The sequence below is a fragment of the Nelumbo nucifera genome, chromosome 1 (assembly GCF_055504915.1).
Source record: "Nelumbo nucifera cultivar China Antique chromosome 1, China Antique-T2T, whole genome shotgun sequence".
Classification (NCBI taxonomy): Eukaryota; Viridiplantae; Streptophyta; class Magnoliopsida; order Proteales; family Nelumbonaceae; genus Nelumbo; species Nelumbo nucifera.
This window is the reverse complement of record NC_142649.1, coordinates 158452684-158596862: the sequence shown is the minus strand read 5'-3', so window position 1 is coordinate 158596862 and position 144179 is coordinate 158452684. Positions and strand designations below refer to the sequence as shown.

The 144179-nt window shown below is 38.2% G+C and overlaps 6 protein-coding genes and 2 pseudogenes across 9 annotated transcripts; 3 read left to right on the top strand and 5 right to left on the bottom strand.

The window, feature by feature from the left end:
• Positions 1–7555: 7555 nt before the first annotated feature.
• On the bottom strand, positions 7556–11895 carry LOC104602845 (rho GDP-dissociation inhibitor 1-like). The gene is made up of 5 exons (XM_088894945.1): positions 11498–11895; positions 10921–10984; positions 10598–10819; positions 8976–9100; positions 7556–7783 (listed from the first exon to the last, which is right to left on the bottom strand). The coding sequence occupies exons 1-5, from the start codon at positions 11741–11743 to the stop codon at positions 7715–7717; spliced, it is 726 nt and encodes a 241-aa protein (XP_088751071.1). The 5' UTR covers positions 11744–11895; the 3' UTR covers positions 7556–7714.
• Positions 11896–12173: 278 nt separating this feature from the next.
• Positions 12174–23513, bottom strand: LOC104602846 (protein NPGR2-like). Of its 3 annotated transcripts, XM_088894944.1 has the most exons (7): positions 23170–23513; positions 22131–22392; positions 21168–21429; positions 19390–20606; positions 19041–19194; positions 15166–15509; positions 12174–13255 (listed from the first exon to the last, which is right to left on the bottom strand). In XM_088894944.1, the coding sequence occupies exons 1-6, from the start codon at positions 23208–23210 to the stop codon at positions 15193–15195; spliced, it is 2253 nt and encodes a 750-aa protein (XP_088751070.1). In that variant the 5' UTR covers positions 23211–23513; the 3' UTR covers positions 12174–13255; positions 15166–15192. The 3 variants fall into 3 exon arrangements, with proteins under 3 accessions (XP_088751070.1, XP_010265000.1, XP_010265002.1); XM_010266698.3 differs by lacking the exon at positions 12174–13255 and having other exon boundaries at positions 15052–15509; XM_010266700.3 differs by lacking the exons at positions 12174–13255; positions 23170–23513 and adding an exon at positions 22807–23035 and having other exon boundaries at positions 15052–15509.
• A 30754-nt stretch (positions 23514–54267) lies between these two features.
• Positions 54268–56289, bottom strand: LOC104602844 (uncharacterized). Its single transcript, XM_088894943.1, has one exon. It carries the CDS (start codon positions 55813–55815, stop codon positions 54448–54450), a length of 1368 nt encoding a protein of 455 aa, XP_088751069.1. The 5' UTR covers positions 55816–56289; the 3' UTR covers positions 54268–54447.
• Positions 56290–85652: 29363 nt separating this feature from the next.
• Positions 85653–87015, top strand: LOC104602843 (uncharacterized). Its single transcript, XM_010266694.2, has one exon. The coding sequence runs from the start codon at positions 86132–86134 to the stop codon at positions 86642–86644; it is 513 nt and encodes a 170-aa protein (XP_010264996.1). The 5' UTR covers positions 85653–86131; the 3' UTR covers positions 86645–87015.
• A 7279-nt stretch (positions 87016–94294) lies between these two features.
• Positions 94295–99289, bottom strand: LOC104602842 (peroxisomal membrane protein PMP22-like). The gene is made up of 7 exons (XM_010266693.3): positions 98903–99289; positions 98632–98730; positions 98185–98286; positions 97979–98054; positions 96826–96896; positions 96649–96734; positions 94295–94720 (listed from the first exon to the last, which is right to left on the bottom strand). Exons 1-7 carry the CDS (start codon positions 98972–98974, stop codon positions 94669–94671), a joined length of 558 nt encoding a protein of 185 aa, XP_010264995.1. The 5' UTR covers positions 98975–99289; the 3' UTR covers positions 94295–94668.
• A 7386-nt stretch (positions 99290–106675) lies between these two features.
• On the top strand, positions 106676–108404 carry LOC104602893 (alpha-1,6-mannosyl-glycoprotein 2-beta-N-acetylglucosaminyltransferase pseudogene; annotated as a pseudogene).
• Positions 108405–124586: 16182 nt separating this feature from the next.
• On the bottom strand, positions 124587–136727 carry LOC104602840 (RING/U-box superfamily protein). Of its 2 annotated transcripts, XM_088894942.1 has the most exons (4): positions 136229–136366; positions 128731–128812; positions 128595–128653; positions 124587–126048 (listed from the first exon to the last, which is right to left on the bottom strand). In XM_088894942.1, exons 2-4 carry the CDS (start codon positions 128755–128757, stop codon positions 124812–124814), a joined length of 1323 nt encoding a protein of 440 aa, XP_088751068.1. In that variant the 5' UTR covers positions 128758–128812; positions 136229–136366; the 3' UTR covers positions 124587–124811. The 2 variants fall into 2 exon arrangements, with proteins under 2 accessions (XP_088751068.1, XP_010264994.1); XM_010266692.3 differs by lacking the exon at positions 128731–128812 and having other exon boundaries at positions 136229–136727.
• Positions 136728–139570: 2843 nt separating this feature from the next.
• Positions 139571–141165, top strand: LOC148804045 (transcription factor ICE1-like; annotated as a pseudogene).
• The last annotated feature ends 3014 nt before the right edge of the window (positions 141166–144179 follow it).

Below are 144179 nucleotides of genomic sequence, written 5' to 3'. Positions count from 1 at the left end.
AAATTATAGAAACTACAGAAATTGAAAAACAAAATTAGAAAATAAAAATTGTAGAAAAACACCAAAAATTATAGAAAAGCACAGAAATTGTACATAAATAACAAAAATACAGAAAAAGTTATAGATTGTAGAAAATAGAAAAATGTAAAAAACAGAAATTATAAAAAACATTGAAAGTTATAGCAAAACAATAAAAATGCAAAAAAAAAGAAAATTGAAAACTAAAAAAGACCATTTTTCCTCTAATTCATCATTCAAGGGTAATTTGGTCATGAAAATTATTATTTATGCTGACATGGACACCTCTGTTAAGAAACATTACCGGTGCACTAACGGAAGGTGAGTTTTGGAAAATAAAAACTTACTGACATGGTGAGTTTTAGACATTTTGAAAAGTTGTGAGTTTAAGGGAAATGTTGTAAACTCATGGTGAGTTTTAGACAATAAAAGTGTTGCCATGGAATAACATTTTTTTGTTCGGCAACGGTAGGGTTTTGTAAATTCTAAACCCTATTTATTTCTTTAATTCTCCCAATTCCAAATCCTTCCCGTATATAAAAACGCAAAATTCTCCTAGGCTTTACTCTCCTTTTATTCAAGGGTAAGGCAAGTTGAGTTTAAAATCCACATCTAATTTTTTATTATATATAACCAATAAATAAGTAAAATAACTTGAACAAATAGCAAAATTTTCAATTATTTGATTAGGACATGTAAAAAAACACATAAACTATTAATTATCCTTCACATAAAATTCAAAATATTATTAAATTTAACACCTAATTCATAAAGCTCATATGCTTTCCAATAATATGCAGGGTGGGGCGGGCTGGGTTTAGCCTATCATCATACCCTATCCATACCTGTACAAGTTGTAGAATCCTAAAACCCTTCCTTCGTCCCATTAAGGCAAAGTAGACCTGTTCATGGGCCGGTTCAGGCGGGGCTTGTATATGTATCAACAGAATACACTCAGGCCAGACCATCGGCCCTAGGTCTTGTGCCCGAGCTTAGCCAGAAATTTGAAAATCGATTTTTTTTTCTTTTTTTATTCAATAAAAAGTGTTTTATTTATATTAAAAACTTTCAAAACTCAAAAATAATAAACATCTCACTATTACTTGGAAAAAAGAGAAGAATAACAAAGAAGAAATATTGTATATATTTATTTATTTATTATTTACTATATAGTATCAAGTCGGGCTCAAGTTCGGGCCAGGTTTTATTGAGAAAGCTCGTACCCCACTCGAAAAAAAGTCAAGCTCGAGCCTGAGCCCGCGGGCCTAAAATTATGACCAAGCCTGACTTATAATGGGTCGGGTCGGGCCAACCTGTTAGGCTACCCGGCCCATGAACAAGTCTAAGGCAGAGTAGGAGCGGGTACCACCAGGTAGGGTAGAAATTGCCATACCTAATTGCAGGGATGTAAACAGATTGGATCATATTCGGGTCAAGTATATCCAAATTCAATTCGATTGGATAAAAATTTTATTTGAGGTTGAATATGTTAAGGATGTATGATATTTGAATATGATCGAATTTGATTTAATTTCTCTAAAATTCAACAACTTATTAGAAGGAAATAACATAATAATCTACATAAAGAAAAACAAAAAGTGCAAGTATTTTTTCAATTATTTTAATCATATTTATACATGCCTTTTTATAAAAAAGTAAATAATATAAAAAATTACAAAAATATAATATAAATATATTTATAAATAAATAAATAACTAATATATATAAGGTCGGATATGGGTGATCCTAATTGGATTTAGATTCAATAAAATAGGACCAAATTTGAATTGTCACTTTTGCTTATTTTAAATAAAATTAACACTTTTTTTCTAAAAGAAAGGGATTAGATCATGACCCGATTCATTTTGCATCCCTACCGTATAGAGCTTAGACAAACAAAAGGACATCTGAAAAGATTTGAATTTCATTCCACCTTTCTTCCGTATCAAAGCATAAGGCTTTCCAGATTGAAACGAGATCTGCACCTATGGCTATGGCTGATTCCTTTATACCAAAATGACTACTTATTGCAAATATGAAATCAGTTTTGTTAGATAGCACCACTTCAGTTGAGAATTAGCCACCAGAGATTGCTCCATCACAAAAGAAAAAAAAAAAAAAAAGTTAAAATTCTTTTTTTCTTTGAACATTCCACTAAAGTTAACAAAATGGCCCCTTGACCTTTTGGTCCCAAAATGTTCCTCAATCCATGGATCTTCCTAATGAGAAGCTTAAAAGGCTTTGGGTGGGGGTAAGGATCTAGTACCAACAATAGAATCAACAGGCTTGAATCCAAATTAGACACCTTGTTGACCTAAGGTGAAATAATGTGAGCACAAAGGGCCAGAATTAATTGGATAAAGCTACGAGATGGGAACACAAAAAGGAGAGCCAACAAAAGAATCCTAAAATTCGGACTTGGGTTGAAGGTGAAGAGGAGATTACATATGTCATTTCAAGCCATTTTGAGGAAGTTTATAGATCTAGTAATCCTTCAGGTATTGAGGTCCTTCTAGAAGTTTGTGAAAGGAAAATCACCCCTGAGGAAAACCTAGTTCAAGAATTGGATGTTTCTGATATAGATGGAACCCTCTAAGGCTTCAAGACTGGATGACTTCCCAAACTCATTTTTCTTAGAAATGTTGGGATGTGGTAGGTTAGGATGTCTGCCAGGCTGTTAAAGAGTTTTTTCAAAAACTGATTGGGACCTAAATGCCACTCTAATCCCAAAAATAAAAAAGCTTCAAATTCCAACTCATTTCAGGCCAATCAGTAGTCTGTGTAACACTTTGTATAAGATAATTGCAAAAGTCTTGGTTAATAGAATAGACTAAAGCCCTTGCTAAACAAGCTCATTAGCACCAACCAAAGTGCCTTCATTTTAGGAAGAGTTATCAATGATAACATTTTTATTGCACATGAACTCATCCATCCTACGATATAGAATGGAGCGGATCTTCTTAGAAAAAGTATTAACTAAAGTGGGTTTCGGGATGGAATGTATGACGATAGTTTCCTATAAGTTATTAGTCAATGGAATCCCATGCACTGCTTTTTGTCTTGAGCGAGTGTTGCGACAGGGGGACCCTCTATCCCCTTATCTCTTTCTCTTGTGCTTTGAAGTGCTATCTGCTAAGCTAAATGACCTTGTAACTTGGAGATTACTCTCTAGAATTAAACCGAATCATCAATGTCCTATAATCTCTCACCTCTTTTTTGCAGATGATAACTATATTTTCTTCAAGGCATTTCTTAAGGAAACTCTCTATGAATATGAAATGGTGAACTTCTCAAAATACGAAGTTTTCTTTAATAAAAATCTTCATCCAAGACTGAGAAGGGTAATTGCTTTTAACTTGCAAATAAAACAAGTGAAAAAGCCTTCCAAGTATCTAGGCCTCCCAATTGGCTTTGGCAATTCAAAAAAAAAAAAAAAAAAAAAATTAATGGACTCATGGAAAGAGTGGCTCAAAAATCAAATGCTTGGTATGCCTTACTCCTTTCCCATATAGGCAAAGAAGTGCTTCTTAAATTTGTCATCACAGTCATTTCTACATGCATTATATATCATGTTTCCTAATCCCCAAATCAATTTGTGATGAACTTCCAGCTCTCTAAAGAGATTTCTGATGGGGGAAAATGCAAGTGGAAATAGGAAAATCCCCCGACTTAGATGGGACCTAGTTTGTAGAAACAAATCTGATGGAGGCCTTGGGATTCGTGACCCCTATTCTTTCAATTTAGCTCTTCTGGCTAAATTAGCTTGGAGATCGGCTGCAAAAGGAAGAAAGTCTTTGGGCCAAGGTTATAAGTGCTAAATATATTAAAGAAAAAGGACTTTCTAAGGGATAATTTTGCTAGAAGGGGCTCTTGGGATTGAAAGAGTATTTTAGAGGGGAGAAAATTAATCAAAAGGGATTCTACTAGGCTGTCAATCAGGGTGAGGGGATCTCCATTTGGGATGATCCTTGGCTTCAAACCACCCCCAGTCATAGACTAGTTGGGCCTAAACCAGGCTTGGGATCCCCCACCTTTGTAAAGGATCTTATAACTCCCTCCTTTAGATCTTGGAATATGGAGATAATCAGAGCAGATCTATTCCCTTGGCTCTCGGAACTTGGCAAGATAAAACTTTTGGAGTCCATCAGCAAATGACAAGATTTCAGTAAGGTTAGCCTACTTTACAACTAGATCCCTTAATGATCCTTTACACTATAGCATTTATCCTTCCAACAGAAGTCAGTGGTTTATTCCGATTGAACCAAAAGTGAAAACTTTTATTTGGAGAGCCATTCATAACGGTCTAGCAGTGTGCACTAATTTAGCCAAAACAAGCATCCTCCCCCATGGACATCTGTTGTTTGTGCCATAATAAACTTGAAACCATAACCCACACCCTGGTGTCATGTGACCATGCCAGAAGATTTTGGTTAGGAAGCATCTTCAGTGCTAGAGTGCGAGAGGTGCAATCAAACAAGGTGTTTTGTTAGCTGAGTGTTGCAACTTCAGGAAAGTGATTCTCGAGTCAGATTGCCAAAACTTGATCAAATGTGTGAATCAGAAGATTTCGGATTTTGTCTAGGCGTCTTCTTCATTCTTAAAGATATTTTTGATACTTCAGTTGGGTTAGACATCTCCTTTTTGTATGTTAACAACAGAAAAACTAATACTATTGCTCACGCCTTAGGTAGGAGAGGATTGCAGGATTAGGGTCTTTTTGTTTACAATTGTCCTGACTGGTTATTATCTTTAGTTAATGATGATCCTTCTTCCTCTCTTGCTTGATTCTCTTTGTACTATTGCTATTATGAATGAAACTTTTTTGATTTGGGAGTTAAAAAAACAAAAAAAGAAGAGAAGAGCATTTGGAATAGCTTGTTTTTCTGAAAAAAAAAAATAGGACACTACAGCCTCACATTGGGAACGTCCCCCTTTTCATTCACGGGGGGAGATGTTCTGGATGTACTGTTGCAATAGCGAGTTGGGATGTTGTTGGCACTGTATATTGGTAGCTAATACAAACTCCTTGGGTGGGTGTACTTTGGTTATGAAATATTTTCTGGTTCTTAGAATTCCATAAGTAGTTTAAAAAAGCATTCTATAAGTAGTATAAGGTAGTTGCCATCTAACCAAAAATGCAAAAAAATTGTCTCCTTATCTTTTGTGTGCATGGACACGTCTATTTAAATTTTAGTCCACCTGTTTTCTTTTGCATAATCAAACTTGAAACCCCAAGGAGATCTAAGTCTTGCTCAAGGTTCAAAGTATCAGAAACGCCAAGTGTACTGAAAAGGCAATTTTAAGAAACGGATCAGGATGCACCTTGAATATGCATGTGTATCAGAAAAAAATTAAGATAACATGGAAACACTATAAATGCTTCAATAAATCATAAAATTACATTAATAACACTAAATATAAGGCCATAATGAGGTATACATACATTAAATTAATATATTTTAATGGTTTTATGAAGAAATACATCTTAATCAATTATAATTTCATTAAAAAACCTTGTGCTTAACTATAATTTATAAATTATAATTCTTAAGTTTTAAGGGATGGAAAAAGCCCAATTATCCTATCCATCCATAAAACATGCATTGGCACAACTTGTAAGTGAAAATAAAATTAATAATGATTTCTTATTTAAATAATTGTTTATTTTTTATGTTAAAAAATAAAAAATAAATAAACATTGCACAATATATTCAAACAAATAATTGTTGAAGAAGAAATTTCAATTGCTCTTTAGATATGATAGATCATCCATATATGTATATATAATATTCAATCCTTGTGATTAGATCATAAAATATAACTAATTATTATTTATTTTTTTGACTCTAAAATTATAAAAAGAAATATTACATAAAAAATTTCAATTACTCTTTGAATATGATAGATAATATGGGGCATATTATGTTGACATTTGAAACCTTGGTCTTGCTACAAGGCACTGGAAGAAAAGATAAGCCAAAGTCTCTTCATGTTCACCAGACATTAAGAACATAAAATCCAAAGAGGAATTGAACAATGACAGTTTAGATTTAACAGGGACATATTTGCAGAAAACATGCCACATAAACAAAATACATCTTGGGGGAGCCTTTGATTTCTAAGGGAGTTTAAGAATTTTACTATCACCGGGATTAAAATTGGAAGTATTCTTCTTGCGGGTGTCCTGATAATAGCTTTTTGGAGTGAATTTATCATTTGAATCGGGAATACAGATTCATTTACCTTTGTCCTCCATTCTCCGAATTGGAGTTTCAAGGATTGATCTCTCACCAATAGCCAATGGGGCAATGGTTTGGTTTTTTTTTTTCCCCTAATCCAGGGATATAAGGTCCTTGGTTTTTATTTTACATCGAATTTTATTAGGGGGAGCCACGAGAGACATATATTGATTATTATTATTTTGAATCCATAGCACATTCCAGATTGGTCAAATCTTGATTATACATCTCAATTTAAATCTGGCCTATACAAAACAAAAATTTCTACCCTTTACAATGAATTAAATGCAACCTAAAGAAAAATAAAAAGAAAACCAAGTATTTACAAACCATTTATGCCTCGTTCGCTTTTCGGTAAGTCACTTGTCCAGGTAAATACACTTATCTGAGTAAATGTTTCCTAGGGAAGACTTATTCGGGTAAGTGCATTTACCTATGTTTTTTTATTTCTCATGTAAATAAGGCAATGACCATCTTAACCATACAAATTCCAATATTAAAAGAGGCATTTTTGTCCCATCAAAGTATTGGCAAGTTTCCCCAAGATAGAAAAGTTAATTTACCCACTTAGAGGATGGGTATCACTTACCAGATAAATGATACCTAGGAAAATAAACTTTCATTGATTCCTACATAAATCTGAAAAATGAACATAGGTTTTCTTGGTCAATGGAAATTTGACCAACTTTCTCCCTCTCAAAATCCAAAAGAACGCCCTTAAGATAAATTTGTTTCAATAAATTAGATTCAATCAAATCCCAATAATAACTTCCCATTGGGAATCACTGAATGAGTTTTTCAAGAAAAAACATTTGATGGAAATAATGATGATGAGACATTTTTTTTTCTGAAGTACATTCAACTATCACAGCAACATTGGTTTGCACATCATTGGCATGGACATGTCATTTCCGGTCAGAATTCAGAAATGCATTGCCCGAAATCATGAGAAGGAATCTACCGATTTTCGAGAAATTGGAAGGCAGATGCTAGTGTGTGAAAACATTGATCATTTCATATCAACAAGTAGGACCCAAATTGGAATTGACAACTCAATTACCCTCACCACACATCCCCTGAGGGTTGAGGCTATGATGTACCCAAACTTCTTTAAGGCAAGAATTAAAAAAGTGTTTGACAATGGAAAGAATAAAGAAAGCTAAGTTGGAGGACATGGCCCATGATAAAACTCAACTCTTATACTCCCTCAAATGATGGGACATACAATCAGCAGACTGGAATCAATGTGTGTGTGTGAGAGAGAGAGAGAGAGAGATAGAGAGAGAGAGAGAGGGGTCTGCTGCTAAAGCCACAAAGTGGGAACTGAATTCAATCTTACAATGTATATATCAGTGCTTAAAAGACATTGATACAATGATTTTTGTAAACAAATGTGTAACCACAGTTCGAAAGAAGAAGATAATGTGGAAGACAAGGAACTCAGAAGAAGATCTTGGTTAACTGCGCTTCTTGATCTCAAATGAATAATTGAGTTCCAAATGACATCTCTTGTCATCATCTTCAAACTGCATGAAACAATATAATCATAAAACAAAATTGGGGAAATAAACATTCAATTCTACAACTAAATTAAAACATAAAAAGAAAGAATATATTTAAGTTTTTTAGAAGATTTATAATCTGAAGTGGAACAGTAAAATAACCAGGCCAAGTGCATGGCTGAATCTGTGGTTTCAACCAACCTCTCTATCACCAATCACAACTCTAGCTTGTTGCATTTGATTGCTCTTTTTGAAATTAAAAGGCTGTTTAGTGAATCCTTGTTTTGCCTCATAAAAATACCAATTGCACAGCAAAAGCTTATGATTGCTGCTAATGGCTTATATTCCTCTTTTAACCACAGGAAAAAAAGAAAGAAGGCTTGTTTATTTATCATGTTAACAAAATGAAAAGAAAAATGAATGCAAAGCTTTTACAGGGTAGTTTACCTATATCCAGTAAGAGCCTAGGGGAATTGATATAATGTACTTGAGATTTGCAACACATGGCAACCTACCATTTAATCTTAATGAAACCACTCTGCAAAGGTTAGAATTTGAGACAATTGAGTGCATAATTCTATTACTACATTTTAATATGAGCTTGCAGATTTGCCAAAGTTGAATGCAATATCATGGCAAACTAACTGAATCTAATTGACTGAGATAAAACTCAAGGTTCAAAGCAATATGTTTGGCAAATTGACTTAGATAAAACTCGAGATGTGTATCTCAATTCATGTATCAACAGAAATTATAGTTTCAAATACACATATTAAAATACAACTAAGAAATATGTTGGAGAAATCCCAGAAACTCTGTTTGTCCAAAAGAATAAACTTTGGGGGGTTGATTACACTAGGGGCACAAATCTGCCATAACAGTACTACAAATTGCTATAGCTTTTACCTCTTCAACCATCGACTTGTAAAGAGAAATTGAGATATAAGAATAGTAGCTTCCAAGTTCTTTAATTGTATGCTTAAGTATCTGTCTTTGTATTTGTAGCCCACAACAGTCCTGGCAAACCCCCCCCCCCACAAAAAAAAATAATAATAATAAAATAAAATAAAAATAAAAATAACTAGCAAATGGAAAATATAAGAATTGTAAAGATAGAAAGCAAACATTTAGCAGTTTATTATATAGTGTTACTTTTACATTTTATATAACTTTAGATATAAATTTTGCATATATAAGCATAAGAAATTGCAATCACCTTCAGTTTTGCCAAGTAAGTTCCACGTGCAAGCACACCAGTAGGAGTGGTCTCTTCTTCCAAGCAGTGTATGTAGGGTTCCCGCTGTGGAGCGAAAGTACCTAACATCCCCCTTGTCTGATCAACTGAGTTCAAGATCATAAAAGAGATGAAAACAACCATGGGTTACTCCTCTGAATACAAAATCTTGGGGAATTAACAAATCACGTGGAATCACATATTAAGTAAACTCCATAATGATAATCCCTATACACGTTTAACCTACCTGATCCACTAGTGTAAGCATGAAAGAGCTAGGTTCTTTATATGAAAATTACAGAGAGGCTACAATCAGGGGGCTCTCATTGTAAGTGCAAAGAGGTGCCCTCCCTTCAATCACCATGCGTCCTATGTATACTGTATAGAGGATCTGGACCCACCATTATGTATACTGTATAGAGGATCTGGACCCACCATTAAATAGGTACCACCTAATCACCTAAAAGACCACCTGTCTAAAAAACCCGAAAGATCAGAGAAGTTTCAACCATCTGATTTGTGAATTTTTCTTTTGGAATTTTCTTAGCTTATTCAATTAGAAATCTAACTTTCTCAGCAAATATTTTTGATAGTAAATTTTATATGCAAATATATATAAATAAAATCATTTGTTTGTGCTGATTTTTCACATAGTTATTGTTTAGAGTGGGACCTATCCGATGGAAGATCCCAATCTTCTTAATTCAGATACATGGCAGCCTTGGTTCAAATAATCAATATGTACCATATGATACTTATTGGTTTTCAGGGCCATTAAAATGCTAAATACAAAGATTTAGAGGGTGACTATGGGTTCAAACACCCTCCTATTATATCTATCCTTGAATTATTAGAACTGAAACAATAGAAAAAGGAGCATCAATGGTTTTAGATGCTTGATGCTGAAAAATTTAGAATTTGAGTGTATCGATACTTTGAACCATGATGGCAGATTAAGAGGACACCTTATTGCAGTTGTCATGGAAGCATATGCGCATTACAACATACCTCTATGGACAAATATAATTGAAACTGAAAACACCATTCAAAAACAGATCTATTGATTAAGCAGAATGAAAAAACAAAATGTGACAAGTAATTCTAACACTTCCTCACTTCGTTTTCCAGTAGAATAGAGAAAACCAGGAAATTTAACAGTCTTTTTATACAGATGTATTGAAAAACCAGAACAAAAAACAAAATAGAGGATTACTGTTAAACACATGTAATTTCAAATTTCCTCTCTCCATTTTCCAGTAGAATAGAGAACATCAGAAAATTAAATATATTAACATTCATGCTTTTTGGGTCCACATATACAAAAGAGTGAACAGTAACCAAATAGGTCATATAACACTAATGCTTTTCTCCAGAAATGAGAATGTTTTGAATGAGTTTCTTATAGTGTTATGACTGAAGCAAATCCAATGAAACTTTGAGTTTCTACCTATCTTCTTCACCTTGAATTCTCATAATCTTAGATTTCTTAAAATTAATTCAACTCTCAAGCTAATAATCTAATTAGTGCACTTTCTAAGAGACACCATTTTATCTTTTGCACTTAAAAAGTTAAGTATAAAGTAAAGAAGAAGGGGGATACTAACCTTGGATGCCCCCCTTCCACACCGTGTTGGAGTAGGCCAAGCCAGAAACAATATTGTGCTTAACTATGAATGTCAGCTTAAGTCGATATTGTGATCCCTCTCTCAGTGTAAACAGGACTCGGCTGCTCTGTTTCTCATCCACGGGCAAGGGGGTACTTATTTCTCCACAATCCTCAGAGATGATTCCTATTGAATGGAATGTAACTTCGGGCTCCATTTGGCCTAACAAAAGCAGAAACCAAAATTTGCAAGAATCAAATACTAATAAATAAGGCCTGGAACATTATTGTAACAGGAAATATAGGAAGCCCAGAAGGGAAAACCATTTAAATCTTCTTGGACACAACCAAGCAGCTTTTCTTTCCACCTCCTTAAGCTCTCATCGTCCTGCAAAAAAATAGCATTAACATTAGAAAAATAGAACCAGGAAAATTCACTCCATAAGACTATTAACATAACGGCTGAGTCACCATCGACTTGTATGAACGAAAGATCTAGGCATTCTACCAAATCTTCAGGCTTACAGACCATGGAAAAAAAAAAGAAATAAATCAAACCTCCAAAGCAGAACTCAACAAGCAACAATGCTCCAATCTCGACAACAACCATGTTAATGCAGAAGACTCGAAAACATTCAAAAGCCTAATTCAGGGCAGATACAATCATACAACACAGAAATGCTAAATATGCAACAATGGAACAACCCCATCTGAAAGTAATACCCAAGAGTGAAATCGAAAATGGTTTAGCGGTAAATCTCTAGGGAATCAGAAACCCACTAAACCACTTAGCAAAACAATGCCATTTCGCACTCAAAATTTATTTCCACCTAAGACCAAGTGGACCTTTGTTTTGGTGAGATGTGGTTGGATCACAGTAAAGCGAAAGAAGAAAGAAGACCTTGTCTTTCTCAAGCTGTTCCTTGAGAGGAACCAAAGGACCGGGAACAAAACCAACATCAACCCCATCGTCTTCTTCGTCTTCCTCTTCAGCAACCTCATCATCACGAACCTTCTCACTGGTCTTCTCAGTTATCATCTCTCCTCCCTGTTGCTGCTGCTGTTTCTGTTCCTGCTTTTCACCAACCATGGAAGAAGAACCACCCGAAGAGGGGCTTGCTGCTTCCACTCTCCCACCACTCTCCATCACTGACACTACCAACTTCCACTCTAAAAACTCCCACTTTCTAATTATCAAACTAAAAAAAAGCAAAATAGAAAAAGAAAAGGAGAAAACTCACTCAACATTTCGAACTTTAAAGCAGATCACCCCAGAAGTGAAAAGTAAAAAACCGTATACTCTACAGTCTACAGCTGTGGTGTATTTATACTAAAAAATACGGTTACTATTGGTCTTTGTTCTCTGTGTCTCTACTCTCGTTCTCCTCCGTAGTTGATTAATTGTAAGAACTTAAACATCAAGACGGAGAAGATAAGAGACAAAGGACCAGAGATATCGTCCGTTTACCGAGTACATATGTTAACTGGGTTCTCATGCATTATACGTGAGAATGTGGGACCCAGTAATGGCTTTGTGGTCATCACCAATCACCACCGGCGTGATGGGTGGAGTGAGTGTTATTTTTATGGGTCCCACCGTCACCTACTTCGTGTACGGTTGAAATTCATGCATTTCGTTGAAATTGCTCACAAATCCACATATCAAAAAAGCTATTAAGGAAAAGAAATTTTAAGAAAGAAGAAAGAAATAAAGAATGAAAGATTTAAAGAATCTGGGTGTTTTGGCGCCAAAATCAGTAGTAGTGATTTGTATTCGAATATGATAATAGATGAGAGAGGTCAGGCCACAGAGACCATGGATCATAAAGTCATAAACCCCCTTTTGTTATTTCGAGAAAAAAAGAAGAGATGTGGAAAAAGGTATGGTTAATGGATGGAGGTTTTCTTCGTTTGCTTGTTGGGTCTGGGGCTCTGGGCAACCAGCAATGATATATAGAATAGTGACACCAATTTTTCAGAATTCAGACAGTACATGGCAATGATATTGTTGTGTGGGAGACACGACACACGAGGGGACCGTGCCCGACTGAAGAGAAGTCATTCTGGGCTCTGGGCTGCCACCATCATCATTATGCCACAAGACTCCGGCAAGAGAAGAAACATTCTACCGTTAAATTACAGAGAGCCACACTGTACTTGGGAGTGATAACACTTGCCCCCTTAGGCCTTAGTAGAGGGTGGCTGCCTATCATTTACCCTATTTTTTTTACATTGGATATGGGTCAAGGGTAAAATGGGATATGCAAAGAATGCAAACCTACAACATTTCTCATCCAAAACCCATCAAGCTGCAACTTTTTTCAACTCAACCCTAGAAGTTTTTCCCCACTACTCCACTATCTGTACATGCAAGTTCCCATTGAGGCTTCTGGTGGGCACCACCACGACTCAACTCTGTTGTGCCATCAAGGCTTTGTGAAGGGCTGATATGACAGATTCAGACCATCTGTGTGCTAACACTTTTCTTTTGTAGAATAAATAATGTCAAAATGCCCGCATCACATGTTTGCCTACTAATTATCCTGTGAAATGGAGCTCCACTTTCAACTCTTTAACTTCCTTGTCCATATAAACTCCATATCCACCATTAAGAAGTGTAGATGTTCACCACTCCGGGTTAAGGTCCTCTAGTGTTTTTCTGAATCAAAAACCCAGTAGTCAGCTTTGAATAGAAAGGTTTCCACATGCTCATGTCCTGATGTGAGATGCTACAAAGAAGGATGATCAACTTCTTTAACATATGCATCCTTAATTAGTGACAATGCCAATAAGAACAAATTACAGATGCATCTCTCTCGTAAATGGCACAGTAGGCAGTGAGACTGAGGTGTAATTAGCCATAGAACATCTTGCTTTTGTGATTCAGCTACAAAGCATTTTTTTTTTTTTTTGATAGGTAGCTACAAAGCACATGCCGCAAATAAGATAATGATATAACACTAGGATTCAAATAAAATACCAGAGACATAATGAGGTCCAACTTATTGAAGCCATATGTTGGGCCCTCTTCTTTTGCAGAATTTCTCCCCAACCATTACAAGGATGGATATTCTGTCCTATTCTATTATCTCAAATATCGAAGAAAGATATAGAGCCTTTGCTGGCTCTGATTAAAAGATCCCCTAAACCAATTCCTATTCCACAACTCATAAAGTGAAACTGATAGGCAATCAGTTGGAAAGCAAATCCCCTGTTAACATCAGGATCAATAGCATATTGCCATTAATATCTTCTTTTAAAGGTTTCTGATGAGAATCCACCATGCTTTATCTGTTTAGCAACAGAAATCCATAATAAAGTCTTAAAGTATAAATTTGATTTCAGTTATCTATCAGAATGCAGAAAGATACTTACAGAACAAGAAATTCTGAATAGCATTTCTTGGTCCATTACCTGACTCAAAGTACAAGAGTTCAGTAGCAAAGAAGCTATAGTTTCTCTAACCTAGATATTACTATGATACATTAACAGAAAACAAAATAAGAAATCACGAGGAAATAAGGCATCTATCCAAATATAGTGTTCAAGCCATTAAATTTGCAGTTGCATGTCAAGAACAAGTGCCATGAATGAGCACATATCCTATTCTGTGCCAATTAATGCCAGAGACCACTATGTTTTTCATTGCATGGATTCTTCAGGAACTTCCAAAGCAGTAGGAAAATCCCCCTACATTTATTCTTTTTTCCCAACTATTAAATCCAACCTAGAAAATAGCACCTTAATTTCTAATCATGATTCATGCACCAGAAACTGTCCCTTGTTATTTTGAAGATAAACAATGTGAGCATTACAATATCAATGAACCAGTTTTCATGATTCACCATTCACCTCAATATGATTTAGGATCTGTATAGATGTAAGGAGAATCATAAAAATAGTAAATATGTCACAACTTCCTAAGATTTGTACCTTAAACCACATTTGTAGAGAAATTTAGAGAAAAATGTCATTAGCTTTGTATAAGACCAGACCCTTTTTTTCTGAGAGTTGTACTTCATTGTTTGTAACTTCACATGAAAGTCAATAATGCCTGACAACAATTACTGTGAAAATAATCCATAAAAAAACCAAAATTTCTTGCACCCATCCAGAATTAAAAACCTGAAATGCATGGGGACCTTTACATAGCCCAAACCAACTCGCATAAGAGCAGCTCTACTTAATGAGTGAGCAAACAAAATTTTTGAGCATTGAGTAAGACAACAATGCTAAGGCACTTTATGCTACCTTCAGGAAACCACTGAATATAGCTTCTTTATCATTATCATGTACCAATTTCCTTACCAATCCAAATAGGTTGTATCCCTTGCTCTAACATATATGTGCTCTGAATGTTAATGGTTTCAACCAGTTATCTCTTATATTAATAAAACCTACAATTGTGCCAGAGCTTGAAGAGTGAAGAGTCAAAAGGTTTGGAACAGAACAAAATAAAGGGAAAAAACTCTATTTTATTGCTTCTTTTTCAGATTACAATGCATGAATTGTATGGAAATACATTGATATAAATAAGAGGATTACATGGAGATGTACATGGATGCTTACAGAGATCATGTGTCCATTCTAGACTAATCATCTGAAGGGTTCAACTGGTGCAGATTCTTCAAGAAGAACTGCAGCCTCAAAACATTCAACAGCTTCAGATGTTGATGCACCACCTTCAGCTTTGTAAATAAGTCCAAGGTTGTACCAAGCAAAATGGTTTGTCTTGTCTAGCCGCAGTGCATCTGTTAGAAAGCCTCTGACAACTGGCAATGATGGCTCACCAAGTTTTCCGAGTACAACAGCTGTAGAGACCAAACTTGGGACATGGTTAGGTTCAATGTCTAATGCGCTTGCAAATGCTTTCAGAGCTTCTCTGTAAAGACTCTTCGCTTCATATAGTGCACCTACAAGTTCAGAACAAAGAATCCCTTTATCTCAATGTCTTGGCCAAAAGTTCAGTTTGTTATCATTTATTTCTAGCCATTGTAATGTCTAGGTGAAAAAACATGAACTGCACTAAATCAAATCAAAGATCACATTTTCCTGAAACAGAGGACAAGAACATTGAGATTAAGCAATTTTATGCAGTTTGGTTGAAAAAGAGTTGTTACAGCAAAGAAAGAAGAGAGTGAAGAAGATGTGAGACCCAGGTTCTTTTATCAGTAAACGTGGGACCCATGTTAAAGCAATTTTTTTCTTGGGTAAATTTTTGACAACTTACCTAGGAAAGTCTTACCCTTCTTGTAGGTGGGTAAGTTGCTTTCCTACTTGGAGGAAAGATGCTAAAATTTAATGACACAAATGCCTATTGAACAGGCACTAAAAACAAAAAGGTACAAGGATAAAAATGGAAACAGGAAAAACTTACCTAGGCAGAAAAGAGCACAGGTAAATGCACTTATCTGGGTAAGCATTACCTGGGAAACAGTTAACCAGGTAAGTGATTTACCTGAAAATGAATAGGGCCTAAAGAATAACCCACAATCAACTAAAGAATAAAGAAAATAAAACACTAGCTACGACTAGTCCCATCCCATAGGCCCACTAAATTCTTTTCAACAAAATAGAAAGTGATTGATTAGTTAGCAAGAAGCAAGCCATAAGCTGGTGGGAAACATCCCTACTCAATCCATCATCCTTGGAGGCTTAGACATAAGCTCTTAATTTGGAAAAATTACAACATGATACTGGTAAATTTAAACTTTATACCTTGAGTCAAAGCAGGTTTCACAGACAGAATCATGAAATCATGAATAGTGACATGGAAGACTCCTTGGAAATTTAAGTGTCTTTACTCAGTGACTTGGCAGGCAGTCCTGCTCCCTTGGTATTATTACTTCCTAGCCCAACATGACCTGATCTCTTTGGGCCTTTTCTCTGTCCCATGATTTTGTCAATTATAAAAATCAAGTTATTGAATTTTATTACCTTCCTACATTACCCTACTCCATAGATTTTTATTCTTTACCTTTTTTCATATTTTGAGGGGTTTTCCCCACATTAAGACCAATTGTAGGGTAATATTGGAAAATAAATGTAACTAAAAGAGACAAACAAAACATCAGTAATTATCACCTTAAATTATTATTTTTTTCAGAAATGCTGTCTTAGATAGAGAAGTACAACTTTTGTGGAATGGGCAAACCTTGCAATAGTACTGGTTTCAGTTAAACCGAGAATGAAAACCCACAAGTTGAAAAAGGTTTGAAGAGGATGGTGGATATTGTTAACCATAAAGCAATACAACAAACCTAATAAGGTCAGCATACTGTTTGATCCAGTGCTTGGGAATTCCTAATCATGAACCTTCATTATGGTTTTCAAGAAGGATATCCAAGATAGAATAGCCAGTTTATGTGCTAATCCAAATACCTCACATGTTTGGTTTGTTAATGTAGTGTATTTTAGTGGTTTTTCCTGCCTTTCATTTTCTATTTTTTCACTTCACTTCTTTTTAGGTAAGAGAGGTGTGGCGGATGACATTCTTATATGGTAGTATTATTACCTCACCTGATCATTACATCTAATTACTTCAGTTCTTTACTCTTTTAGTACTCAAAATACTGAGAGAAAAACATTTTTTCTCTTTGACCCTTTGCCATTTTTAGTTTCTCAGTGTTATCAAAGTGTCAACTAATCAGTTGAGTCAGTTAAGGGCCATACCAAGTAGTTTGTTGATACCCACCATGTTGTTGCGTGGGATGAGTAGCATTAAACTAGGTTGACTAACAATTAGCTGTCTAATTAGCCTAGTTGACCTAGTGAACTACAAAGTTGTTTTAAAGATTTATTTCTTTGTTTTTATATCTAATTATCTAAAAATAATGTCATATGCCACTGTTTACCTGACTGGTTAGACCAGTGACCTGGTGACTCAGTCATTCTGGTTCTATTCAACTTCTAATCCATCATTTTTTTTTTGATAAATGGTAAAAATGATTGTATTAAGTATAAACTATAGAGGAGGGCAAGAAATCATCAAACATATACAGAATGTCTGCCTGTATATATGCACAGTACATATCCAAATTACATTCAGCTCCCATACAAGAATCAAAGTAGAAGAAATGTCCAATGGTCAGTAATGACTAGCTGGAGTTCCTGCAAAAATCCTTGAATCGCCATCCCATCTTTTCAGAGTCCATTCCACATTGTTAATAACCACCTCCATCAGAGCATATTTAGCCTAAAAAATTCTATAATGACCACATCTACCTTGCCAGTCCATCATATTACAAAAACACTGTTAATTTAGTCAATGGCCTGTCAACCAAGATGTTGAACCATTGACCCATCTGAGCAGTTTAATGGGTTACAGGTTTTTTGTATTATTTCTTGATTTTTTTTTTGTTGTTAATGAAATCCTGGGTTGACCAATTGACCTGGACTGTTGAATTGTTAATCTGTTGACCCAGAGGGAATGGTCGTTCAGCTTCCAAGGCATACACAAAAGAACAATGGTGGAGTTCTTTTAGGTCTTCTTCCAAACAGTGGTGTGTTGATATGGAGTTATCACAATAAGAGGACCAACTCAAATAGTCAAAGTTGCACTTAATCTTTGAAAACAAAGACTGCAGCTCCTTAGCATATCCAGCCTTTTGCTTACAACAAGAAGATTGTAAACTAAATTTTCTACTTCATTATTTTACTGCATATTTGCAATACATATTAACTTATTTATGACATTACATCAATATCTTAAATTTAGAACATATCTTTTTTGAGACCAACTAATTACCACATCGCCTAGAGGAACCATAACAATTAGTCATCACCTCACCATATTAGCAATGCTGACTTCCCATAAGTTGGAACTAGTTATTCAATTCCAATTTTAAAGTTCACAGGTGTCAGAGTTTATAAAATATGGTTAAAAAAGAAGCATTTCATTTAATTGTTACTATTTTTGCTCATGTTGCTCTTTGTATCTTATTGAGTGTTTGTTCATTTTATAGAATATCTAGATGAGAAGAAAATATTTACACATTGACTATTCAGCCAAAGTTGTGATTGTGGTCACTCAGATATCAAAATTCATTTGTGCTTAATGCTTTGTTTGCAACCATAAAATATGACTCTGATTTCCCCCTCACACAATTTTTAGGAACAAATTAAGTACATTCAGTGTAGCTACCATAACAAATGGAATGGACATATATCACTATCTTGCTTCCACATGTTTGTAAAGAATACTGATTTTTGACTTAGCATATAACATCATGTCTTCCAAAGCTTACTCTGTGAAGGAAACAAACACTAAAAGAAAATTCAAAAAATTGCAACAGATTTTCTTCCATTTTTGCAGTGCTTCAAGTTTTTATATCTGAACTTGTAGAAATACATGTAAAAGATAACTCAAATTAACATAAGAGCCTCAAAGGAGAAAGCCCAAGGCAAGAATAAATAACTAAATAAATACATAAAGTAAACAATACCTGTGGCGTGCCATCTAGAGGCAGAATGAGGATTGATTTGTTTGGATTTGGTAAGGCAAACTTCAGCATCCTGCCACTGTGACAAGCTTGTGTAGATATAAGCCAGATCATGCCATGTTTCCATTTCCAAAGCTCTATTGTGATCTACACTTCCCTGTAACAAAGAAGTTGACAAAATACCATTTTAAATCAACTAAGCTTTGGTAGAAAAATACATATAAAGTTATCCTTCATATTTCCACAAAAGAAAAAGAAATATATTGTATTGAGTTTCCAAGCTGTTTACCAAAAGAAAGAAAATTTGTAGTCATAATCCATTTTAAACATTCAGTATATATATATGACACACCTTCAAAATCTTCTTGGACACACTGAAGTTTCTCCTCTGAACTTCAAGAACAGCAAGAAGATGTGTATATGTTTTAATTGCATTTTTTAACTGACCCTGGACAATTTGGAGTTTTGCCTTTGTTCGTAATAACTCTCCCTGATCCCACCTTCCAGTCTGATCCAAAGCAGCATTAATGATAGTCTCAGCATCCACAAACCGTTTTTGAGCAGACAATATTCGAGCCAAGAGGATCCACCCTTTAATGTTAGATCCGGCTTCTAGTTTCAGCAATTGCTTTGCATAATAAAGTGCAACGTCCAACTTTCTCTGCTCAGCATTTTCTAGGCTGAGATAGAATATAACTTTAGGTTCTCTTTCTCTCATTTTTTTCTCAGCAGTTTCTAGGGCTCTGAGTGCATCAATTTGTCTCATGCTCCTTTCAGAATCAGATCTAACTAATCTGGCCTGAGCTGACAGCGAGATACCTAACAAGTAATTGGTGACACTTATCATTCGATTGCATCCTCCATGCAAGAGAGCAATTGCTTTACGAGCAAAAGCTTCCCCTTCTTCAGGCAGGTTTAGATCTTCTCCACTAATCTTTGAAGCCAGTAATAAAGCTCCAATGCAATTGGGATTCTCTCTGCCACTCAACAATTTCCTTAGTAGATTCAGAGCAACCACATTTTCACCTTCTGCATAGTAACACAACGCTAGGGTGTAATATCTTTCTTTCTTATCCAAAATCTCAGGAAGCAATTCTTCAACCTGATTGGCCAAGGTTCTTAGTTCCCCTGACACAGAGAGAGCAAATGATAGGTGGTCTATAATTGATGGGTCCCACTCAATCCTTCTGAGAGCAAATTTTTTTAGCAGAATGAGTAACAAAAGAATAGCCTCTTCTATATTGTTCTTTGGTACAAAGGAGCCTTCCATTTGGGAACGGAGGTTTGGGGGGCTTGCATCACAACCACCATAGAGAAGAAAAATGGCAAATTCTTTCTCTATTTTTGCTATGGTGTCTGGATCAAGGTTCCAATGATGAAGGAGGGCACGCCTATATGATAAGATTGCTTCATGGGGGAAGCCAGCAAGTTTCCATAACTCTGGAAGCAACTCGACAGTCTTGTTTAGAGTCTCCTGCAATTTAAAATCAGTACCAAAGTTTTCAGGCAAGCCTTCTGGTAAGGCAGATTCAACAGTGTCCAGAATAACTTTGCATGATTGAGCAGCTTCTGCAAAAACCGATTAGAAAAAAATTAGCAATGAAATGATTATTTAAACAACGCTTTTTTGTATAACTTGGAAGGCTTTCTTGTTTGAGAGAGTTATAAGTTAAAATAAGTCTCCCTAGCTTTCTTCTAATCAACATAAACGAATACATGCAAATCTTCTAAATAGCTTAAACATCCACTGTCTATAAATAAAAGTTCAATGGCCTTACAGTACAATTGAAGGTTTGTTAATTCATGAAAGAGAGCAATGCACTAAAAAGATAGCCAGCTGGTTTCAAAGATATGGGTGCTTATATACTCAAGACTTAAGATGCTCAGGTTGATGACTGCCCTACAAAATAATATAATTAAAAAGAAAACAAAAGGCAAAATAGATAGAAAGGTGCATTAGATCCCTCTATGGAATAAACAGAAATCACAAAATTTTTCCTTATTCAGACCAAGGGACCCATAACTGGAAAAAACATACAAATAAAATGAAAGTGCATAAGAAACAGAAAATAAAGACAAACAACCAATTGGCTTATTGAAGGCAGGTTTCAGCTTTATCAACAAGATTACCTTGAAACCTTCCAAGATCCTGCAGTGATCTTGCTTTGAGATAGATTGCTTCAAAGAGCAAACTGGCAGCATGCATAGACATCGGTGGGGCAACATCGCTGTGGGAACGACGCTTTCGGTGCTCTCCTCTTTGAGTAATGGAAAGTATGGAGAGTTTTATCTTTGGTGTCACAGAAGCAATATCTATTCCTTCAAATACATGAAGTGCAGCTTCAACATTTCCTCTTTGATATTCTAGTCTTCCTAGCAATGCTCTTGCTTCCTGCAATGTTGTAAAAGCCTATGAGATTTACAACCAGATTTATGAAGATAACTAGGAGGTTTAAGCAAACCAGTTGTTGATTTAATGATGCAAGAAAAGCAATCACATAACATTTAATAAAAATAAAATGAATATAAACTTTTAGAACTTTCTATTATGGCAAATAATGTCAAGGGAAATGATGGATGTTCCAAACATATAGCTTACTTTTTAAAGATGATCAATTCATCAGTATCTATAGTATCATCTTCCAGAAATAATGTGACAAACCATAGCTGGTAAAAGGTGAATTGGTGCACAAATTGGATTTTTCTATGTTTGAACAATGTTGCTGCAGGAAAGCAACCAACCATATAAAATCATCCATGTCCAGGGATTATTGGAAAAGTGAATTCACTCAAGAAACCTGCCTCTTGACATAGCAGAATGGGGAGACAAGATTTGTGTAACCGATCCCAAATCATTGTGGTTAAGGCTGAGATAAGTCAAGTAGAACAATTTGAGGCAATACCAAGCAACGGGCAATGTCCCATGTGAAAAAGGAGACAACATCTAAAGTTTTGCATGATACAACAACTTTCCTGTGTAAATACTCCAAGATGAAATTTTCTGCATAATTTACTAGTTAACTGATAAGTAGGCTCCTGTGTAAAGCTATAGAGTAGCAATAGCCCTAAAAAAAAGAAATTAGATAAACCAACCTCATAGTTCAGAAAACCACTTTCACGGAGAGATGATTCAGCTTCTTCTATGTTTCCAATATCTGGCTTCTTCTTTCCTCCACCTACTTTAGAAGAAGACTCGCCTGCTACCACAAAAAAGTCTTTTGTTCCCGGGGACTCAGATGAGAGAACCATTTCATCTGCTCCTAACTGCTCTCCGGAGCAAAGGCACTTCATTATCTTCCCCAACTTTGGTTTAGTACAAGTTCCTTGCCGTTGGATCCCCGTCTTCCGTTTCATACTGTTTCATTCACACGTTAAGGTCATCAGAACACCGTTGCGCACTAAAGAAATATGTCTGAAACCAGGTTACAACAGTCCGAGCATATAAGCTCACTAGGTGGTCGGTACTAGAAGATTGGCAAAATCTAGCATCCCCTACCAGAGAATTCATTGAACAAAAAAGGAAACATATAACCAGTTAAAGAAGTTTCCGTCCAAAATAAAGAAAATTAGTCATGGTTCATCAAAAACCAATTCGAATTCGAATGAAAATACAAGCAATAGAAAGAGGGAAAAAAAAAAGAAGAAAGAAAGAAACAGAAGAACAAACTTTACCGAGAAATAAAATCCACGACTCTATTTGTTAAAATTTTCTTTCTAATAAAAGCTCGAAGGTAAAACCCTAAATTTAAAATTAAAGACTTCAAATTACCTTTCGAAACGGGAAAAAGAGAAGCCCAACAACGTTTCTGCAATTACAGTTCAGAAAGAAAGCAAAATATCGAAACTAATCTTTCAAACCACTATAGACCACACCCATCACAACCAGAGAACCCAATGTAGCTTTCAAAAGGAAGGAAAAAAAAGAAAAAAAAAAAGAAAGAAGATAACGAAGAAGCAACCCAGAAACACCAAGTTCCCCCCAAACCGAAAATTCGGCACCCACGTCATAATTTCCTTGAAAATAGCTCAAAATAATGCGACTTTTAAAGCCTAAATTCAAGAAATATCCATTTCCATCATATAATCGTTTCAGAGCAACCGAAAGGAATCAAATTATTCTTAAAGGAAGTACCTTTTGTTCGAAAAAGAGTGAAGACTGAGCCCACACAACATCAAAGCAACCACCCATCCTTCCTCCAATTCCTGCAAAGGAAAAGTTTCTTTTGATTTCTTTGATTGAATAGCCAAGAATACAACGCCTTAAGAACTCTTCCACTTTTATGAATATTCTTTCTTTTTTTTTTTTAATTTTCTTTCTCCCCTTAACAGTCAACTGTTCAAAAATTTCAAGTCTCTGTATTTAATACGGGGGGACACGCAAAAAAGTCAGAATTTTCCTTTCAGAGGAGTGAAGGGGCGAGAGAGAGGCTTTGGGTAATGAATGATTTTTGAGGAAGAGAGTTTTTTTGAAGAAACGCACAGTGGGATTTGGGAAATGGGAAGGGAAACAATTTTCGTGGAACCCAGGTTTGAAATTTACTACGTGGCTGTGGTTAGTTTTCTGCCACGTGGCAAAGCTGACGAACTGATTTGGCTGTTTTTAAAACGGTAGTTTGTTACAAAAATGTACTTCAGCCGAGGGTCCGTAGTACTTAGACCTGGAAAAAAAAAAAGTCGACCCAATTCACAACCCGACCCGATCCAATGCGGATGGTTGAACCCATCGGTCAACCCTAATTCTATTTAGGGTTAAGACCTAGCTTTTGCCGATCCGGCCAAAAAATCTGATCCGATCTAAAATGATCTGAAATTGCATTGACCCGACCGATCCGAGCCCAACCGGCGTGGTCTAGTGGTCTACTTGACTACTTCTGCAACCATAAATATGAGAGGAAAATTCTAAGCGTACAAACCTTTTCTTCTCGTGCGCTATACGGTTGCACCTTTCCACAAGCCTAGAATATGGACTGTGCAAGGAAACAAAATATCCCAAACGTATGGTAGAAGCTGTGTTCGTAAGGCCCAGTAAGCCAGCCCAGGCCCTTCGGAATTATAACAAGCGTCTGACTTACAAACTTGTCTGTGTTCTTTGCAGAAGCGATGATGATGATGATGCTGGTTGATGCGAGAATGTTGGCCGAGTATTTAAAGGCATAATAACATGTAAGAGGATGAGATATTCTTCATGTGTGGATGCGATTTATGCGGATAGAGTTGTGGTGGGTAAAAAATCTCAACTCTGCTTAAACAGCCACAACCCCTTCATTCATTAAAATATGAGTCCAATTATAATGCGTTAATGGATTTGAGATATGATAAATCAATTATGTTAAAGATGTCATATGGCCTATTTATTGTTTTTTTTTTCATTCACATTTTATATGGTGCATTTACCATTAAAAATTAAATAAAATGTTATTACTAATTACCAATTTTCCTTTACTAATTATAATGTATGCATCATATATGTTAAGTTTGGATAGGGGTGTTTATTTGGTCAGTTAATTTGGAAATAGAAGTTAGGGGTGTTGATTTTTTCTTTTTAATTTTTTGATAATTATATCATTTTGTTATTCAATATTTATCTGGTAATTATATCTGATTTGAACTCCTAATTTCATTTAAATATTCAAATCAAGATTAATTTGTAACTTAAAAAACTATACTTTCATTTAAATTAAGAAAATCACAAAGATTAATATGGATTCTTTATCTTTTGGAGTGGATACTTTTCTTATAGATAACCATGTGTCTAAAGTTAGTACTCTTTCTAAGCTATTTTCACTATTTTGGGGGTGAATAGATACAAGCCTAACAATCCAAGCAACAAAGTTTTTATTTGAGTGGAAAATGACCACTTCTTAGATACTATTTCTTAAAAAAATATATATATATATATATATTGCCATGTGTCCAACAATTATTTTTTTATCATTGTAATATGGGTTTGATTGTCTTTTCACTGGTAGTGTGTTTGGTTTGGCCTCCTCATGCCTATCCATTTATTTTTCTTTAGGCTTAGTTTGGAAGGAATACAAATACAAGTATATTGTACAGCATAAATACATACAAAATAATATAAAATATAAAATTTTGCGCTCTACATATTTGTATTTGTAGTCCTTCCAAATGGAGCCTTATTCTCTTGTACATGCAAATGCATGTGTAACTCAACTAGCTTTTGTATAAGTGAATTACATGCCAACCTCTAAATGGAGCTAAATTTACAGGTGACACATTCCTAGAAGAGATTCAATTTGGCCACATCAAAAACTAGGTGACTCATCCATAATTGGGGAATTTTTAGTATTAGATTCAACATCTAAAACCCCATATAAGGGCATTCTTGATATTGCTCCTATTTTGTCAAAGATAAAAGCAGAATCATTCAATATGGGGGTGTTCAAGGATTAGAATAAAACTGAAGGAGATTTTAGTATTTGTAAAAACCCCAGAGGAGGTTTAAGGATTTTCCCTTAATTTTAATAACAGAAAACCTCTTGCTTGATCAGAGAAAAAGGCCATTACCCAATTTGGGTCCCACTATTCCAAAATCATGGAAGGGTGAGCAGGATATCTACTGTTGTTTCTTCTACTTCAAAGATGTTGGACTTGAGCAGTAAGTTTTGTTTATTGATTAATATACATAATAAAAAGGAATATAAATAGAAGGTAAACATGCTAATTTATGTTTATTAAAAAGATGGGACGCAGAAAGAAAAGCAGCATCGAAATCTCTGACACTGAGTTTGGTCATGAATAAGATAAAAGAAAGGAAAAGAAGATTCAAAAGAAAGTGGCTTTTCTTAGTTCGGTGGACAAGGTAGACAAAAGGAGAAAAAAATGTTGAGACCAAATAGGGAGGTAAAATTTTCTTTGACCTCTCATCTTGTTTCCCAAAAGGAAGATAAAGCTGAGGAAAAGTGGAGAGTGAGAGACAAACTGGTCCCATTTCTCTCTTTAATTTTATTTTCTTCTCTCATTTATTTCCTTTCACAAACAAACACAAATGCAACTTGAAAAGCAAAACCCAATTTGTTTCATATAACCTCAACGATTGCTTTTTAGAGTAATGCTAGTGTTATGGACATGGAGGTTTAAAAGTCATAAATAAAGAAATTACATAATTTCTTTTCTATTTAATTATGTTTTTGGTTCTGTTTGTTTGCAATGCAATTTTATTTACACTAGTACAAAATTTAAGGGACGGATGTACATTTTGGTTCACTATTGCTTTGAGCTTGATTGTACTTTGCTTCAGAATTTATTTTACTTGATTTGCACTGCAAACAAACAAAACAAAGAGAAATTTGAAACTGAAAACTCAATCAGAATTTGCAATAAATAATGGGTTGACATTGCTATGATCAGATTAAAAGGAAAAAGTAATTTGAGTTCAGAAATTAGAAAATTTTTATTAGTCAAAATCTCCTATTTTTACTGAGTGGAAGAATCTTATGGCCTGTCTAGACCATCCATCGTATGGTGGACCCTTTAGATCAGCCACCTACTACTCATTCCTGTAGTCCATATATCATTTCTTTAGGTGTGCATATGGATCATTGATATTGAGTTAGAGCATACATCAGCTTTAATCTTTGACCCAAAAAGAACATGTAATTCAGTCTTTGTCTACATTCATGAAGGAGACAAATTCGATCTTCATTGTGAAAAAAAAATGGAGAACAAACATAGTAAACTTTTTAAGAAACTTGACCCTGAATCAGTGAATCCTTGTACATCTACTTCCAATTATCTCACCCCAAAACCAATTTATACATGTCAAATCCTAAAATGCATGGTTATTGGCATATAATACACTATTTCCTTCCAAAATCTAGATATGATTTTAGCTTTCACATTTTCATAACATTATGGCTCAGTTTGCTAGAAATATAAATGCAAATTTGTAGAGTACGAATCTTTGTATTTTGTATATATTTACATACTACATATTTGTATTTGTATTCTTCTTAAATTGAACTGTATGGGTGCCCTATATGCACATCTCAGTATGCATTGAGAACATCTTCCAAAATTGTCAATGGGAGATATTTCCAATACATGATTGAAATGCATTTGTGGGGTGTACTCTGTGGGGTGTAAATGTGAATTCATGGTAAGAGATTGGAGCTGCTATGCAGGCCTTTCCTTAATATACCAATTAGTCTGCCCTATATATGGGTTAAAGCCAACAAACCATAATTAACTAATTGTTGATGGAACGGGGTACTCAACTCAAATGCCTAGAAAACCATAAGGGGGCGGGGGGAGCTGGTAAATTCTAGCCCCATGCAACTCCTTTTTTCCTTAACTCTTTTGTTGAAAAGGGTTATGCAGAAAATTAACTTTGTTTGGTTCGGCCCAGACCAAGTTTTATTTGACGAACTGGTGTAGTTATGAGATTCTTCCCACCACGGTTTTTGAACCATTATTGACCCGGATGGTTGGACCATTCAACCTAAAAACCGTTCAGGTAATGGTTCTGTTTCACCCTTAATCTGTTCCTTGGCCAAAAACTATTGACTTGATCTGTAACCTATTGAGCTGTGCAATCGAATCGTCAATCCATTCAACCTGAACAACAGTTTTGGGCTATTTTTATTTTCATTATTTTTTTATTTTTTAAATTGAAATGAGCCATCCATTTGAACCAAAAGATATTGAACTGTTGACCCAAAAACCAATGGCTAAAACAGTTTCGGTTCCAAATCGGTTTTTTAAATATTGCTCCCCACTATTAAGCCGATGACTCGGTAATTTTTTGGTCACTCGGCATCTCCCCATTTGAGGAGAAACAGGCTCAAAAACATTCTTCTGGGGAACATTTCCCCTGCATGATAACATACAAATAGAGAGAATGTTCCCCTCAAGTGTGATTACAATGTTATGTGGGTAAGAGATCCAAACTGGCTCAAAAACCCGCAAATTCTTTAGGCCGCATGTATACCCTACAACCACCACCACCACTACTAACCCACTAACATATTTGGGTTGATGCTTATATGAGCCAAGAAAACTATTTTTGATAATTTTTTCAAAGTAGCTTATATCAATACTTCTCATTTCTCAATGGATGCTGAAACCCTCCCAAACAGGGTCCAGTGTAGAATCCCACCCCTGTTGGCGCCAAAGATGTCATGTGAAGTGCTTGGCCCATCTGTATTTGATTTTTCAATTGGATCCGTAACTCAAGGGCAGACTACACCTCACACTGACCTCACAGCCCTATCCCACTGTGTATTGAGAACATTTCTTTATGAATAACAACACAAAAAAAGGGAGATGTTCTTGATGTATGTGCGGCTGGAAGGCATTGTGAGGTTGGTGTGATGACTGAGGAGTGTATGTGGGTTTCACAAACCTTATTGAGTCCGGATCTCCTACCCATGACGATTCTACCTACACCTATCCATAAGAGATTGCAGTCACACGTGAGAAACATCTCATGCTCTTACATACAATTATGCATAGGGAGATATTTCCAATGCACAGAAGTAGTGTTTTGTGGATAGGAGATCCGTAGTCAACCTTACCACAAAGAGCATACAGTGAAGTGGACTTGATTGATCCCATGCCTCCAAATTCTAGAGGGACGCTCAGTGGCCATGTGATAGTTTTTAGGGTAAAAGACTTAAACCTCCCCTAATGTTTCACTTAAATACTAAAACATCCCGTACTTTTTAAATTGGACTAAGACCTCCCCTACGAGTGATGTCAGCGGACAAAAACCTCTCATCCGTTGGTTCTCCATTTATCATATAGTTTAAGTTTTTTGAAAAAATCCAATTTTGCCATTGGAGAAACTTTTTCCATTTTCACTGTGCCGCCCCGCCTTTGTCTAATGTGGACAAAACCTCCCCTTTCCTGCACTTTCTTCCATAGAAAATGTAAGAAAAAAAAAACGAGTCAGTGACCAAAGATGTCGATTGACATCATCCATGATCAGGCTGATTAACACTCTATGGAGGCAAAATTTATAAAAACAATCAAAATGTAATCAAACCCAGAACATGTTCTTATTTCCCCATAGATAAAGAACTGATTTTTTTTTTTTTTGTGGAAAACTAAAGAAATCACACAAGATTCTGATTTCCCCATATAATTTCCTTATAAAAGAATGATAATGAACACATCTATCTTTTCGTTAGAAAAAGAACTGATTTTTTTGGTAGAAAACTAAAATAGAAATCAGAGAAGCTCTGAAAGAACTGATAATTTATCCATCTAACTTTGGTAAGAGAAACCCAGCAGTAATATAAACATCAGTTAAGTTTTCACTATTCCAATATTGAAGGCCATGGGGTTTTTTCTCTAAATTAATTAGACTCATTAAATCCTAAATTTAATGTAGGGTTGCATTAGTCTTTTTAATTCTTCTAATATTGGAAATGGTTTATGATTTTGACGGGGAGAGGTTTAAGTCCAATAGGAAAAATCAGGGGATGTTTCAGTGTTAAGAGAAATCTCAGCGGAGGTTCTAGTCTTTTACCCTATTTTCAGGCCCGAGCTTGAAACCTGACCAGGGAGTCTGAGCGTCGGTGGTTTGCCTATAAGAATGAGAATGGTCTCTGAATTCGCCGGTTCCTTGTTCGTCACCTCTTCCACTTTGTGAAACCAACTTTACATCCATTACAGATTTATAATTAGGGGTGATCATTTCAGCCCGGCCCGGTCCGGAAATTTTAGGCTTGGGCCTGGGTTTTGTGTTCAGACCCGCAAATTTTAGGGTCGGGCTTGGACTTAATACTTCAAGCCCGACTCGACCTGCATATATTTAAACTTGCACATTTTGTTTATAATGTATTTATACATGTTATTTTACATTATATTATATATTTTATATATAAATATTATAACATAACATGTATAATTTATATTATATGTAATATTTTATATTATATAGTATAAAATAAGTTTATGTGCATGTTATGTTGTTTAATATATAAATATATAATATTTTATATATGAGTGACATTAGTCCGGAATCAGGCCCGGCTTGACCCGGGCCCATATAGATTTGGGCTAGGACTTATGTTTAAGACCCAAAACCCCGAACCTAAGCTATAGTCCTTATCATAAATGCAAAGCCTAGCCTGAATCGAGCCCATGATCACCCCTATTTATAGTACATAGTCCAAAAATGGGTATAGAATGCAACGGACATGAACTAATATCAGGGCGGTTGCACTTAGAGCGATCCGGAGGATCCCGCACTGCATTTCTTTGACAAGAACGTAAGTGGATATGGAAAGTTCGAAGAGAAGGGAGGGCTTGCAGTTCAGACGATCTTTGTTGAATGCAGAAACACACGTGGCTCTGAGGTGGCCGTAGATGGTACTAGTCACCACCGATTTTGATGGACGCGGTGGGACTTGATCGTTGCTGTCGATTTCTTCTGTGGTTGTTGTCGACTCTTCTTGATTATCTTGATGGTTTTGGTGGTGGTCATCCCTTAACGAGGTGCTTAAGTGCTTCTTGGTGGTGGCTGTCGCCGCTGTGGTTGTAGTACTGGTGGGGAAGTAAGGGAGGAGATATCGATGGAGGGAGTCGAATATCGTCATGGCTTCTTGATGATCTTGGGAGAGAGAGAGAGATAGAGGGAGAGAGAACGCTACTGAAAAGAGGGAAATGGGAAAGAGTTAGGCGGTTTAGGAATTTAGGGTTTAAACTATAAAAAAGTCGGGTTGGGCCGGGCTGGGCTTTTTTGACAAATTTCGAGCCCAACTCGAAAAATTGAGCCGAGCTTTTTAGGCCCGAGGTCAAGTCTGCGGGCTAAAACTCATGTTCAAGCCCATCCAGGGGCCATGCCAGGCTGGCCGTCAAGCTACTCGGCCCATGAACAGGTCTAAGTGCAAGTATAGGGGTGCAAGTGGATCAGATCTCAGATCATGATCTGATCCTATTTGGTTGAATTTGGATCATCTCTATTTGGATTTTTGGATCGGATAATAGGATTCAATAAGAACTTGGATTAGGTTCGGATTACTCTCTTATCTAATCTGAGAAGATCAGATCCGATATATGTTATATATTTATTTGGTTGAATTTGGATCATCTCTATTTGGATTTTTGGATCGGATAATAGGATTCGATAAAAACTTGGATTAGGTTCGGATTACTCTCTTATCTAATATGAGAAGATCAGATCCGATATATGTTATATATTTATTTATATAAATATATATGCTATTTATTTATTTATAAATATATTATTCATATTGTATTTTTATAAATTGATATATTTTAATTTCTTTTAATAATTTATTAATTTTTAAAGAAAACAAATCGAATCGGATAAGATCCTAAGATCTGACTTCCCATCGGATTTGAATTCATATCCTTGCCTATAAGATCTGATTGGATCTTTGGATCGGATCAGGTCTGCCATGAATAGTGTCGGATTGGATTCGAATATACCTTGGTTCGAATCCGATCCAATTTGTTTGTGTCCCTATGCAAGTAAACTCTCTTGGTTAGAATTCTCTAACAAAAAGCAATAAAATGCCCATGCAATTACATACATACTTACTACAAAAAAAAAGAATAAAAATACAAATTTCATGAACAACGAGAGAGAGAGAGAATTTAAAGTTGCAACTTTACCTTTGAGGGATTGATCTGAATGGAAAATTTAAAAATTAAATCAATTTCAAAAAAGAGATTGAAAGGGTTTAGGGTAACAATTTATATAAACATTGTGGTTAAAAGTAAACTGTATAGGTATTTTGGGCATTTTTCATGCGGATTTTAGTGAAGAAGGTGTACTTGCAACTATGCCAAAAAAATTAGGGGAGGTAATTGTAATTATAAAACTTCAATATAAGTTTCAACAATTTATGCTAAATTTTTTGATAAATGACTTGGGGATTGAATCCTAAGGTTACATGGATTAACCATACGTGCAAATATTGGAGTTAAAAAAGAAAACAACGGAAAGAGGAAAATAGATGGACTTAAAAAACAAGCATCTATTGTAAAGCCAATTGGGCATATTAAACTATTTTTGGGAGTGCACGCTCATTTATTAATCCAACAATACACTTCCAAAGATAAAAATATCCCTATATATCAATCTTTATCATCATTAAATGTACGTGATCACACATATTTTGTACATGATAAGGCTGTTAATATGATGAGAATGATATAATAAGGATAAATTTCTTAAACTGTCCTTACCATTTAGCTAATTGACTAAATTGTTTACCCGCACAATTAACAATGGAAAGAAACAAAATCTCAAATTTATCTTCTATTATCTCTCAAATTTTTAAAATAAAACTTAACTAATGAAAATTTTGTCCTCCTCTTCACTGTCAAAGAATGGCGCAACTCTGTCGATGAAGACAGAGGAGGCGCCGATCTGTAGTGGCATTGTTGCCGGAAATTGAAGTTTTTGGGAATGGAGAACAAGCAAAAGTCAACGGGTTTATGGGTTTTGCCTGTACATCCTTTCTTTGTTCTGTAGTTTTGCCTGTAGATAGTTCGTTTGCCCCTTCATCTCCCTCATTCCTTTCTTTGCTCTATACATACATTCTCCTATTTGTTTCTTTGCGTCATTTATGGGTTTTCTCTGACCTAGCTTGACTCTTAAATACTGTGTGCCATCAGCATAATCCATGGAAAAAAAAAGAGTAGACTGGTGTGGTGTATAGAAGGGGGACAAATTAATAGACTCGATTTAAGTCGGAACTGCAAACCTACATGGAATAGAAGCCCAGTTTTCTAACGGACGGGCTTGTGATGACATCTTCTGCAAAATACAAGGAAAAAGTAGGGTTTGTAATATAGATCCCATCGTAAATAACATAACAGATGCCGAAAAAACAAAGCAAGAACAAAACTTAAAAAGAATTTGCAAATATATAAAAAAAAAAAAAAACACCAGTGAAACTTTTCTCTGTATTCTGTATTGTTCAGCAATTTCTATTTTCATTTCCATGACGCCATCATTACCGATATGTTCAAACCAGTGAGATTGAAGCTTTCTATGTCGCAAACTTCTCACAGCACATTTCTGTTTTTATTATTTATTTATTTTTTTTGTGGCTGGATCCTTTTGGCTTTTATCCTGGTTTTGTTCTATAATTTCAGTTTGATCCCAGCAGCAAAGGCATGCCTATTCCATATAAATGTGTAATCAATGCCAAATGTCAAGCCTAGGAGGACCTTGGGTGATCAGGTTAAGAATCAGGCCCTGTCTCTAGATATGAGAAAAGAAATTGATGAATAATATAGAGCTGTGACGTACAAGTGAGAGAACCATGGCTTCAGCCTTGGGGACCATGGCTTCTATAAATCCCTTCGAATTACTCTTCCTCAACCACCACCTCAAACGTCTGTTCCAGCGAGTTGCGAATGACATCTTCCACAGCATTCGCTTGGCTCCTTCGGCCTCGTCTCATGTTTTTGAGGGATAGTTGTCAAAAAGACTTCACCGGAATTTTCAACTTCTTTCCGGATGAGGACTTTTCGTTTTAGGCTTAGAAGTAATGTTTGGGCTAAACGTTTGAGGCCGGTCTATTTTCTAAAAGGATATTTTGAGAATTTAAAAAAACTATCAGTCACCTGATGTCACATGTTGGTGGAGGGTGATTTGGCCCGACCTCGCAGCGTGGGTACACGTGGGCGTGACCTTGCTCAAATAGTGACTCAGCATGACTGCGCAACGAGCGTGAGCACAACTCGGAGGGAAAGTCCCACCAAGTTCAGCTCGGCAACTCGGTAGGTAAACTACTCGCCGGAAGCCGCCTTACCCACACCTCCTCCCGAGGTTAAGGCACTTCGGGGGGTCCCGAGTTCGGGGCGCCCTAACCTCTTTTAAGGCCCGAGCTCCTCCCAATGGACCTCGGGCCACTCCCAGGCAAGAACGCACCGATCCTTCTCTGGACACCCCGAGGCATAGACACCTCGGGTCAGCTAGCTCGGCATAACCAGCTACCGGCTCAGGGTAATTCGCGGGAGGGTAGTTTGGTATACCACAGGAGGGCTTCCTGCCCGACCGCCGTACCCGACAAATCTGTGGACAGCAGACATGTCCCTCGTCAGATAGCGCCGTGCCTGCCACCTTTAGAAAGGTGACCTGCACCTGACAGACACGTACCCTGCAATGACGGCCCCGCGCGTGCCACCTCAGCCTTTCCTGTAACGGCTGTGGCAGACTGACAGTGGCGGTTATACCTGCCCTGTCAGAAGTCAGAGAGCCTGAAGCAACGGAATTCAGTTATAAGAGGCTTATTCTCAAGGAACAAGGTACCTTCGAGTCACCTACGCCATCTGCACTCTTAGCCTTCGTTTACCCTTTGCTTCTTGCACACAATACTAAATTAAGCATCGGAGCATTCCCGCCGAGAAACCCCCCGGGAGTTCTTCCTCTTTCCTCTCGTCTCAAGTACCTCTCAGGAGCCACGCGAGCGCCAGCTAGGAGTGATCGGACTGCGCTACATCATTTGGCGCCGTCTATGGGAGTTCTTCCTCTTTCTTCTTGTCTCAGTTCTTCCTCTTTCCCACAGACGGCGCCAAATGATGTAGCACGATCCGGTCACTCCTAGCTGGCGCTCGTGTGGCTCCTGAGAGGTACCTGAGACGAGAGGAAAGAGGAAGAACTCCCGGGGGGTTTCCCGGCGGGAATACTCCGACTGTAGCAGGGAGCGGGGCGATGACAGGTGCCACTGTGAGAGGCACATTCAAGCTGGGGATTCCGTCCACTGGGAGGGGGACAGTGAACTGTCCGATACAAACAGTAGGGAGCTGGGGTTGTTCCCTGGAGTTATCCATTTCCGTGCTTTGTCCAGCATTGCTAGAGGAAGCCATGAGCGTTGGATTGTTTCAAGGAAGAAAAGAACTACGAAAGTTTAGAGCAAAAGGCCTTTTGAAGCGTTTCCCATAGACGACGCCAAATGATGTAGCGCGATCCGGTCACTCCTAGTTGGCGCTCGCGTGGCTCCTGAGAGGTACCTGAGACGAGAGGAAAGAGGAAGAACTCCCGGGGGGTTTCCCGGCGGGAATGCTCCGATGCTTAAGTTAGTATTGTGTGCAAGAAGCAAAGGGTAAATGAAGGATAAGAGTGTAGATGGTGCAGGTGACTCGAAGGTACCTTGTTCCTTGAGAATAAGCCTCTTATAACTGAATTCCGTTGCTTCAGGCCCTCTGACTTCTGATAGGGCAGGTATAACCGCCACTGTCAGTCTGCCATAGTCGTTACAAGCAAGGCTGAGGTGGCACGCGTGGGGCCGTCATTGTAGGGTACGTGTCTGTCAGGTGCGGGTCACCTTTCTAAAGGTGGCAGGCGTGGCGCTATCTGACGAGGGACATGTCTGCTATCCACAGATTTGTCAAGGTACGTCGGTCGGGCAGGAAGCCCTCCTGTGGTATACCGAACTACCCTCCTGCGAATTACCCTGAGCCGGGCTGTCCTTTGAGTGACGGGCTGCCGGTAGCTGGTTATGCCGAGCTAGCTGACCCGAGGTGTCTATGCCTCGGGGTGTCCAGAGAAAGATCGGTGCGTTCTTGCCTAGGAGTGGCCCGAGGTCCATTGGGAGGAGCTCGGGCCTTAAAAGCGGTCAGAGCACCCCGAACTCGGGACCCCCCGAAGTGCCTTAACCCCGGGGAGGAGGTGCGGGTAAGGCGGCTTCTAGCGAATAGTTTACCTGCCGAGCTGAACTCGGTGGGACTTTCCCTTCGAGTTGTGCTCACGCTCGTTGCGCTGTCATGCTGAGTCACTGTTTGAGCAAGGTCACGCCCACGTGTACCCGTGCTGCGAGGTCGGGCCAAATCACCCTCCATCACATGTGAATGGAGTGTAACAGAAATTTAATGATAAGGGAGGTTTTAGATAATTGTCAGACGCATTTTAAGACAATATGTAAACAATAAGAGTAGAGTTAGTCAATTAACTAAACCATAAGGGTAGTTTAAGAAATTTGTCCTAATAATAATATGTGTACAAACTTTTTTACATACCAAAATTTTCCATGTGTGTTGATATAGGCATATTTGGCCGATTCACTTAGATGTTGACACGTACCACCACCCAAGGGTATTTCCGCCACTTTGTCCTCATCTGAGGGCAATAGCATAACTCCCACAAGCCATTACTTTGGGGCATTTAATACAGACTCCACATTGTTGATGTAATTACTCCCAACACACTTATGAAGGGATAGTGATCGGTTCATGACTCTCTAGCTACCCTCTTCATGACCGCAATTCATGGGACGATTACTTGCCGTTCATCGCTCCATTTCCGAGCGACTTCAACTATAAAAGGGACACCATAGCCTAAAGGTAGAATTACATACACTTGAGTTAATCTTTACTCTCTTGGTGTGACCTTAACTTTCCTTTAGCCCTTCTAACTTGACCATTAGAGTCATCGCACTCCCAAGGCCTCTGACATCTTTCCACTCTTAGTAGGTGGGACTCTCAACCTTCGAACCTCAGAAGTTACCAAGCTACCCTCAGCTCCAGATTTGGCAGCAACAAGTATAAATTAATTCTTATCTATCACACTTATTTTTGTTTAATATGATAAATATATAATATTAAATATCTGTCTAAATGTTTTTCTATAATATATGTGTATTATCTTTTTTTTATTTTTATTTAATTTTGACATCAAGGATTAACGCATTTGACTTGAAAGGTTGAACTGCTAACTTGCCACCAATAGAAAAACAATTTCATTTTTGTCAATTTTAAATTTTGTATTTCAATTTCATTATTAATAAAAAACAATTCTTGTTTATATACTTATTTTTCTTTAATGCAACTATTATAACATATTAGAGAGGTTTCATTTTTTTTACTTTTTAATATGTATTTCTATTTAAAAAAATTTATTATTTAACTATAACATAATTAATTGATCCATTTGACCTGGATAATATGGGGCAACCACATCTTGGGATGCACTACTACTTTATGTAGTACATTTGGATTTAGTTTAAACATAAGCATGGTAAAACTAAAGGTACTTGCGTGAAACTAATAAGAAATTATTTAAGCATCCATAATTTAATTATAGATATGGCACTTAATAACATGGAATGGTGAAACAAGATAGACCCATATAGTTGGGATAAGCCTTAGATGACAGGCGACGATCCGGGTCACATCCCGACCAGGTCCCTTTGGGTGAGATTCCTTCTAGTTTTTTATTTTTACAGTTAGCGCTATTGGGCAGCATGTCTCTCCATCACAACCTCTTTTCCAATAAGTTCAACTTTTAACTTTTTGCCTGGAAGAAAATGAAAGGATGGATTTGTTTGGATTTGTGTTGGATCTAACGAGTATCAAAATTAATCATCAAAATTTCTCACCTGTTTCTCTGTTCTGGTCACAAATTACCAATTATAATCTTGTTGACATTCAATAATGAGCATCCTTCAGTTCCATTTTTCTGAACAGTATTATCAAAATTTTAGTGGAAAAGATGACACCCATAAATATGAATTCTGAAGTTGTTTCTTGTGCAAACATTATATTCTCACTATTAATTGCAGCTCGAGGTTATTCACACAGGGTTTGAAGAAGATGAGAAAGATGAAAAATAAGGTGAAAAATGTCCACTCGATTCATTTTTACTTTCATTTGTTTGTAAATGCAATTTGCATTTCTAGCTGATGTAAAATTTGTAATTTTCATCTCTTTTGCACTTACTGGCGGTGCAAATTTTACATACCAAAAACTGATGCAAAATTTGCACTACCTTTCTCCTACCTCAATTCTTTCTCATATGATCACATCATCTTGCATCCTATCTCATTCCTACACAGATATTCCTCCTCTTGCCTCCATTCTCTTTCATTTTAAAGAGGAGTTCACTTCATCTTATTTCCTATTTTATTTATCACAAATAAATAAAAAAATCAAATCTGAAGCAAAAATAAATCATATGTGAAATCTGTACAACCTTGTAGTTTTATTTTTGAAAATAAAATTATAAAAAAGTAAAATAGATTTAAAGGGCGCTAATTAATTAATTAATGGAGGTTCTGTAAGATTGCAATCTTTATCGTACGCTTCTTAGAAAGTCGATCACATGTGGGAGATGTGACATGCCTTGCTCCTATTGGTAATTCAACCCGTGACATAGCCCGCCTAGTTCAGAGTTCACTTCTCCACCCCACAGCACATCCTGTTGTGCATTGTGAACATCTCCCATGATAGTACTAGCAATAAAAATAATTAAATAAACTATCATTTTCTTTGAGTGGCAAGTAAATAATTCAACCATAGGTGTCAAATGGGTTAATCAATGTTTTCATAGTTAAATAATAAAAATTAAAAAATAAATATAAATATAAATATTACAAAAATTATAAAAAAATTGTGAAAAAATTTAGGCACATCTCTAATATTAGCTATTTCTCATATTAAATAACAAGAAGCATGCTAAATAAAGGTATATTAATTCGATAAGAATTATTTTTATTAATGATAGAAATAGAATTAAAAAGCAAACTAAAGTCATGCCTAGCTCTAGGTTGCTAAAATCAAGCCTTATTATGTACATACAATCATTAATATATATAACACATATGTGCATCCATGCAAGTATATGCAATTATACACATATTTTATAACAAATTTTGTCATGGGGCTAATTGATAGAGCCAAATCTAAGACTAATTCAAGTGCATCAAATTTCAATGAAAGTTGGGCACAAGATATATTAGGCTTGACTTTGGTTTGAAGACTTAGGTCTAATGCACAGGGTTGGGACTAGGTTAAGCTTAAATTCAGCCCAACCTACTTGACTTGCACCATAATGGTCAAATTATTTGGGTAATTGGGTTAACCAATGATGTCATAATTAAATAATAAAAATTTAAAAAATAAATAGAAACATAAAAAATTAAAAAATACATAAAATTTATAGAAAATTTTGACATATCTAAGATATTATAAATGTATCATATATATCAAACAAAAATAAGTGTGGTAAACACAAATTATTTTTAGATTTTAATTATGTAAATGAAATAAAAAATTTAAAGGTGCCCAAAAATGAGATTAAGGGTGGATTTGGGCCGAGCCAAGTTGAATATCTTGCAATTCAAGCTCGGATTGACAACACATTATGAGGCTCGAGTTTGATTCGAGCTAGAGACTTGAGCTCGAATTTGGCTCAAGTCAAAAGCTCGTAAGTTCAAGCTCAGCTTAGCTCGAGCTCGAATATGAACCAAATGTTTTATAAAAATAAAAAATTAAGAATTATAAAAGCTAGTTATTATTGTATATATAAAAAATATTATACATATAACATATATATGTATGTTGTTTTTTTATATGTTAATATGTACGTATGTACGAATGTACGCACTTATGTATGTATGTATGTATGTATGTATGTATGTATGTATGTATGTATGTACGTATATGTATGTATGTATGTATGTATGTATGTATGTATGTATGTATGTATGTATGTATGTATGTATGTATGTATGTATGTATGTATGTATGTATGTATGTATGTATGTATGTATGTATGTATGTATGTATGTATGTATGTATGTAGGTATGTAGGTATGTATGTATGTATGTACGTATGTATGTATGTATGTATGTACGTATGTATGTATGTATGTATGTATGTATGTATGTATGTATGTATGTATGTATGTATGTATGTATGTATGTATGTATGTATGTAGGTATGTATGTATGTATGTACGTATGTATGTATGTATGTATGTACGTATGTATGTATGTATGTATGTATGTATGTATGTATGTATGTATGTATGTATGTATGTATGTATGTATGTAGGTATGTATGTATGTAGGTATGTATGTATGTATGTAGGTATGTATGTACGTATGTACGTATGTACGTATGTATGTATGTATGTATGTATGTATGTATGTATGTATGTATGTATGTATGTATGTATGTATGTATGTATGTATGTATGTATGTATGTATGTATGTATGTATGTATGTATGTATGTATACGTATGTATGTACGTGTATGTATGTATGTATGTATGTACGTACGTACGTACGTACGTACGTATGTATGTATGTATGTATGTATGTATGTATGTATGTATGTATGTATGTATGTATGTATGTATGTATGTATGTATGTATGTATGTATGTATGTACGTATGTACGTATGTACGTATGTACGTATGTAGGTATGTATGTATGTATGTATGTATGTATGTATGTATGTACGTATGTACGTACGTACGTACGTACGTATGTATGTATGTATGTATGTACGTACGTACGTACGTATGTATGTACGTATGTATGTATGTATGTATGTATGTATGTATGTATGTATGTATGTATGTATGTATGTATGTATGTATGTATGTATGTATGTATGTATGTATGTATGTATGTATGTATGTACGTATGTACGTAGGTACGTAGGTATGTATGTATGTATGTATGTATGTATGTATGTATGTATGTATGTATGTATGTATGTATGTATGTATGTATGTATGTATGTATGTATGTAAATGTATGTATGTATGTATGTATGTATGTATGTATAAAAGCTTGATTACATTCGTGAGTCTCACGAGTCGAGCTTTATTGGCCTTGAGTTTGGCTCAAAACTTGGTTTAGACTAAGCCGAATTGAGCTTTTCACAAGTCGAGCTTGAATAGCTCATGAAAAGATCAGATCATGGCCACCCCTAAATGAGATTGCTTTTCTTAAGTCAAACGGGCCAACACATGATGTCATAATTATATACTAAAAGCTTAAAAAATAGATAAAAATAAAAAAAATATAGAAACACCAAAATTTGTCTATAAAATTTGTGTAAATCTCTAATATTATATATCTATCATATTAAACAAAGTAAATGCAATAAATAAGAAACATTTTTATTAACAATGAAAATGAAATATTAAATCTAAATCCACCAACACACCATGTGAGAGCCTCATGACTTAAGCTTTATCAGACTCGAACTTGACTTGATTAGCAAATAAGCCTATATATTGAGCTTGAGTTTGGCTCAAAGCTCGGTTTAGGCCAAGCCAAATCAAGCTTTTCACGAGCAAAACTCAAATAGCTCTTGAAAAGCTTGATTTGTATCCATCCCAACTTGTGGGCCAACGCAACTTGGTCATTGTAGCAAGCAGCATGCCAAGCTTGATCCAAATCCTCGTGCCATGTTAGGCTTGGGTTTTGAGGCCTACATGGCCATTCAACACTACCCACATATATTGTATTTTTTTTAGTTTTATTTTATTATTTCATATATAAACAATTATATACATCAAAATTCATTATTTTGTTTTCATTTTTTCTAAAAAAATCATGTTACCCACGACCCACCCACAAAAGCGATTACACCTCTATGAGGAAGGTAGCCATGAGAAGAGTGAAGTAAGAGGTTCCCACTTTGTATAAGAGACAATTAAGGTAGAAAACAGGTGGTGAGAATTTTGCATTAGTTTTTTGGATGCAAAATTTACACTATCAATAAAGGCAAATCTATACTACTTTAAAAAAGTACGAATGGCCTCAAGAATATTTCTGAAATTTTTTGAGGACAAAATTTACCCCCTCTATATTTAAATTTAATGATAAAAGTGAGGGCAAATAGGGTAATTGATTATTGATATTAAATAAGTTAAAAAGAGGTAATTTTAAGATATTCAATACATTCAATTCCCTCCCATTAAATCCAACATCTAAGTTATTAACTTGCATTCATGTTCATTGAATCATATATTGAAGTTATTTTTGTTTCTTCTCAAGTTCTCATCATTAATTTCTATTAATTAAATGCATACTTGATAAATTAATAATTCCAATAACATAAAAGCTTATACTTTTAAAATCTACCTAGAAAAAATAGTATTTTCATCTAGGCGGTGATAAGAAATTAAACCATTTTCATCCATGTTGCCACGATCAAATAATAAAATTAGAAATTTAAAAAATTGGGAACATTTTTACCATACATATTAAACAATAATAAGTATGATAAATAAGAAATATTTTTATTAATGATGGAGTGCAATCCGGTGGGTCCTAGCTGTCAAAGATCTTGTCTCGGGCTGGAGCAGAAGCTGCCTGAAACGAAGGGGAAAGAGAGTAATCTCCGGGGAAGAACCCGGTGAGTATGCTCCGAAGCTCAAGTTAGTATTTCCTCAAAGGCAAGATGAAACCAGATGGCGCAAAGTTCACATACCTTGTTCTTGGGGGGTAGAGAGCCTTTTATAACCACTTCACACACTCACTCCTAAGCTTCTGTCAGGTCGGGTATGATTACCTCTGCGCTTCTGCCAGTTCGGGTGTCATCACCTTTGCTGGGGCAGAACCGCCACTGCTCTCTTTGTCGGAGCCATCTCTGTAACTGGAGATGGCAGTAGCAGGTGGCGGTGGCAAGTGGCCGTTAAAGTGCGGCTGTCAAGCATCAGATCCCAACTCAGTCAGGTGCGCCGCCCCTGGATACGGACTCCTTCGGTGTCAGGTACGGTGCGGTTGTTCAGTTCGGCGTCCTAGAGGCAAAGTGTTGGAGTGGTGTGCGAGGTGAAGTCTTGAATTCGGATAGAGGTGTGGCCCGAACTGCCATGGGGCAGGCCAATTCGGGTTGTTGCCCTTTGTGTTCGTAAGGCTCGGGGTCTAAGGGAGAGCTCGGGCTCCTTACGGGGAGTTCGGGCTCCTTGTAGGGAGTTCGGACCGCTGGTTCCTTCTTTCGGAGCTCGCGCCTTGGGCGTGCTATTGTGTCGAGCTGTTGCTTTTGCCACGTGTTGAGTGGTTACGAGGTCGGGCCAAATCTTCCTTCATCAATTGCCCCCCACTCCTCGCGCAAAGGGACTTGCCTTGGCGCGGGGAGTTTGCGAGGTGGCGGGTGGATTTGTCCCGTACTTCGAACTGGTTGACTGATAGCATGAAGTGCATGTTCGTCAGGATTCTTCCGGGTTTCTCGAACGCCAAAAAGTCGGGAAAATGCGCCAATCCGCCTATAAATGCTAACAGACGTGACAGTGCGCGCTTATTTCAAAATTTAAAAAGCGCGCCGCTGAGAGACGTGACAGCGGGCATCTTTTCAAATTTGAAAAAACGTGCCGCTGCCGCCTTAATATGAGGTGACGTGTGCTGGCGCTCTTTCAGTTTCAAAAGACGTGCGGCCAGTCAAATCTCGGTCTCAGGAGACGTGCGGTCAGTCACGTCTCGGTCTCAGGAAACGTGTGGTCAGCGTGACTGCGGGCCGTTGGATTTGCTTTGATCAGAACCGTTGATTTTTGGTTACTGTGGGTATAAATAGTGAGGGACCCCAGTCGCTTTGTCATTCTCCTGCGTTTTGCTTCTTGAGCTCGCGTTCAAGTTCCCGTAGTCCATTTGCTTTTTCCGGGTGAGTAATTTCCTAGAATCCATCTTCTCCTCCCGATGTCTAGCTCGGATAACTCAGACAGTTCTTCAAGAGGGTCAGATGCAGGTTCTACGAATCGAATTGCATCCCCCGACAGTCCTAGCGAACCTGAGGTAGAGCTCGAGGAAGAGTTCGAACCCATAGGCCGAGTTGCCACGGGTAGTTTGGCGTCCTCCTCTCATCGAGGTCAGACGTTAGACAAGTTTGGGCCCTCGACCATGACGCCTGAGGGGCTTCACTCCCTTATTACCCAGTTCAACTTGCTTAGGGAGTACACCTACTTCATACCCTCGGGCAGTTTCCCTTGGGAACACGGTCCTGATGAGATCGTGATATTCCGGGAGCAGCTCGCTACTGGGTTGCGCCTGCCTTTCCACCCCCTTATTGTTGAGATCATGAACCACTTCAGCATTACTGTCGGCCAGTTTCACCCGAATTCTATTCGTAACTTGGTGGGGACAATCTCCCTATTTTGCGAACAGATCTTGCCCTTAGACTTGAAGATTTTTTCTTCCATTCTGATGCTTAAGAAGCAAGCGGGTTCCCTTCCCGGGCGTAGGCGGGCGTATTACCTGTCTCCTCGCTCGGGGTTTAAGCTTTTACACGATCTTACCAACAAGGTCCCGGTGTGGAAACGGGACTACTTTGGGGTGCGAAGTGCACTGGGGTGGCCGTTTCAAACCGGGTGGGGGATGGCTGCCCCTGATGCCGGTGTTACGCTTGATAAGGAGACGACGAAGGGTCTCTGGGAATGGGCACGACTTGGGCTAAAGTGCCACCATTATCTGACGGAGGCCAAGCTCATCGAGGCCAGTCTGAGTTCGGGTAGGTTCCTTACTCAGAGGCTTACCTTTTGCTTTACTTTGTTCTTTCGTTTTCCTGATGCCGAGCTCTTTTTGCAGGTGTGATGGAATCAGAGAAGACTCGTGGTGGGAACCTGTTTCACGCCATGAAGAGGAGGAAGTGAGTCGCCAAGCGAACTCGTGCCGAGCTACCCCGAGATGCGGAGCCCGAGGTACCAGACTACCCATCAGTGGATCTGCCCAGGGAGCCCGAGATGGCCCCTCCAGTACAAGAAGCGGCAGGGGCCCCTTATGCCGAGGCTACTTGTACGGGGACTCCCACTTACTCAGAGTCTGCTTATACGCGAGTTGGGCCTTTAGGCTCGGGATACCAAGGCGAGTTCAGGAGTGTGTTGTCACCGAACTACGCTCTTCAGAAGAGTAGGGAGGCCATTTATCCTGAGGAGGTCGCGACATGGACCGAGCTCCCTTTGAACCAGGTAGCTTGTCGTGCTGCCACTCATGCCATGGTGGTAAGTCAGCGATTTTCTTGTCGGACCCTTTGCTTTTTATCTTTCTCGCTATCGTTCTTTTGATCATTTGTTATTTTTCCTTTTGGTAGGTGAATTCTTCTATCCATGCCTTGGCGACCAAAGTGAAAAGGAGCTCGAGGTAGGCGCGAGCTGCCGAAGAAGATTCCCGTGTTTCCGAGGCGGCTTCTCGAGCTACTGAGGCGGCTTCTCGCGCTGCTCAGGCTAGGCTGGCGAGGTCTCAGAGAAATACCGAGGCCATGGGAGTTGTGGTGAAGCATATGGCGGACCTGAGGCAGGATTTGCAGCATCGGGTTGAATACCTTCAAGAGGACATTAGGGAGAGGACACCGATCTTTTCTCAAGGCATCGAGGATGCCAAGAAGAAGGCCGTTGATGAATACATCTTCTCGTTGCGCTTTGACGACCTGATGGTGGGTTCGTACAGAAGGGGCTTTAAACTAAGCCGGTGGATGCTCCAGAATACGTACCCCGAGCTAGATATTAGCGCTATAACCACTTCGCGCATTACTCAGGAGATGGCCAATGCTGCAGACGGTGAACCGGACTCTGAGGATGAGGCAGGGCCTTCGGGTATCGTTGAAGTGCCTTTTGATGGTGAAGAAGTACCTCCGGGCCTGTGAGCTCGATATTGTATATATATATATTTATTTTGAAATGTACACTCCCTTATTTTGCAATGGAATGGCTTTCTTTTGGTTAAGTGTTGGTTGCTCTCTCTCCCGAACTGACCGTATTTGCCGAACTGATCATACGCCCGATCTGTTTTGCCCGGGTTACTGCGCTCGTGCGGCCAGTTTTGCCTTCGCTTAACTATGCCGAGGTCCTTGTTAACTCGGCATTCTAGCCTTAAGGCTGTGGTAGCGACTTAGTCCACTTCGCTTAGTGATCTATAGATAGTATCGTCTCAAGTTAACGACATTCCACGCCCGGGGTACTTGTTTGCCCTCTAAAGTTTCGAGCTCGTATGCCCCCCCCGAGTGCTCTCTTTACTCGGTAGGGCCCTTCCCAATTCGGTCCAAGTTTGCCCACTCCGGGCTCGGGTGCCATGATCTTACGGAGAACCAGGTCGCCGACGCGGAAGTTCCACTTCTTTACTTTGGCATTGTAGTACCGAGCTACTTTTTACTGGTAGGCTGCGGTCCGGATGTGCGCGAGGTCTCTTACCTCGTCTAGTAGGTCGAGGTTGGTACGTAATTCGTCTCCGTTTGTTTGATTGTCATATGCTTCAATTCGTAGTGTAGGTATTTCGATCTCCGCCGAGATTACCGCTTTAGTGTCGTAGGTGAGGTTAAAGGGGGTTTCTCCTGTGGTGGTTTTTTTCGTGGTTCGGTGAGCCCATAGAACACTTGGTAGCTCATCCGCCCACAACCCTTTAGCTCGGTCTAGTCGCGCTTTCAGTTCGTGGAGGATAGCTCTGTTCATTACTTCTGTCTGACCGTTTGCCTGCGGGTGTGCGACCGATGTGAAGTTCTGCCAAATTCCCATATCTTGGCACCATTCCTGGAATTTGATATCCTCGAACTGCTTGCCATTGTCGGAGATCAGTACCCGAGGTAACCCGAAGCGACATACTATGTTCTTCCAAAAGAAGTTCTGTACGTTTCGAGCTGGTTAGCTACCTTGTGCCATTTGAACTCCTTGTGTGTTACTCCTCTCTTGGCCGCCGCGAGCTGCACCGTGGGGTCCAATCGCGGTATCTTCAAGCACGCGTCATTGAACCATTTGATGTAGCCCCGGATGGACTCTCTTTCCCTCTGGACTACTCCGAAGATGCTTTCCTCGGTTCTGGGGCACCGCTTGCTGGTAACAAAGTGTGCAGTGAAGACCTACACGAACTGGGTCCAGCTTCTTATTGACTCGGGAGCCAGGTTCCTATACCAAGTGCGGGCCACCCCCCTGAAGGTGGTGGTGAAGGCCACGCACATGCACGATTTACTGGCCCTGGCTAGGTGCATTTGGGACTGGAAGGCATCGACGTGGTCGTTGGGGTCAAAGGACCCATCATACTTGTCTAAAGGGGGGAGCTTGAAGTCTCTGGGCATGGGGACTGCAAGGAGTTCTGATGAGAGGGGGGAAGGAACCGAGAGAATAGGGGCAGCTTTTACCTTGTCCGAGCTTGTCTCTTCTTTACCTCTGAGCTCGGGCAGGACACGGGTGGTAGTTCGGCGACTTCGCCGGCGCTTTTGTTGCTGACTGGGCCGGGTACTGGCGCTGCTGGCCTCTGTGTTGCCGAGCTTGATGGGCCCGGACTGTTGGTAGTCTGCCGCTAGGACGCTGAATCGATTCTCTGTCAGTGGGAGCTCAGACTTGGAGTGCCGAGATACTGACTTGGCGGGCGAGGTTCCCAACCTATCGATGAGCTGCGAGGTGGGGGTGATTTTTCTTTCCCCTCGGCCCGGGGATGAGGCCTGACTCTTGTGGGGGTTTGAAGTTGGAAAGCTTCTCCGCGGTGATGGCATCCACCCTGAGGGGAGGGCTTAACCGGCTTTGGAGCAGGGTGCCGAGGTGGAAGCAGTGGTTGGTTCAGAGGCAGTTGGGGGAACTGCTGCTGATAGTGATACTGAGAGATGTGGTGCAGTACTTGGTGCTGCTGGAGTTGATGCTGCTGGAATTGTTGCATTTGGGCTTGCATTGCCCGCATGCATTGCATCAGGTCGTCCAACTGGTTCTGGCTAGTCGCCAGGGGGACAGCAGTTGGTTTAGTAAAGGTTGTTTCGACAGGGAGAGGAAAGGGGATGTTCATGGCGGGAAGGTTTACGGGCGCCACTGTTCGTGGCACATTCAGGCTGGGGATCCCATCCACCGGAAGGGGGATGGTGAACTGTCCGATGCACACCACGGGGACTTGAAGTTGTTCCCCGGTGGTGTTCATCTCCGTGCCATGTCCGGCATTGCTGGAAGAAGCCATGAGTGTTGGGGTTTTTTGGAAAAAAGAGGTTATGAGAGTTTTAGAGGGAGGCTTTTAGAAGCGTTCCCACAGACGGCGCCGATTGATGGAGCACAATCCGGCGGGTCGTACCTGTCAAAGATCTTGCCTTGGGCTGGAGCAGAAGGTGTCTGAAACGAAGTGGAAAGAGAGTAATCTCCGAGGAAGAACCCGGTGAGTATGCTCTGAAGCTCAAGTTAGTATTTCCTCAAAGGCAAGGTGAAACCAGATGGCGCAAAGTTCACATACCTTGTTCTTGGGGGGTAGAGAGCCTTTTATAACCCTTTCGCACACTCACTCCTAAGCTTCTGTCAGGTCGGGTATGATTACCTCTAGGCTTCTGCCAGTTCGGGTGTCATCACCTCTACTGGGGCAGAACCGCCACTACTCTCTTTGTCGGAGCTGTCTCTGTTACTGGAGATGGCGGTGGCAGGTGGCGGTGGCAGGTGCCGTTGAAGTGCGGCTGTTAAGCGTCAAATCCCAAGTCAGTTAGGTGCGCCGCCCCTGGATACGGACTCCTTCGGTGTCAGGTACGGTGCGGTTGTTCAGTTCGGCGTCCTGGAGGCGAAGTGCTGGAGTGGTGTGCAAGGTGAAGTCTTGAGTTCGGATAGAGGTGTGGCCCGAACTGCCATGGGGCAGGCCAGTTCGGGTTGTTGCCCTTTGTGTTCGTAAGGCTCGGGGTCTAAGGGAGAGCTCGGGCTCCTTACGGGGAGTTCGAGCTCCTTGTAGGGAGTTCGGACCGCTGGTTCCTCCTTTCAGAGCTCGCGCCTTGGGCGTGCTGTTGTGCTGAGCTGTTGCTTTTGCCACGTGTTGAGTGGTTACGAGGTCGGGCCAAATCTTCCTTCATCAGAAATGAAATGTAAAATTTAATTGGAAATAAAAATATTTCCTATTCTCTCTCATTAAATCCTATATTTAAGATATATTTTTCTCATCATTAAACTCTTGTAATGAAATCCACAATAAACCCTTTTTTTTATTTTCCAATCACCTAGCATTAAAGTGCAATTTCGGTATAAGATTTTTGTTGGGTCCAACATGGATTGAGTCCCATGTTGGCAACAGCCACGTAAGCCTCCAATGACATTGCAGGGGTTTCTATAATTTGAAATGTAGATCCAGTTGTCAGAGTTTTGTCGGTTTCAGGACCAACTTGTAGCCTAATTTTAAATGTACAATCCACTCTGAATGTAATTTTCACTAATTTAAAACTAATCCAAAAGCAAAGCTATTTTCTTATCTAGATGGTGGTCAATGATCAAACTTTTCAAAGAAACCCATAATGTCATAATTTAATAATAAATATTTAAAAAATGATAGAACACCAAAAATAAAATTGTATAGATTTTGTAGAAAACATTTGAGAACATTTCTAATGTTATATATTCATCATATTAAATAAAAATAATTATTAAAATAAAAGTTATTTTTATTTATGATAGAAATAGAATACAAAATTTAATAATAATAATAATAATTGTTATTTGCTACAAGCATTTAAGCATTTAAGTTTATTTTTAATCATATTATTACTTTTGTTAATTTTCAATTTATATCTTAACTATGATAAATTTAGGTAGAGTACATATCACAATTAAAAACAAGGTTAATTACCTATATATACCATGCATATTTAAGAAATTATTTAAACAAGGTTACTAAAAACAAGATTAATTACTTATACATACCTTATATTTAGTTAACCTTTCAAAGGTTAAGTGTAAAAGACAAAAATATCCTTAACTTTTCATTAAAATTTTAAAATATATCATTTTCTTTCTTTTTGTTTTTTACTTTTCGATGAGAGTGTGACATTCTTATTGATCTTGGTTTCTTGGGGGAAATTTGTAAACCACATCAAGGACTGGGATTGTCAAATGAAATCTCCTATAAACATGGGTTTGTCGCATAATCACATAGGAAGTTGTTCTACAATTTCAAACATCCAATGCGTGGACTATTCATTGGTTGTTACATGCAACCGTGGCTTCTTCTAAGCGGGTTTTAAAAGAGCTTGCACGCCTCTTCACGAGCATCTCAAACACAACACATTGATTACTCAGTTTGGAAAGAGTACAAATACAAATATGTACAGCATAAATACATATAAAATATAAGGTTTTACACTATATATTTGTATTTGTACTCCTTCCAAACCGAGTCAAAAAAGAAAAAAATTAGTTAAATACGTATACATATTTCTTTTTTTAATATCCCTAAGTTTACTCTAAGAGACGGCTACCTAAAAATTTTATTAACCATTATTAAATGGGAGATAAATTAAAAGAGGGAGGACATAGCCCACCTTGCCCCAAAATCCAACAACAGAACGCACAACCAAATAGGTATTGGTCAATAAAAACGCTAAAAGTAAGACCATAATTTTTCCTATAGCGTCTTGTAATGTTTCACCATCTCCGGTGACCTAATTATTTACATTCGGGTAACATTGGTTGTGTACAAACAAATAGACACTAAGGCTATGTTTGGTTTGAAGGAAAATGCAGGGAAAGGTAGGAAAACCTTTACAAACATTGTATAGGTTTCCTTGTCTTTCCCTTCCTTTCCCTATGTTTTCCTTCAAATCAAACATAGCCTAACAGCTGCAGAGGAGCTCACATCATGGTTTTTAAAATCGAACCAGTTTGGAGTCCGATTATCGGTTCAAACGGTCCGACTGTTTGACCCGAATGATCGGACTGTTCTGATAAAAAAAAAACGGTCAAAACCATGAAAAACGGATCGTTATTGGTTTGGGACAAAAAATTTTCCATATATACCAAGGTAACAGACGATGTGAGGTCGCTGCAGAGCCCTACTATGAGAATCCTTCCACACAACCACAACCGGTTATAGTTCACATATTCATGAATTGCAGATTCAATTCCGTTAGCTACTTGGGGATGCTCCCACGAATCCTGTTGTGTGACAGGTCTAGATATGTCAAAGTTTTCGGAAACCTCATTTTGGATAGATCAAATTGAACTGGTTCCGTAACAAATCGATTTGCTCCGTTGTTTAATTCCTTTTTGTTTTTTTTTTTAATCAGCATGAACGTGTCTCCTACCAGCTTGTTATTATTGGATAGAATAAAATTGCCTTGAAGTTCAATTCGCTCAAAGATTTCCATATCTTACCACAATACTCATTGGTTTTTCCTTCAACAATTTTTTGCTTTTGATTTTTAGTCATAAAACCGTGGGTAATTAATATTGGTATTATGAAAGAGTTTGAAATAAGGTATTAATGGCCAACAGTGGTCCTATTTATCTTATGCGGGGCCAGTCAACTAGGCATGTATAAGTAGGTTTTGAAAGTTTAACCCTAAAAATAAATGGATGACAATTTGATTTGAGTGCAAAATTTATATGCGGTTCAAATTTAATTTACATGCAAACAAACAGACCTAAAAAAATGGCATTTAATTTATTTTTGTGTTACTTGTGAATGTATATTTAAATGTGTAAACCATCTTGTTTGGGCTGAAGTTTTTCCTGTCCTATGTAAATGTGATACTTTGATTGGCAAACCTATTATATACTGGGTGTTAATTCTAATAGAACTTGATTATGTGATTCAAAAGCTTATCTTTCTCTGAAGTCCGAACCATGTTTTTTTAATGTAAATGTGTTGAGTGCAAAATAGGGCTGTTCATAAGAAGGTTCAATCCGATCAAACCGATCAATTCGGACCGATCCAATCCGAGTCGGCTGGGTTTTCATCAGCATGGGTCAGTTTTGGTTTGTGCAAATTCTTAAATCGATGATTCGGGTCGGTTTCGGTTTTCTTGTCTGAAAACTGAAATTGACCCGAACTGAACCGACTTAGTTTCTAGTTCAAACATGAAGTTCCAAAGCCCATTAGGCCACCTAGTTTTTGAATGGTTGCAAGAAACTTTGGATTAGTGAATAGTGATTAATGAACAACTTTTGTGATTAACTTTTCATTTAAATTTTATCATAAGAAATGGCTGAAATGATGTTCAATTTATGATTGTTTTTAAAATTAGCAAGATGTTATAACATGGATGAACTTAGAACCGAAACCAACCCAACCCGACTCAAACCGACTAGGTCGGTTTTGCTTGACACTGGGTCGGTTTCGGTTTCTATGTCAGGTAACCCGACCAGGTCGGGTCGGTTGGAAAAATCGCAGTAAACCGACCCAACCCAACCCGTGAATAGCCCTAGTGCAAAACCTTATATTTTATATTATTTCTTATGTATTTGCACTGTATATATTTGTATTTGTACTCTTTTCAAACTGGGCTAATATTAGAAAAGCAATTTTGATCTTCTATACAGTATAGGAGTAAATCTTCAAACTCTTCTAAAGCAAAAGTATTAAAACATAATTTATACTACTCCCATGCATGCATTTACACCAATACAAATAAAATTTGTACTACAAACAAACTGAGTCTAAAGAATTCTCTAATGCCTTCCTTTCTCCCCACCAAGGTTTTTAAAACTGAATCAGACAACAAAACAGTCAGGGGTCCGGTTCCCGGGTTGAATGGTCCGACCATTCAAATCGAATGAATGACCCGTTTTGACAAAAAATAAAAAAAATAAAGAAATAAAAAATGGTCAAAACCGTTGGACGGTTTGACCACCCGAGTCAGCGATTTACTGACCAAATCAACTGTTTTTGGCGAAATAACAGTTCTGAGATAAAATATAACCGATCACCTTACCAGTTCCCGATTATTACTGTCTGACCGTCCGGTTTTGAAAACCATGCTCCCCACCCTACTCTCTCTCTCTCTCTCTCTCTCCATGACTCATCTATCATCGCATTTATTTTTCTGTCTTCTCCCTCCATTTTGCCCCTCTACAAAGCACAACTGCCTCCATTTCACTCACCTCTCCAATACGGATTCCTCAAACGTGCAACAGGCAAATCCGACAACTAGTGCATCATATATAAAAAGTTCATAACGACTGTCGTCTGCTTTTCTATTTTCTATCTTATCTTATCTTTTCTATTAGTCTCTCATCAATTAAATGCAGCCCTATTCCTAAATCCCCTTTACCAGAAAAAAGGTTTACTTGGTAACTCTCGACTCTTGTTACCTTATTTTTACCAGGCTTAAATTCATCTTCACCAACAAGAGCAAACCTGATTGTGAAAATTCCATTTACTAACAAATTCCTAGTCTACATGTGCTAGACAAGGACGAGATAGCTGCAACTTCAAAGGGTGGTCTAAAGAAGCTAATTCAATAATGGCGGAAACCAGTATTTCACCTACTTCTTGGCAGAAGTTGGGGGCATAAATAAGAACCCTCTGAATAGTAGATTTCAATACTGTGTTACCCATATACGGAATGAACATGGGTAGACATCAGAGGAAGTATCAGACACAAAATTAATTAATCTATCAGTGTCTGATTCCAGGCATACATTGTGTGTGATTAACTATATTGATTCTAGCTTCTTCAGTTTGCATCAAGATGAATAGATTAAACACATAGAAGAAGCTTGAGAGAACAGAGAATATACAAGTCTTGTTCGATTGTCCATTGCTGCACTAATTCAAGTGATGAGGAAGAACAGATACGCGGCCCTTCAGTACTACTGAAATTCCTGTCCTGTCTAACTAGCTAGTTACCAATAAGCAAATTTTTTAATTCCCACTACGAAGCTATAAATATTCAGAAAGTCCAAAATGTACCTATACCCCCTGTGAATTGGCATCAATTTCCAACTATCACCTACTCTAAATATACTTTAAACCTATAAATTCTGACCCTGGGGTTATCGGTCATTCTCCCAATTAAAAAGGACATGTCCAAGTTCCAGAAAACGTCAACCCAGAAAGAATTGGTTCTAGTTCAGACCGGAATTACCTGAAAACGACGAGATCATGATTTGTGATTGAAAAATGCTTCAGACATGTCCTTTTGATTGAGCTCCAACTTCTCCAACTACCAGATATCTTTATCTTAGAAATTTCGTTAACTGTTCCCGTGACTGAAAAAAATAGAAGAAAATTCTCATCTGCCGGTTTTCTAAGCAAGGATTGGTTAGGGAAGATTTACTCTCTCTCTCTCATATGTATGGCTTCCAAAAATAGATAGATGTGACAATTTTGCCTTTCTTATTTATGTATCCATCCAACAGTCCAACTATTTCAATTTCTATGTGTTTTAAGGAAATGGGTTCATCAAATGTAGAACTGAAGAGGGACTACTGATCTTCTGGTAGAGTTACCATTGGATCTTTGTTTTGCCTGGAATCATCATTTTCCTTGTTAGCCCAAGTTATCTGCAGCCAATTCACTTTTTCTATCATCAAGGGCCGGATGGCAGAATTTGGTTGAACAATTAATCGTTGCCAATTATTAATAGCAAACGTACCTGGTGATCAAAGAAAGACTCAAGCCATATATCCAATTCCAATTCCAATTTTCATTGTTTGTGTGCCATAAAAGCCCAGTCTTTTCCAACCTTATTTTCATGTTCATGTGACCAACCTCATTGGTAGGGCTCAAGCTTTGTTGAATTACTTTTACCTGAATTTCTTTAAAACAAGCAACTGAAAGTAGTTTCAGAGAGCTCGAGAGAGAATATAAACAATAACGAGAGAGAGAGAGAGAGAGTATAAACAATAACTAGCTGCGAAGAATTCATATTATTAAGTTACACAATAGAGAATAGAAAGCACAAATAAGTTAAAAAGATAGACATGCACTCCACGTATTGAAATTAATACTTGAAATGAAAATACGAGGTTGGTCTGTTTGGAATTGCCATGCAACGTAGAAACTTGATTTATATATGTCTACCGGCCGATTCCACCCCCACCTCCAAAGCCGCCGCCACCACCGAAGCCTCCACCTGCACCTCCTCCGAATCCTCCACCAATTCCACCTCCACCACCTCCTCCAAACCCACCTCCAATTCCACCACCATTACCAAATCCTCCTCCAATTCCACCTCCAGAACCTCCTCCTATTCCACCACCAAACCCTCCTCCAGAGCCACCTCCTATGCCCCCACCAAGTCCACCACCCTTGCCAAATCCTCCCCCAATACCACCACCTTTACCAAATCCACCACCCATTCCGCCTCCAATTCCACCACCCTTTCCGAACCCGCCACCAATTCCACCACCTTTGCCAAAACCACCACCAATGCCACCTCCCTTTCCAAAGCCACCACCAAGACCACCACCTGCACCACCACCAATACCGCCACCCTTGCCAAAGCCACCACCAAGGCCACCACCCTTACCAAAACCACCACCAGCACCACCACCTGCGCCACCACCAATTCCACCACCAATACCGCCACCCTTACCAAATCCGCCACCAAGGCCACCGCCCTTACCAAAACCACCACCAGCACCACCACCTGCGCCACCACCAATTCCACCACCAATACCGCCACCCTTACCAAATCCACCACCAAGGCCACCACCCTTACCAAATCCACCACCAAGGCCACCACCCTTGCCAAATCCACCACCAATACCACCACCCTTTCCAAAGCCACCACCCTTACCAAAACCACCACCAACACCACCACCTAATCCACCACCCTTACCAAAACCACCACCAAGTCCACCACCCTTACCAAAACCACCACCAAGTCCACCACCCTTACCAAAACCACCACCAACACCACCACCTAATCCACCACCAGCTCCGCCACCAAGTCCACCACCAGCACCACCGCCAAGTCCACCACCTTTGCCAAATCCACCACCAAGGCCACCGCCCTTGCCAAAGCCACCACCAAGTCCACCACCGGCTCCACCACCAAGTCCACCACCGGCTCCCCCACCAAAACCACCACCTTTGCCAAATCCACCACCAAGGCCGCCACCCTTGCCAAAGCCACCACCAAGTCCACCGCCAGCTCCCCCACCAAAGCCACCACCAATGCCGCCTCCTTTGCCAAATCCACCACCAATACCACCGCCTTTACCAAATCCACCACCAACACCTCCACCTAGCCCAACGCCATGACCCACACCAAAACCACCACCAATGCCATGGCCGAATCCAACTCCCTTGCCGGCAAAGAGGAACTTCTCATCGCCGTTTTTCACACTGTCAACATCTTTAGCAAGAACACTGAGGATAAGAGCGTTAAAACAAAGCAGTGATACAAGCAGAGCTACTCTTTGTGCCATTCTGGATGGCATTTGTTTCAAATTTCAAGTGGTCGTGAAGAATATAAAGATTGAGACTCCTTATATAGAGATCATTGTGGGGCGTATTTGCATTAAATCATCCTAACGGCTAACAGTAACATCTCATCACAAATAAATGTCCATATTTATCACGACGCATGGTGCAGTTGGGGATCTGGCCTCAAAACTGTCATTAATTCTCCCTAATTTTGCAGAAAACCTCAGCCAGATCAGAACCTACAAACCTCACATGCATATGTTCATTACTACTCTGCCCAGATCTTAATCTTTCATTCTTGGCTTTCAAAAAAAAAACTTACATTCTTATTTCCTAAACGGTTTTTCTTTTGATCTTCAGCTCTCATAAATATTTATTGTCTCTGCACTAACATGCACTATAGAATTAGGGTTTGCGTGGCCCCTGAAAATCTCTGAGCCTTCCTGACCCGATTGTCTGAGCAATATTTGTACACCCAAACCAATGTCCAAAATATGGCACAATCTACATGGTATATATGTATATGCAAGTACATAATCCTGACCGTTCGATGCACGGATTTGATTTCAAGACCACTGTTCATAATATTTTGGTCCTACAAAAAAGAATGACATTAATTGGATGGAATCCATTAATAGGGTGGGGGGGGGGGGGGGGGGGGGGGGGGGGGAGTGAGGGGTTCATTCCCTCCTACATACATATATCCAGTTCATCTTAGGCCCCATATGTGCAACAATAAATTCATCACAGACCCTAGTTAGAATCTCTTCCAACAAATCTGTGGATTTTGACATTTTGCTTGTATACATTATCTAGCTATAAATCGTAACATAATGCAGGGAAAACATCGTTTTCCAGTGTAAGAAATTCTATATATGATAAAAAGAAGTCTATAATTATAAGTTAATTGGCATTATTCATTTAGGGTTGTTTGGTGTGGGTTAATTAACGTTATTGAAAGAGAGATCTTTTGGGTGAACCCATACTGAGAACATGGTCCTGTTGCACATGTAGGTGAACCAGTAGTAATTGGAATCCACAGACCAGTTTTTCTACATTATTTTGCACTCACCAGTACTCATGGATCATGATTCATGACCACTTAAAACTAAAATAAGAAGAAATTAAAGGAACATTATCTATAGTGGTATGGGGCTCGAAATAAGCTTTCTGGGTATACTCACTGGTTCAGCCATTTTAAGTCAAGATAAACAATTCTGGGGGTCACATGGGTCCAAGACAACTGGATGGATGAGAGAAAGATTAGTGTTTCATGTGAAATTAAAAGGGTGTAGGGTCTTTTATCTGCTTTTCCATGTGGCTGGTAGAGGATGAATTTATTAGTTCTTGAAGCTTTTATTCTAGCTACATTCTAATCCTCTTCGTATAATGAGAGTTTCTCTGGAAAAAAAGATGCAAAGTTTATCTGCAGTCTGCAACTAAACATTCAGACAAGTCCTTGCCTTGATATATTTATGGAAATACTTGGAAATATTTATCTTGATATCAGTGACGTCTGCCACATTTTTTATTTTTATTAAGAATATTAAACAGTTAGCGTTTTCAGAAGAATTTATTATATTTTTTCAGACTATTTCATCTATTGTTATTCTTTTCGAAAAATTAAAAGAAAACATTTAATTATTTAAATTGTCTGTATTTATTGCAAATGGTTCTTTCTTTTTTTCCTTTGTCTAATCCCATGGTTCCAACTAAGAACATCTAGCCAGCATAAGTGCTTGCCATCATTTTGTGTAAAAAGTAAAAAACTATTAAGACTGAGGTTCTATACTTAGTTGATGTTCATCTTTTTGGTGAAGTGAAGAAGATTGACAATGCAACAATAGCTTGTATATACAGATAAGAAAAAAAAAAAAAAAAAGAGAAAAGAACAATACACGACTGTCACTACTGAGACAGCTCTGATGCTCACCCAATTCCCAAAGTATAGAGCTAGCTCTAAAGACATTAACTCCTCTTTTATTCCATGTGAGCCATTAGTGGAAATGCAGAGTCCAGAGGCCATCCAGTCATGATCCTGCTGTATCCCCATTCACCCACAAGTCAAGATGTGACAGCTTAATCGATTGTTTTTCTATTCTTTTCTTTTCTTTTTTTTCTGTGGTATCTCCTCAACCCTTGGTTGCACACAGCAGGGAGTGAAGCTGGCCAGCAACTTGTTCAAGAGGGGATTCATGCCCACAAATGGTGGGGTACTGCAGTCCTTTACCAGATGCTGTTCAAGTGGGCTGCAAAGTATGAATTGGGAATATCTTAGCTTAGGATGCATTTGGATAAGCTTCAAGATATGTGCTTTTGAAGCCCAAAAGTACATATCCCCAACATTGGCTTTATACTTTTCACAACCCAAAGCTTAAAAGTAAAAGCTTATATCCCAACAGAGCCTTGACTATTTACAGCAATCTTAAGCAGTTGTAACCATTAGAAATCTGATCTATCATGGTTAATTTCTAATCTTCTAATCTAGGCCATTAACTGTGCTTAATCATTTACATTGTTTTTAGTAGTATATAATTTAAAAAAAAGAAGTTAAAATCTTAAATTTCTGTCTCTTCCTTTTTTTTTAAGCAAACTAACTTTTATATATAGTGTATACTTCATTGAAATTTTATGTTCATTAAAACACATGAATAAACGTTATTTTCCCTCAAAATAATGCTTATTTTCTGAAATGAAGCCATTAACCTATGCTATTTTTAATAACCCCAACAGTACTTTATGGCTTTATACTACTTTCAAAGATAGGAAATTTAAAAGACTAACATCCCCATGTTTTCTTATTTCTTTTAGCCAAACCAAAGCAACTACATTCATTTACTAGCCGAGTAATAAACATCTTTACATGCATACCATGACCCAGTAGTTGGTAAGTAAGTACTATTAACATTGTTTCTACCCGGCTCTATGTGCTAGCCTAGGAGCCAATTTATTGCTCTTTAGGAGATTCACTATGTACAAAACATTCCCATGTATTTAATTTTGTCAACACAAATTTCACTAGGTATAAATCAAGAATTAATGTAACGGTTTTATAGGCATTTAAAAGAGGGTGTAATTATTATTAACGTAAAATTTTATTCCATTTTAGTTTTATGTGCGTTTAGATGGAGTGGAGTTTTATGTTGATATTCAATATAAAACTTCATCAATTCTAAAGTTTTACATGGATAATTGATGCAAAAACTTTATACTTTTTCACCCATCACTATTTTCAAAAAGTAACGGGTCATTTTCATGGTTCAATGTAAAACGTCATCTTACACCAATGACGTTTTATACACACTGATTCCAAACGCAGCTTTAATAACTAGACTTTCTGTTTTTATCTTTCTTTTTACCACCAAACACAGCCCAAGAATGTATCTAGATAATCAAAGAATAGGATGTTTCCAAAAGTGATAACTTGACGTGTGTCTGAATTTAAAACACAAGGCTTTCAGCCAATGACTCGTGTCAATACAAGAAATTATCATCATAAAATCAATAAAGAATGATGCTAGCTAGCATATATAAATGGAAGTATAATCCAGATCCTAAAATTTAAACTCTTGGGTACCATAATGAAGTGAAGGACTGGCCTTAAGTAGGGCTCGCAGTGGGCCATTTCACTCCACGTGGCAGAAATTGGGTAGGATCCTGTTAGAAGCTCACTACTTGACTCAATTGGGATACCCATTTCATGTTTGGGGGCCGGCGCGCCCATATGCTAATTAGGTCGTTACACGAAGTCATCTAAATGACCCATGATCTTTTGCCACAGATCTTCCACGTGGCAAGATGATTTTGAGCTCAAAAGTGTTCCATTTATCCTATAATCAATCTCTGTATGTTCATAGGACAAATTCCTTCAATCCTTGTGGATGCTGACGGTGGTCTGAGTGTAAACTGACTCCAGATCTGCTACCAACAAGATGTCTAACAAAGGCTCCGTACTTTTGGTAATAGTACAATTTTCTTTTGGTACATTTGACGTGGCTTTGGCCCGGCCCATGCAGTTAATTGGCAATCTTGGGTCATAGGTAGGGATTCAACTCGGGTTGGCCCATTCAAATTATAACAAAGGTCCAACCCGGATTCACCCAAGTTGCACCAGCTAGCCCGTTTGGTCCGGCTCCTCTGGCCAAGTCTCAAGTCCGGTTCCCTATGGTTGTTGGACAATGGTAAAAAGGACACATCAAACAGAATGGTCCCTAACCTGCCCACCCAAACTATACTTCAACAATGCAACCAAGTACTAGTGTACCCGGCTTAAGATCGTTGAAACAGATCAGTAGGGATATTAGTGGCGGATCGGGTTAAGTGGTAACCCACATTGAGTCAGTCACAATCGAATTTCAAATTGAATCCCTTGTTGATATATATTAATACTGAAAACAATTATAAGGCCTCGTTCGTTTTTTGGTAAGTTATTTATTCAGGTAAATGTAATTATCTGGATAAGTTTTTCAGGGGAAATACTTATCTAGGTAAGTGCATATTCATGTTCTTTTATTTTTCAAATAAATAAGGCAATGATCATTTTAAGCATAAAAATCCATTATTAAAAGGGCCATTCTTTTCTCATTCAAGTACCGGCAACTTTTTCCCTATTGGGAAAGTTATTTACCCATCTAAGAGATGGATATCATTTACCTGGGTAAGTGATACATAGGAAAATAAACTTTTTCCTGATCCCCACATAAATATAAAAAAAGAACATGTGATTCTTGATCAATGGAAACCAAAATCCTATTAACCAACTCCCCCCCCCCCCCTCTCAAAATCCCAAAAAAAAATGCCCCCTAAATTTAACATTCACTTAGAACAGGGATAATTTTTCATGGTACATGATGAGGGCTGGGTTCCAGTAATCGGGTTGGGTCGGGTTTAGGTTGACCCATACCTCAACCAGTTGGCATATGTGACAACTCAAAAAGGAGGAACTGGCTAGCAGGGAGCATCAAATGCTTTGCTAATTTATACAAAAGGGATGACCCATATGATGGGGATGTCCTTGGTACATTAGATAGGCATAGAGTACAAGTGGAAATTAGTTGCCTCTCACAAGGGATTGCGGAACGGGCCATGATGCCTTGTGAAAAGAGGAACCTCCAGCCTGCCAATTTAAATGCTTTAAATGAATGAAGCAATGCCCATCCACCACCACCACCATCGTTTTATCATAACAATTGTCAGCAAAAGCAAAAATTTGCACGCAATGTATGGCAAATTAGGGAATCCATGGAATACGTTTTGGGCTGGACTTACTAGACTTCTGAACTTATTAAATAGTCACAATTCAGCAATTTATATTGCATTTTGCAAAATAAAAACAATGATGGTGAAAAGAGAAAAATAAAATCTAAAAGAAAGTGTTTATTTTTTTTTTTACTTCTTTGGTTCTTTTTTATATAAGGCAGAGAAAGGAAACAAAACTGACCATACTCTCTAAGGGTGTCAATAGCAAGGTTCAAAATATCGATATGCCCGATATGCTGGTAGGGGCATATCGGGCGATATCGATAGTGTTTTTAACCCTTATATTTATTTATTTATTTTTCAAAACCGGTTTAGGAGGGCTGGTTTAAGGCTTCTCCACTCCCTGAACTGGTCAGAACCCCAGGGTGTATCGGGAAGTCACCGACACAATACGTATGGGCTGATATGGGCCGATACGTATTGATACTTTGAAGTTTGGTCAATAGTATTCAAAAATCCAATTTCGAATTCGAAATTCGACATAATTGAATTGAATTCAGATAATTTGAACATCTAATTGGTCGAATTTGGATACCCTATTCATATCAAATAGCTAATTGGATTCAAATTCAGATATGACCTGATTCGATTCAATAAATATCTGAATTTGACTGACTATTTAATTCTTATATATAATATATGAGATATTTAAATGTTTTATATAATTTATATATAATAATTAAATTATTAAATAATTTATATATTTATATATTTATATATTTATATATTTTATATAAATAAAATATTTATTTTACATATTTATTAATTACCTAAAATAATTAATTGATCAATTTTGAATCGAATCGAATATTTAACCAAATTCGATTTCAAATTCAAATATTAATTGTCAATATCCATCAGATATCGAATCGAATTTGGATACCAAATTTTCTAATTGGTTCGAATTCAGATATTGCCTTATTCGTTCGAATTCGATCCATTTACACCCCTACCACTCTCTTCTAAATGAATTATCTATTTCCTTTCTCTTACTTTTATTTTATTTTAGGGAAATTCCACTTTAGTACCTTGAACTTTAGGGGTAGTGTCAAGTTAGTACCCGAACTTTCAAACATGTTACTGCAGTACCTAAACTTTCAAAAAGTGTCAAATTGGTCATTGCCATTAACCGATCGCTAACTATCTGTTGAAAATATCAAAACTATCATTCAAAAGAAGACATTATTCATTGTCTTCTACCTTGAGATTGAACAACTTTTCTTCTACTAACATATGTAATGTGGAAAACTTACTTTTCTACGTGTTTAATCATCTTAGACCATATAATGATTAGCAGAAATGGGCTTTTTATCTTTCTTTATTGTGGCAAATTTGGGGGTGAGAAGTGAAAATTGAAAACTTTTATCACTTAAACTACTCTTTTTGAATTTCTACGAAACAGAACACTAATATATAAGAGGTGGAGCTTTATGTCGGTTAGAGGATAGAATAGAAAGCTTTCTATTTGACCTAATTGATGAATCTTTTTCCTAGCTTTGAAAATTTAATGAACATTGATATTCAATTTCCCTTGGAAAATAGAGATAGGCAATCTACAGGCCATGACATTGAGGTGGTCACTCAATTGTAGAGGCATGGTCGACCAAACTTATATGATAATAGAATCCCTCGTTTGCAAGGCGCCAACCAGCTGGTTGGTGAGGTTTCCTATTAGTTGTAGCAGAGACTTGGGGTTGAATTCTGCCTGTACCTGGGTTCGGAGATGGGTTATCCCCCGTTGTATAGCCCTTCAGAAGATATTAAGAAAAAAAAAATGTTTTATTCACCTTATTATCCTTTTAGATGTTCCCATACACAGTTGGAGGATGTGCATGTAGGCATGTGTGGGGTATACTCTGTAGGGAGCCCATGCGAATTTGTCCCTTTTACATTGTATATCCAGGAAGAGGTGGTACTTGTATTTAACGGTCTTGATGGATGTAATGGTGGGCCATCCTTAAAGATCAATGAGGTTATATATAATATATGGGTTATGATATTGGTGTGCTCCCCGTTTTTCCTATTATTGATTAGTTATTATATGACTACTGATGAAAGTGACCATCTCGATTACCCATTTAAATGTGATTCTAAGCACAAGTGAGATGGATTTGGATTTTGGAACAACCATTCCACTGTTTGTTACAACTTGTCAAAAAAACAAAAAGGAAACCTCCATTCAAATGGGTGACTAGCTATGTTGTTGTTCTTCAAATTCAAAATTTGAACCATCTAATATCGGTTGGTCTAGTGCAACACGAGACAGGTTGCTAGTTTGGGTTCCCAAAGGCCCAAACCAATATACTTCTTGCATATGTGCTCTCCTTGTTCAATTCATCATCGATCTTAACCTATTCTGAAACATCCACCTAGAGCAATGTCTACCGGAATTGGATCTCTAAGTTTTAAACAAGCGAATCAGTCTAACTTGTAGCGGATAGCTGAGTTCAGCACCCACATAGTGCTTCTACAAGTGCCCGGACATACACATCTTAGCATGCATTGGAAATATTTTCTGTATTTATCATTGGGGAAATGTTCCTAATACATGGTTGGGATGTGCTGTAAGGCATCTGTGGGGCGCACTTTGTGAAAATAATTAATAAATGAATAAATAAAGATCTGTCATGTTCCCAATACATAGTTGGGATGTTTATTCTTTTTTTTAAACATGGGGCCACACAGGGTAACTCATCCTCCATACCCATAACCTCCCCAACTTTGGTGACTGTAGGATTTGATCCAAAGTCTTCGCTACAACCAGCCAGAGAATTTACCAATTGCGACTGAAACTGAGTCGCCATCAATTGGTAAAGGACCATCATTCTGGACCGGTCTAACCTATGGATGTGCTCCAGATAGACTCCATTCCCATGCATTCTCTTTTAGGGTTCTCACACAGAATATAGACCTCATTTTTGCTAGATAATGGGTAGCCATTTTCTTGATGACAATTCTAACTTTACTCTGGGTTGCCCTTTTCATAGATGATTTTCACTCTAGGCATTACAACTGTGCATAATGAACTCCCCACCCCACCCCTCTCCCTTTATGTTGTCATTTCATGAGGAGATGTTCTGAACGTATATCTGTAATGCCTTGTGAGAAGGGTGTGGGTATAAGATTCAGACTCATTCCAGGTAGGCTTTTTTTCGTGGCTTGAACAAAATATATATATGACTTAGGCAGTAAGGCTTGGAAACCAATTGTTATGTACTAAACTGAAAAACAGAAAGTCCTAGAATTGATGCCGGGCCAGGTTTTTATAGGGTAATAACGGCCTTAGGGCTGCCTGGGCCCAGCCTAGCCCGCCCACACCCCAGGCCTGAATATATATTTCCATCCTGACCTCAGGCCCAGCTATGGTCTATTCGAGTTAAGGCTGCAACTTGGGTCAGGTTGGCCCAAATCCAATCCGAAAAACTTGAGTTGGATTGATGTTCGGGTTAGGGTTAGGGTTTAAATTCATGAACCCGACTTTACTTCGGGTTGGGTTAGGGTTGACCCTTTAGCCAACCCGACCCAATCCGAACCTGACTCTATAGTACATGTCATATATAAATATATGTTATATGTAATATATAACACACGTTGATTTGTTTAGATGCATGATATTTGTATAGCCCCCACCATATAGAATCATGTATTTCTTTTAAGATAATCACTTAATTTTAATAAGAAAGACTAAAATCTTAATAACATTATTTTATGTTTTTTAAAAATTTTGTTCTTCATCTCCTCTATGTTGTTTGCCGCCTAAGAAAGATCTATCATAAATCATAACTCATAATAAATTATAATCATTTCTGACACTTGTTTTTCTAAATTTTGTATCAAAATAACAAAAAAAGAAGTCAACAAATAAATACTAATGAAACATAGGATTAATATATGTAGTGAGAGTTGAGTTAAGATTTAAAACCAAGAAATTCTATGAAGTTTTACGGGATGGGAAGAAAGTTGGGTTGGGCCCAACCCGAACCCGACTCAGCCCGGATTGAATTGGGTTAGGGTTGAAGGAATTTAGTTAGGATTAGGGTTAGAATTGGGTTGGTCGGATTGGATTAGGGTTAGGATTGGGGTTTAGAACTTAAGATTGGGTTAGGGTTGGCCACAACCCAACCTAACTCGGCCCGAGTTACAGTCCTAATTCGAGTACGACTCCCTTGTTTATAGAGTACGACTCTCTTGACCGTGATTGGATCAATAGTCTTCCCTGTTCTATTTCTAGCAGTTTGTTAATGAAAACAGAAGTGAAGCTGAGGAAGTAGAATGGTTGAGGTGGTGAGATAGAAGATAATAGATTATCTGGTTTTTCAACAAATCGCAGTGCTTACAATCATAGTGATTTGTAGATTTTCTTTTTCTTATCCATAAATCTCATTTTATATATATATATATATTTTATTGGTCGTCATTGATGTCCTTAAACTCAACAGAAGTTTTTATTTTCATATAATTGGAAATCTGGATAAAACTTAGATGCTCTCAATAACTGTGGCAATATTGATATTCTGGATGTAAAAAGGGTTTTTCTTATTAAAATTAAAAGTACTACTATAATTGGTCCCAATTTTTTCTTACATAATAGGATGGAGGCACAACGAATCTTATTCCAAATTGGTGTAGAGGGCTGGACTGTGTTTTTATAGGGACTTGGGCGGGCCGAAACTGATTGCAAATCAATCCAACCCGAGTTTTTGTTCACGCTGGGCCTGATTTTTGGGTTACGGGCTGGGCCTGGTCTAGAAAACTCGGGCCTGATCTATACTTGGGCTGGGCTTGGGTTGCGCCCTCAGGTAGCTCGAGCCCAGCCCAACCCAACTCAGACCTGACCCAATTCAAGTCCTTTCGAATAAATACATACATATATGTATTATATTTATATAAAAATATATTTTTTTACATTTTTAAAATGAAGTTTGTATATTTGCAATCAGTTCTACTTTTAAATTGGGCCATAAAGTCCAATAAAATATAACTGTAAAAATATATACATAAATTCTTTCAAAACTGACCAACTCGCCCAAGTCTAGCCTAACCCAATCTGAACCCTAGTCCAACCCAAGTGTGTTGGGTTAAGCTCGAGTTGGGCCTGACCCAAGCCCAAGATTTACACCTTTAGTGTTGGACCTAATTAACCTTCAGCCCAACTCAACTCAACCCAACTCGCCCAAGTTGCATCCCTAGTTTTGAATGATGGACCCTTCTTTTGGAATTGTTTAGATTGGTTACTGCACATGGATCTGTAATTTTGTGCAATATGGCACTATATTATTGGATTATTTATACAAAATCTGTTCTAAAAGAAGAGAGGAGACGGGGGATTGTTTTTTATTTGTTTACATTACACCCCATTAATACTTTGATAAAGTGGAGTGGGTGTTCTTGTTGATAACTCAGAGCCGGAGGCAATGGGGTTGTTGGAAGATGGGTGTTACTGGTAGATGCGTGTGTATTTATATCTCTTCTCGGAGCCCAGGTCTCTCTGTAAGCAAAAATTTTGTTTTTAATGTGCAGCTGGATGTTTCATAGTATGTGTAGATCTTCTCTATCTATTTCTGTTTTTTTTTTTTTTTTTTGAATGGAAAAAGTTCTTAGGGTCTGTTTGTTTTATAGTCGGAATCAAAATCAAAATCAAAATCCTTCAGAATTGAAATCGGAATGATCTATTCTCATAGTCTTTTTGGTTAAGACAGGATTGGGAATGAAAATTAGAATCAGCAGGAATGAGATTTCATTCCCAAGGGAGGGGCAGGGAATAGTCATTCCCTCAAACGGGAGAATGGCATTCCAACAGAAATGGGAATGAGATTCCAATTCCATCCAGCCAAACAGTTGGAATCAGATTAATCCATTTCGATTCCTATTCTTGTGAACCAAACGGGGCCTCAGTGTTTCAAGCCAGGGCTACTAAGCCAATGATCCAGTAGTGGACATGATCAATTGTCGTTCTTCTGAATATGGAGGTGCGGGATGAAACCTGCATAACCCAAGGCTCTATGTGGTAAGGTCAATGGACCTCACGTGCACCCTGCTCTATCTTCACTGTTTTTCTATTATTTATTTATTGCTCCATAAGGTTACACAATAAGGGATTTTATCCTAAATCTCCCCTACAACAGACAAGAGACCTTACCAACCAGCCAGTTGGGACCTTGCATCCCCATCCCTTAATCCCGTTATAATGTATAATCAGGGCTACATCCTATCTGTCTCTCCTATTGACTAAGTTGATTAGGTGAAAGAAAGTTGCAAGGGGGTGTTTGATGGTGTCGCATCACATACGATGTGCTATTGTTCTTTGATGATTTAAGCATTTTTAGGAAAACTACTTTGGAAAAGTAGAAGCAATCAAGTGATCAGCGATGCAAAAGCTAGCTCTAAACAAGAGGCAAATTACCAAAAATTAGAAATATTCTTCAGCAAAAATATACACAAGGTGCATGGAATTTTAACAAGATTCTTCAAGTGAAAGTGGTGAATAATCATCATCATCATCCATGCCTTATCCCAACCATATAGAAGTTAAAGAATGAAGAGGAGAAACATTTGAGGACCCCACCATTTGTTGGGATTTTAATGTTCAATGATGTTTAGGGGTGCAATTCAGGTTGGGCCGAGTTAGCATTTTATACTGTTTCAGGCTGGGTTTTCGGGTCAAGCCCATTCAAATTTTCATAAAATTCCAATCCGAGGCCACCTAAGTTGCACTCGTAATGATGTTGACTTGTTGAGTGCAGTTTTACACGAGTCCAGATCTCCCGCACATTTTTCCTGCATATCCTGTCATAACGTGCCACATCAACATTGCACGGTTTAATTCTCACATGTGTGAACTAGTTAATGGATGCTGGAAAAACTTATGTTTCTTTTACTTCCTTATTTTTAAATATTAAAATAAATTAAAAATTAATAAAAACCCTTTCTTCTTCAATGAAGGTTTCACGCTCCTCCATTTCTTTTCAAGAAGGGAAATCTATGTATAAGATTCTGAGGTTGTATTCTCTGTTTAATTTGCTACGAGAAGACTTTTACAAAGAGGAAAAATTAAGATAAATGCAACAGCCCGGAGCAGACTCAAAAGCCAGAAAGTTGAAACACATTATGGGATGCTCCGTTGGTCAAGCTTTTTCTTCATCTCCCAAGTTGTGATGTTGATAGGAAGTAATGAACAGCAGCGATGTTGTATGAAGACGTGGAGATTGAACACATGGAGTGAAATGAAGAGTTTCGGCCTTTCAGGTGTTCACGTGCCCATGCCCATGCCCATGTGGAGAGTTGTTTCAGATCATGAAAGAGGAACTGTGACTGGGCGTCTGAGTGATTTTCCTCAGTTGCAGATAGAATAAAGAAAGGAAGCGTGAAAATAAACTGCAAATCTTATCATTTTCTCTTTGTTGCAGAATTAGAAATAGAGTTTATTTTGAGAGATCAAGTAAATCATTTTCCTGAAAACCCTTAGGGTTTTTTTCTCATTTTTGTTTTAATTTATTTTAATATTAAAAAAAAAAAGAAATGAAATGAAGATTTTTTAAAATGTGGGTCTCTCTCCAGCACAAGTGTTTCATTCTATCATTTTGTAAATGAACCATTTCTCTGTGCAACTCTTATTATCGAGAAACAGTTGCTCGATGGAGAAAGGCAAAAAGGGCAAAAGCCAATGTGGTAGCACTCTATATATGTTCGTTGCAACGGTGACCCATTATGAACACAAGAATCACATTATACGCAAGGATTAAGTATTGGGCGTATCATATCCATATCCATGATCATGGATACAAGATATGCTACGACTGGGTACGTATCTTACGAATCGTGCATATTAGTACAATACACCTCCGTATCGGGCCGTATCACATTGTATTGGTGGATACACTCTGATACACAACGATATGGAGGTGAATCCATGTCTACTTTGACAAAATTGTATATTGAGTACTTTTGGATTGTTTTTCATCTTTAATACAAGTTAAGAAATAGTATTCTAAAAACTAAAATAAATAATTTAAGATTTAATTTTCTCAAAAATTTAATAAAAAATAAAATTTATAAAAATAATATATTTCATCTACCTTACATGATTTATATGTTTTATTTTACACAATTATATTTAAAAATGAAAACATGGTTATTATTTGAAAAAAAAGAGTTATTATATAAAAATACTAAATAAATAAAATTTTCCAACAAAATTAATGGAAAACAGAAAATTATAATTATAAAAACTAAAACGAATAATTTAAGATTTAGTTTTCCCAAAAAATTTAATAAAAAATAAAAATTAAATATAATTAATTTTATCTACCTTAAATGATTTATTTGTTTAATAAAAGCACTATATGTTAAAAATGAAAAAACATTTATTATTTAAAAAATGGTTGTTATTTAAACAAAATACTAATTATTTCCAAAAATTAATAAAAATTGAAAATTATAATTATAAAATTGAAAGAGTGATAATTATTGTACAATGTTTGAATGTTTTAGAGTCCCGGTATTGTTTGTTATAATATTTCTCTTCATATAACTTATTGAAATATGCATCTCTCATGTGTTTATATCTTATTCATAGATAATTCAGCTTTTGGTTTAGTATGATAAATGTATTTATGTGATGTGTATGATGAATGTATTTTTTTAAAAAATATTTATCCGAATAAATTCACTTATTCATATTCTTTGATTCTCAAATAAGTTCAATAATGACTTTTTTTACCCATACAAAATATAAAATGAAAATTAAAATGGGCAAACTTATCCCATTAACTAACTTTACTGTGGGGCCTAGAATTTACCAAAACTAGAATACTGTAAAATTGGCCAATAGGAATCATTTTTCCGTTCATCACCCTCCTATTTTCCCAAAAAATGGGGCCCTAGAATTATTGTTAAATATTACACAGAAAACAACTCATATGTGGGTGTCACTCTTGTGGTCTTACGTGGCCAAATTTCTGGCCATGAGATTTAGCAGAACTGTTCATATTGAATGATTTGGGTTCCATTTGTTTAGCACATCATTTCAAAACTTTATAAATATATTTTTGCAAAACTTTGGAATGATATAAATTGTGGAGGAACAAATGGCCAAGAGGAATGATATATCAGCTTCAAACATGATACTTGGACCAAAGGATAGACTGACATCTCTCTCTTTCTCTCTCTTCTTGGATTCTACTAACAACAAAAAAGCAACACGTAGCTCCCTTAGTGTTGTATTTGGGCCAAACTATCCCCAAAGCCTGAAATAAACAGCATAGTCCATAGATGGTCAAGGGAGATGGGTTTGTTCGTGCAAAGAGTCTCTGCAACGTGGCTATATGTATTATTGGATCAAATTTTGAGCAGGTCTTAAAAGCTTTGAGCCTCATTATTGGCATCTAAAGAAGCAAAATGTTCTTTAAGCTGCATTTGGAAGCCATGTAAATCAAGAATCGATGTAAAATTTACATTGATTTGATTTTGTAGGTGTTTGGAAGGAGTATGTAATTATGGTCGATGTAAAATTCTACTCCGGTTCAATTTTGTGTGTGTTTGAGTGTAGAATTTTACATCGTGAATTAATGTGAAACCTTATCAAGCATAAAGTTTTACATTGATAATTGATGTAAATAATACATCGATTTTATCGATGTAAAACTTTATATTTTTTTATCATGGTTTTTAAAATGTAACGGTCACCTATTATACGGTTCAGTGTAAAATGTCATCAGTACATCGGATCCAAACGAAGTCTTAGGTTGCGCTTGGAAACGATGCAAATAAGTGTGAATGCAAATATGTAGAGTGTAAAACGGTTCATATAAATTGCAAAATTGGATTAGTTTTGCACTGATAAATTTACCTTCTTACCAAACAGACTTTTAGTTTTAATGGATGCAAACATGAATTCCAATAAAGCATATGCTTTTTTTTATCAAAAGTGAATGCAAATTTACTTCCTTTTTATTGATGCACTTTTACATCTTATTATCAATGTAAATATGCATTGGTCTGTCATTTGTCAATGTATAAATGTAATGTTGCCAAATACAGGCAAAAGTGAACCATACTGCAAATTTACCCTGAACTAGGATCTACACTCCATTTGCATCGTTTCCAAACGCAACCTTAAGGAACCAAATCGGCCACGTGTAAACATAGCTAACTAGTTGGGTGTTTGGCACCATGGCGTTCCACAAGCGTTCTATTTCATGGGTACTCCTTGATTTACAAGTGTTTTGTTTCACTTGTTTTTTTTTAATAAATACAAAAAAAAAATGTATTTGATAGAGATGCAAGCTGACTGTGCGTTTAAAGTGATTTGAGTTATTATTATAATATACTTATAATGACAGTTGTATGACATCTTAGAAAGAAGTCACCTTTTTCAAATTTCAATCTGCCACATCACCTTAATGATTCAAGATCACCAAGGCAATTCAAGAATTATCAATTTAATGATTCAAGAAACCCCTCATTTCCCGAATCCCAAAGCTAATCATTGCAAAAACGTTTTTTTTTTTTGAAAAACAGATTTCCAAATACAATTTTCTCCCCCAATTCCATTTAATTGGTGATGTGGCATGAATGACACATAAGCAAAAACCAAACGCTTGTGAAACACCCCGATGCCAAACACTTGGAAGATAATTAAAGGGGTTATATCATATAAGGGCAAATTTTGGGCCCTAATATCAATAAAAGTAATATATTTAATAAAATTTCAAAAATAAGTTAATTTTTTAAAAATAATATCAAAAAGGGCCAAAGTTATTGTTCATCATCTTCTTCTTGTAGATTATTCATTAGAGCCACCCGTCGCCGCCTCCGGCACGCCTCCACCTTTGTCCACCATCTGTAAGTCTAAGAAGAAGGGAATGCTCGTTTCCTCCATTTTTGATACCATAGAGACGCATGCCACCGACAACAGTTGTAAAGGCCACCCATTCCCATGCTATTCGTTTGATGAAACAATAAAAAAAATGGCATTAGGCGTCGGATTTCATTGACATGAGAAGCAACGTTTCTGGCCACAGGCCCACAAAAAACAGGGGAAGGCAACTATGCTGGGAGGTTATGAGAGGATAGGAATTGGTTGAGATAATTGACGAAGAGATACACCGTTACAGGTCTGAAGCGGTCGTATGCATGCACTTGAGTCACGGAAGGAAGAAAAACAAAATTGTAAAAAATGATAAGGAAATAGATGGCTAGACTCAAATTTAATGAAAAATAATTTAGTAGACGGACAAATATTATGCCTTCAACATCCAGTTAATGGCATCCTATTTAGTGGTGGCATTAATCGAACAATAGGGAAAGAATCGCTAATAGTCAGACACCGGCAAGTGGTGGAGTTCGGAATCCATGAGTGTCGCAAAAAAGCGGTCCCTGTCTTGGCCATCATCGTCGTCGGTTGTCGATAGATAAGTGTTAGTCGTTATGGGGGGATCTGGGCTGCAGGTGTCGGCATCCCAGGAAATGGTGTCCCCTTCGCCGTTATGGAGTTCGGAATACTGCTACAGGTGCCGCAGTATAAGCTAGAAACAGAGTGGTCGTCTGGGGATAGCGACATCATGGTCAAGGAGAACTAGTTCGACGACGACATAGTCATTCTCATATGGTTTTCCCAAACCACATAAGCCATGCTTTCTAGATTTGGGGAAACTAGTGGATTTGGACATGGCCTTTGTCTATGGTTCAGGGAGAGTCATGAGTAAAATTTTCTTTTTCTCACTTACTCCCATTTGAGTAGTGAGATTTTTTTTTATATAGAGATGAAGAGGTATAAAGTTTGAGAAAAATTTGAGAAGATGTTTCTGCAACTACAAGCGACAGTCGGAGACAATAGTCAAAGGCCGGAGGCGGTAGCGGGCAGTTCTGATGAATAATCTACAAGAAAAAGAATATGAACAGTAACTATGTCCCTTTTTTATATTATTTTTTAAAAATTTAACTTACTTTTAAAATTTTATTAAATATATTACTTTTATTGATATTAGGGCTCAAAATTGCCCTTATCTAATATAATTTGATAAGGAACCCTCTCAAAGGATCACATGGGCAGCCTCCAATGCCAAACCTGTACCCCATTTTGCATTGAACCTTATACTTGTCAGTTGTGGGGATCATCCCTTTTCTTATTGGTAGGTGAAGATGAGCCACATCTAATCACCTCAATTTCAATGGGTGGATTGGACAAAAATGAGAAGATTTTCACAACAATTAATGTCTCTGAAATGGGCATCCCAATGCAAGCTACCACACCACTAAATGCTACCTACTCATGTTCAACAAAGAAGCCTTTCATTTGTCCAAATCAGTTGGTCAGATCTTTGAAAGGTAGTTCAGTTCAATCCAAACTTGAGAGCATAGGATGATTAAGGTGGTATGTGCCAGTTTGGACTGGACCCTTTTGTTGGACTTAACTTTGGACCCTTTTGTTTGGGCAAAGGCCCAAAGAACAGTAGGCCTAGTCACCATTCACCAATGGTATTGTTGTTTATGCCTCAACTCTGAAGTTGGGAGCCTGAGTGCCTGACCAGTTTTTTTTTTTTTTCTTTGGAAGGTGAGTGCCTGACCAGTTGAGGATTTTGTTCAAAAACATTGCAAATACTTGTTTCACATCAATACTGCTTGTGTTATCCCTTTTTTAACCGAAACGCCTCAATCCAGACCAAACAGAACCTCCCCCGACCATCACACCAAGACCTACTTTCTCTCGTCAAATCCTGTAAATTCTTCACCCAACTCAGAAATTCAGGCCCAATTCACCAAAACTGGTTACCATCAAGAATCCCACTTGCTAACTACTCTAATACGCCATGTCTTGTCTTGGTTTTACCAAAAATTACTCTATAATACCATTACCCTCTTGTTCCCCATTCCAAGAACCAGATTACGCACATCTTATCGAGATCGGCTTCTATCAAGACAAATCTGTGCCCACATCATTTTCTTCTGTTCTAAGCGCTTGTGTGCATCTACAGGTGCCATCCAAGAAGGGAAGCAAATCCATTCTCTCCTTTACTGTCACATGGGCTCCACTGGTATATTCACGTTGACAAAGCCCTCATAAGTTTCTATGGTAAAAGCATGCAGATGCAGTGTGATGATTCCCACCAAGTTTTTGAAAAAAAAAATACCTTTCCTAAACCTGGCTGCTCAAAATTCTGTCTTTTGCATACAAAAATTGTGGATGAATGGAGGATGCTGAGGCACTGTTTAAGCAGATGCCTGAGAAGGATGCTTCCACATACACATCAATGATGACGGGTTTTGGAGAACATGGTGACGTCGCCACTGCTCGTAGGATGTTTGGGGAAATTCCCGAAAGAAATGTGAGTTGTTGGAATTCCATGATTTCGGTATATTCTCGGAAGTCGGAATGGACTTGACGAGGAAGCTCTATCTGCATTCTGTGATATGTGGATTTTGGGTGTTAATCCAAACGAATCAACGCTAGCTACTGTGCTTTCTGTGAGTGGACGATGTGGGTTTTCTTCTACTGGTAGAGGATTGCACTCTTGTATGGTGAGGTTGGGGATGGAAATTGATGGATATCTGGGAAGTGGGTTGATAGACATGTATGGCAACTGTGGGTTTATAGGAATGGCGCATCGAAATGCAATGATATTCGGGTTTGCTGCTCATGGTGATGGCAAGGCAGCATTGGCAAATGGAAATGTTCTCAGAAATGGAAATTGGGGGAGTGAAGCCTAATGGATAAACTGTGTTAGGCATACTAAGCGCTTGCACTTACTCAGGGCTTAAGGAACTAAGGAAACTTTAGATGTTATTTAAGAACATGCCCATGATGAAGCCTGATGTTTTCGTTTGGGTTCTTTATTAATTGCTTGTTGAATTCAATCAGATACTGGAACTTGATCCTCAACACTCTAGGGGGTATCTACTGCTATCTAATTTATACTCGTCAATGGGACAATGAGAAGAGTATCCCAGGATGCAGTTGGATTGAGGTAAACGTGGTTGTGCATAGATTTCAAGTTACAGAGGTAGAATACATCCACAAACTCATCAGATTTATGCGATATTGAATTGTCTGAATGAAGATCTCAGAAGTCATGAGCATGACCACTAAATTAACCCCATCTTCGTGATTTTGTCATTTTAGAGTGGTTGTTGGACTAAAATCTTAAGAGCATGTGAAATAGGTAGTTAACCCAAAGCTATGAGTAACAGGACAAACATTGGTTGTCTTACACTGCTGGTCCCAAGCCCAGAGATGAGGGAGGAGGGTTAGTTAGGTTGGCAGCTAGCATTAGAACTTTTGCCAAACTCTTATAAATATGAATCTGTTTTAAGAAACATTGGTTCATTGAATTTGTAATCTATTGTTTATATGTTTATAGTGGAGACAATATATTTCAGATTAAACGTTAATCGTCCATGTTGGGTTCATGGGCAAAATGGACTGTTGAGTGAAGACAAGAGTAGCTGGGTCTGAACACTGAATTATTGAGAGGTCAATGCCAAAATGTCTGGACTTAATTAGCACATGATTGATTGAACTGTCTAATTCATGCATGTGAATCACATGGTATCGATTAAGTTTGGTGAAGTGAACAGAAAACAGCAAGACATAATTTGCAACCATATAATATCTAGCAGTACCCTATTCATAATCTGGATATTGTGATAAAGACTTTAGAAAACAAAATAACAATTTACTTCATCACCATCATCTAAGCCTTGTCCTAACTATATGGAATCAGTTACATGAATCTTGTTTTGCCATTCTATTCTATTTTTAGGGTCTGTTTGGTTCATAGACGAAATCGGAATCGAAATCTTTCAGGATCAGAACCGGAATGGTCTATTCTCATAGTCTATTTAGTTCAGACAGGAATGGAAATGGGAATTGAATTCAACTGGAATGGAATTTCATTCTCAAGGGTGGAGGAGAGAATGGCATTCCACCAGAAATAGGAATGAGATTTTGATTATGCCCAACCAACCCATTCCGATTCCAATTCCAGACCCCTATTCCCGCAAACCAAATGGGACCTTATTACTTCCTCCATAAAACAACAATTTACTTAGCATGCATAATTTGGAACCTATCTCATTTAGCAACTGTCAATAGTAGCAAACAAATGTCTGATATCTTACCAAACCAAAGATTATTGAAGAATTTGACATGTCTGGTTGTCTCAAACTCAAGACTTTTCTTTTCTGATTTTTCCTGGAGGCTGTTGATTGGTTGTTGATGTAGTCTTCCTTCTGAAACTAACTAGTTCCATAGTATCGACTTTTGCATAGGTTACCAACTTAGCAAGATTATATGAGAAGTTCTAAAGTTCTATTTAAGGTGTTCAATGTTCTTTAGCCTCAAGGATAATCCAAACCTCAAGGAATTCTTTAATGCATAAAGCCAGGAACCCTGCTTCTTTCAATAAGCAATACTTCAATTCACATTGTGATTAACTAGTTCCATAGTAATGCACTTCTGTCTTGTATGTTGTCATTTATTTGGTGATGTTACCGATGTGCGGCTGTGATGTTGTGTGGGTAGAAAGTTCTGAACATTGTAACTTGTAAGAGTATCCTTATTTCTCAAGGACAATTTTTTCCATCCAATTTTACAGTACAAATATTATCTCTATTCTCAATATTTTGCCCTTTTCTATATTAGTGATTTCCATAATTTCATTGTAGTTGAGAAGATTACTCGAACTTGCCCTGTTAGATATCAATTACCTGGGTCAATGAAATGTCAGTACATTACTTCTAGAAATTTTCATAAATCCAAAAATCCCTCCATTGTAATTACAAAAATGCTTATTTACTATCAAGAATTTTTAGGCTCCGTTTGGAAAGAGTATATATGCAAATATATAGAGTGCAAAATCTTATATTTTGTATGTATTTGCACTGTACATATTTGCATATGTACTCTTCCAAACTGAGCCTTAGCATATAAAGCTATACAAGGGAAGGAATAAGGAGTGAAGAGTGACTTTATTTTTATATGAAGAAAATTTACTAAGATACTCCTTATGGTTTCACTTAATTACTAATACCTACCCTATGGTTTATGTTTTACTAAGATTCCCCCTCTACTTTGCAACTGCTTTACTTATTATTGTTGGTTATGTAAAATGATATTTTTGACCCTATTGCCTGTTTGACCAAAATAATTAGAAGAAGATAAATAACTGATATGTAGATTTAAAATATAAAAAAAAAATAAAAAATAAAAAATAAAATAGATAATAATTTTTTTTCTATTGTTGTCTATTTTAGTTTTATTTTTTATTTCTGTTATCTTCCTCTGTTTTTTCTTTATTTCCTTTTTATTCTTTTTTTTTTCCCTATTGCTAGCTTTTTGTTTTAATTTTGAAATAAAATAATGTGGGGAGGGTTTTGTTCCTACTTCCTAAAAGGGTAATATAACAACTTAATTTCAAGTAACTTTGGAATAAACAGTCATTTACAAACGGATATACAAACGACTTCCAACGGAAGGTGAATCAAGTAAAGCAGTTGTAAAGTATAGGGTAGGTCTTAGTAATATGTGAAACTAACTATAGGGAATGTCTTAGTAAATGACCAAAGAAAAATTGATATTTTGAGTTTTTATATGAAGAGAAAAGCCACAATGAAATGCTTAGACCTTGGATGAGATAGTTGGTATTTTCAGAATCTATTACATAAAGATATTTTTAAAACTTAAGGCTGTGTTTGGTTGCAGTGCAATTATATTTGCACTAGTACAAATAAATGCATAGGAGTGCAAATATAAAAAAATGCAAATTCTCATCTAATTTTGTTTTGGATTTTACTTTATTCTGCTTCATATCCTAATTTACTTCATTTTTACTCCAATCAAACAAAATAAGCTAAAATTTGAAACAAAAATAAGTCAAAATTTATACTCAAATCATTTGCACTACCATGATTTTGCATCAGTGTAAATTTATTTGCATTACAACCAAGCACAACCTAAGGCTCCATTTGGGAAGAATGCAAATGTAAATATATATTACTATTAAAAGTGTGAATGGGAGTGTGAAATTTTTGTTGACTAAAATACCCCAATTTTTTAATATGATCCCTCTAATTGTAAGGACAAAAATATAATTTGAACCACCACTTTTCTCCTCATTCAAATCCCTCCCATTAAGTTTTACATTTAAGGTTTTAACTCTCATTAACATTCATTGAATCCTATATATTCTTAACCAGAAAACCATATTTTTGAATTTGATTCTTCTATTTGTGATGGTATAGAATGTAATTTTAATTATTACATTTCTCCTCATTTAATTCCATCTCATTAAGTCCTATATATAAGGTATTAACTCCTCATTCAATTTCATCTCATTAAGTTCTAAATAGAGCCTAAGGCTCAGTTTAGAAAGAATACAAATACAAATATGTACAGTGCAAATACATACAAAATAATATAAAATCCAAGGTTTTGTACTGTACAAATTTGTATTTATACTCCTTCCAAAGGCTCAGTTTGAAAGGAATACAAATACAAATATATACGACACAAATGCATACAAAATGCAAAATTTTGCGCTCTACATGTTTGTGTTTATACTCCTTTCAAATGGAGCCTAAGTTGCATAGAATTATCTTTTGTCATTTGATGGAAGGGTTTCTGTGACAGGAAATGTCCAATCTTATTTTTTTGAAAAGTAGAAGTTTCGAAAAGCATAGGAAAAGTTCGAGCAATGCTTATCCTTTATTTTATTTTTTTGTTAGGCAGACCGAAAGAGGAGGATGGACGTTCTACCTGTCATTCTTGTCAGATTCTATGCATATTTCTCTGTTCTTCAAACCTATACTCCCTTACAAGTTACAACTTGGGTGGGCCTATGTTGATCATTTATTAAATTTTGAAGGCACCCGTGGCCTTGGCTAATACAGTACAAATCCTTTTGTATCAGTTTTATCCGATTTGCAATTGGGTCGGATCTCCCCAACTTAATTCTAACGTGTACAGTAACCAATGAGAATTCATCAAAATTTACATGGATAGTTTTGATTGGTCAGACTCTCACACAATTTATCAAAATTCATGGGAGTGGTTTTGATTGATCAGATTTACAGGATAGATTTTGGTGGATTCTAAAATTGTGTTAGGCTCGAGCTTGAGATCGAGCTCGGTTCGGTTCAAAGCTCGCAAGTTTGAGCATTGTAAGCCAAGTTTTTTCTAAACAATAAAAATTATAAATATTATTTTTTTTTATTTTACATACAAAAAATTAAGAATTATAAAAATTATTTATTATTACACATATAAAAATAAATATATACATATAAAAAATGTTTTTATTTTACATACAAAAAAATAAGAATTATAAAAAGTATTTACTATTATACATAAAAAATAAATATATTATATATATAATAAAAATTATTTATTATATATATATATATTTATATATGTATATGTGTGCAATAATAAAAAATATTTATTTATTATAATAAGCTCGATTAAACTCGCAAACCTCACGAGCCGAGCTTCACTAGGCTCGAGCTCGGCTCGATTAGCAAACAAGCCTATATATCAGGCACGAACTCGACTCGAAGCTCAGTTTAAACTGAGCCAAACCAAGTCGAACCGAGCTCGAATAACTCATGAGAATCTTGGCTCGTGGCCACCCCTAATCATCGTCGTCGTTGTCGTTGTTGTCATCATCATTATCATTTTAGCCTTATCCTAATTGGCTCGGCCACATGAATCCTATTTTATCATTCAATGTCATATCCATTGTTAAATTATGAACTCTGCTTAAATCATCTCTAGTTTCTCCAATTCATATCCTTCTTGCTCCTTACTTGGTCCTTCTAGTCCCTTTAATTTGCATTGTTTAACAAAATTTTTATTTCTCTAGGACATGGTTATGATAGCTTTACTAATTCATAAAGTGAAGTGCCCTTTTTCTATACTTTCGGCTTATGATAATGTGACATGACTCATTTACCCATGTCTTCCATGCACCAGAAAAACTAAAAAGTAGCTAGACAAGGCTAATTCTGTGATTCTATCATATAATGAAAAGTTCACTAAAGAGAAGACAACCGACAACTAAACAAACTTGTATAATACTCCATGAAATCTCACCTTAAATTAAAAGAACTTGTTAAAGCACAAACTTCTGTATATTAATGGTTTCTTTTGTACAACCAAGATTTGGAAGTCAAGCTGGTAATCTTTACATTGTAGGAAATTTTTGCGACTTTATTCTTTGCTGCATTATTAATGGTTTGATTGGGACAACTCAAGCTTTTGGACGCATAACTAACCATGCATTTGGACTTTTCCAATATGAACAAACAACTATGAATTTTTACAAGAAATTTCAAATAAAGAACAAGGACGAAATAGGGGATTCTAAATTTGCAGCCTGCTTCCTTTCTGCAACATTGGGCCCTATGTGAAGATCTGACCCAGTGGCTCAGTTCCATCTATTCGGTTCCCAAACAAACCCTAACCCCACTCGAAAATTTTTCCTTATAATACATAATAATGACAACTGAGAAGTGCTTTTCTCCCATTTTGTTTTCTGGGACCAACCTAGCGGACAATTTAGGACCCTTGATTGTTTTCTTGCCAATGACTCAGTGGCTGAGATGGAACATGCGTGCTTAACTGCAGCCTCTATGTAATAAGGTCAGTAGACCTCACCTTTATTTTGCTCTATCCCCATTCCCCACCCTTTAATCCCCCCCTTCTATAGTGTAATATGTATAATACCAAAACATATTGACCTTTTGGATTGATAGAAAATAAGGAGAAATAAAAAGTTGGGAGAAAGTTATTAACAAACTTTGTGAAATCCGTCAAGGACTTTCATTAGGCTGCATTTGGAAACAATGCAAATAATTGGGAATGCAAATATGTAGAGTGTAAAACGGTTCATACAAGGCTCAGTTTGGAAGCAGTATAAATGCAAATATGTACAGCGTAAATACATACAAAATAATACAAAATATAAGGTTTTGCACTCTACGTATTTGCATTTACCTTCTTATCAAACAGACTTTTAGTTGTAATGGATGCAAACATAAATTCCAATAAAGCATGTTTTTTTTTTATCAAAAGTCCACTTGAATGCAAATTTACTTATTTTTTATTGATGTACTTTTACATCTTATTATCAATATAAATATGTATTGATTTGTCATTTGTCAATGCATATATAAATGTAATGTTGCCAAACACAGGCTAAAGTGAACCGGAGTACAAATTTACCCTAAACAAGGATTTACACTCCATTTGCATTGTTTCCAAACACAGCATTAGGCTCAATTTGGAAAGAGTACAAATACAAATATATATAGTACAAATACATACAAAATAATACAAAATACAAGGTTTTGCACTCTCAAATTTGTATTTGTACTCCTTCCTTAGGCTCATTTCGGAAGGAGTACAAATACAAATATGTAGAGTGCAAAACCTTATATTTGTATTATCTTGTATGTATTTGTATTGTACATATTTTCATTTGTACTCTTTCCAAACCGAGCCTAGGTTTTGGATTCTACATATTTGTATTTGTACTCTTTTCAAACTGAACCTCAACTTTCTGTATCTCTCTTATTTTTGTCAAACCAAACACAACCAAAGGTCCTTTCAAGGGTAGACAAAGAGCATGTACTATGTAGGTGTGAAAGTAAGTATTAATCATATATGATATCTGGTATTTTGATTTAATTTTTATAATATGTAGTGAAACTAGGGAAAGTACCCACTTTATATATTGTAAATAAATAAAATAAAATGAATTTAAAGAAATAGATGATTTTCCCTTTTGTTATAGGGATAAGCAAGGTTTAAAATTTCAATACGGTACGTCTGATACAGGGCGTATCGTATCATATCTTTGAAAAACCGATACAGAATACGTATGAAAATTGGACGTTTCTTCTTTTTTCATGCGTATCGAACTCATATCGGGGGTGTATCAGGTTTTTCTCATCCCATAAAACATTAAAACTTAAGAATTCTAATTTATAAATTATAGTTATGCATAGGATCTTTAATGAAATTATAATTAGCTATAATATATTTCTTCATAAAACCAATGAAATATATTAATTTAATGTATATACACCTCTTTGAGGTCTTCTATTTAGTGTTGTTGATATATTTTTATGATTTATTAAAGTATTTATAGAGTTTCCTAGTGTATCTATGCGTATCTTAGTTTTTCTCTGATACGCATGCGTATCCAATGCATATCCCGATACGTTTCTTGAAATTGTCTTTCCGATACATTTGACGTTTCCGATACTTTAAACCTTGGGGATAAGTAGACTGCACTCCACCTCAGAATTTTAAATTCCACTATAGATCTACAACAATTCAAAATTTCAAACACTTCCACCTAAACACCAATACCCACGCTTTGCATTAGCATCAATTCCGATCTGACACCTACCTCAACCGTAGAGGTAAGATTTGTGGGGGTGGACTAAAATTTTATATCGTTTAATTAAATAACTTTTTACTTTTCCTTTTTCTCTTTTTGATTTTCTTCTCACTCTCTCTTTTGTAAGCTTGTCTTAAATGTTAGTCTACTTCTAATAATACCACTATTTGCCGTTAAAGGTTGCCCATGACATTCTTTCCTTCTTTTCACAACAAAGTGAGCAAAGAATCAATTAAAATTCAGCTCCCAAACAACTTGCGAAATCTTATAAGTTATACTCAATAATTAACATAAATTATTCAATTATTAGAAGATAAGCAGCCATCAAATATGAAGGGTTGATATTTCACCAACCAATATTGATAAAGCCTTTTCCCCCAATTTTGGAAGGCCAAGTGGGAACCTTGGAAAATCACCAGAAATTCTCTCTTATCCTGTTATCCATCCATGGATAGTAGAAAGAGATGGGCTACAATGAGGGTGCCCTCTTTATAATTGCAATTAAGTGCCCCTCCTCAACCAAGGTTTAAAATATTGATCATGATATATAAATCGGGATTTTTTCTTCAAAGAGCCCTCCTCACATTTGACCTCACAGTACAAGTCAGCTGTATATTGAAAACATCTCCCGCCCTCGTAACTAATAATATATAATTATGGGAGATGTTTCCGATGTACAGCTAAGACATACTGTGAGGTTGGTATTAAGAGTGAGAACCGCTATGTGAGAAGCAGATCCGAACTCAATGAAATACCTTTTGAAGGATAATGACCTTTCTAGAGATGCCATGGTTCATATTACACGTGCATATTGATACTATCAACCTTGCTCTCACCTAAAATATATATCACCTCACTGAAAAATCAGATAAATTTCAGCCATTTGGTTTGTGAATAACTTCTAGATTTTAGTAGCTACTCATTCACCATTAGATTTGATATCCAAAATTCTTACAAAAGAAGTGGTAACCAATCACGTGATATTTATCGGAATTCACATGGGGTGGTTGGTTTGAAAGCTATTTTGGTATCATGTCAGTATAAATTTTTCCTAGAAATAAATCTTATCTCTGACAATTGGGATTATATATTCATACATATATACATATATATACACCATTGTCTAATCGGCAGTTTTTTTTATAATATTTCATTTGCCACGTGTTATATACAAAGAAGAAGAACAGGTCCCACCATGAACGGGTCTGTTGAGACAATGGTGGAACTAGAACCACTTTGAACCATGTTTCAATTTTCATGGTAGGACGGACATGTTCAATGGCGGGTCTTAGAGATGTCAATGAGTTGGGTTTGGCTCAACCCGAACCCAATTTGAAGCATCGTTGACCCCAATCCTTGCTATCTTTCAGTCCATGGTGCACCTATCCCGATTAAGGATGAGTGAGGTTAATAGATTTAATATGAGTTCAATCCTATATACACATACATTTCAATGCTGTGATGTTAATAGATTTAATATGAGTTCCCTTTTGGCCAAACCCGATTAAGGATGACCCGACCCTAACCATATAGGATCGGGTCACACATGGGCTTACCACTTAACCCGATCCAGTGCCACCTCGGTCTCTCAATTCTTGTGGTCCCAGGCCGTTTTGCTGGTCTTTGTGGCTTCAAAGTTGAAATTTGTGGGTCTTTGTACAAAAGAAGGCAAGAACAGGTGGTGAAAATATAAGAATCTCTTCATGAGGAAGGGCATTTTTGTAAAGATAAAAAGTTCAGGCAAGACGAACACAGGGGCCATTTCATTTTCTTTTTTATTGGTGTCAAGCACGAAATGTTAGCCTCATCCCATCTCCCCCTCGCGGTACTGTGATTACCAAGGCACTCTTGCCACGTGGCAAAATCCTATTGATGAAGGAGAAACAAGGGATGCTAGTGACTTGGTATGTCAGTCACTGTCATTTACTCATTACCACCCCGGGATTCTCTTCTTCCTCTCCACACCACCACACACGCACACATCTTGCCTCTGTCTATGAAAATGACAATCAAGCATTCTAGGGAAAGGTATGCTCCAATCCATTGATAAAATAATGAAGCAAACAAAATAAACGGACAAACGATAAAGCCCCCTTAGATGGTTGATATTACCAAACTAGGAAATGTCACCACTCAATTTCATTGATGTGTCCCACACGTGTCACATGTGTTACTTATTACTTACAAGAAGAAAATTATGAGGTGCATCCATGGTCCATTCGCCGGCCCAAAATGGTCTGGATCCACAAGTCTCATAAATTCAGAGAATCTGGACCGTTCCCATGAGATCCATACGATGGGAACCCCCTTCTGAGACTGCCAGTACCTGGGCAATAGTGATAATTGCTCCAATCACGTGACACGTGCAAATGGAAAAATATAGAAGTCAACTAACACTGACCCGGCTTAAGTTAGGGCCAATTGACGGTCTGACCCGACTTCGAGTCTCTCAAAATCGATGATTGATCAGATCCTACCGTTAACGGGTCCTACCGAAGAAATTATTCGGAAGAAATCAAGTTGAAAACATTGTTGCATTCACTTGGATGGCGAAAGGAAAATCCAACGGCTAAGAGCCAATCGATCATGTTGATTTCTACTGTAGACGATCTCTCGTCTTTAGAAGGGACATGGGAACGCGCCATGATGATGCTTGTGGGCCATATCAAATCAACGGTTGTCTGTAAATCCACCCTTAAAATTTAGACGGAATTGAGATTTTTTATTTTTCTAATTTCTTTTTGATGAGCAATGGAATTGGGAGTTGGGACCACCGACGTTGTCTCAAAAACGTATTCCTAGCCGTATTTTTATCCACCACAGTGGGCCCTCTTAGTCAGATCCAATTCAACGTACGATAGGAGTCTACTCAAGACTTAAGAGCAGTTTTGCTATAAATAACTCCAACAGGTGGTGTTCTTGTGGCAAGGCCAGTCCGTAGACACTGATTCCCTCGATTTTGATAAAGATCTTGTTGATTTGGGATTTGCGTACCTTTTTATTCTACTCCTCATTGTACATGATGATTCCTTCCTAATCCAACGGCTAAAAAACATGACAAGACTCCCATGCGGTTTTGTGAGGGGCAAACCTGTCACTACAACACTCGATGGCATCCCGGATATTTTAGCGAAACAGGAGGGTACTTGATTAATGCCTATCCTATAAATAAACCGACTACGCTTCCCTCATAGTCTCTCTTTTATTCTCTCCCACACTCCTGACCTCTCCCTCCTCTCTCTCAATCCTAGCTTTTCATTTCTCTCTCCTCACTTCTTTCGCACCCTGTTCTCTCTCTCTTGTCGAAAGTCGAAATAGACATCTCGAATCTCCCCGGCCTCACCATCTCGTTCCGCTCTCCGCTGCCCATCCACGGCGGCACCACCCCTAAAACCACCGCCCGTACCGTAAATCCGTCCAGGCCGTCGGTTCTGGCGTCGGACCTGCCGATCCGATTTCACCGCCCTCTCTTTGCCTTCCTGTCTGTCGCTTTCTCTCATTTTTGCTTCGAACATATTTTTCTTCTTTTTTATTTTTTATTATTTTCAGATTTACATTTTTAGCCTTACTTGTTAATGATATTTACTGGTCATAATAACCAAGCGGGCCTCCCATTCTCTCGTCTCTTGCTTACCCTTTAAAAAATTAAAATTCCTAGAGCTGAGGTGGCATGCTTTCCACAGAGCGATCCTCGAGTGCAATGTCGAACAACCACCACCACCACCCCCGTCGCGTTTTGACGCCCGGGGTGTCAAGGAAGCGTAAAGAGAGAGAGGGTTTTGACGCCCACGCCCTCAAAGTGTCAACCACGACAACGACGGCTTCCAAGGAAGAGCCGGCTTCGGCTAACAAGCTACTAGCCGGGTATCTGGCTCAGGAGTTCCTTAGAAAGGGGACACTTCTTGGTCAGAAGTGGGACCCGGCTCGGGCGGAGGCAACGCCCATCGAATCCAGAAAACCGAACCCGGGCATCCTGAACCACCACCACCATCAACAGAAGGCTGCAGAAGCCGCGGAGCTGAAGCCGCCGACGAGGAACGCAGCAGCATCGGTTAAGCATCCGAGCTACGACGACGTGGCGAGACTACTGAAGGCGGATGGGACCCATATCGCCGGTATTGTCAACCCGAAGCAGCTCGCAGAGTGGCTACAGATGCGAGGGACCAGAGGGGAGCAGGGTTAGGGATACACGTGGCGCACTTTCATTGGAACTGAATTCGTGGCTCATTACGTACGGACGCAAGCGTACGCTCTTTTTTTTTTTTTTTTTTTTTGCGCATGTACGAGTCTCTCGAGGGAGAGTGGGAGGAGGGAGGAATTGTAGACTGGTAAGTGACCAGAGAATGAACCACACATGGCAGAGAAAGAGTGAACAAAACGTTTGAAGCGCTCTTTCTTTCTCTTATCTTCATTTCTTTTTTTTTTTTAGTTTTATTCTTTTTTGTTGTTTGTTCATTTCTCCTGTAGCTGTTCTGTTAACCTTGTAAAATTCCATGGACAACCCATCTTGAAGCAGATAGACGTAAAAGCTGGAATCCCTTTTTTTGTGTGTTTCATTTGATGTTTGTTTGCATGACAACAATGTCTTTTGAATCTTCACTGTTCTCTCTCTTTCTCTGTGTGTGGACTGAACCAGCAGATAGAGATGAATGAATGGATGAATATGGGTAGGGTTATATACTTATATGGAATGAAAAGATAGAGGTTGGAATGATAAAAGAAAGAACTGAAAAAGTAAGAAATGGACGATAAGAGCTAAGAAGGAAGAGACAGACACGTGCATGCCCATGCATGGATGTATATGATGATGTGTTTCATGTGAAAGTTGATGAGAATGAATCTTCGTCGTAGGCTCGTCCTCGTAGCTTTAATATATATTGCTGAAGTGATGGGCTGCGGAAACATGTGGATTTTCTGAAAAAACGCGCTTTCTGGGTTCTGTTTGGTTTGTTTTCTGGTTACTCCTCCTTCAGCCCTTCAAAAATCAGAATCAGAAATTACAGACAAGGGAGAAGAGAGACGTCCAAACGCGAAACGATGGTTTACGTGCACAACACAAAGCATTCCATTTCTGTCGTCGCGACAAATCGGTGGAGCAATTAATTTTTGAACACGAAGGGACATGAAGTGGGTGTGGGAAAGAGACGCTCTTTATTGGATGAAGAGTTCTCCTTCCAAGATTGATTCCTGATTCTTGAATACTTTTGCTTTTTTTACGTTTTTTTTTTGGAAAAGAAAGAATAATATGGGGGAACACAGGGATATGCCATGTATGCATGTAAAAGGTGGAAGGAGTGGAAGCCTGACAGCCAGTAAGTGTCACAAACCTGCAGGGTGGGACACATAGAGAGCAGCTATTGGTGCAACCAGCAGAGGCTTCTCTCATGAATTTCAGAGAGCATTCACATGCATGTTGAAATGTTTAATGCATGTTTGAATAATCCTTATCAACTTTTGTCATTAGTATTTTCTATCAAACCAAACACAGCATTAGTGGATACTGGATAGGGATTTATATGGTATTATAATTATTTGTTTATGTTTGAATATTTAGCTCCTCTTTGGGAGTGTTTAATGAATTAATAGGTGTTAAGTGCTTATCCTAATAACTGTTTAGGAGTGTCCGGTGATAAAGTGCTTCTTAGTGGTGTGTACAGGTATTTTGAAACTTATACAATGGGCTAAGTCAGACAAAAATGCAACCAAAAAAAAAAAGGCAAAATTTTGAGCTTATTCAAATATGCAAAAGATATGATATCTGAAAATTTTTTGACCAATCAATTGATATCATAAACATGATAACCAATCAGGTATTATTTATCAAAATTCATGGATGAGTTTTGATTGATCAAAACTTTGACACATCATAGATTTATCCTATTCAAAATGGGTTTATTTCCTAAGAAAGCACTTATACGGATTTATTTCCAAACTGCATATAAGTGCTTATTGGTGTGGTTCCAGCCTAAAATAAGCACCCCCAAACATGGGATTAGAGATTTCATTAAAATATCGGTTATTTTAATGTTCTATATTCTTTTCGGCATTGAATCCTTATAATAGCTTCTGTTAGGTGTAGTTAGGTCCAATGATATTTAACACAAAGAGAAATCCCTTGATCAGGACATCAAACTTCTCTTTCCAACCATAAACTCTTGTATGTTACACCCCATGTGGATCATTCTTTTATTGCCCCAAATAATTTTTCCTACCAAACCAACACTTTTCTCTTTTTTTTTCTGTCTAATTTTAAAAATTAGAGCTTTGATAATTAAAGAGACCATGTAGCCGGATTAGCTTTCTAGTTTAGTTTGATCGGGTGCCCATCTAATCCGCACCCCGATCAAATGCTTAGGCTTGTGGAAGGAGTAAAAATGCAAATATATAAAGCGCAAAATCTTATATTTTATATGCATTTTAACTGTACATATTTGTATTTATACACCTTCCAAACTGAGCCTTAATTGCAAAACTTTGATCTTATTTAATCTCATTTAAAATTTAGGAAAATTAATTTAATCAAATAATTATGAATCAGGGGCACAACATGGGTCAGGCTGGATTGAGAATTTGTTAAATTTTCAATGGACGCGAACCTTAACCCAAGCCTGATCTAGTTAAAATTGATTTCAGACAACCAGACTTGCAGCCCTATCTTGAGTTTATACTTCCATACTATGTAAGACAATTAATTTCATATTAAATATTTTAGTGATAGGGAAGTCATAACTCATAAAGCTTAACTACTGAAATATAGGGATCCGAGTCATGCCATATGGTCACATACTTCTTTGATTAATGCAAAAAAATTCTCAACTTTCAATTATATAAATGCTATACAGCTTCTAAATCATAATTCAAAGAATCAATCAAGTCTTTGAAATACACCATTTAATTTGGTGAAGTTGAGAATCATATAAATATTTAAATGCAATAAACAATTTTAGAACCAGAAAGTCTTCATTAAACACTTCATAGAAAAAATTTAAATCCTGGTTGTATTTCAGTTTTGAATTTTTTTTTCATTTAAATTTTAATTGTTAGAGATGTTTGATTGCTTAGTAGATATGATATTAGTATATTGCTTTTAAAAAAATGAAATCAATATATTAGTGAAAATTCCTGTGTCCATTTGTGATGCTGTGAATATACAAACTTATTTAAGGTTTAAAAAAAGAAAACAGTGAGATGACTCACTAAGTTCATAATCTGTGGGTACCCTTATATCTCACCTTTGCTAAAACACCTTTCTCCATCAACTAATTAAAATTATGATGATTCTATCCGTCTTTTTATTTCTTTTTTATTTTAATTTTTTAAGTTGATTTTTTTTTTATTTTAAACTTCAACTTTCTTATTACCAGTACAAGTGAGTATTGTTGTATTAGTGCTAGAAAATAATTCAATGCTTTGCAAAACTTTGCAAAGAAAAACCCAGATACCATCTGTCAACACATTTAAGGGTTCTTTTGATTTGTAGTCGGAATTGAAATTAAAATCAAAATTTTTTGGAATCAGAATTGGAATGATCTCTTTTTATAGTCTGTTTGATTCATACAATAATGGGAATAAGAATTGGAATCAGCAGGAATGAGATTTAATTTCCAAGAAAGGGGATAGGGAATGGCCATTCCCTCAAATGGGTATTACCATTCTATCAGAAATGGGAATGAGATTCCAATAATTCCGCTCAACCAAACAGTTGGAACCAGAACAATCCATTCCAATTCCCATTCCAGACCCCTATTCCTACAAACCAAACGGGGCCTAAGTTTTGCAATTTCCAAATGCTATCAAGTCATCATTCCATTGTTGCATCAAGACCAGTTGAGACCCAATGAAATTAATATATTAATCCAATGTTGTCAGACTTGGACCGATTGTAGAACCATTTTGATGATTGGATCACCGGTCGAAGGGTTCAGCCATCTGGTTCGATCATTTGATTTGTTCAAATAAGAAAGTACGAAAATTAAAAAAATAATAAAAATAATTACCTTTCTAAGCTATTTAACTATTACTGCAATATTGTTATATTAGTTATAGTATGGTCACTCCCACCAAACCAAAGAAAGAAATTCTTGTTTAATAACAAGTGGACTGTAAGGCACATGAAGGCTGTGATGAGCAGACATATAAAAGAATTTTAGATCATCATTTCTTTTTATTTTATTGAGTGTGAAGTCTGGATTTTCAGTCACCATTCACAAGATGCCGTTTTTTCATGTTTGCTTAATATCATTGGAACACAAAATAAAAGTCAGTCGGAAGATCCCAAACCATAAAACCATAACTGACTCGGGCAGTTGAACCGTTCAAACAGTTGAACGGTTAAGCCATTTGACTCAGTGAATGATTTTTTAATCAATTTTTTTATTTTTAAAAACATCACAGGCTGATCCATTTAGACCGAACAGTTAAACCATTAACCCACAAACCAGTGGTCAAAGCAATTCCATTTTCGGGTTGATTTTTGAAACCTTAATAGAAATTCAAAAGAAAAAGAAACCCAAAAAGAGGACAGTCATACCTTAACAAGAATAATCAATAACAGTATTGCAGATTCGGACGGGACCAGACTGAACAGATGAACTGGTGACCAAATGAGCCAATGGAGAGAAGGAGAGACAAGTTTTAGCTCAACCAGAAGCCTGGGCAGGACCAGACTGAACACTTGAACCGGTGACCAAATGAACCAACGGAGAGAGTAAGAGAGACCGGTTTTAGCTCAACCCGAAGTAATACCAACCCGCCCTGAATAATTGAAGAGAGTATATCAAACACCAACGGTCAGGCTTAGCACAGTTCAATCTTAACCCAACACCTGGTTAATGCTGAATCAATCCTAACCCAATAGTCGTTGGGTCAGTGTGATTGATCCAGTCTTATACATTGTTAGTTATGTTAATCTGAACCGGATTGGAGGTTGAACCGGTTCCACTGTCCCAAATGGAGAGAGAGAAAGAGAGAGAGGTTGTTGCCTTTTTGGTGCAAAAAGGTCAGAAATGCTAAAATACTACCCCCAGAAAAAAAGAATGACCCAATTCCGACCATGGTTAATTATGTCAACCAGAGAGGTTTGTGGTTTGGGAAATTTTCAAACCGGGGCTCCGCCTGTTTCTCTGGAGCCAAAGGAAACGAAATAAAGGGAAAAATAATCTTGAAAATGAATTCTGGAATGAAAAGGATATTGCATCATGTCATAAATTATAAAGTAGGCTGTACTGTCTACTGTGCCCCCTTTATTCTGTCTTATCTTTACATTTTAATATAGAAGCTAAGTCGATCTTTGGTACCCATTTGCTTGAATTGAGGGTATCCCAAACACACCTTTTCCCTTCAAATTACGTCACATGATTCCATTACCAAATTTAACCAAAAAAGGAAAGCAGAACCATACCACATCGAATTTTCTTCACAAAGGAAATAAAAAGGCGGGAGGGGGGGGGGGGGGGAAGAAGGAATAAAGTTTGTATTTTTGTAGGGAGGGAGATAAAAAGGAAAAATTGTTCTAATTCTAGGCAAGGTTTAGAGTATCAACTTTTGGAATAGGCTGATACATAGAAGTCTAAGAACTAACGAATACCGATGCTTTGAGTAAGGCGATATGCGCCAAAATATCTGAAGCTTGATTCCTAGGTAACAGTTCTTCTTCCCTGGCTTTTCCCATCTAGTAAAAGATTTGAAGAAACTGGAGTGATAAGAGTGGAGATAGCATCAAGAGTTTGTTTGTTTTTTGGATTTTGAAAGGAGGAGAAAGTTGGTTAATAGGATTTTGGTTCTCATTGATCAAGATATTCATGTTCTTTTTCTAGATTTATGTGGTGTTTACGAATGATTTATTTTCTCGGGGTAAGTGATACTCATCTCTTAGGTGGGTAAATAACTTTCTCACGTAAGAGGAAAGTTGCCAATACTTGCATGAGACAAAATTGCCCCTTCTACTAATGATTTTTCATGACTAAAATGGTCATTGTCATATTTACCTAGGAAATAAAAGAATATGAATAAATACATTTACCCGGATAAGCAACTTCCTAGTAGAAAGTGAACGGGGCCCAAGATTGAAGTAGTGAAATCTAATCAAAGTACAATTTTTTTTTAATATCATATATACTAACTATGTTCTTCTTTTTGAGAAAGTGAGGATTGTTAACCATCATTCATGAACTCTTGCTTCAACAGTCACTGGCATATGTGCTGGGGAGACTCAGTTCCATGGTGTGGCCAATGGAGCCCTCTGGAGTTTGGATTTCTACCCCATGGGCTCAGGCTCTTATCCTTGAATTGAATGCTTTAGCATCTCCACCCACCCAAAAGAGATACGGTGCGATCTTGGGGTGGTACAGTCATCCACACCATCAGGTGGCTCGACCCCATCTTCGAGCCCACAAGGCCACAACCAGGGAAGAAAATTCACATGCTGCACGTGGAGGATCAGGCTGCTTTGACTCATAAGTGGTTCTTGGACATATTTGAGGTAGTTTTAAGTGAGTTTGGATCTGTTCCTCACAAAGCATGTCTCACACCAACCTCACAGTGCATCACAGCCGTGCATTGGGAACATCTTCCCATAAATGATAACATCATGTACGGCTGATGGTGTGAGGTACTGTGAGATTGGTGTGAGGTACGCTCTGTGAGGAGCAGATTCAATCTCGTTTTAAGTAAGGTTCAAAATATCGCAATGTATTAATATGTAACTATGTATCAATCCATTCATATCAGTTTCGGGGTCATTATGCTTGGGAGTTAGGTTATTTCATAACCTTGGTTTCAAATGTGGCTCCTTCTCCTTTGCTCTTTTGTATTAAGTTCTTTGAATTCTTGAAAATATGTTGAAATATGTTTTAAACACTCATAATTTAACTTTAACCATAACATGACAGTGAACAAAACACAATGGTGAAACAGGATTCATGTAGCTGACCCCATATGATTGGAACAATGTTTAAATGATTATGACGATTTGTCACATGTGGACCCTCTCCTTATTATTTTCTCCTTTGTTTTTTATACACATTCTCCTTATTTCCTCCTTAGCACAACAGTTGAGTTGCTCCATTGCGACTTGGGTGATCAAAACTCAAATCTTGGAAATAGCCTCTCTGTATGTATAAGGGTAAGGCTGTGTACATCTGTCCCTCTCCAGACCCGTATTGGTGGGATCCTCATGCACTGGGCTGCCCTTTTTTAGTCTCAGTTGGGAAGGAGTACAAATACAAATTTGTAGAGTACAAAACCTATAATTTTGTATGTATTTGCACAGTACATAATTGTATTTGTACTCTTTCCAAACTGAGCCTTAGCCACATGAGCAATCTCAACCATTGATTTCTTTCTAAAAACACGATCTTCTTCGTACATGTGGGCCTTCTCCCAGAAAAAAAAGGGGCTAATTAAAATTTAATTGAAAAGGTTGTTCATGTCCTTAAAACACAAATCAAACCTAGCCAAAGACTTCTTTACCCAACACTGTAAGTGAAAAGGAGGTATCAACTATCATGGGAGACAATGAGTTTAACTGCACCACCATTAAACCATATAAAGTATCAACCATTAGACTATTAGAGAAGTGTTATTAACTGATTTTAACATTATGGTTTGAATCCAGCTTGATCAGAACTGGCCTAGATCACAGTCCAATGCATTGACATCCTAACCCAAACAGCACCAGGCTGGGCTAACATTTCAGGCGCAAATCTTCGCAAGACCAAGTCTAGCAAAATCAACAAGCGTTACAGGCCAACATCATCACACCGAGTGCAGTACAGACAATGGTAGGCACTGGATTATCATGTCATATTTATACCAAGAGGGAGGACACCAGCAATAGCTCCATGAAAGGTAGCTCTGGTCATCCATTCCATGAGATTGGACAATGAAAACAAATGCTTTGATGTCCATGATCATCTTACCAGATGTATTTTCAGGCATGAAATGATGAGTTAGACCAGCTGAGCATGCACTTGATGTTCCCGCCATGGCACTGGTGTTTTTCTTGGTAGAAAGAACCATGGCATTGGTTGAGTATCCTTACAGTTACCATCCACAAGAGAAAAGCACAAGCATGAATTAAGAAATTAACCTGCATTAGCCTCAGGAACCATCTTTTGTTATCTCAATGAAAGCAGGTTATATAAGCATTACACAACAGCTCGTTAATAACCAGACTTAAAAGTGAAAGCGGGTATCCACACATCCTTTTTATGCCTTCTTAATAGCAACGGATCGTGCCTTCAAATTCAGAAATATTGCCCTAAGGTTGGAAAACACAAAAAAGGGGGAAAATTGGAACATGTTAGCAACTACTGGTACATAATGTGATTAAAATGCAAGCAATATACAGGACACATAACTGCATACAAAGAAGGAAAAATGAAGTACTCGACAGAATTAAACACATCGGTATATGGCACAAGCATGAGCCTAGCTTCTGTCAGACTTTTTCAAACATCAACTCCATGCCATAAGGGAATATGAATAGTACCCTTTGAGTTTATTAATAATTTAAAATGATAAAAAAAATCAGCACTCTTGGATTTTTCAAATCCAAAGGATCATCACAGTTTCTTTGCCTCAACCCCATGCTATCTATGTGAATTGCTTCATTATCTTATTTCATTTATAAGCAACATAGATGGGACCAATGATATTTATGTGAATTGTTGACTGATCAACTCTCACATATTTCCCATAAAGGCATATGTTCCCTCAACAGGCCTCATGCTGAATGATCTATGCAAACTTCACAGGTGCCTGCTTTTTTGTTATCATGCACCTTGGTTAGATTCTTCCAATCCTTTTGTCCTCTATTTACCATTGTAAGTTTTACTTTTATATATCTACTTTTGAAGGTATGCTTCCACTATGGTAATCAGTTGCATGACATATTTGGTTTTGAAACATATGCTGAATCAATCTTTACTATTTTCCTTACACTTTCCTTTTAGATAGGTAATCAAGTGAACCACTATCCTACCATCCAAAATGATATTCAAGTTGATAACAAAAGCCTGTCTGGATGCAAGGTGAAACAGATTCAGTTCACTTTCATTTCACATAGTATTTGAACCCCACACTGGTCATACAAAACAGTTCAATTTCCAGTTACAAGCAAAAAGTACAAAAAATAGTTCATTTATTTGAGATCTTGAAATGGAGTCATTCCTAATTGGAATTTTGTTAACAACCAACAATACTGCACTTTGGATGGTAAAAAGGAATACCATAATAAAAATGCTTCATTTAACATGGCATGCAGATAAAATTATAAGAGAATTTATGGATTAAATTGTGTATCAACAATAAGCTCTGTCAAGAGGATCTGTAATGACTAGTAACATTAAGTTACCTCACTTCTCTGTCACTAGTTCTATTTGATGAGATTCACCATCATCATCTAAACCTTGTCCCAACTATATGGGGCTGGCTACATGAATCCTGTTTTGCCATTTTGTTTTGTTTAGTGCAATATCCAATGTTATATTATGATTGCTTAAATAATTTCTTACTACTTCAACCAATGTCATTTTTGGTCTAACTCTAAACCTTCTAGCCCTTTCAACTTGCAACAGATTGTTTCTTCACATGGATGTTGTAGGTCTTCTATGCACATGACTAGACCATATTAGTCTATTTTCTCTCATTTTATCTCCTATTAGAGTTACTCCTAGGTTCCTAACCTAAGCAATCATGACTTCGATAACATTTCTACTTATTAATGCAGATGTCCTAGCAGATCTGTGGCATTCAATCTGTTTCTGTGGCTTTACACAAATCTTCTCTTCTTTGGAGGATACAACAGTCCAGAAATTCTCAAGGGCACAATTAGCAAATATCCGTATGAGCAACCCGGTAATGACCAATCCTTCCTTTCAATTCAATCAACCTTTTGGACTCCATTGTGTGACTCATTCAGTTATTTCAAACCCATTATTATCCTTAACAGATGCATACTAAAAACATATTTTATGACGTTACTGTAATCTGTAATAGAAAGCATATTATAAGGATTATAATGGCTTTTAATATTCACCCAAATATGCTAGAAAAAGCATCCAGTGTAAGCAACATTCGTAAATAATACAGGGTATTGCTTGGGATTGATTATACATCCATAAAGAATTGAAGCAAATAACTAAGGATGAAAAATCACTAAATTGAAAGAACTCATAGGTTATGTACCAGCATGAGGCAACAATGCTATGGAACAAGACGCGGAGTTGCAAGGGCATATACTGGTAGTTCACCCAAGCTACTATAGGCCAAAACTGCAAAGCATAGCCAAAAAGTCTTAGTGTTGTTATATCATTCATAAGTTTCTTTCTTGTGTCATCAATAAAGGATGGCTTAAAGTTATACCTTCCATGCAGTTAATTGGACAGAAGGGTAATCCTTCCGGACTTTATTCCTGACTAAGCTCCATGATCTTCCTACATGGCCAAAAAAAAGTTGGCATTAACAATCTATACCTTCTAAATGCAAGTATAATTGAACTATAAAGCCCTTTCTGAGCCAAAAAAAAGAGACAGTCTTCTAGATTTTCCTGATTAAATGTTATTATTAGTCATCCACATTTTGTGTCTAAAGAGGATACATTGTTTGTATAATCTTGTGTTATTCCTTTTTCTTACATTTACATTTATGACCTAGAGGGAAATCTTTGACAAAAACTTAACATTTGAATAAATATAGATTTTTATACAAGGTCTGAACTTCCAAAAGAAGGGAAGGTAGCAACTATTCTCTCATCAAACGAATTAATGCCTGGATAAGATCTTGCCTGAATGGGACTGGAATTCCAGGTGACATTTCTGAAGATGACTATGGAGAAATGAGAGTCAGAAAGAACAACCAGAATGTATAAACATGAAGTAACTGACTTAAAAATAAATCCATGACACTGTTAATATTTTTCAGCGAAAAAATAAAGCTTGAACAACTATACATGTGTGGAGAGAGAGAGAGAGAGAGAGAGTTCCATGAATGAAGAAAAAAGCATAAGGAGAGTGAGTGACATTATGATTAAATGTTCCCTAAATGGCCAAAAGCATAAAATCATATTAAAAAGATATCTATATTGAACTCCCTTAAAGTGTATAGTAATGGTGGAGACCGAACGGTCAAAAGGATCATTTTTCTCTCCATCAGATGCCAAATAAGCCTTGCAAATCAATAAGCTATAACCCACTTCCACCCAGCCACAGAAGATGGAAAATTATTGAAACTTAAAGTCTCTTCTGATGCTGTAAGAGAAGAGGAGAAGGAACAACTTCATGTGCAGAATATCATCAAACTTGAATTGCTCCAATAACCATAGAATGAGGTGGCATGCCACCAAATGTCCAAGAAGGTAATTTGAAGAGATATCATGGATTCATTCTTTAACTAGAGGCAGGCCGGGAACTCCCATTCTATGGATATCCAAAAAAGCTAACTATTCAATCAAATTCAAATAAACATGGACTTCCACAATTGTTATGTCAATCACAAAAGATCAACTAGAAGTATATACCTTCAACTATAAGGCCATAGTACATCATGAAGAACATATTGTTCCAAGGAGATGAGGTTAATTGTTCCAAAATCACCTGAAAAAAGTATAAAAAAAAAGACATAGTTTGCATCAATCTTAGGTCAAATGATCCAATACATGCTGCTGAACTTTGGTAACAGGAGCACATTTTGACATCATCAGAAAGACTTGTCATCAGTTTTAACCTTCTTAACAACTGTCTTGTTCCCCTTCTTTCCCTTAAAAATGATGTCCATCAGCTTGTGCAGGAAGTGCCCAAATGGCCCCGAGTATGCAAATCCATATAACTGCAAGTCAATTGGAAGTTAAAGAATATATGTTACATAAAGCAGAAAACTGGTAGAAACACACAGAAGGAGACTCTTAAGCTATGTTTGGTTTGAAGGAAAAAGTAGGGAAAGGAAGGGAAAGGCAAGGAAACCTTTACAAACTTTGTATAGGTTTTCATACCTTTCCCTACCTTTTCCTTCAAACCAAACATAGCCTTAAAGAATGGTTTATGAGTTCTTGAGAGTTAAATCACACATCATCGCCAATTTCAGTAAGCCATCTTTCACTACCGCAGTAATGAACCTGAGTTCGACCCTGGCACTAAATGTCAATTAGAGAATAAGTAATACAGAAGAGAATACCATTATAAGAAGTAATCTTCTTAATTGAGTCTTTTTTATTCCAGAAATCTTCTGAGCAATTGCATCACTACATCCAGCCAAGACCCCGGCAGTAAGTGCCTAATAACAAGTTATGAGAAAAAGAAAACCAATTCAGCGATCAAACCCAACAACCCAACACCATAGAGTTGTACAGAGAAAAAAAGAAGAAAAAGCAGAAAGATAAATTCAAATTGAAAGTTTCAGAAATAAGAAGCAAAATATGACGAAAGAAACCAAATTTTGGGCATACCTTTGTTCTGAGAGGGTGGAGTTGCAACTGTAGCAGATATTTATCCCAAGATTCTTTGATGATATCGGACATGGCTGGATCAAGAAGTGAGGGTCTGAACTTGGAAGAAACTGAGAGTAGAAACAGAATGAGAAGAATGAGAGATGGAGGGTCAAGTGTGGTGACCGGTGAGGAGTAGAGCAAAGGGAGGGAGAGAGGTAGCACGCCAATGTATGGTCAATGGAAATGGAGACTGACGACTAAATCAACATGGGAGAAAAACACAGAAGACTTTGTGAAGTCTACCTTCACCCATTGAAAACCCTGCAGAAATCCTCAGAAATTGAAACAGTATCAAACACCTGTGCAATTCAGCAATTGTTTAAGGGGCGAGTTTCAGGAAAGCATGTGATAAATTTATTCATCCGAGGACCCCATTTCCCTACAATGGGGTAGCTGAAAGCTGATACACGTGCATGGCCAAACAGTAAATAGTAAATACATCTCCACCAATTCATTGAAAGAGAATCTGGCCAGTGGGTTGATCTTATCAGATGGCCACATAGTTGTTGAGTTGTGGGTCCAGTACGTGCAGAGGCTGTTGGATTGGGATATCTTTTCGTGTGAAGATGAATGATAAGTCTGCTACATTGGGTCCAGTAGGAACTCTTTCAAAAGTGGTTGGGTACTTGGGTTTGTGGGCCGGGGTTACAATTACATCACTACTGGCCCAATTGAAGGACAAAGACAGAAAGGCTTTGGTAAATCAAACTGTTAGTGAAATGCTGAGTGAGAGGTCATTTGATGTTGATGCTTTAATGGGGAGCAACTGGGTCCCGGCCCCTACCGTTAATGGAAGGGTAAATTACACTCACATCCCCCTATGACCCATCTTCTAAAAATTAATTTTGACCTCTTTTAATTCTTCATCCTGTTATCTCATCAATAGAAAATACAAAATAATATCAGTGTGTTCAATTGATTAGAAATAATAATAATAACTTCTTGGGTTATTATTATTCATCAAAACTTAGGCAACTTCTATTCATTTTCTTTTGAGTTCTCAGGCAACTTCTATTCATCAAAACTTAGGCTGAGGCATGGATAAGAAATGAGAATGAAGAATAGTCCTCCACTCCAGATGACAAAGATGGCACACGCACACTTTCCTTTGTTTCCAAACCCCACTTCTTGGGTTTGGCTTTAATTTGTAAAAATTTGAATATGGAAGGTGGTCTGAGCCTAAACTCAAAGCAGTGTAAAATGATAATTCGGATCGGATCGAGCCGACCCGATTTGAACCCCATGATGTCAAATGGATCAGGTTAGGTGGACCACCAGACGAGATGAGGAGGAGAAGGAACTGCTTCTTTCTCTGCACCATCCATTTAGTACAGCTTAGGGGGCAGGAGCCTCGTTGCTGATTCCCCCACCAACTCCAACTCACTCACCGATCATATTCTGGCGGCAACAATATTATAACCGGGGTATTACCAATTACCATCTTTAAAATCATTAAGCTTAGGCAATTTTGACCAATTAATAATAGGTGGGTCAGTTTCAAGAAATTGGATCTAGACTCTACCCACTAACAAATTGAGTAGGATTGATTAATTCGGATTAGCTAAACAGTAAACATAATAGATGTTCCACAGCCTGTGTAGCCAATGCTAATGCATGTGGCCTACAATAAGAAATTAAAAAATCACATTTCATGTGACCACCTGTTACAAGACAAACCCAAGAGACTCGGGTGATTTTTTGACACATTAGTGCTTTAATCAAATACCAGTTTGATGTGATATTTTCAGGGTGTTAGTGGGCGTTTATTCAATAAATGCTGCTATATAGGCGTCACTTCAGTAGTTTCTCTCTCTTACTCTTTTGTATACATCAAGAATGACAAAAGTGGACTTCGGTTTTTATACACCTCAACTGTTTGTAGAAGTTTTTTTTTTTTAACTTTCACAAATAGTTAGGTATTTTTTCACTGTTACGCTGATGTGGAGCCTAGTGGCGCTTAGTGGCAACTAATTGTCATAAACGATTGCAATTATTACTTTTCTCAATTTTATCAGCAAATAAAGTATAAATGTTTATTCAATAAACGTAAATGGAATGAAACACATATTTTGTCTTTTTCATCAAACACTGGTGTGTTAAAAAATCACTAGGGGTCTTGGGTTTGTCCTGTGACAGAACCTAATCTCAATTAAATAGTTGTGGGTTTAAGTATTTTATTACTAATGTAGAGAGTTAGAGTTATCATTGGTTCCACAGCTTGTTGAACAGTTATTGCATTCAGCTAATCCTTACTTGGGTGCAACTTGGGTGGGCTAGGTCAGGTTGAGGGTCAACCCAATCACAACCCTAAAGGTACAAAACTTGAGTTCAAGCCCAGGCCAACCCAAGGTCAAACCCTAATTTATCAACCCGGCCCAACCCAAGGTCAAACCCTAATTTATCAACACAAGCCCAATCTTAAAGGTACAAAACTTGGGCTCAAGCCTGGGCCAATCCAAGGTTAAACCCTAATTTATCAACCCGGGCCAACCCAAGGTTATACCCTAATTTGTCAATCCAAGCCCAACCTTAAAGGTACAAAACTTAGTCTCAAACTTGGGTCAACCCAAGGTCAAACCCTAATTTATCAACCCGGGCCAACCCAAGGTTATACCCTAATTTATCAACCTAAACCCAACCTTAAAGGTACAAAACTCAGGCTCAAACTTGGAACAACCCAAGGTCAAACCCTAATTTATCAACCCGAGCCAATCCAAGGTCAAATCCTAATTTATCAACCCGAGCCAATCCAAGGTCAACCTTGGTTTGAAGGAAAAAGTAAGGAAAGGAAAGGAAATGTAGGGAAACCTTTACAAGCGTAGCTTGTATGGGTTTTCTTACCTTTTCCTTTAAACCAAACATAGCCTAAAGGTATAAAACTTGGGCTCAAGTATGGACCAACCCAAGGTCAAACCCTAATTTATCAACTCGGGCCAACCCTAAAGGTACGAAACTTGGGGTCAAGCCTGGGCCAACCCAAGGTCAAACCCTAATTTATCAACCCGGGCCAACCCTAAAGGTACAAAACTTGGGGTCAAGCCTGGGCCAACCCAAGGTCAAACCCTAATTTATCAACCCGGGCCAACCCTAAAGGTACAAAACTTGGGGTCAAGCCTAGGCCAACCCAAGCTTAACCGAATTTAACCCTACATAATTCAAGCTAGTCTTGGACTCAAGTTGGATCAAGCTATGTTTAGTCAAGCTTGGGGAGGATAGTTGGGTTTGAAAGAATTTTATGAATATATTTTATGTATAGTTATTTATTATTGGATTGAAGTAGAATTGACTGAAAATATGTAAAAATTCATTTAAAAATGTATATATAGTTAGAAAAAATATATTTTCATATAAAATAATACAAAGGTCAGGGTCATTTTTTTTGACTCACCCCCAACCCACAACCCTACACTTGGCAAAAATTTGAGTTGGATTGGTTCACAACTTTAATAAACAGAACGAAATATATATATATATATATATATATATATATATATATATATATATATATATATATAGTCAGACACGTGGTCTTCTTATATTCAGACAATTGTCCTTCCAATAAGAAAAACCACTAAGTTGCAAACTCAAAAACTCACCACCACGCAACGAGAAGCTCCAACTCTCAATCCCTTCCTAAAAAAATGAAAAGTGGAGATATTGCAATTCATTTCACCGAAATAGAAGGAGGTATTTGCGACAGTTCTATATGCTCAAAATTGGCGACTGAGGGGAGCATGGAGGAGTGGAGAATGGCCTCTATTCCAGCGATGGAGAATGGTGGTTAGACTGGATGGGAAGGTGGCTGATCGGGGAGGAATTTTACAGGATATAATGGCCTATGTTCCAGCGATGGAAAGGGTTGTTCTCTGACTTTTTGGTGAAAATGCAACAGTGTTAGATCTGGGTAGCCGATGTGAGAATCTATTCAAAGCTGCTACTAGAGAGGGAGTAGCAACGGTAGAAAATTGGAATCCGTACTGTAACGAGGTGGAAGTAGACTATGTGAATCCATTAGCCTGAAATTAGTGAGACTCCCATTCAATCTTTGGATAGAGGAGTTTTTTATCCAGATTGCAGCATTGTGTGGAGGCTCCTTACTAGATTACGGGTTCGTGCGTAGTACTACTCTCACACACACTCTCTCTCTCTGGGGTTTACCTAAGGTTTAAAGATTTCTCAACTGGATTCTGGAATTTCAGGTTGAGTAATTTCTTTTAATTTGTGCTGTTAATTCTATTGTTACTCATGTCGGTTTCTATTGAATGTTTCTAACCATGCGATGAAAATCATTGAGAGTGGAGTGCTTTGGTCTCACCTCAGAAAAGTTTCTTCATACTCTTCCGATGGTATGTTTATGTGTTACTCTTTACATTTTCGTTGGAGTCCGTGATTTTTCATCACATAGACCTGGAACCAGAACACAGTTTTGCCATCTAATATATGATACACTAACCTACTTTCCCATAAAGACTGTATTTGCTTCCCTCTAAAAGGATCAAAATATTAAATTAAATGAGGTTTTACAGATTGAAAAAAAAAAAAAAACCTTTATTATGAAACTGATAGAGTCCATAGAGAAATATAATAATTTTTTATACTATTTCTTATTGTTCTTTGATTTTTAATATATTTAATAAATTTCTTTTAATTTGTTGATTTTGGGTAATGTTTGAGAATAAGGGCGACTTTAGAAGAAGATCGAAGCTGAAGGCTTCTAAAATAGTTGAGGAGGTCGGATTTAGTGATGGAAAGAATGAGAAAGAAGCAGGTAGCAGTGATAATTATTGGAGAATAGGATCATTGAAACTTGGAGGAGAAGCTCTAAGGTGCATTCAAAGATACTGTATTTAGAATATTATTTGCCACCACTCAGTTTTATTTAGTTTGATGTTGGGTTATAGGTAAATTCGTTCCTAAGATACAATAGAGCCTTGAACAAGAATCTGCAACTAGCAAAATTGAAGAGTCTCCGAAGAAACCTTCTGTGAGACTGTAGTAGACCGGATTGAGAGAGAGAGAAAGAAAGTGATTTTCGAAAATGTTGTATTTGAAAGCTTGATTCACTCTCCTTAAATAGTTTGTTATGTAGAAGAGGAAGGTGCTGGTTCAGAGAAATGACTGTTTAATAGTTAATGACTGTTTAATAGTTAATGACTGTTAACTTTGAATTGTGTCTCTTGATCACAATCATGATTATTGACACATCAACGGTTAGCATCACACCAAAAAACCAAACCCACCATTCGCAAACAAAGTGTGCCTCATTGCACCGCACACACACACGCACATGTCTACAAATGCGTTGCACGATAGCAAGCCTCCATACTCTCATCTTCTATTTCTATGGAGTATAAATCAGCTCCTATTAAAAACTCAAAACAAGACCTATAATTTTTCAATGTGGGACAAGTTCAAAACTAATTTTAATAAGAGAAAAGTTATTTTCCAAAACAATTGTGCAGGTGTAATTTCTCATGTAATTAACCAATCAAACCTATTAGAATTAATCTCTAATGAGATTAAAATCCAATAATGATGGTGAGGAAGATGGTCGAGAATTAATGGATGAGGAAGAGAGGAAGGAACGGAGAAGGAAGGTCGGAGAGGTGATTGACATGAACCCACATGTTGAGGAGGAAGAAGACCCAATTGAGAGGAAGCAAAAGATGGAGATGCTTCTGACTGATTACCTGTTCTTGTGATAACTGGTATAAAAGGTCAAAGTTTCCATATTGTGTTTCACTTTTCTTTTGACATCCATATCTACATTAAGGTTACTACATTCTACATCTGCCAAGGATGACATAGAAAATCTGTTAACTGTTTTTTCTTTTCCCTTTTTTTCCACATAGATTTCGTGTGCATAAATAATCAAACTGACTCTTAAAATGACTTTTTATTTCATGGATTCTGAAGTCAATTCTTCATGCGGCTACCTTGTGTGGAGGCAGGTTTGGATAGCATCGGAAGTTGACTCGACTCTTTGGAAGAAAGGGAGAAAGGTTGAAGAAGATGATTACGTGGCAGGTAGAAGGCCACGTGGAGAAAAGAGTAAGGAAGATTCGAGTTTTAATGCATCAACCCGGGTTTAATGCATTTAAACCCAGATATTTTTAATTTCTGATAATTAATTACTCAAATTTAATACCGAAATTAATAATTATTATTTAATATTCGTATTAATTGATAATTAACTATTACCACTAATGTTAAAGTTCGGTTTAAATCGGTTTGCATTCCCAAGAAACCCAAAATTTAATGTTTTGCTGACATCTAAATAAACCGGTTCGGTTTATATTGTAAACCGTTTTAATTAGTTGCTACTAATTAATAATTAATTACTGATAATAATTAATTATTGATAATTACTTACTGCTATTTAATTACTGATAATAATGATACTTATTAATTACGACTGATAATTAATATCGATTTTAATAATGATAATTATTATTTTGGATATATTCAATTAATATTTATATTAATTCATAATATTATTATTATTAGTAATTATAATGAATAATACTATTATTATCAATTAATTATTTGAATTAGTGAAAGTTAATTTGTAAAACTTTCAATTATTCAACATTGTTAACTTAATTAATTATAAAAGCAATTATTATTTCATTATTTAACAAAAATTAATAATTATAACAAACTTATTGCTTAATATACACAAATTAAGTACTTACATAATAAGAATATATTACATCATCATCATCATCATCATCATCATCAGAATAATAATAATAATAATAATAATAATATCATTATTATTATTATTATGATTGTAATATTATTATCATTACTGATTTTATAATTAATATAATATATTACTCATAACTAATTACTGGAAATAATGAAACTTATTAATTTGAACTGATAATTAATTAAATATAATTAATAAGGAATTATTAAAACTTTCAATTATTCAATACTGTTAAACTAAATTAATTATAAAAACAATTATTATTTCATTAATTAATTAGTAGTAATAATAATAATAGTATCAATATTATTTTACTATTACTATTATGATTGAAATCATATAATTATTTATGAACTTATAATTATTAAAATATTATTAATATATTAATTATACTGATTATTATTAAAAAATTGTAAGTAGCAAAATTTAGTTACCTAACAGTATATAAGGACATGTGTTTGTAATTTTTATTTCTACTGTGAAAAATGTTCTAATAATTAACATTAATTACCAATAACAATACTTAATAGTAATATTTATTGACAAAATTTATCAAATTATATTGATTAACACTATTTATTGTGGTATCCGTATAATTTAATTACGAATTTAATACTATTAAATATATATATATATATATATATATATATATATATGTCTACATACACACACACACACACACACACACACACACACACATATATATATATATATACGTGCATGTGTATGTATGTATATATGCATGTATGTATGTAAGACATTAACTTTCCTCTACTTAGTACGGAGTCATTCACTAGTGGTGAAATGATGATAGTGATGATGATCAACGTGTCATGCAAGAGGCCTAACCATTACCGTCAAACGTGGATAGCCATGATTATGATAGACGTGTCATACAAAGGAGCCTTATTGACAGCGCAGGCTGTCCAACGTGGATAGTCAAAGTTTTCTCGTTTTTTCAGTTTTCACGTCTTGATCAAGTGCATAAAAAATTGATTTTCAGAGCATTGCAACTAAACAAACTCCTTGATTTCATAGGTTATTGGACAAATCTCATGTTTGGAATGTAGATTTTGTGTTCTTCAACAGGTGGGTTTCTGTTCTCTCATCCGTTTACTCTGTGTTAAACCATCTCTAATCTTTATCTTGGATTTAGATTTTTGACATATTTATCAAAAAATCAGTGCCTTTGGCCATCTCTCTCTTTTTGGGTTCCCACAATTTGGCAACGACAAAAAAACTTGGTTTGGCCTTCATTGCAAAGCCCTTGGTTGGTCATACTTATTGTAAATATGAATAATATTGGAAATCGGTGACTCTTGCTCCTTATAACCTCATTTGATCTAATTTTCTCGTGTTTGGCCGTTGATTTGTCAAGTTTTTGCTTCCCTTTGTGGTGAGGATGTGGATGGTGTAGTTAGTCTTCTAACTGAAATTCTTTTGGGGGCTCTTCAAACAAATAAATTCATGATCATGCGTAGGACAACCCACATCAAGCATGCGGCTTTCCGTAGATTAGTACCACCCATTGTAATTTCTCTCTGGGGAGTTCTGTTGTTGGCTTTTCTCTACCAAATTTATCATTTCACATGGGTTTCTGATGAAAATTATGAGCTAAGATATAGAACCCATGATCTGAAAGAAAAACCCATGCTCCCTGAACGTACCAATTTGTCGATTTCATTGGAGAAAAGGAATGGGTTGCCACCCAGAAACTTGGATCTTTTCCCACATCTAGCAAAGGACCATATAGTGATTGTTTTGTATGTTCACAATCGACCTCAGTATCTGAAGATAGTTGTAGAAAGCCTGTCTGAGGTAGAGGGTATAGGTGAAACTCTGTTGATAGTTAGCCATGATGGGTACTTTGAAGAAATGAATAAGATAGTTGAAGGAATTAGGTTCTGCCAAGTAAAACAGATTTTCGCCCCATACTCACCTCACTTATTCCCCAATAGTTTTCCTGGTGTCTCCCCTGGAGACTGTGAAGGTAAATATGATCTATCATCCAAGAAGAATTGCAAGGGAGATCGTGATCTGTATTGGAACTACAGGTCTCCAAGAATTGTGTCGCTAAAGCATCATTGGTGGTGGATGATGAACACAATATGGGATGGGTTGAATGAGACTATGCAACATTTGGGTAATATCCTCTTCATAGAGGAATACCACTTCATTCTTCCTAATGCATACCGGAACATTCAGCTACTTACCATGTTAAAGCCTCATAAATGTCCTCGTTGCTATGCTGTAAACTTGGCTCCTACTGATGTGAGCTCAAGGGGAGAAGGTTTGGCGAGTCTGTTTGTGGAGAAGATTGGAAATGTTGGTTATGCTTTTAACAAGACTGTTTGGAGGAAGATCCATTCAAAGGCAAGAGAATTCTGCTCTTTTGATGATTATAACTGGGATGTAACATTGTGGGCTAAGGTTTATCCCTTCTTTGGTGGCCCTGTTTATACTTTGAGGGGACCTAGGGCAAGTGCACTTCACTTTGGTACCTGTGGCTTGCATCTGGGACAAGAGGAGAATGTTGCTTGCTTTAATAATGGATCTGTGAACATAGTACTAGAAAAGGTTGACAAGATTGTGAACATCAACTCAAACTGGGAAGTGCATTTGATAAAGCATAAAACACTACATCAAGCTGGATTCATGGGCTGGGGTGGGTGGGGGGATATGAGGGATCATCAGCTGTGCTTAGATTTTGCTGAAATGTATCGCTCAGGCAATAACCCAAAACCTTGATTGAAAATTAAACTGTTAGTCTTTTTAGTAACCAATTTGTTGCAACTGGTGTGATATGGGTTACCCTTGCCTTGAGTATTCCTTTTATATCTTATTCTTAATATTGAAAGAAAGAAATTTAATTTCCTTGTAATATTTTGCTTTGGCTTCAAATATTTCTTTGTAATATTGAAACAAAGAAATCATTCCTCATATTTTGATAGTTTGGTTTTACTATTGTCTTTTTATTGTTCTGCATTTCTGTAACTTGGGGTTTGTCCAAAAAAGGTGGAGGTTTGGAAAATGGAGGGGAAGAAGGAGACTAACCTTCTAGAAATGCATAGTACAGTTTCTTTGTCACATTGATATTTACTTTGAAGTCAAATAATCTTTTCTGCTTTGGGTGGTGGACAAAAAATGCCCAGTAGTGATGTGGTTAATTAAATCTGCAGTCCCATTTACCAAAGTAGTGTAGTAATTGATGCTTGGGTTGTTTCTTGATAGTTGAAACTTTTTGATGGTATTGATGACTAGGGGTGTCAATTGGATTGGATTTGATCCAATCCGATCCAGTCCAATGTGAGTCCATTATAAATGGATCAGGTCTAATCCAATCCAATTAATATTTTGGGCTGATCCAATTCAATGTTTGGACTGTCCAATCTGTTCAAATTTGTTTTAATTTAGATTGGTTTCAACCCAAACCTGATCCATTGACACTTGTATTCTTATCTTATATCAACAAACTAGATAATGGCTTAATCCAACCCAATCCAATATAAATTTATTATGGATGGACCAGGTCCAACCAATCTAATAAATATTTTAGGCTGGATTAGTCCAATCCAATATGTCTTATTGGTCCATCCAAATTAGTTTTGGACTAGACGGGTCCAATCCAAAACCGATCCATTGACATCCTTATTGATGACATGTCAGAATAGTTATTAATTAGAATATAAAACATGAAATATTTAATTACATTTACAAAGGTCTTTAGGATGAGGATGAAACTTGTTACTTAACAGGACTCCTCAGGATACAGATCTATCAGTTTGATATAGCTTTGGCACTTTAATCACAAGGACCTTGTGCAACAGAATTGTTAACTAAGCAAGTGCTAGAAGTTTATACCACATGTATTTCAGTTTTAGATGTTAAGATGTCGATTCCAATTTGTGATAAGCACTTATTGTTCTAATATTCTCCCACATTTAACATAAAGATTTGACCAAACTAAATGCAGACACCCATCTTAGATCCATTCTCCTGCACAATTAACTACTGACTACATTTCAAGAGATTACGGAAAGAGAACTTTAAGCTAATCTACAAACCAGATTTTTGGAGTTGCTCAAGGCCAACTCTCTGGTTATGCGTTACTCTTTTGGTTAATTGGATTCAACACTTTGGTGGTTGATGGATAGAAGATTTAATGTGTCAATGCCAATGGGACTTTGCGGTTTGAGTCGTAGTTTTTCAGTCTTTCCAAATGCTCAAATTGCTCCCTTTTTTTTCTTTATTTATGAAATATTAAAGTTAAGAAGACAGAAGTGCTCTCTCTCTCTCTTGTAATGATATGATGATATTTGTGAAACAGTATTTGTTTGAAATGTTGTTACTTAGTTGACTATATAAAGTTGAGTCTAGGTGGTATCGAGTTCCTTTCATTTTATAAATAGATGAAACCATTCGGTGACATGCAACTTATCTGCTCCATACCTCAATATAACAGGCTACATAACACAACATTCCATATCTCAAATTGATTTTATACCATTATATATATTTGATATCTTTTTCTTAATCCGCTTAAGGTTTTTTTTTTCTACAAAACACCCAATAAGACATGAAGGGTAGGATATTATTTGAAATTTCATATTTTTTGTTCAATTAGATTTGGCATGTTGTAGCTTAACAAGTATTAGGGGTGTTCAAATTTAGTTACTAGTTTGGTTTACTCAGTTTTTGGTTTGGTCTAGTTTGTTAAGTTTTAAAAATATCGGTTTTCAGTTTTTGGTTTGGTTTCACTACAAGAAAATTGGTCTAAGGTGGCGGTCGCATGACTTCTGGCTTAGGTGTGAAGACCACCGGCTTAGGCAAAAAAAAACCGCCGACCTTGAAGACCAGCCTAAAGCTGTTCAATTAACTCTAAAGCGGCGGTATGCTGAACCACCAACTTAGCATTAATAAAAGTGGTGGTTCCGACCACTGCCTTAGATTTACCAAATCTCATGACAATTGATACATAATTTAAATAAAAAAATGAAACTAAAAAATCTATTAACTGAATTATTAATTATTATAATATCTAAAACAATTATCTAAATACAATATCCAATTGACATATAAAAGTACAAGGAATTAAAAAAAATCAATTTCTTGGATAATGTAACATGTCTTCCAATGCAAATCCACTTGACATAATGGTTGAACCTGCAAATCATACCATATAAATTGTTAGGGAATGAAGTATGTGTTGGGAAATTGAGTCATTGTAACTTTGGAGGAGAAGCTCTGAGGCACGTTTGAAGACACTGTCTTTAGAACATTATTTGCCCCCACTCAATTTCACTGAGTTTGTTGTTGGGTTACAGGCAAATCCGTTCCCAGGATACAACAGAGCCTTGGGTGAGAATCTGCAACCAGCAAAGTTGAAGAATCTCCGAAGAAACCTTCTGTGAGACAGTAGTAAACCGGACTGAGAGAGAGAGAGAGAAAGTGAATTTCGAAAAAATGTGTGTTTTTTGAAGTCAGATTCATACTCCTTAAATAGTTTATGAAGAGGTATGAAAAAAAGGTAGGTGCTAGTTCAGAGAAGGCACCTTGAACAGTCACAATTTCAAACATTGTGATTGCTTAAAAGGTAGTTAACAGCTAATGATTGTTAACTTTGAATTGTGCCTCTTGATCACACCCGATCGAATGGTGACCGTTGATCTCATCAACGGTGATCAACGGTCAGCATTGCACCAAAACCAAAGCCGCCCTTCGTGAGCCACGCGGGTGCGAGCAAAGTGCTCCTCATTGCGCTGCACACGCGCGCGCGCATTGCGCGATATCAAACCCCCATACTCTCCTCTACTATTTCTAAGGAGTATAAATCAGATCCTATTAAAATACTAAAAACAAAGCTTGTAATTTTCCAATGTGGGATAAGTTCAAAACTGGGTTTTGTAAGAGAAAAACTAATTTTCCAAACAAGTGTATAGGTGCAATTTCTCATGTAATTGACCGATCAAAACCATTGGATTTAATCTCTTATGAGATTAAAATCCAACAGTATATTTATCATTAAAAAATTGGTCAATGCTCAAAATACAAGATCAAGTAAAATGAAGTGAAAATCTTTAAAAGAATATTGTTTTCTTACTTTGTAAGGGCTGACTTTGGCCAATTTGGACATTTGACACTTGAGTTGCAAAAGAATATCTGTTAATTATTTATAAGATCAAAAAAATGCAACTGATAAACAATTTAAAAAATGCAATGTAGGCAAAGAATGGAAAAACTTTGTGGAGGTTTAAGTAATACACCATTAAGAAAGTGAACTAATATTTAAGTACAAATGCAAAGAAGGTATAAAAGAATATCGTTTTCTATGTGAGGGCTGATTTTGCTCTTCAACTTAGACATTAATCTTCACTATAGCAATTATTTGACGCTTGAATCACAAATAATCTTCACTTTAGCAATTAAGAGGCGGAAGGTCTTTGCTAATGGGACAAAACTGTTTTTGACTAGGATGAGTAAGGAGAGCAGATTGAATGGCATCCTTCCAACCCCACACCCTAAGAGTTGCTATGGCTCACTGATGACAACTTTGACATAACAACCTTGCCAAAGCAAAGCACCCTAAGAGGAGTCTGGATCTGCCCACGAGAAATCTGTCTACGTTTATCTCAGTCATATGTGGAAAACATCTCATCCTCAGCATAGTATTATGCAAGGGTAAATATTCCCAATTCACAGGGTTAGTGTATTGTGTGTAGGAGTGGGCAGAGTTATCATGGGCAGGAGATCCGGAGTCCCCTAAGAGACGTATGCATGTCTCTTTGAACCCCTTTTCCCTCGAAAAGACATGCATGTAGATGTGGTCCAAGTTGGATTCTTCCAATTAATAAATCACATGATATTTACATGACCTGCTTGGATTCATTTGCATTAAAATCAATCGGATTAGATTCTTTGCCCATTAGATTTGGGTGGGATCAGACATGGACTATTTGCTTATGGGCCCATATTGGATTGGACCATAAATTGGTCCATTGACACCCCTATAGATGAGATCGATCGGCTTCCCTCAGGGCAAGCTCATGCCCACATCGTTCCAACCGCCATTTGCAACCTTGCATTGGGAATATCTCCCCATGAAATAAAAGCACATAAGTATGAAGATATTCCCAATGCAAGGTTGTAAAGGCTTCTCTAATGAGCTTTGCCCTGTTGGAAGCTGAACTGGGTAGAAGTGAAAGATCCGGGTATTACCCAAGCAAGGATCATGTTTTAAGATCAGAAAGAAAACAATATATAGAATAAAGGTGTAATGAGATTATTAGATTTTCCCCATTAATAAATTTATTGTTCAAATGTTTTGTTTGAACTTTGAAGCAAAATTAAGTATATGAAACAAATAGGAGAAGAACACAATTGATGTGGCGTAATCTGGCTGCTCCCTGCTGGAGACGATCTGGCTGCCAACATCGACAGGGACTAAGTAACCTGCAAGACAGTTGAATCAGAGATCCCGTGGTGGCTTACCCGTCGGGGACACTCCGATGGCTAAGTTAGCACGTAGTAGAGAGCTTGAAGATGATATCAGAGAATTAGAGAGCTAGAGAGCAAAGATTACACATCATACCTTCGCCCTTGGGGGGTGAGGTCTTTATATACCAGAGTCCTTGTAGGTTTGGTGGAGCAGTTCCTAGATCCTCGCTGTGATGGGATCCGCTTTCATGTTAGGTAGGGATAATGCCACCAACCGGTAATGTTGCCCATCTCCGCCTGAATCGGGGAGTGGGTAGCTAATATAGCGGTTAAGGTATGATCCCATAAGATGTGGGGTTCAGTGGTGAACTCCTCAGAGTTGTCATGCGGAGGTCGTCCTGACTAGGTAGCGAGTTGCCTGTGAAGTGTTGGGCTACTTGGTGGCGAGCTGCCTAGTGGCAAGCTGCCTGAGCTCGTGCTCTTCAGACCTGACCTGCTCTGAATGCCGAAGTGCCATAGTACTGAGATGATCTTGCACCGAGGTAGGCTTGTCCCGAGGTGAACTCTTTTCGATGTGGGCTTAGTTGTCCGAGTTCGATCTGTAGCGGACTTGGTACCGCTATCCTGGTTGCGAACTGGTACTGAGGGGATCTTAGTTCGAGATGATCTTAGCCCGAAGTAACTCTAGTTTGGGGTAACAAGGTGCCTGAGGTTGCTTTGTAGCGAACTGATCATGCTAAGTTGTCACTTATGCCAAGTCACATCCACGTGTCTCCCTGTTATGAGGTCGGGCCAAATTTCCCTTCACCAATTGCCCCCCAGTCCCCGAACCAGGGGTCTTGACCTGGTGCGGGGAGTTCACGATGTGACAAGTGGATTTGGCTCGAAGTCCAGGCTGTTATGTCAGATAGATCGCTGGTCAGACCAGTTCGGCTACTCAGCTCAACCAAGAATAACCCAGGTCGCGTGCGGTTTATGCGCAGATGTCACGCGATCTAAAAATTCCGTGGACGCCAAAAAACGCGTTAAACTGATTTCGACCTCAAGGATCGTGCAGCCAGTTTTCTTAAGAGTCGTTATTGCTCTGATCTTGACCGTTGATTCTTCAGTATAGTGGCTATAAATAGGGGGGTCCCGAGACTCATTTTTCTCGCCACAAGTTCACAAATTTGTTCTGAGGTCGCGTCGGGATCCTTCAGCTCGCTCTTCTCTTTGTCTTCCAAGGTCAGCCTTCTTTTTGGTGAGTCTGTGTTTTCTTGTTCTTCCTTTGTTTTTTAACCATGTCCAGTTCTAGCGTAGACAGACTTTTAGGTAGTTCTAGCGAGGTTGTGGGTGTCGTGGTGCAATCCGCGGCCCCTACTGAAAAGGTCAGCTCGCCGTAGGGTGACTCCCCTCTTCTGTCTTTAGTGGAAGCCTTCAGCACGCTCTTCTCTTTGTCTTCCAAGGTCAGCCTTCTTTTCGATGAGTCTGTGTTTTCTTGTTCTTCCTTTGTTTTTTAACCATCTCCAGTTCTAGCGTAGACAGACTTTTAGGTAGTTCTAGTGAGGTTGTGGGTGTCGTGGTGCAATCCGCGGCCCCTGCTGGAGAGGTCAGCTCGCCGTAGGGTGACTCCCCTCTTCTGTCTTTAGTGGAAGCTTCTACTCCCAAAGTTGAGCCATCGCGGCTCAAGGAGACCGAGGTTCAGGAAGAGGGTCCATCCTCTAGGACAGAGGCCCCATCTTCTTCCCTGGCTCGGAATCCAATTGACTTCTATCCTTCCACTCTAACTTCTGATAGGCTAATGTACCTTGTAGCTCGCTATCGTCTTTTCGATAGCTTGGTTTTTAGCCTTCCCTTAGGTCAATACCCTTGGGCTCATGATCACCATGAGCTCACGGTTTTTGAGGAGCAGCTCACGGCCGGGCTGTGCTTCCCGCTTCACCCTTTCATTATAGAGGTAGTTAAGTTTTTTAAACCATCGACCAACTACATCCGAACTCTATTCGAAATATAGTTGGTACTATCTCTTTGTTCCACACATACAACCGGCCTCTGTACTTAGACACCTTCAGCTCGATCTGTGCGATCAAGCGGAACTCTGCTTGTCTGTGCGGGGACGTCAGACAAAGCTACTATATCTCACCTTGGCCTGGTTTCAAAATCCTATTCGGCTGTCTGAACAAGGTTCCCTCCTGGAAAAGGAGGTATTTCATTGTCTGAAATCCTGAAGGGTGGTCTTTTCCAACCCACTGGAGGGTATCTATCAAGGATCCCGGGGTGAGCTTGGATGTAGAAACTAGGGCAGTCATCAACTCGTGGAGGGACCTCGGCCTCGAGATGAAGGATTTCTTGGCTGAGGAGAAGCTTGTGCGAGCTGGTTTGAGCCCTCCTAGTAGGTTTTCACCTTGGTTCTTTATTTTAAAGTTCTTTTTAATTCGTGGCTAACCTTTTGTTCTTGCAGTTGCCATGTCGGAGGTCGATGCCGAGAACCTTCTCAAGAGTTCTCAGAGGGGAAGAAAAGGAAGGATTCGAAGAGGCTTCGCCAGGAGGCCAGTCCTTTAGCCCCTGCCTCATCCGAGGTCTAGACTGTGGAGCCGATCTCTGCCGAGCTCTCCGGGGAGGAGGTTTGTCCTCAACCCCCCATAGTGGACCTGGACGACGACCAGGAGGAGGGTGCTCGGTCTCATGAACTGGGGAGCACTTCTGTACCCGAGCGGAAAGTGTCCAACCTCGCCGGCTGGGGAGTACTTCTGCACCGAGACCCAGGCCTTCCAGTGAGAGCATAATGACTCTCAAGCTCGCGATGCGTGAGAGCAGGGATGCCACCTTCCCTGACAAAGTCGTGGAATGGGTTGATATGTCCACAGCCCTGCTTGGAGCCCGAGCTGTCGGTTACTGCATGGTGGTAAGTACCTTATTTAACAGTTTATTTTTATTAATTGCAAGTATACTTACTTCGGTTTTGTTTGCTAAGTGAATTCCGCCATTCAATAGCTGATGTGTCTAAGATCCGTCTAAAGCGGGCTCTAGAAGCCGAAGAAAAGGCACGTGAGATTCACCGCAAACTAGACCTAGCTCGGGGTGAAATACTTCGGGCCAAGAATGGAGCCCGAAGCCAGCAAAAGCTGATTTTGGCCATGATTGAAGAGAAGGAGAAGCAGCAGGAACTGATCTCCGCACTGACTGAGGAGAAAACAAAGCAGCAGGAGCAGATCTCGACAATGACCGAGGAGAAGGCGAAGCTTCAACGAGAAAATGAGAGTCTCAAAGCGATGATTCAGGAGCGGACTGAGATCTTCGAGACCGCTATCCAAGAGGCGCGAGTTGAGGAAAGAAGTCGCGCTGCCGAACGCTTCAAGGAATCCTTGGAGTTCCACGATCTCTAGGTCGAGTATGGATCGAGCTCCTACCGCTCCAGGTTCAAGCTGTGCCGGTACTTAGTGCGGCAGAAGTTCCCTGACCTTGATCCCGGAGTCCTTACTATGTCCGGCCTTACCCCCAAGGTGGCGAAGGCAGAAAACGAAGAGCCTAGCTCATCCGAGGAGGAAAGTGACAATGAAGCCGAAGAGGCGGGCCCCTCGGGTCAGGAGGACATGAAGACCGACCCAGCTGACAATCCTTCTAAGTGATTATGGCTCTTTCTTTTCTCTGTGTTTTGAATGTATGCCCCGAGGCCACCGAGCTCGGGTTACAACGAAGTCTCTGTACTCACATTTTTTCAATCAATGAAATATAACTTTTTCTGAGCAATCTTTATGCAAAGTAAGAATTGTATAGGTTACCCGAATTGCCGAGCTACCGAGTTGGACAACAAGTAAGGATAACCAAAGTAAAAATTTGTCCAAGTATTTGTTACCTCGAACTATCTACTCGGACTATTAGTAGGGGCAACTTTACGTAAGGCATGCCAAGGTGAGTGCTATTGCAGGGTAGATACCCGATCTATCTGCGTATGGGCTACTCATTTAAATGTTGGTTCCCTAACGGGCCCGAACTGTAATTGTTGCCGAGGTGGTATAGACATCGCAGGGTTTATACCTGAGTTGTCTATGCCTTAGGCATTAGAAGTAACTTGTCAATGCCAAATAGGTGACTAGGTCTTAGATGCCCATGCCGAAGAGGCGACTGAGACTTAGCTCGCCCATGCCGAAGAGGTGACTGGGACTTCGGTGCCCATGCCGAGGAGGCGACTGGGACTTAGCTCGCCCATGCCGAAGAGGTGACTGGGACTTAGCTCGCCCATGCCGAAGAGGCAACTGGGACTTAGGTGCCCATGCCGAAGAGGCAATTGGGACTTAGCTCGCCCATGCCGAAGAGGCGACTGGGACTTAGCTCGCCCATGCCAAAGAGGCGACTAGGACTTAGGTGCCCATGCCGAAGAGGCGATTGGAACTTAGCTTGCCCATGTCGAAGAGGCGGTTGGAACTTAGGTGCTCATGCCAAGGTCACTTGTTAAATCGGCCTTTTAGTCTTTGGACTTCTGGGAGTGACTCGCAGTCCGTTCTTCAGTTCGGCAATCACAGGTAGTATCGCCTTAGATTGTTGATGTTCTACGCCCGAGGTACTTGCTTTCCTTCTAAGGTTTCGTGCTCATGCGTACCTTCCCCGAGTACCCGCTTTACTCGGTAAGGACCTTCCCAGTTCAGTCCGAGCTTACCTACATCGGGCTCAAGAACCATAACTTTCCGAAGGACCAAGTCTCCAACACGGAAGTGCCGCTTCCTGACCCTGGCGTTATAGTACCGAGGCACTCTTTGCTGGTAGGCTGCGGTCCGGATATATGCGAGGTCTCGTACTTCTTCCGCCAGGTCGAGGTTGGTACAGAGCTCATTATCATTTTCTTCGTCGTCATATGCCTCCAGGCGTAATGTAGGTACTTCGATATCGGTTGGGATTACTACTTCCGTGCCATAGGTGAGGTTAAAGGGGGTTTCACTTGTGGCAGTCTTGATAGTGGTTCGTTAAGCCCATAGCACGCTGGGCAGCTCATCTACCCAAAGTTCCTTAGCTCAGGCTAAGCGAGCTTTTAGTCCGCGGAGTATGTCTCTGTTCGTGACTTCCGTCTGCCCGTTTGTCTAAGGGTGTGCTACCGAAGTGAAGTTCTGTTATATTCCCATCTCGGCACACCAGTTCTGGAACTTAATATCTTCGAACTGCTTTCTGTTGTCAGAGATGAGCACTCGAGGCAGTCCGAAGCGGCATACTATGCTCTTCCAAAAGAAGTTTTGTACAGTTCGAGCTATGATTGTTGCTAGGGATTCCACCTCTACCCACTTAGTAAAGTAATCCACTACTACCACCAGGAATTTCCTCTATCTTGTCACTGGTGGGAATGGTCCAAGAATGTCGATTCCTCACTGTGCGAAGGGCCATGGGCTGGTGACGTACTTCAGGTTGGCAGCAGGTTGGTGATGGATGTTGGCATGCCCCAAGCATTTATCGCATTTCTTGACAAGCTCAAGTGCGCCTGCCTTCATCGTAGGCCAGTAATATCCTTGTCATAGCGCTTTCTGGGTGAGAGCCCTGCCCCCCAAGTGTCCGCCACATAGGCCTTTCATGAGTGTCGTGGAGAACGAGCTCAGCCTCTGAAGGTTGCAAGCAGCGCAAGTAAGGGAGCGTGTAGGATCTTCGGTACAGCCGTCTGTCTATCATGACGTACTTGGCTACCTGTCGCTCTACCCTTCTGGCCACATTGCGATCTGCAGGTCGGGTTCCGTGAAGCAGGTAGCTCGCGAGTGGGTCAATCCAGCTCGGCTCTGTTTGTGCAACAGGAGCGACCTCTTCTGCCCCCCCCCCCCCAAGAATGTTGAGCCGAGGTAGGTTCTCTATGTACACGGTCCTCATGGTATTATTGCTCGTGCTGGCTAACCGGGACAAGGCATCGGCCTTAGCATTCTCGGACCTTGGAATCTGCTTGATGAAGTACGATTGGAAGTTTTGTAGAACTTCCCTGGCTTTGGCTAAATAAGCAGCCATGGTGGGGTCGCGAGCTTCGTAATCATCGGTGACCTGGTTGACCACGAGCTGGGAGTCGCTGCAGATGACGATGTGTTTCGCTTATACCTTGTTCGCAAGTGTGAGCCCGGCTAGTAGTGCTCCGTACTCCGCTTCGTTATTAGATGTTGCGAACTCGAACCGAAGTGTGTACTCCAGTTTCACCCCGCTTGGCCCATGCAGAATAGCGCCGGCTCTGCTTCCTTGTTGATTGAATGAGCCGTCTACATGGAAGATCCAGGGCTCCTCGTCCCAAGTTGGCTTTGCTCTAACCAGGGCTGGTGCCGTACTGGTCAAAGCTTCCTCTTTCTACTCGAGCTCAATCAATTTGGGGGTTGTGGTGCTGAAGGTGCATTCTGCCACGAAGTCGGCCAAGGCTTGGGCCTTAATCACCGTCCGAGGCTCGTACCGGAGGTCGTACTCGCTGAGTTCGATGGCCCACTTCGTCAGTCTGCTGAATACCTTGGGCTTGAGTAAGACTTGCCTCAGAGGTTTGTTGGTGAGAACGACGACTGTGTGGGCTTGAAAGTATGGACGAAGCTTTCGAGCTGTTGTGACCAGCGTGTACGCCAACTTTTCGATCTCTGGGTACCTGGTTTCGGCATCCTACAAAATTTTACTCACATAATAGATAAGTCGTTGGACCCGATCTACTTCCTTTATTAGTACCAAGCTGACCACCTCATCGCTCGCGGAGAGCTACAGCTTTAAAACATCACCCTCCTCGGGTTAGGTCAGAACCGGGATACTAACTAGGTATTTCTTCAGCTCATCGAAGGTGAGCTAGCATTCTTCAGTCCATTCAAAGTCTTTACTTTTCTTAATTGCCTTAAAAAAAGGCAGGCAGCGATCTGCTGACTTGGACATGAAGTGGCTTAAAGCAGCCATACAGCCATTCAGCCTTTGAACCTCTTTCAATTTGCGAGGTGGCTTCATATACAGGATAGCCTTTATTTTTTTGGGGTTTGTTTCGATGCCACATCGGTTAACTATGTAACCCAGGAATTTACCCGATGTAACACCAAAGACACACTTGTTAGGGTTCAATTTCATACTATACTTGCGCAGAATTTCAAAAACACATTGCAAGTCACTTATTAAACAGTTCAAAAATTGGGTTTTGACGATCATGTCGTCTACATAGCATTCAACCTTATTGTCGATCAACGGTTCAAACAGTTTGTTGACAAGTCTTTGGAAAGTCGCCCCGACATTTTTTAGCCCGAAGGGCATAACCTTGTAACAATACAATCCTAGTTCAATTATGAACGTTCTTTTTTCCTCGTCGGCGGGGTCCATCTTGATCTGGTTATAGCCCGAATATGCGTCCAGAAAACTCAGCAACTTGTGCCCTGAGGTCGCGTCCACTAGACGGTCGATCTTAGGGAGTGGGAAACAGTCCTTCGGGCAAGCTCGATTCAGGTCGGTATAATCGGCTGCAAAGAGTTTCCCGACCTCCTCATCGACTATCCCCCAGCGCTCCGAGGCGAGGTTGTGTTTCTTCTGTCTAACTGGCCTGACTATAGGATCAGTATTTAGCTTATGAGTTATTATTTTTGCATCTATACCGGGCATTTCTACTGCAGACCATGCGAATATATCTAAATTTTTAAGTAAAAAGCTTACCAACTGAGAACGGAGAGGCTCCTCGATCATTGATCTGATCTGGAGGGTCCTAGCTGGATCTTCTGTTGAGGTCGGGATGTGGACCATCCCCTCGGTTGGCGTAGCTCGCTCCTCAAAATACTCCACAGGTCGCTCTAGCTCGAGGTCGTCTGCCAGCTTGGCTTTCCCTTTGAGGGCGGCAACATAGCACTTGCGGGACTCGAGCTGGTCGCCTCGCACTATTCCAAGTCCGAAGTTCGTGGGGAACTTCATAGCCAAGTAATAGGTGGACACCACTGCGCAAAGCGCGTGGGCGATAGGCCGACCTATAATGGCATTGTACGGGGAGGGTCGCGACCACCAAGAAGGTGTGCTCGAACCTCGCGGTGCTAGGCAGGGTGCCGATCTCCACAGGTACTGAGATTTGCCCTAGGGAACTGACTTCTTCTCCGCTAAATCCTACCAAGGGAGTGCTTTTTGGCTTGAGGTCGCCTTCCTGGAGCTGGAGCTTGTCAAACGCGTCTTTGAACAGGATGTCTGCTGAACTGCCGGAGTCGACTAGAATACACTTCACCTCGAAGTCGTTGACCCTCATCTTTATAACCAGTGCATCATCATGGGGGTATTGGACCCCACGTGCATCGTCTTCCGTGAAGAATATCGGGTCTTCGAGCCTAAGTCACTTCGACAGATTCTGCTCTTCGTGTTCCAGTTCGCGAACTGAGTATTTCCTTACGGCCGAGGTGTAGCCTGTGACTATGGATCCGCCAGTGATCGTGTTAATCATCCCGTGGATCGGTCTCTCCTCGGGCAATTGTCTTTGCGGTTGCTCGTTGTGCCGGCTGCTGGACTCGGGAGCATCTCTCATTTGCTCCTCTTGCCGATCTACTTGGTTTTTATTGTCTCTTTGTACTAAATTTTTTAAGTATCCGCAACGGATGAGCTCTTCTATCTCGTCGCGGAGGGCTTTACAACTTTCAGTACTATGACCATGGTCTCTATGGAAGCGACAGTACACATTTTTATTTCTTGTGGCAGGGTCTCCACTCAACCGAGGTGGCCACTTTACGAAAGGGGCATCTTTGATCGCCAAGAGGATTTCTCCCCGCTTTGCGTTGAGGGGTGTGAAGTTCATTCTTTCAACCGGGGGAGTTCGGGAATGAAAACCTGACATGTTCCCTCCCCTGGTTGGGGACTTGCTTTTCCTCCTTTTGCCGCCACCATTGTTCGAGCTGTTGTCTTCTCTCTTTCTTTTCTCCATCGGGGCTTCAGTCATTTGGTTCATCTCCTCTTCGGTCCCGATGAACTAATCGGCGAGCTTGAGGAATTCGGTGATGTCTTTAGTCTTGTTTGCCACCACATGCCACTTGAACTCCCTGTGGGTGATACCCTTCTTTGCTGCCGCGAGTCTTACGGCGGGATCTAAGTCTGGGATTAGCAAACAAGTGTCGTTGAAGCGTTTGATGTAGCTTCGAATCAACTCTCCTTCCCTCTGGACTATGCTGAGGAGGCTTTCTTGTGACCTCGGACACTTCTTGCTGGTGATGAAGTGCGAGGTGAACAACTACACAAGTTGTGCCCAACTTCTAATTGTTCCGGACGCGAGGTTTCTGTACCACGTGCGAGCTACCCCTTTGAAGGTCGTGGAGAAGGCAATGCACATGCAAGCCTCCTCTGCCCCGGCGAGGTGCATCTGGGACTAGAAAGAGTCTACATGGTCACTTGGGTCAAAAGACCCATCATACTTATCTAGGGGGGGACCCTGAAGTCCTTCAGCATCAGAGTGGCCAGGAGCTCGGAGGACAGAGGAGAGGGCACAAAGAGGAGGGGAGTGGTTTTTGTGATTTTCGAGCTTACCTCCACCTTACCTTTAGGCTGCTCAAGTCAGCTAGGTCCAGCGAGCTGGCTTGGATCTACTGCTAGAGGTGCCTTAGCATGTCGCCTTCGCTGCTGCTTGACTGGTTCCACAGCAGTGTTGCTGACTTCCGCGCTGTCAGATGGTGTCTTGGCCGGAAGTGATTCGGACTGTTGACGCCAGCTACTACAGACAGAAAGGCCTTGTTTGGAGTCCGCGGCTAGGACCTCGAACTAGTTTCCCGCGAGTGAACCTTCGGGTTGCGAGGGCTGGGGTGGATCAAGTATCTCCCGACCTGTTTACTTGCTGCGAGGTGGGAGGAACAACTTGCCTCTCCCTCCTGCTGTGAGATGAGACCTGGGAAGTCTCTCCCCGACGAAGAGGACGGTTGTTCTGGCGACGAGGCTTGCTTGGTGTGATCGGACACGAGGGCGGGACTGGCTGTTGATTCTGCAGCAGCAGTGGGAACTGCTGCTGGTATTTGTGGTGCAAAACCTGCTATTGGTAATGCTAGAACTCCTGGACCTGCTGTATTTGGACTTGAATAGCCCGCACACAGTGTACTAGGTTATTAGTTGGTTCTGTCCAACTCTAGGGGGAACCACAAAGGGTTCAACGGAAGTCGCACCCACTACAGGGGGAAGTGGGGCGTTCACGGGCACAGTCAGTGCTGGGATCCCACCCGCGGAGAGCGGTATGGTGAACTGACCTATGCAGACAGACGGGAACTGAGATTTCCCCCCGGAGACATTTGCTTCGTTGTGTTGTCCGGCGTTGCTGGAGGAAGCCATGGATTTGATTTTGAGCTTGAGATTTTGGAAATGGAAACAAGGGCTTTTAGTATTGAGTTCCCCCAGACGGCACCAAATGATGTGGCGTAATCCGGCTGCTCCCTACTGGAGACAATCTGGTTGCCAGCAACGACGGGGACTGAGTTACCTGCAAGACAGTTGAATCAGAGATCTCAAGGTGTCTTACCCGGTGGGGACACTCCAATGGCTAAGTTAGCACGTAGTAGAGAGCTTGAAGATGATATCAGAGAATTAGAGAGCTAGAGAGCAAAGATTACACATCATACTTTCACCCCTGGGGGTGAGGTCTTTATATACCGGAGTCCCTGCGGGTTTGGTGGAGCAGTTTCTAGATCCTCGCTATGATGGGATCCGCTTTCGTGTTAGGTGGGGATAATGCCACCAACCGGTAATGTTGCCCATCTTCGCCTGAATCGGGGAGTGGGTGAGTTAATATAGCCGTTAAGGTACGATCCCGTAAGATGTGGGGTTCAGTGGTGAGCTCCTCAGAGTTGTCATGTGGAGGTCGTCCTGACTAGGTAGCGAGCTGCCTGTGAAGTGTCGGGCTACTTGGTGGCGAGCTGCCTATGAAGTGTCGGGCTACTTGGTGGCGAGCTGCCTGAGCTCGTTCTCTTCAAACCCGACCTGCTCTGAATGCCGAAGTGCCATAGTACTAAGATGACCTTGCACCGAGGTAGGCTTGTCCTGAGGTGAACTCTTTTCAGAAATATACATATTATATATAAAATTTTTGATATATAAAATATCAGTTTTAATCCATCAAATCATTTTTAATTTCTAGGCATCCAGCCTTTGCTTTCTTAGACTTGAATCCTTTACAGTTCACACCGAGAGAATCATTCACAAAACCGACCCAAACCGATTTAAACCGACCATATCGGTTTTACTTAGTACTGGGTTGGTTTCGGTTTCATTTCTAGGTAAGCCGATCAGATCAGGTCGGTTAGAAAAACGCCAGTAAATCGACCCAACCCAACCCGTGAACAGCCCTAACCACGGTTGGTCAAAAGAACGTCCATCAGATAACGGCTCTTCAAGTTTAACCGTCAATGACATAAAAATGAAATTCTTTTTCATTGACAATTTGACATATTAGTGTTTGCTCTCAAAGTCCTCCTCGAAGCATTTCAATATCAATTGGACCGTGTTTAGTTTAATAGAAAATAAGAGAAAGGGAAAAGGCCCTCAACTTTCTGTTTCTCTCCTATTTTCTGTCAAACTAAATACAACTTCAGAGATTCGCCTATATGATTGGGATTAAAGTTGAGTTGAGTTGCCAAAGAAATCAACCAACAAAATAGTTCAAACATTGAATAAAAATATATAAAGACAGCTCTAATCATAGATGATCCGAGAATGTACAAATTTGAAGAGCTGATCAACAAATGCAGCATGAGTATAGGAAAGGAGAGAGAGGTGAACACGAACAGATCTGCAACCACTTGCCGATACCACAGTTGAGGAGATCGTCCAACCCTACTCCTGACCACTTCCAAAGCTATCACGCTTCTCATTTTGCCAACCATAGCCCTGTCCATCCCAACCCATGTCACCAGAGCCAGAGAATTTTGCCCGTTTGAGTTGTGACAAGTGAGGTGGAGGTGGTGGAGGCGGGGGCAGTGACAGAGGTTGTGGTGCCAATATACCCTTGCTATCCTTGTGATCCAAAGCACTACCACCTTGCATGGGTTCCAGTCCTTTATTTCCAGGTGGTGGAAGCGGAGGGGCATTGAGAGGTTTACCTCCAGGAAAACGTCCATAATCACCTTGAAAAAATGCAACTCTACCTTGAGAATCTGGTGGGTTTGGGAAACCATCTGGAACTCCTTGGCCACCACCTGGCAGAGGTGCGACAGGCAAACCCGTAAGCCCCATATTCCAGGGTTGAGCATAACCGTCATTGAAACCCACACCTGCTGCTGGACCAGGTGGGAAACCCAACAATGATCCCTGGTCTGACACACCTTCTGATGCCAAATCTGTTCGTGCTGTCTCATAAGGAGCATTAAAGAACGGTTGAGGTCCCTCAGCTGGAAAAGGAGGATAGTTGAATGGAGGGGGGGTTGCAGCCTGGTTTGCATTAACTGGGGGCACAACAAAACCAGGTAGCTGATGGGTATGCATAGGTGGGTAGTCAGAAAATGAAGGCTCAGATAGAACCCCTTGCTGCTTGTCTGGAAAGGCATCAGAATCTCGTCGATAATGTGGTCCACTCTGTGTGTCAAAGCTCTGCTGGTGATGGAAGCGGCCATAGGCCCCTGGCCTATCAAAGACTTGAGGTGAATTGTTGTCAACCGACAGCTCAGGTGGATGGTTTTGTGGTCGAACATAAAACGATGGTGGCTTTGGTTGCATAATTGGCTTGGGTGGTTCTCTGGGTGGGAGGCGGCGAGCTTTGTCCTCTCGATCATGGGGCTGGGAATTTGAATTAAGTGAAGATACGGGCCTTGGTTGAGCATGGGAGGTGGATGAATCTGCAGGGATAGATAGTTTGGCATGGGAATCAGTAGAGAGTCTTGCAGCATTGAAAGCATCCGACTCATTGACATCTTCTTTTTCTATATTAGGTTGGAGAAGATCAGCATGGCTCTCGTGAATATGAGATTCAAATTCGGACCTCTTCAGAAAGGACTTCAGACAGTGGGGGGCTGCACAGATGAAGATGCCCTCCATCATTTTAATTGTCTGGATTTTCTGAATGCGCTCATCACAACTGCACAAGGTAAAACATAAAAAATGTTACCAAAAGAAAAATAAGAATTGTGTTTAATAGAAATATTCAAAGTGAGAGACAATCCCTTCTGATGCACAATGATGGACAGTAGTAGGAATGAACTGCTAAAACTACTTGGAGATCAGCACTGTAACAATTGGTGCTATTCATGAAGTATAGTCCAAGAAAGAAAATTGGACTTAATCTAAGTTAGAAGCCATAGTATTTGCTGTTTTGGGAATATACCTGAATGGGCAATTTAAGTTAGAAGCCATAGTCCTTGTTTCCATACCTTAGAGTCCAAGGCCCCCTATTTCCAATCAATTTTATGGTTCCTTTCCTTCCCTTGTTCGCATATGAAATTTCTTTGCACTTCATCTTTTTATATGGATTCAATCGTCACAAAGTAGCTTGTCATATCCATATCCAAATCCTTTAATCCTTAAGGCTATGTTTGGTTTAAAGGAAAATGTAAGGACAGGGAGGGAAAGGTAGAGAAACCTTTACAAACCTTGTATTGGTTTCCCTGTCTTTCCTTTCCTTTCCCTACCTTTTCCTTCAAACCAAACATAGCCTAAGTAGAACACCATCAGTGCCAGTGGATGTGGATCCCAGCCCCAGTAAACTCTACAGTTTTAAACACCCTATAAAGGATATCAAGGTTAATGTTAATGCGTTTTCTCAGCAAACCTGGCCCTTTGAGGATGGTGAAGGGAGGCGTTTTATATTGTTAGAAAGTCCATTTTAAGGACCAAGAATCTTTTTTTCTACCATTTCCTTTTAATCCGGTTATCCAAGAGGTTTATTCTGGAAACTAGAGCTGTAAACCGGGCTGTGCCACCTGTGGCCCGGCACAATTTTGCATCAGCCTGGCACAGCCCAGCACGACGGCACGCGGACCGTGCCAGGCACAACATGATTGTGTGGGTCGTGCTAGGCCGGGGGTTTCAGGTCCACGAACCGGCACGGCACGACACGGCACGATTGTGCATTGACGTGCTGCCCGTGGCCCACGTGCCAACACGGCCCAGTCCACAGCACGGAACGGAACAGCCCGGCCCGTGGGCCCGCAACAGGTCGAGTGCAGCCCATCAGAGAAAACTAACCATTGCCCGTTTGGGGCACTTGGGGGACCCCCCAAACGGCTAGTTTCAGCTTTTTAGGGGGTTTTAATAGAAATACCTCTCAATCAACAACTATAAGCCTATAAATAGCTATGTAGGGGGTATTTATGCATTTTGGCTTTGGGGGGAAGAAAAAAAACAATAATGCCCCTACAACAGATATATCTTATAATATAACAGCTAGTTTGGAACTTTGGGGGCATTTGGGTAAAGTGATATATGACTTTATAATGACCAAAATACCCCTCCCAACAATTAAAAAATGGCTAGTTTTTAGGGTATTTTGGGCAATTGAATTATTTTCAATTCCTATAATTAGTCCTATCCTCCACCATTCTCATCACACCAATTCAGTAATTCTAAATTCTCTTCTCAATTCTTTATTCTCATTATCTCATACTCTCTGTCTCTCATCTCGTACTGTCATAGTGTCATACACATTAGGAGGCTTTAGCCTTTGAAGCTTCAACCGTTCAAATCAAGTTGAGATTCTGAACCAATAATCCAGCCATCTGGATAAGTGCAATTAAATTAATTTTAATTTTTTTAGAATTAAAAAAAAATGGCTAGCTCCTCCTCCCAAAACCAATTCCCCAATAGTAAGTTCACTAGCCCGATTTGGAAAGTATTTAAAATAGAGGAGGTTGAGGGTCAAGGAAAAAGAGTTGTTTGCCAAAAATGTAGGATTAACTTTAGCTTCAGTAGCAAGAGTGGTATTGGCCACTTGGGCAGAAATTTGCTCTTCCATAAGAAACAAGAAAAAGACATCTACTTTAAAGATTTGCTGGATGTTGAGGATAAATTACAAGACGAAGAAGGGCATGACACTGTTACACCTAATGAAGCTAATGATTGAAGTCAAGGAGATGGAGTAGTTTTTTCAATTTTATTTAAATTAGTTGTTATTTTTTCAACAATGTTATTTTTTTCAATTTGTAATTTTTTTATATTTCAAATGAAATAAAATTTCTATTGTTTTCCAATTTGTTGTCCATTTTGTATTTTGGTAAGTATTTTTTTCATTTCTTTGTTAGATTTTTTATTTTTTTTCAATTTGTTTCCAAAGGAAATTTAAGTATTTTAGTTTTACTTTTTGTTGTCTTCTTTTTTTTAAGGGGGCGGGGGGCGGGGGTAGGGGTACAGTTGGTTGGTTAGGTCACTTAAACATCACAAGCTTTGGTTCCCAATTCCCCCCTTCTAACTTCACTTGTTTTAGATAAAAGATCTCATTGTTGAAGATTGGAAAATTATATTTTAAGCTTAGGACTTATGAGGCATGCCTTTCTCTTTTTATTTAAGTAAAAGCATTCATTTTAAGAAAGAGTTACTACAATTATTAAATACATATTGTAACAATAAAAAAAAATGTGCACAGCTTTAGTCTGGGCATAAAAGATTGCGAATAAGCTTAAAGTTACTTACAGGTAGCAGCTAGAATCACTCCTAGCACAGTCCAAACAAAAGGCATGCTCACAAGGACTCTGCAAGAACATAAGATTGTAAGCTTATAACAAGCTCAAGGAAATCCTAAGAGAAAAAAATAACCAAATACATTTACCATAAAATTTGTTGAGCATGGAAACATAACATTAGTCTGTTTCAGTCACTCCAGACTCCATAAAAAATATTTAGAACCCACACTGTAACCAAGGTTCAAAGTATCAGATATGCAGGATACACTTTAGATATGGTAAAAATAAGGATATGCATGGGTACAGTAGGGAAACTCCAATAAATCCCAAAAAGAAATACATCAATAACACTAAATCCCAAAAAAAAAACCCTCAAGCTGAGCATAGATATTGATCATGCCTAGCTTGCTTATATAGTACTGCAACTTAGCCTTAGAAACTCCCTTAGAATATCTGCCAACTATTCTTCTAAAGCAACAAATGGTAGACAGACTTCTCCAAATGCTACTCTCTCCCATATAAAATGTCTATCTACTTCAATATGTTTGGTTCTGTCGTGCTAAATGGGGTTGTGAGCTATGATATATTGATAGTAGCCTATTTATCACAATACAACACCATTGGGTTGTCATAACCGATACCCAGCTCTCCTAGCAATGATCTAAGCCATAACAATTCTGACACCCCCTGAGCCATTGCTCAATATTATGCTTCTACTGAAGATCTGGCCAAACAATTGGGGCTACAGCGGATTGAGATAGAGAGAGACTCCAAATTGGTAATTGGGTGGATGCAATCAGGGCAGCTGGAAATTTGGCAATATAGACAGCTGATAAGGGAAATTCTTAGCATAACAAGGGATGTGGTTGTTTGTTTCAAGTGGGTAAGGAGATCAGAAAATGGTTTACGCCCTAGCAAAACAAGGGACTGTAAGGGAGAGACTTTATTGGGCAGTGCTGTAATGTTTGATGTTTATTGGATCAACCTTTTCTAATAAGGGTTGACTTTTGTATTTCAATTTAATTTATCCCTAACGAAAGTTATCGTTTTTGATAAAAAAAAAAAACAATTCTTACTTCTCCATGAAACTAAATTACCAACAGTGAGGGTACAACGTACAATATCCAGATGTAGACCTCCCATCATCAATGCTACCTGCCCAATCTACACACATATATGCCTCAATCCTCCTATGCCCATGGTTGGCAAACGGAAAACCTCTCACTCTCCCCGGAGATCCCTTTAAATAACATAATATCCTTTCAACAACAGCCAAATGAGTTTCTCTAGGAGCATGCATGAATTTGCTAGCCAAGCGCACTACATAAGATATATCAGGCCACGTCATACACAAGTATAAAAACTACTCCACAAACCTCTAAAACACTCCCCTATCAGTCGGTAACTCCTAATCTGTGGTAGATAACTTACAATTTGCATCAATAGGTGTTGGAACAGGTTTGGCACCAAGCTTACCAGTCTCAATTAATAAATCCAGCACATATTTTATTTGTGAAATAAACATCCCATCTTTCAACCTTGCCACTTCAATACCCAAGAAGTAGTGTAGTGCACCAAGGTCCTTAATTTCAAATTCAGTATTGAGAAAATGCTTAAGTTTCCCAATCTCCTCCACATCATCTCCAATAACAATAATATCATCAACATAAATAGTAAGGATAGTAACTAAAGCATCTCTCCTCTTCACAAAAAGGGTGTGATCAGATTGAGTCTAAACATAGCCAACCCCAACAAAAGCATTACGGAACCTCTCAAATCAAGCTCGTGGAGACTGTTTGAGCCCATAGAGAGATTTCCTCAGTTGACAAACCTTCCCTACTAACTCCTTACCATACATGCCAAGAGAGAGAGACATATACACCTCTTCATGAAGGTCACCATTCAGAAATGCATTTTTCACTAAACTGATATAAACGCCAAGACAAGGAATCCGTCAAGGATAAGAGAACTCAAACAGAATTCATTTTGGCAAACAGAATTCATTTTTCACTAAACTGATATAAACGCCAAGAGAGAGAACTCCATACTCTTTGAGTATAACCCTTAGCAACCAGCCTTTCTTTATACCTCTCAAATGATCCATTAGCATGGCATGTAATAGTGTATACCCAGTTACCCACTTACAACTTATCAGCTCTTTCCCTTTAGGCAAATCAACAACCTCTCACGTGTTATTCTTACAAAGTGCTTCCATTTCGACTCTCATTGCATCACTCCATTCGGGTTTAGATAATGCTTCTGACACATTTTTGGGTATGTGTTGAGAGGAAATGAAGGCTAAAAAGGAATAATAAGAGGGAGATAACAAGCCATAAGAAAGGTGTTTAGAAATATAATGTGTAGTGCATTTACATTTACCTTTTCGTATGGCAATGGGAAGGTCAATGTCTGGTATAGTGGGTGAAGGCAAACTAGAAGGTTTTGGATCCACCACCTCTTCTGCGATGAGAGGTCCAAGAGACACTTGTGATGGAAGGAGAACAACCTATCCATGTGTGTATTGGAGATAAAACCCTCCTAAATTGGGTGCTAAGGAAGACTAGCAGGGGGAGACGAAGGAACATCAAGGAGGAAGAATCATGAACTAGAGAAGGAGGAACAACATAACTGGGAATAACTGGTAACTCACAAGAGATGTCACCAGGGATAGGAGATGGAAGAGAAATATCAAAAAGAGGAAACTTCTCCCCCTAGGATGGAACTGGATAAAAAGGAGATAACTCATCAAATGTGACATCCATGGAAACAAACCGAGTGCCACTAAGAAGATCATAGCAACAATAACCCTTTTATGTGGAGGCATACCCAAGAAAGATACATTTCCTAGCCTTTAGTTCAAGTTTGTGTCTTTGTGAACTAGGAATATATACATAGCAAGTGCAACCAAACACTTTGAGGGGTATAGAGAATATGCCCTCATCAATGAAAAAAAAAAGACAAAGGATGATTGAACCCAAGGACCCGTGAAGGAAAACAATTAATCAAATAAGTTGTTATAAGAACAGCATCTCCCCGATATTTTATAGGAACATGGGAGGCAAACAAAATGCTTTTAGCAATTTCAACATGTCAATTTTTCCTTTCAGCTACCCCATGTTAAGGGGTGTGTGGACAAAACCTTTGATCAATAACTCCCAAGTAAGCAAGATAGGTAGAAAGATCCTTCTCAAAGTACTCCTTAGAATTATCGAAATACTTTGGTACTTGTTTTAAACTGAGTGAGAACAAGTTCATGAAATTGTCTTTAACTTTGGAACCTCATCACAAGAACGCGTCAAATAAATCCATGTATATCTGAAAAAATCCTCCATGAACAAAATGGAGTATTTATAACCCCCCATAAAAGGTATATGATACGGCCCTCACACATCAGTGTACACAATATCGAAAGGATATTTGGATCTTTTATTACTTAAGGGATAAGAATTTCTACAATGCTTTGACAACTGACATGACTCACATTATAGACTAGAAAGACTAACACTTTTAAACAACTCAGGAAATAAAAGATGCAAAGAAGAAAAGGGCAAATGACGCAAACGAAAATGGCATAACATAATTTTAAGAAAAGACTCAAACACAATTGACTCTAAGGCCACCCTTTGTGATGATACCGGATTCTTCTTAGGCACGTCAAGCAGGTATATCCCATTTGCCTCATGGCCACTCCCAATCACTTTCTAAGACTTTAGGCCCTAGAAAACACAACGGGAAAGAAGGTTATACAACGATTCAATGATTTAGTCAAACTACTAACAGAAAGAAGGTTAATATTAAGTTTAGGTACATGGAGAACAGAAGATAGGGTAAGGATCTTGGTGGCTCTAATGCCTCCCTTTCTAGAAATAGGAGCAAGAAAGCCATCAACAAGGGAAATTTTATCTTAGCCAGGTAAAAGTTGGTAGGAACAAAAAAGATTAGGTATACTAGTCATGTGATTAAATGCACCAGAATCAATAATCCAAGCAATACAATGATTACCTGAAAAGGATGCATGATTAGCAATGGCACAAGCACCTGAGTGGGCAAAGGCTGTAGATGTTGAATTGCCTGTAGAGTTGGAGCTAACTTCCCTATCCAAGTGATTCAGAAGTTTCCCATATATTTCAAATTCAGCTCCCACAACTGGTAATTGTTCCACGGTCGACTTCTCTTCACTAGACCTCTTCTCAGTATCCGGTATAATGGTTGCATTAGCATTTTCACCCTTCTTGTTATTTTTTGAACCCATTTGGCATCAAATGAGGATGTAATTTCCAATAGGTGTCTCCTAGTACGCTTAGGCTTCTTGCAATAAGCACATATAACTGTCTTTGTCTTCTCCTTCTTATATCACTACCCTTTGGCTTTACACCAGCATTGGAAAAATTATTTTTTTTATATCTTTTGAAGGGCTACATAATAAGGGGTATCCCGTCCCCCAACCCAGGTGCAAGTAGGATTCGACCCCAAGTCTCCGCTACGACCAGTAGGAGACCTTACCAACCAGCTGGTTGGCACCTTGCAGCATTGGCAAAATGATTAATAGTAGAATTCTAAAGATTTACCTGCCTTCTACTTTCCTCACTACTCACCAGAGAGTATGCCTTAGATAATGTAATATCATCCTCAGAGAGTATGTTTTGTCTGGTAATATCATACTCTGAGTTAAGTCCTAATAAGGAACTCAAACACCCTATTTCTCCCCACCAATTTTCTATATGTTTCTGCATCCTCGGTGCTCTTCCACACAACAATTTCAAGAAGATCAATCTCCTGCCATAAAGATTTCAGCATAGAGTAGTATACTACTAGAGGCCTCTCCCCTTGTTTTAGATTATTGACTTCATTTTTCAGCTTGTATGTTCTTGCAACATCCATCTTTTGAGAATACGTTTCGGCCACAGTATCCCATATTTCCTTGCTACGTGTCTCCATCCATAGATAGTGCTCACTAATATGTGGTTGCATAGAATTTACCAACCACCCAATAACAATGTAATTTTCCTATGTCCATTTCTCAAGACTAGGATCTCCGTCTTTCGGTTTCTCTTTACTGCCTGACAAGTACCCCTACTTGCCTCTACCACACACATGATCTTCACAGATTGTGACCAAGCTAAATAGTTGGTGCCATCTAACTTCACTGTGGTCACAGCACCCAGCAGGGATTCCACAAACCCTCCTGGACTACTTCCAAGTTCCCCATTCTACTTAATTTCAACTCCATATGTCTCCATTGATCAAACAAAAATAAACGAAATATAATTTAGGCTTCAACTAAGATCTTCCAACACCCAGGAAGTGAAAAAAACCAAGAGAGAGATATTTTACATTGCCCGGCAACCCAGAAACTAAGAAAACTGTGAAGGCAGAAAGTTCCCCAACCTGAATCAATCTCAATAAGAATCTCTATGAAGGCCTTCACACCCTGAGCACCACTCTAGAAGGGTCCCCTTACCACTCAACTGTAATTCTTCTCTAGTCAGCTAGATTTTTGGGCTATCTCCCCAAGACGCTTCTTGGGTAGAAAAAAAAAGTGATCAAAACTTATCTCAAATTCTCCAAGAACCCCCCCCCCCCAACTGACTAGGATGAATGAAACATTAATCAACTAACACCTTAGTTCTCCATACACATTGTGTATGGGATTAAAGTAAAAAAGAAAAAGAAGTAGGTTGCTCTGATACCAAAGTTGACAGTTAATGCTGTAAAACAGTGTGTTTAATCAATAAAAAAAGAAAGAAAAACAGATCTGAAACAGTAAGGTAGAAGAAGAAGAAGGAAGAAGAGAGAAGAGAAAAGATGAAAGAAAGAAGGTTTTGGGAAGAAGAGTTCATGGCTCACCCAGCCTTCTCTATTTGTATTCGATCTATCATAGTTAAAAGGAAGTTTACATAATTGCCCCTAGTAGAGCAGCTGTTAAAAAGAATAAGAGAAATAAATGAAATAAACATAACAAAAGGGGTCTATGGCCCATAATAATAACAAATAAAAAGAAATAAACAAAGGGCCTACTAGGGAGCTGTCTCGCCCAATATCTGAACACCTCAAATGCTTACTTTCCAACATCCAAGAATTAATCATAGCCAAGATCATTCCTTTCAGGCCTTTGGAAGGGGTACTTAAGTTCTCAAAAATTCTTTTGTTATGTTCCTCCCAAATACACTACAGTAGTACATGAATCACAACCTTCCAATAGAAATTACCCCTATTGCCCAACTTGCACTCCGACCGTTTCTTAATAAAACTACCCACAATAGCTGTTATTCATAGTAAGGTCAAAAAAGAACTGCCACATTCTATGCACAAACTTGCAATTGACGAGAAGATGACCAATGAATTCCCCATCCTTCATACAGATAGATAACACAAACATGGGGAGAGATGTAAAGCTGCCCATTTCTCTTCCTTAGGACTCATAAGTATTTACGCCTCCATAAGTTGCCTCCCAAATGAGAAAGAAACTCTTCCTTAGGACCCATTTCTCTTCCTTACAATCATTGTGAAAAGAAGGGGAGAGAGGGACGTCTTTGTTGCAATACCCTAGAATCTTTGAAGAAACCATGAGGAGACCTATTACCACAACAACTAAGTGCACCCCTACATCCATCTAATCTAAGTAATCCCAAACCCTTTCAATCTCATGACATTCCACAAACACCTCCAATCCACTTCATAATATGCCTTTTTAAGTTTTAATTTACTGCAGATACCTTTCCTGTTCTGTCCTCCAGTGCTTCATTATCCATCAAAGCACTATTAACAATTTGTCTCCATCCAATAAATCTATCTGTTAACATAGTAACAGATAAATTTATCTGTTACTATGTTAACCTGGAAAGCATTCTCGTTGATTAATGGCTTCCCAATAAGTGGTCTTTGCAACTTGAGAAGGTGAGATATAATAAAGAACCAGCAAATCTATCTGTTAACATAGTAACAGATAAATTTATCTGTTACCATGTTAACCTGGAAAGCATTCTCGTTGATTAATGGCTTCCCAATAAGTGGTCTTTGCAACTTGAGAAGGTGAGATATGATAAAGAACCAGCCCATGCCCAACATTAAACAATAAGCCTGTTCTACCCATAGCCCGAACAACCAAATAATTAACTTCAATTAACCCAAAGTATCTCGACCCAAGCCCCATATACTTAGCTCGATCCAAACCCAGGTTGGACCATGCTGTCTTTCAATTACAAGGCTTAGAATAACATCGTAATCTGCCAGAAAACTAAAGATCAGGATAAGTGGATTTGTAAAGCTTGAAGTCGAATTTGCTCATGTTTGATGTGAAGTTCAAATAACTAAACTAGACATTTCTATTGTTTATGCTTTTGCTTATACATGCATGAGTCAGCTAAGATTAGGGCGGTTTCTTCTCCAGTATAGAACTCAGTGCCGTAAACTTGATCAACCCCCCACCCAAAAAAAAAATCACTCACAGTAAAATAACTATCTTCTTTCAATTCTTTTATTTTTCCTGTTTTGAACATAACAAAACGTTTTCGTGCGGATATAACATTTGAAATTACATCCTCTACGACCAGAACTTTCACCGAACACAAGGCGAGGAATATGGAAAGAGAACATTACAATGAAAGAAAGCAAAGAAATAAATGAGTTGGAATGATAACGTACCAAGCGACCATAAATGGCGATGGGGAAATCACAGCGAACGCAAAAGTGGACTCTTTCACCAAGCAGACGACGAGATCTTCGGCCGACAGACTTGACAATGGAAGCAGCAGGGTTTGCAGTACCGAGGGCCTTAGCAACATGGAGATCAGCGAGTACAAGGTGGTCGGGGCATGCGACCGTGACGGTATCTACTGGCAAGGGCTTCGCCCCTCCTCCGGTCTCTGCAGACGAACCCTTGCTCAGTCGAATCTGAAGCATCTTTCTTTTGCCGTCTCCTTCTCTCCCTCCCGATCTTTGCAACCCTGTGGCTGTGGCTTTCAATCTTACGACTCTCAGCCAAATCGCGAATACAAGTCGTTACTGGGTTCGGAAGGGAAACGCTTTGCGGATCGACCGGTCCTTTTGCGGTTTTGATAAAAGCCTAAAACGAATAAAAAACTCTGATAAGGCATTGGGTTTTTTTTTTTTTTATAAGGCATTAGGGCTTGGATTTAGGTTTCTAAAGTACTTCTATCTATGGTTTATATTGTCTTAAATTATCCCAAGTTTTCAGACAATGGAAAAAATAAAATGTCCGATTTGCCCTTTATTTTTTAAATTTTTTAAAATAAAATCAAACTGATGAAAATTTTCAAAAACTGTAATCTCATCTGCATCTGCATCTCACGTGATTTGGAATTAAAAGCTGACTCTCATCCACATCTTATATTCATGAGAGAGACACGACGCTTATCGTCGCTCTTGTTAGACTCAATTTGTACAAATGCAAATACATATAAAATACAAGATTTTGCATTCTACGTATTTACATTTATACTCCTGGACTTAAGTGCATGATACTCTCTCTTCGCCTCTTAGACTGCATTTGGCATTTCTTATTTTAAGGATTTTTAATTTTTAATTGTGAATAAATGATAAATACTTAAAATAAAGAATGCCAAATGCATCTTTAATCCTAAATCCCCTGTATGTAATAGGAAAACTGAAAAAAGTTGAGCAGTCATTTCATGCAAGAAAATGTTTCATATCGGGTCTACCTCTCTTAATTATGACCCCACATAGATGAGACCAACATTGGGTAATAGTTATGTCTTTAATTTTTTTTTAACAAACAGCCTAATTGGTGGTTAGTCATTATAGAGTGATAATATGAGTTTTGATCATAGTTTTGTTTTTTTAGATAGATACTACATATGTAGCTTGCATAAACCAATAAACACGACAAGAGAACAATTTTTAATGGTCAAAGGCATGGTTTTCAAAATTGGACCAGACCGGAAAAATCAGGATCGGCTCCATTTTCCTCCAAAACTGTTTTTTTCCTTAAAACCGTTGATTTTGGTCAGCAAATCGCTGAACTAGTTGGTTAACCATTTGAACGGTTTTGATCGTTATTCAATTTTTTTATTTTTTTGTTAGAATAGGCCAACCGTTCGGATTGAACGATCGGATTGTTCAAACCGGTAACCGAACCCCTAATTAGTTCGGTCACCGGTTCAGTTTTAAAAACCATGGTCAAAGGACTTATGACTGCCAAAAAATTAATCATTTTACTCTCTCTCTCTCTCTCCGCGGTGCGAATTTATTTTTAGGGTAAATTATAAATAGGTACTCAATACTTTGGGGTTGGTAACAAATAGGTACCTTGAATTTTCAATTGCAATGCTTGAATATCCTAAACTTTTAAAAATAGACACTTGGGTCAAGCCGTTAGTATTCTGCTAGTTAAATATTACATAATGTAAAAAATACCCTTCTCATGTATTTTTGAGATCATTCTCAAGTAACCGAAATTCCCCACAATCACATTTTCACATGGACACCAAATAACATATTCAAATTTTTTGAAAGTTTAGAGTACTCAAGTGTTACAATTAAAAGTTCAGGGTACCTATTTGTCACCACCCCCAAAGTATAGGGTACCTATCTGTAATTTACCCTTATTTTTTCTAATATAAATGCATGAAAGTGCAAATGAAAAGAATGCAAGTTTTGATCCACGTTTGCATTGGTTTGTATTTTGCCTTGTTTTAAGCATTATTTTATTTCAAGAAATAAAAAAAAATAAGGTAAACATAAAATAGATCCCAGTCTTAATTCAAAACATTTGTACACCCATACTTTTGCAGCAGTGAAAACAAACCAGCTGGTCAAATGAAATTTCCCTCACTGTTTCTACTTTAATTCTCTATCTTTTCTTTCAAATCAAACATAGCCTTAAGAATTCTTTCTTATTTGTTTCTTTAATATACATGTACTTTGGAGTTGGAGGATGGAAGTGATTTGTTTTGATCTATCTATACTACTTATAAAAGTACGAATGAGGGGCTTCTGGAAATTTTCTTTACTAAAATACCCTTCCTCCTTAATTTAGTTAATCTCCATTGAAAGGGCTGAAAATGTAATTAAAAGAATACCATTAAGTACATTAAATTACCTCTCATTAAGTCTCACATTTAAGTCATTAAATAAATCACATTTTCTCTCATTGAATCCAACATTTATACTTTTGTTTATCATCATTAAATTTTACTAATAAATCCATACACAATAATTATTAATAGAATGAAATTTTATATTTTTAAAATAAACCTAGAAATGAAATCAAAATTTTCATCTAGGTGTGATAGGTAAGTAGTTGAACCATTTTGGTCAAATGGATAATTTCATGATGTCATAAATAAATAATACAGATTTAGAAATATAAAAAATACAAAAAATAGAGAAAAAAATTAAAAAAATTGGACACGTTTCTATTATTACATGTTTGTCATATTAAAAAATAAGTATGATAAAATATACATAATTTTATTGATGAACATCAAATATACAACTTAAAACCAATGGGAAATTAAACTATCTTCTTATGTAGGGGTGGGTTAGTGGTTCAACTTTTTAGGTCAAATAGGTTAACCCATGATGTATAATTAAAAATAAATTTCTTAAAATAGAATAGTACAAAAAAATATGAAACAATTTTGGACACATCTATAATATTATATACCAATAATATAAATAAAAATAATTATGATAAATAGTAATTATTTTATCAATGATATTCATGATGTCATAAATAAATAATACAAATTTAAAAATATAAAAAGTAATTTTGTTTATCATCATTAAATGCCACTAATAAATCCATATACAATAATTATTAATAGAATGGAATTTTGTATTTTTAAAATAAACTGAGAAATGAAATCATATTTTCCATCTAGGTCGTGGGTAAGTACTTCAACCATTTGGGTCAAATGGATAATTTCATGATGTCATGAATAAATAATACAAACTTAGAAATATAAAAATACAAAAATATAGAAAAATAAATAAATTTTGAAAAAAAGTTGGACACATTTCTATTAGTATATATTTGTCATATTAAAAATAGGGTAAATTACAAAGACCCCCTATACTATGGGGTTTGTGACAAAGACCCTCCTATACTTTTGTTTTGCGACAAAGACCCCCTATACTATGACCTGAGACAAAGACCCCCCTTGATCGTTAAATCATATGACAAAATGCGTTAAATTACTAAAATACCCTACTAAACTTTTTCTATTTTCTTTTTTTGCCCCTTTTCTCTTAAAACCTATTGTCTTCACTTTCTTCTCTTCCTTTCCCCTCCCTCACCGTCATCTCTCGTTCTTTCTCTTTCCCAACTCTCCGAAATGAACCGCCTGGCCTCCTGCTGTCTCACCTTGGCTTGCCACACCTGCGCCTCCGCCGTGTCCTCTCTCATTCTTTCTCTCTCCCAACTCCAAGGACCATCCTACCAAGGAAGCTGCCAGCTTCACCTCCCAGGTCATCATCATGAACCACCCAGGCCAGATCGGAAATGGTCACACCCCTGTGCTCGATTGCCACACTTCCCACATCGCCGTGAAGTTTGTTGAGCTCCTGACCAAGATTGATAGGTGATCTGGTAAGGAACTCGAGAAGAAGCCCAAGATTGATAGGCGATTTGGTAAGGAACTCGACAGCGCCTGCTCTTCCCCCTACTTCAGCGCTCCTTCCAGCCCCAAACGTTTTGGTGAGTTCTTCAGAGCGTAAAAAACCATCCAGAAATCAAAGATATTGCTTTCCCTTCGAACCCTACTGCAACGGAGAGTCTACTGTTCTCCGTCTTCCTGTAGCGGAGCGTCCAAAACCAACCGACTCTTCATCTTCTTGTTCTCCGACGTCCGTGTTTAAATGGGTTCGGCGGGTTTGAGTTCCTCTGTTCTCATGAGCAGGGGAGCAGGGAACCAGACTTCGAGTTCCTCTGTCCTCATGAGCAGGGGAGTAGGTGTTTTGAATGGGTTCGACGGGTTGAGTTCGCAGGGTCAGATGGAAACTCTCGATTTTTGTTTTAATTCACAATTTCCGACCACTCGATGGTTGCCCTTAGCGGAGATAGCAACACTGTGGGTACCGGTTTCAATATGACTGATTTCGGAGGTTTTGAGGGTTTTGCTAATAACCTGTTCCTCAACAGGTCTAAAGTTTTGAGACCTCTCGAAATTTTCCCTCCTATCGGCGCACAGCCCACCCTGTTCCAGAAGAGACCTGCTCTCTGGCAGAATTCAGCCGCAGCGGACAAAGGGGGTAACTTGGGGTTTTTTGGTTGGGAAGGTGGTCAAGATTCAGCTAAGGTTGAGGGGAGCAAGGGCAAGACGGAATTGGAGGAAGAACAACGAGGAGGTGTTGGGTCTGTTGTTCCAAAGATTAGCAACAGACGGAAATGAATGACAGGCTCTACATGGAAGAAGAGGAGAGGAGGAGGAAGACGAAATCGAATGACAGGTTAGGTCTGTTGTTCCAAAGATTAGCAACAGACGGAAATGAATGACAGGCTCTACATGGAAGAAGAGGAGAGGAGGAGGAAGACGAAATCGAATGACAGGCTCTAGCTTAGGTCTGTTGTTCCAAAGATTTAGCAAGGTGAGAATCTCTAATGTCCATGTTCCTTTTCTTATTTTTCCTGGCAAGATCTACTCTGGTTGTTCTCTCCATGTAAATGCTTCGTTCTATGCAGGTGTTGGGGAAGATGAACAGTGATTCACCGATTGTCAGAATACTTATTATAAGAATAGTATGGGGATTAAAAAATATTGTAATGGTGGATTTCAACAGATAACGAGGGGGGTTTTTGTGTCATAGTCATAGTATAGGTGGCCTTTATCGCAAAATAAAGTATAAGGGGTCTTTGTCATAGACCCTATTGTATAGGGGGTCTTTATAATTTACCCTAAAAAATAAGTATGATAAAATAGACATAATTTTATTAATGATGGATATCAAATATACAACTTAAAACCGATGGGAAATTAAACCATCTTCCAATCTAGGGGATGGGTTAGTGGTTCAACTTTTCAGGTCAAATAGATTAACCCATGATGTATAATTAAAAATAAATTTCTTAAAATAGAATAGTACAAAAAATATGAAACAATTTTGGGCACATTTATAATATTATATACTAATAATATAAACAAAAATAAGTATGACAAATAATAATTATTTTATCAATGATATAAATGAAATGCAAAATTTAAAATCAATTTGAAAATGAAACCATTTCCATATCTAGATGGTAGGTAGGCCAATGATCTAACATTGCAGGTCAAATGGGTCAATCTATGATGTCATAACTAAGTAACGAATATTAAACATACATACATACATACATACATACATACATACATACATATAGAGTTCTATTGTTATATATTCACCATGCATATTAAACAAAATAAATGTGAAAATAAGAAATATTTTTATTGATGATGAAAATGGAATACATGATTTAAAATTAACCGAAAAAGCAAAATGATTTTTCCATCCAAGTGGTGGGTTAGTGGTTCAACTATCAATGTCAAATGGATCAACACATGATGTTATTATTAAATAATAAAACACAGAAAATTCTATAAAATGTAGAAATTTATCGATAATTTTGGATGCATTCTATAATATTATATATTCATCATATAGAAAAGTATAACTAATGAGAATTATTTTCATTAATGATATAAATGGGATAAAACTTAGGATAAAAAAATAAATAACAGTAATGTCTAACACATAACCCGATTAACCATGTCAAATGGTTCAATAATTTAATTAGCTAGGCCATCGTAGGCAAGTGGTTTGGTAGGGATGCAAAGATATCATATCAGATTTGAATAAGGGTATATTAAAATCTGATTTAATCCAAAGGTTCAACCGGATATCATAAATATTGATTTGAATTGAATCCAATCAAGATGTCAGATATATGAATCTAATACAATCTGATTTAATATTTTAAATAATAAATTATTAGAAGAAAAAGAAAATATAACAGTTGAATAAAAAAAACAAAATATAAGTATTTTTCAACTATTTTCATCATATAAAAAGTTTATAAAACTGCAATATAGATAACATATTTATAAATAAATAACATATATATTATATATAAATACTATATATATATATATAAATAATTGATTTGACCACAATATTAAAAACTAGTGTTCAAACAATATATTGGAATTGCAATTCCAATAAGAATTGTTCATATTAATGCAATTCCAAGATTCAAGGAAGTTCAAGATCCAAGGTAATTCCAAGGAGATAGACCCAGGGAAATCGGACAGTGGAGATCAAGGCAACATCCAAGAAGAGTTTGATCCTAGTTGGAAGATTAGATGTTTAAGATCTATCATAATTTTTCTTTCCTAGTTACTCTACAATTTCCAGATGTATTATAAATACTGTTAATTCCAAGCTAATAAACATATTCAGTTTTCGCCAATTTTTCTCTCTCCTCAAGAGATTCACGTTCGGCTTCGCTACGAAGCTTGCGCTCGCCCGGTGCCTGCATAGCCAGCCTGGTTTTCACTGCTTCTACACTGCATCAGGTGGTATCAGAGCAGGGAGTTCACCCAATCAGATGGCCAACTAAGACGGTAGCAGTCGCAACCCACCCCGTGACGGAGATCAGGGGTTACAAACTGTTTGGAGAGCAATTGAAGAGCAGCGCACAACCACATGTAACATCGAGCAGCAGTTGGCAGAGATCGCTGGACAACTGCGGACCTTGTTACGAGAGGACATTCCCAGGAACCGGGAGAACCCGTACCCAATCGAAGGAAACGATCACGTCAATCCTATACCCCAGCATCCTGTTCTTGATGATGATAGTGATGACGAGTTAGACTTCGGCGTTGCTCCAGTCAATCCCGACGACGTTAGGAATGGTAGAAATTGGCGCAACCCAGGTAATTTCAACCCCCGCCGGAATAATGACGAATTTAAACTCAAGGTAGATATTCCTACTTTTAGTGGGGATCTGGATATAGAGGGCCTTCTAGATTGGATCATAAAGGTCGACCGTTTCTTTAAATACATGGAGATCCCAATAGAACGAATGGTGAAATTGATAGCCTTTCGACTGAAGGGAGGCGCATCTGTCTGGTGGGAATGGATGAGAGAGACCTGGATCAGAGAAGGAAGAGGTCCTGTTCGAACCTGGAGGCACATGAAACAGCTAATAAGAGGTAGATTTTTACCCCCAGATTATGAACAATATATGTTTGAATCATATCAACGACATGTGCAGGGTTCAAGAAGTGTCAATGAATATACATCTGAATTTCTACGATTGGCTGAAAGAAATCAGCTATTTGAAAGTGATAACCAGCAGGCAGCCCATTATCTGAGCGGTTTGAGGCCGGCTATTATAGATAAAATTGGCGTCCAGATGGTTCTTAGTGTGCAGGAAGCAAGGAACCTATCTTTAAAAGCTGAATTAGTGTTCCAAGAAAAGACCTATGGTGATAATTACCGCTGGTACAGTGGGAGCGACAACAGATTAACAGCTGTCGACAAAAACAAATCAGCCCCAGGAGTACAACCTTCTCACCCGACAACTACAGCTAATGCCGGTAAGGCCATCACAGGAGGAAATACTTGAGGTAAC

What these genes read in the sequence shown, in the direction of transcription:
- LOC104602840 (XM_010266692.3), bottom strand. Translation starts at nt 136,486, where the DNA reads ATGCTTCAGATTCGACTGAGCAAGGGTTCGTCTGCAGAGACCGGAGGA. An exon ending in TCGCCATTTATGGTCGCTTG is followed by an intron (nt 128,654 to 136,228) that starts GTACGTTATCAT and finishes ATGTTCTTGCAG; the next exon opens with AGTCCTTGTGAGCATGCCTT. An exon ending in AGTGATTCTAGCTGCTACCT is followed by an intron (nt 126,049 to 128,594) that starts GTAAGTAACTTT and finishes TACCTTGTGCAG; the next exon opens with TTGTGATGAGCGCATTCAGA.
- LOC104602842 (XM_010266693.3), bottom strand. Translation starts at nt 98,974, where the DNA reads ATGTCCGATATCATCAAAGAATCTTGGGATAAATATCTGCTACAGTTG. An exon ending in TCCAATTAACTGCATGGAAG is followed by an intron (nt 96,735 to 96,825) that starts GTATAACTTTAA and finishes TATGCTTTGCAG; the next exon opens with TTTTGGCCTATAGTAGCTTG. An exon ending in AGCATTGTTGCCTCATGCTG is followed by an intron (nt 94,721 to 96,648) that starts GTACATAACCTA and finishes TTCCAACCTTAG; the next exon opens with GGCAATATTTCTGAATTTGA.
- LOC104602846 (XM_088894944.1), bottom strand. Translation starts at nt 23,210, where the DNA reads ATGTTGTGTGGGCTCAGTCTTCACTCTTTTTCGAACAAAAG. An exon ending in GTGGTTTTCTGAACTATGAG is followed by an intron (nt 21,430 to 22,130) that starts GTTGGTTTATCT and finishes ACAACATTGCAG; the next exon opens with GAAGCAAGAGCATTGCTAGG. An exon ending in TGTCCAAGAAGATTTTGAAG is followed by an intron (nt 19,195 to 19,389) that starts GTGTGTCATATA and finishes TCTTTGTTACAG; the next exon opens with GGAAGTGTAGATCACAATAG.
- LOC104602845 (XM_088894945.1), bottom strand. Translation starts at nt 11,743, where the DNA reads ATGGAGAGTGGTGGGAGAGTGGAAGCAGCAAGCCCCTCTTCGGGTGGT. An exon ending in GTGGAAGGGGGGCATCCAAG is followed by an intron (nt 9,101 to 10,597) that starts GTTAGTATCCCC and finishes TCTTGAACTCAG; the next exon opens with TTGATCAGACAAGGGGGATG. An exon ending in CTTACTTGGCAAAACTGAAG is followed by an intron (nt 7,784 to 8,975) that starts GTGATTGCAATT and finishes TGTTTCATGCAG; the next exon opens with TTTGAAGATGATGACAAGAG.
- LOC104602844 (XM_088894943.1), bottom strand. Translation starts at nt 55,815, where the DNA reads ATGCCATCCAGAATGGCACAAAGAGTAGCTCTGCTTGTATCACTGCTT.
- LOC104602843 (XM_010266694.2), top strand. Translation starts at nt 86,132, where the DNA reads ATGCTTTCCACAGAGCGATCCTCGAGTGCAATGTCGAACAACCACCAC.